The sequence below is a fragment of the Tiliqua scincoides genome, chromosome 6 (assembly GCF_035046505.1).
Source record: "Tiliqua scincoides isolate rTilSci1 chromosome 6, rTilSci1.hap2, whole genome shotgun sequence".
NCBI classification, from domain to species: Eukaryota; Metazoa; Chordata; class Lepidosauria; order Squamata; family Scincidae; genus Tiliqua; species Tiliqua scincoides.
In genome coordinates this window covers 85,448,811-85,554,483 of record NC_089826.1, presented here as the reverse complement: position 1 = coordinate 85,554,483, position 105,673 = coordinate 85,448,811, and the positions used below count along the sequence as shown (strand labels likewise).

At 45.4% G+C, this 105,673-nt stretch overlaps 2 protein-coding genes and 1 pseudogene across 6 annotated transcripts; 2 read left to right on the top strand and 1 right to left on the bottom strand.

The window, feature by feature from the left end:
• The first annotated feature begins 7,514 nt into the window (after positions 1 to 7,514).
• Positions 7,515 to 25,528, top strand: NUP50 (nucleoporin 50). Of its 3 annotated transcripts, none has more exons than XM_066632467.1 (9): positions 7,515 to 7,583; positions 9,002 to 9,085; positions 11,370 to 11,447; positions 13,983 to 14,066; positions 14,840 to 15,029; positions 15,866 to 16,510; positions 17,826 to 17,901; positions 18,614 to 18,732; positions 19,507 to 25,528. In XM_066632467.1, exons 3-9 carry the CDS (start codon positions 11,379 to 11,381, stop codon positions 19,707 to 19,709), a joined length of 1,386 nt encoding a protein of 461 aa, XP_066488564.1. In that variant the 5' UTR covers positions 7,515 to 7,583; positions 9,002 to 9,085; positions 11,370 to 11,378; the 3' UTR covers positions 19,710 to 25,528. The 3 variants fall into 3 exon arrangements, with proteins under 3 accessions (XP_066488564.1, XP_066488566.1, XP_066488565.1); XM_066632469.1 differs by lacking the exon at positions 7,515 to 7,583 and adding an exon at positions 7,891 to 7,901; XM_066632468.1 differs by lacking the exon at positions 7,515 to 7,583 and adding an exon at positions 7,946 to 8,039.
• Positions 25,529 to 32,265: 6,737 nt separating this feature from the next.
• Positions 32,266 to 79,912, bottom strand: KIAA0930 (KIAA0930 ortholog). Of its 3 annotated transcripts, none has more exons than XM_066632497.1 (10): positions 79,618 to 79,912; positions 58,541 to 58,686; positions 48,993 to 49,100; positions 46,946 to 47,023; positions 44,715 to 44,816; positions 42,779 to 42,919; positions 40,776 to 40,970; positions 39,968 to 40,130; positions 37,647 to 37,802; positions 32,266 to 35,910 (listed from the first exon to the last, which is right to left on the bottom strand). In XM_066632497.1, exons 2-10 carry the CDS (start codon positions 58,646 to 58,648, stop codon positions 35,870 to 35,872), a joined length of 1,092 nt encoding a protein of 363 aa, XP_066488594.1. In that variant the 5' UTR covers positions 58,649 to 58,686; positions 79,618 to 79,912; the 3' UTR covers positions 32,266 to 35,869. The 3 variants fall into 3 exon arrangements, with proteins under 3 accessions (XP_066488594.1, XP_066488591.1, XP_066488592.1); XM_066632494.1 differs by having other exon boundaries at positions 79,605 to 79,815; XM_066632495.1 differs by having other exon boundaries at positions 48,993 to 49,097; positions 79,605 to 79,815.
• On the top strand, positions 74,433 to 74,551 carry LOC136656756 (5S ribosomal RNA; annotated as a pseudogene).
• Positions 79,913 to 105,673: the final 25,761 nt, after the last annotated feature.

Sequence of the window (105,673 nt, the reverse complement as noted above, 5' to 3'; positions counted from 1 at the left end):
GTATATATAGTGGTATTTCCCAATCCTACCAGTGAGCCATGACTGTCTTTTGGTTAGTTGCAATAAGTTTTTAAAACAAACAAAAAACTTTGCCAGCACCCTTGCCCAGTATGCAGAAGAAAATTGTTAGCTGAAATGCTAACTTTCCGTATGAAGGAATCTTCATACCACCAAATTTCAGTTGGCATCCTTCACTCTCGGAAGACTATGGTGTCACGCTCTGAATGGTGGTTCCGGAACACAGTGTCCTCTCCAGTGAGCAAAGCCTGGGTAAAGTAGGTATGGAGGATAGGCTGTTACCCATGCAGCAAATCCCCCCTCTCCACGTCGCTGAAATGGTCCAATGGAAAGGCAGAGGCCAATACAGTTGGTTCCAGTGGCGTCGCAGGAGTTGCCAGAACGTGACTGTGTTCAGCCATGAACTGCCTCAGGGACTCCGGCTCCTGATTTTGCCTCGAGGTTGACTCCTGAAGCCTTTTCCATAACTGGATGTAGCCACAAGGCAGTGGAGGTTTGGGATCAGAGTTTTCCTTCTTTCTAATTTTCTCTAGTATTTGGTATGCTGTAGATCATGTGTGAACCCAGTGTCAGCTTTCTGTTTGGCCTGGAAGTCCCTAACTGCACATCTTGCTCTCTAATTCAGACTTATGGGTACCCTAGAATGACTGTAAAGGTTTGGAAGAACAGTCTTTGTAAAGGTTTGGGAGAACACTCCATTTCTAGGTAGCCTTGCAAATGCCTACACACATACACACTATACATAAGGTCTCTAGCAGCCTCAGGAGCACAGGACCCTAATTATTATTAATTAATAATTTATTTATTATTAATAATAAAATATTTCTTTATAGATTCTTTTTTTTGTCTAGTGCAGTGGTTCTCAAGTTTTTAGTACCAGGACCCACTTTTTAGAATGAGAATCTTACAGGACCCACCGGAAGTGATGTCATAACTGGAAATGATGTCACCAAGTAGGAAAATCTTTAATCCTCCCCTCACTTACCCAGGAGTAAGTCCCATTTACTCTCATTGTTAAAAGCATATACATAGAAGCCTGTTAAAACTACAGATCTGTAACACTTTCCCAATGCAGTCACATGTCATGGTAGCATCAAGTCTAATATAATAAAAATAAAATACTGAAACGAATGGGGACAATCCTGAAATTGGCTTGCGACCCACCTAGTGGGTGCCAACCAAAGTTTGAGAAATAATGGTCTAATGGGTCTCAATGGAGTGTCATTTTAAAAAGTGGGTCCCAGTGCTAAAAAGTTTGGGAAGCACTGATCTATAAGCAGCTCGGGTGTCTATGGGGGCTAGATATGACTCTGCTGGACCACTGCTTCAGCAGCTATGGAAGCTGCTGGAAGCTCATTCACTTCCAGTTCCAGTTCAAAGTGCTAGTACTAACCTTTAAGGCCCTCCATAATTAGGGTTCAGGCTAATTAAGAGAGTGCCTCCTTCCATACATTCCAGCCCAACCTCTTAGGTCATCTGAGGAGACTCTTCTACAAGTGGCACTTCTGTCCCAAGTGAGAGACGTGGCAGCCTGGGAGCAAGCTTTCTCTGTAGTTGTGCAACAACTATGGAATTCCCTTCCAGGGGAACTGTAAACTACTCCCTCCCTCACGGCTTTTTGGTGAGGGTTCAAAACATACCTGTTTTGTCTGGCATTTGGTTGCTGAGTAGATATTGGCCCTCAGCACCTCTGAAATTCTGCTGGGACTTGACGAACTCCCTGGACTTATTTGTTCCCCTATGGCTCGACGATATGAGTTAGGTCAGTGGTTCTTAAACTGTGGGTCGGGACCCACTAGTCGGTCATGACCTGATTTTTGGTGGGTCCCCAAAGGTTAATGAAAAGATCAGATAATTGTCTGAAGCCCTGAGGCTATTGAAAAATCAGATACAGTGATGCCTCGCAAGACGAAATTAATTCGTTCCGCGAGTCGTTTCATCTTGCGAAAATTTCGTCTTGCGAAGCGCGGTTTCCCATAGGAATGCATTGAAATTTAATTAATGCGTTCCTATGGACAAAAAAAGTCAGAACAAAGTCAAATTTGGTTTACAAAGTGTTTATTAAGTGCTCTTTAAAGGCATACATACTGTACAGAGGATTTCAAAAATTTCAAGCACAAAACTTCAATGCATCCTGGGTATTAACGGTTGTGTGATTTAAAACAAACCCCCCCAAAAAATGCAAAAAAATTCATCTTGCGAAGCACGGCCATAGAAAAATTCGCCTTGCGAGTCACCAAAAAAATTGCAAAACGCTTTCGTCTTGCGAGTTTTTCGTTGCGCGAGGCATTCGTCTTGCGAGGCATCATTGTATTGCAGCTGCTAACTGCCCTGCAAAGAGCTGAGCTCCTTCAGGGAGCATGTATAAATATAAAGTTTTGAGGCTCTTTTTTCTGGTTATTATTATTTACAAACATTTCTTTCCAAATCTTCTTTTTTAAAAGTCTGGTAAACCTAGATGGGTCCTGATAGAATGTTGTTTTAAAAAGTGAGTACTGGTGAGTCCTTGTGCTTAAAAGCTGGGGAACCTGTTAGGTCTTGCTTTGTTTTTAATGTTTCACTGTTTAATTTTAATGTTAATGTTTTAAAATTTTAATGTTTCTAAGGTCCAAATCCTAACCAACTTTTCAGCACTGGCATACTTGTGCCAATGGGACTTGTGCTACATCCTGAGTTGGGCGGCACCCACGGAGGCCTCCTCAAAGTAAGGGAATGTTTGTTCCCTTATCCCAGAGCTGCATTGCCCTTATGTTGGTGCTGGAAAGTGGGTTAGGACTGCGCCCTAATGCTTTTAACCCATTATGTTACTTTGTCCTTTATTAAAGAGTTTTGCAAGCCGCCATGGGCATTTGTTTCGGCATGGGAAAGATGGGATAATTTCTCAAATAAAAATAAATTTAGGGCGCAATCCAAACTTGCTCTTGGGCTAGCGCAAGTCATTTGTGCCGGCCCAGGTGGGTCACAAACGTGCCATAAAGCACGTTTACACCTCCTCTAGAGTCGGCTGGGCTGATGCAGGGATACGCACCAGCCTGCAGAGGCTGAATCCAGCCTCTGCGCTGACTTAGGGACCAATGCTATCCAACTTTCCAGCACCGGTGCAGCTGCAATGCAATTGTGGTGAGGGAACAAATGTCTCCATACCTTGTGGAGGTCTCTGTGTCTGCCCCACCACCACAGGATGCAGCGCATGCCCCATTGGCACAGCTACACTGACACTGGAAAGTTGGATAGGGCCTTAAGGCAGAGAGACTTGTGTTGGCCAAGTCTGGCTGATACAAGGCTCTGGGATGGGCAGGGAGGAGGCAAGAGGGAGGCATTCCAGGGCGGGGGGAGGTTCTGGGTGTGGGCAGGCAGGGAGTGGAAGGCAGGGTTGGGACCTGGCAGATATGGGATATGCCAGATCCTAGCCTATTCCCGAGCAGTACCAGTCCTGAGGTGGCACAAGTCCGAGGAGACCCATTCGGGCTATGGTGGCTTACCTGGAGTTAAGGGGAAGAGTTTCCCCTTACCTCTGGCTGAGCTGGTTTGGGCCCCTATCTTGCGCTGATACAGCGCAGGCCTCCTGACCTTCCTGTTCCAGTGCAAGATAGGATTGCAATGATAGGGATAAATTCCCTGATCCACCTTCCACGGTGCCTGTAAATATCAAAGCCAGACTTTGAAAGCAACCAAAATGGTTACTGGGCTAGGGCACTCCCCTTATGAGGAAAGGCAACAGTGTTTGGGGCTCTGAAGTCTAGAAGAAAAGGCACCTGAGGCGGGACATGATTGAGGTGTACAAAATGATGCAGGGCATGACTAGAGTGGGTAGAGAGATGCTTTTTTCCCTCTCACAAACACCAGAACTAGGAGACACCCACTAAAATTGAGTGTTGGGGGAGTTAGGACAAAAGAAAACATTTCATTACCCAGCATGTCATTAATCTGTAGAACTCCTTTCCACAGGATGTGGTTATGTTATTTGGCTAGATGCCTTTTAAAGGGGATTGGACAAATTTTGATAAATTTTGCCTCTTGATAAATTAAAGATCAATAAGTCACCGGGCCCGGATGGCATCCACCCAAGAGTTATTAAGGAATTGAAGAATGAAGTTGCTGATCTCTTGACTAAGATATGCAACTTGTCCCTCAAAACGGCCACGGTGCCAGAAGATTGGAGGATAGCAAATGTCACACCGATCTTTAAAAAGGGAAAGAGGGGGGACCCGGGAAACTATAGGCCGGTCAGCCTGACATCTATACCGGGTAAGATGGTGGAATGCCTCATCAAAGATAGAATCTAAAAACACACAGACGAACAGACCTTGCTGAGGGAGAATCAGCATGGCTTCTGTAAGGGTAAGTCTTGCCTCACAAACCTTATAAAATTCTTTGAAAAGGTCAACAGGCATGTGGATGTGGGAGAACCTGTAGACATTACATATCTGGACTTTCAGAAGGCGTTTGACACAGTCCCTCACCAAAGGCTACTGAAAAAACTCCACAGTCAGGGAATTAGAGGACAGGTCCTCTCATGGATTGAGAACTGGTTGAAGACCAGGAAACAGAGAGTGGGTGTCAATGGGCAATGGGCAATTTTCACAATGGAGAGAAGTGAAAAGTGGTGTGCCCCAAGGATCTGTCCTGGGTTGCTTTTCAACCTCTTCATAAATGACCTGGAGACAGGGGTGAGCAGTGAGGTGGCAAAGTTTGCAGACGACACCAAACTTTTCCGAGTGTTGAAGACCAGAAATATAATATAATATACAGTATTTATATACCGCCTTTCTTGGTCTTTATTCAAGACTTTATTCAAGGCGGTTTACACAGGCAGGCTTATTAAATCCACGCAGGGATTTTTACAAATTGAAAGAAGGTTCTTTCTTTCAAGAACCACCACATTCAAGCTGTTACACTCCGATCTGGTTTAACATTCTGGCCTCCATCCTCCCACGCTCCGAGCAGATGGATCAGCTCAGCTGCAGCTTGCCAGCTGCTTCAAGGTCGCACGGTGCCGGTGGCCTCGAACTGGCGACCTTGTGGATGTTAATCTTCAGGCAAATGGAGGCTCTACCCTCTCCAGAAGGATCTCTTCAAACTGGCAGAATGGGCAGCAAAATGGCAGATGCGCTTCAATGTCAGTAAGTGTAAGGTCATGCACATTGGGGCAAAAAATCAAAACTTTAGATATAGGCTGATGGTTCTGAGCTGTCTGTGACAGATCAGGAGAGAGATCCTGGGGTGGTGGTGGACAGGTCGATGAAAGTGTCAACTCAATGTGTGGCAGCAGTAAAGAAGGCCAATTCTATGCTTGGGATCATTAGAAAAGGTATTGAGAACAAAACAGCTAATATTATAATGCCGTTGTACAAATTGATGGTAAGGCAACACCTGGAGTATTATGTCCAGTTCTGGTCACCACATCTCAAAAAAGATGGATAGTGGAAATGGATAGTGGAAATGGAAGAGGTAGTGGAAGATAGTGGAAATGGCAGGAAATGCATTTCAAGATAGTGGAAATGTAAAAGGTGCAAAAGAGAGCAACTAAGATGATTACTGGGCTGGGGCACCTTCCTTATGAGGAAAGGCTACGGCGTTTGGGCCTCCAGTCTAGAAAAGAGGCGCCTGAGGGGGGACATGATTGAGACATATAAAATTATGCTGGGGATGGACAGAGTGGATAGAGAGATGCTCTTTACACTATCACATAACACCTGAACCAGGGGACATCCACTAAAATTGAGTGTTGGGAGAGTTAGAACAGACAAAAGAAAATATTTCTTTACTCAGCGTGTGGTTGGTCTGTGGAACTCCTTGCCACAGGATGTGGTGATGGCGACTGGCCTGGACGCCTTTAAAAGGGGATTGGACAAGTTTCTGGAGGAAAAATCCATTACGGGTTATAATTGTTGGCAACCTTCAGTCTCAAAAGACTATGGTATCACGCTCTGAATGGTGGTTCTGGAACAGTGTCTAGTGTGGCTGAAAAGGCCGATTCGGGAGTGACAATCCCTTCCACACTGGGAGCAAGTGCAGTCTGTCTCTGGTCTGTCTCCCTGGCTATGGGCCTTCCTTCTTTGCCTCTTTGCCTCAGACTGTTGGCCAAGTGTCTCTTCAAACTGGGAAAGGCCATGCTGCACAGCCTGCCTCCAAGCGGGCTGCTCAGAGGCCAGGGTTTCCCACCTGTTGAGGTCCACTCCTAAGGCCTTCAGATCCCTCTTGCAGATGTCCCTGTATCGCAGCTGTGTTCTGCCTGTAGAGCGCTTTCCTTGCACAAGTTCTCCATAGAGGAGATCCTTTGGGATCCGGCCATCATCATCCATTCTCACGACATGACCGAGCCAACGCAGGCGTCTCTGTTTCAGCAGTGCCTACATGCTAGGGATTCCAGCACGTTCCAGGACTGTGTTGTTTTTCAGACGTTTTCCAGACTCACAAAGAGAGTCTGGTCTAACAAGAAGCTAACGGAACATACCAAGACCCAGGTCTACAGAGCTTGCGTCCTGAGTACACTTCTGTACTGCAGCGAGTCATGGACTCTCCACTCACAACAGGAGAGGAAGCTGAACGCTTTCCACAGGTTACAAGCCATGATGTGTATGGATGTGGTGATGGCGTCTAGCCTGGACCTTTAAAAGGGGATTGGACAAGTTTCTGGAGGAAAAATCCATTACTGATTACAAGCCATGATGTGTATGCGCAACCTCCTGATTTTAGAAATGGCTTATGTCAGAATGCCAGATGCAAGGGAGGGCACCAGGATGAGGTCTCTTGTTATCTGATTTGCTCCCTGGGGCATTTGGTGGGTCGCTGTGAGATACAGGAAGCTGGACTAGATGGGCCTATGGCCTGCTCCAGTGGGGCTGTTCCTATGTTTAAATTTCTGGAGGAAAAATTCATCACATGTTCCAAGCCATGATGGGTATGTGCAACCTCCGGATTTTAGAAGTGGGCTACTTCAGAAGGCCAGGTGCAAGGGAGGGCACCAGGGTGCAGGTCTCTTGTTTTGTATGCCCCCCCTACATCTGGTTGGCCACTGTGAGATGCAGGAAACTGAAGCACATGGGCCTTTGACCTGACCCAGCTGGGTTCTCATGTTCTTAAGCGTTTCTGCTAAGTGTTCTGGCACTGCCTTAGCCTTAAGTGCTTATCCACGTTGTTAACCTGTGAACTCCTTGCCACAGAATGTCGCGGTGACTTCCGGTGGGCTGCCTGCTGGGCCACTGGCCTGCCCCAGCAGGGCTCTTCCCATTCTCTTGGGTGCTGGTGGCGTAGCTGGAGGGGGCGGGGCACTCAGCCTGGCTGGTAGGCGGCGAGCCGTTCGGCTCCGTTTTGCCCCCCCCCGCCGGGAATGGCCCCGAAGGGAGGGGCCGCTCGCCCACCTCCCCGCCAGGCTGAGTGCTCCGCCCCCTCCAGCTACGCCACCGAATTCTAGGCCTGCCAGCAGCGCTTCCAGGGAAGGGCCGGAGCAAGCCCGCCCCCTCCAGGGCGGCCCGGCAGGAGGCTCCGCCTCCCCTCGGAGGGCAGAGCGCGGGAAGCGGAAGCCCTGCCTGCCTGCCGGGGAGCAGCGCCGCCGCGGAGAGGTGAGTCCTGCCGGCGAGAGCCTCCCCGCCGGTCAGGAGGCGGCCCCAGAGCCGCGGGGCCTGAGCGACGCTCGCCTTCCGCGCCGCGGAGCCGCCCCGGCGCCTCCTCCGCCTCGCCGTCCCTCGCCGGCAGCGGATGGAGCCGGATGGGAAGCTCAGTCTCCGCGCAGCCCCTCCTCACCACGGGCGCTGGCAGCCTCTTCCGGTCGCCACCGGAAGCGGCGGAGGGGAGCTGGTTCCTAGAGCGTCGGCCGCTCTAGGAGTCCCTCGGAGGTCCATCTCGGAGGCCGCCCCGCCCCCTTTCTGACCGCCAGAAGCGTGAGGGCGGGACTGGCGGGGGGAGGGCCGGGGATGAAGGGGGACCGGCTTTTCCTGTGCCTGCAAGGGCGGCGCGACAGGCAGAAATCCAGCCGGTGAAGCGCTTCCAGGCTGCTGCTCGAAGCTCTGGAGAGGGAGGTGCGCCTGTGGGGTGGGATGCTGGGGGGAGATGGGTGAGGGGTTGCCACCACCTCCCTCTGGCCCTGCTCCTCTACTTCTCTCTGCGTCCTGACATGCGCCAAGAAGCAGGGGAGTGCGGTGGGGGGCAGGTAAGGCAGAGCCACCCCAGCAGGGTCCTTTCAAAAGCACCGTTGCTTGAGGTGCGCACCCCACATGTGGTGTGGGGGGGGCAGGTGAGGCAGAGCCCCCCCCCACACCAGAGTTCTTCGGAAAGCATCACTGGCTGAGATGCGCACCCCACATGTGGTGTGGGGGAGCAGGTGAGGCAGAGCAGCCCCCACCAGAGACCTTCGAAAAGCACCACTGCATGAGGTGCACACCCCACATGCAGTGTGGGGGAGCAGGTGAGGCAGAGCCACCCCACTGGAGTCCTTCAGAACGTGCCACCGCTGTGCGAGGTGCACAGGCAGTCACAACTCATGCACTCTGTAGTGGGGCAGCTCTACATCATCTTGCCCCCCCCCACATGTGGGGGGTGCACCTCATGCAGTAGCACTTTCCAAAGGACTCCAGTAGGGCAGCTGTGCCTCACCTGCCCCCCCATGTGGGGTGCACACCTCATGCAGTGGGACTTTCCGAAGGACTCTGGTGGGGGAGCTCTGCCTCACCTGCTCTGCGCATGGTTTGTAACTGCTTGAGCACCTCACATGGCGACAGGACTTATCAAAGGACTCCAGTGTGGTGGCTCTGCCTCACTTGCACCCCCGCATCGCACATCCCTGCAAAGAAGTTAATCAGGGTCTGCAGTTCTTGTTATTGGTACAGAACAGCTGCCACCCTGTTCAGTGTATTTATGCTCCACTAAAAGCACAGTAGTAGGGGATGGTACCAAAATCTGGCTTCTGATACAACTCCTCACCACCACCACCCCCAAACTTTCTTTTTCCTCTTGGTGTTTTATCTCTGTTTACTACCTACAGCTTGTTCTGGAATGAAGATGTGTGCATGTGCAATGTGAGAGGCCCTGAACTTGCTCCACAAGCGTGTGATGCCTGAAGTCAAAGGTACGTTGTATGGTGGGTTTGGAATAGGGGCAGGACGCTTTAGCAGTACACACTTTGAAATATATCATTTCTCAGAGGAGAGGCTTGAATGGTTTAGAGCAGGGGCCGCTAAATTGCGACCCATGGGCTAGATCTGGGCTAGATTTGGGGCATTTGGTGGGCCGCTGTGAGATACAGGAAGCTGGACTAGATGGGCCTATGGCCTGATCCAGTGGGGCTGTTCTTATGTTCTTATGTTCACCTGCAAAATGATTTTCGTACTGTTCCATGCTGCAGCCTCCACACCTGATCTTTGTAGAGAGTCACATTGGGCAGCTGCTTCCCCCACCCCCAGATATCCAGGCACAGAGCCTTCTGAAGCGATGTGCTTTGGAAGGAACTGCCTGGCCTGACTCTGCAAAGAATGTAAGACTTTTCCCCCCACTGCGCTGCACCCAAGATGGTTTTGCAGGCACACCATGCGCCAGTTTGGAGACCTCTAGTTCAGAGTGTTGTGGTCCACTCTAGACGCAGTCAAGGTTTGATTCTAAAAGAAGAGGTTTCCCTGTATTTATTGGTACTTGATTTTAGTCCCCTCCAGTGTGGGGTAGAGGGGAATGTATTTCAAAAAAGATTGCAGCCATAGTTGGATCAAGCAGATGCAGGGGAGGGCACCAGGACGAGCTCTCTTGTTATCTGGTGTGCTCCCTGGGGCATTTGGTGGGCCGCTGTGAGATACAGGAAGCTGGACTAGATGGGCCTATGGCCTGATCCAGTGGGGCTGTTCTTATGTTCTCAAGCAGCCTTGTCCATGGCATCCTCAGGTTTCAAAGCCCTTCCTCCTAATTGTAAAAATGTGGTGGGGCTAGTTATTCAATAGTGAGGAAAATAGACTTTGTACTGCTTCATATGTTTCAGATCTGTTCTTGGAAGGCAGATTCTGGAACTAAACTCCTTGGCTTGGATTATCCTTGTCAGGACTCTTGTGGTGAGCCACTGTCATTGAATTCCTAAAATGTTAGGCTTGGATCTGAGACACCTGAGCTTATATATAATCTAAGAGAGGATTATACAGTGTAGCCAGGGCAAGTTTCTTTTTCAACTTTCTCTTTGTAAAACAGATCTAGTACTAATCTACCTTACAGGGATAATGTTATGGAGACAGTTTATATGAATAAATACTGCTGTCCCAGGACAAGATGCTCTCTGTTGTCACAACATTATGACATCATCAACCATTCAACAGCTGTAGCTACTCCTCTTTCTGGCATAGTTTCATCTCTTAGTAGGATTAGAAAAGCCTGTCAGGATGTATGGTTAAACAAATGTGAGGATAATATTAAGTAAGTAGGACTTCATGTTGTTTGATCATATGATGAGGACTGTGTGAAGTGGTTGGCACAGACTCATAAGAACATAAGAACATAAGAACAGCCCCACTGGATCAGGCCATAGGCCCATCTAGTCCAGCTTCCTGTATCTCACAGCGGCCCACCAAATGCCCCAGGGAGCACACCAGATAACAAGAGACCTCATCCTGGTGCTCTCCCCTACATCTGGCATTCTGACTTAACCCATTCCTAAAATCAGGAGGTTGTGCATACACATCATGGCTTGTACCCCATAATGGATTTTTCCTCCAGAAACTCGTCCAATCCCCTTTTAAAGGCGTCTAGGCTAGACGCCAGCACCACATCCTGTGGCAAGGAGTTCCACAGACCGACCACGCGCTGACCACGCGCTGACTCAAACCGAAAGTGCCCTTCTAGGACCTCCAAAGACCATTTTGAGGCCCATGGAGACTGCATGTTGCCTCCATGGGCCTCAGAACAGCTCCAGATGCAACTGGAGGAAGACTTCAATTGCGTTCAGAGCTAGGTGGACCCCAAATTTTGTGTGACTTGGTTTCACATGAAATTTGGTATTTCCAGGAACAGAACCCTCATAAATAATGGTTCCACCTGTAGTATGTTAATTTCCTGCTCTGGAGAAGTAGAAGGAAATGTATGCAGCAGGAGGGGGGGCGGGGGAGAGAATGGAGCGGTGTTTTTCTGCATAAAGTGTTCTGGTTTTCACTGGAGTCAGGTTACTCTTTTTGTGACTTAATTGTGGTCCCACAGCATCTTGTAAGAAGATATTATGTAATAGCTTTTCAAAAATCTTTGGTTATTTTTTATTTTGAGACACTGAATTGTCCTTTGATATCTGGTAATAACAGACTGTCCATTGTAAGTTGATTGATTTTGCCACCAGTTTTTTTTAAAAACTAGTTCTAAAGCCGCAGCTGATCCTTATATTTCAACAGTGCTGTGAAATGGCGAAAAGAGTGGCAGAGAAGGAGCTGACGGACAGAAACTGGGATCAAGAAGAAGAAACGGAGGAGGTAAAGGAAGTTTAACTACTATTTGAATGTTATTGCTGATACAAGCATGAACCCTAGATCTCAGAAATGTAAATTATTGTACTTGATTAGTACAATGGTGTTGCACAGCTAGCTAAATATAAGGTAAGTTTGATTTAAATCCAGTTGCTTTTGAATGGGGGGAGGAAGAGTCCTTTGTGGGATGCAAAGAAACAGCCCATAGAAAGGAGGCTGCACCCCCACTAACACCAGCCTTCCACAGCTCTCCTTTCCTTCACTTTCAGTGGGCAAATGTGGCAGGGGGAATGGCAAGCATCTAGATGGGAAGGAATGTTTCCCCAATGAAAGTGAAGAAATGTCTTCTGTTAGCTTTGCAGACATAACTGACCACCCACCCCACCCCGGCTCAACTTCAGAGAAGTTGAGTTTGTACAGATTAAGGTTGAAGAGTGAGTCCTGAGTGGCAGGGTATAGGGGGATTAAGTAGTGTGTTCCTGGGTATCTACTCAGAAGCAAGCCCTATTTATTTCAATGAAACTTACTCCCTGGTTATGTGAGGAGCAACTGTTCTTGGCACCACAGGTCAAACCCTCTGTCAGTTCTGTGCACCCTTTGTCTTCCAGTACAGTCCTGCACAGGTTTACCCAGATGCAAATCTCATTCCATTCAATAAACTCCCCAGCCCTATCTGAATGCACACCCACTCTCCATTTAGGAAATGCTCCATTTAGGAGCATTTTACAGTCATGACTGCATTTTAAAAAACTGATTTGATCTTCTATGGTTGTACAGGTTGAGTCTTGTTTTTCTAAAGACTGTTCTGTTCCCAGAGCTCACATGGGTGGCAAAAATTGTGTTAAAGCGAATCCATGGATAATCAGGTTATTCCTGTAAAGGTTTATTTTCTTCAGTTTTATTTATAACAAAACAAATCTTTGGTTATTTATTTCTGTGGTTCAAGCATAATCTGTTTTTACTCTCTTACTGTTCACAAATAGCATTATTTGTTATCATAACACTATCAACTGTAAATAATAAATTGACGTATAGGGGGTCTGTGTTATCTGCAGGTTCAGCATTCAGGATCTCCAGTATCTGCAAGTACTGAACAGCACCCCACCACCACCTCCAAACCCACCTGGAGCACAGCTCTGGTTGGGCCCAGAGGTTTTCTAAGGCCTGCAGAGTCCATACAGAACCGTCCGTGGATGCTGCAGGCTTCAGAATACCCTAAAATTAAAAAACAAAACTGCTTCTGGTTTTACAATAAAACTGGAAGTGATGGTTTTAATGCCTTATAGGGCATTAAAAACGTCTGGTTTAATCGTAAAACTGGATGTCTTTGGTGTTTTGGTGTTTTGTTTTTTTTTTGGCAGTCTGAGGCCTGCTGCGGGTGGTCATGCACAGCCTCTTTGGGCCTCAGATAAGCCTCCAGGCCCAACCAGAGCCCAGCTCCAGTTGGGTTTGGAGGTTAGGAGGGGGGGGAGGGCGAAAACCACAAATTTGAATACCTGTGATTTTCCCTAACTGCGGGGGTTCTGGGAATGGAACCCCCGCAAATAATGAGGGCCCCCTGTGGTTGAGAACTTCCATTGTTTCATAACAGGTTTTTGAATTTGGCAGAAGTCTCTCAGTTACAAATGATTGCTCTTTTCGTGACTTGTTGATTCACAAGTATTTTTGAACTAGTCAAATGACCAATCCTATCAGATTCATAAAGGATTTGGAAGTTGTCATCCTAAAATGCTGCTTTTAAAATTTAAGTTAATGTGTTACTTCTGATATATCATGGTATGAATGTATCTGTATGAATGCCCCCTGTATTTGTGGATCCTGTATTTGTGGTTTCGCTTATCTGTGGTTTTCTATCCCCACATGCTCATTACTTCTCTAACTTCCTTTGCAACCCTTCCTGTTACAGAATGCTAAAAGGAGGAATGTGAGAAACAGTTGGCCAGAGTGGTAGAGGAGGGGAACTAAGAAAATGCTAACAGGAAGCAGGAAGCTTCTTGTTTTCTGTTAGCATTCTGGCTGTCTCCCTTCTCTAGCATTCTGGTCGATTGCTTCTCGCATTCTCCCTCTAATATTCTGTAACAGGAAGGGCTGCAAGAAAAGACAGATGAGAAACAACACTAACAAGAAGGGCAACTTGCATGGCACCACAGTACTGTCAGTATAGGGCTAGCTTTTATCTGCAGTTTCAGTATCCATGGGGTAGCAGAAATTTATCCCCCATGGATACGGGGGACACACCTGTATTATATTTTGAAATGAGATTTCTGTAATATAAAGGATTCCAGAAACACTGGAGATGAGAAAAGTAGGGCAACTGCATGTGGCCAGAAGGACTCCAACTGTTGCTTAGTCTTTCGCCATGTTAAATCTTGTTCCAGAGAGTTCTTATGGCCTTCATCAGTAATGTGAAGAAGGGTACGAAGAGCCTCTGTTGAGCATGTGGTCATTCTACATTCCACCCTCTGTGTGTGTGTGTGTGTGTGTGTGTGTTTTCAGGATACTTTTATCTTGGTTATTTGAAAATACAACATTTCTTTGCAGGTGGGGACTTTCTCGGTGGCCAGTGAAGAAGTATTGAAGAACCGAGCGATTAAGAAGGCAAAGCGAAGACATGTGGGATTTGAGGTATGTAAGTAGAATCGTTCTGATAAGTGTTGCTATTCTTGGTCCTTATATTATAGCAATATATTAGCTTATATTGCTGAAAAATAACCATCCTCAGTGCTGTTGTAAAAGGTGCTGTATGCATGGGCTCAATTGAGTGTATAATTGAAATGGCTGAAGGCTAGCTAACGCAAAAGGAGAATTTCCTACATGCGGGCCACCCTTTCAGCAGTGCCACTTCTGAGTTTTCACTTTGAAAGGGTTTGAAAGGGTGGCCTGCATAATAATTGGGCTCTTTCAGCAGTGTCTCTTCTGTCAAGGCATCATTTCACAGCTCATCAGCTGAGAGCAGCTAATGGTGGTGCTAGGAGAACCTAGTTATCGTGTGGGGTGGATAAAGATCTTCAGCAGGCCATATGGAGCCCATGGGCCTTAACGTTTGACACCCCAATCTAGAACATGACTGCATTAAAAAAAAAAAAAACTAGTTTGATCCTCAGTCAGGCCTGGAAGTGACGTATCCCTGAGCAGACATGCCTTGGATAACTTTATTGATGTTTAAAGGGATTTGTGACTGTACTGTACATCATCGGTTCTAGCTACAGACTTGTCTTACGTTGCTCTTAAAGTACTATAGGTGTCAGTTGCACTGTGTGAGTAATGATAACCTTTGCATGCTTTTTTCAGAGTAATTCAATGGAATCTTGCAGAAGCTCTCTCAGTAAACATGGTTGGAGCTGGGTTTGAAGTCATTGAGCTATAAACTGAGATACAACTTATTTATATTGTTTCAGTCTGAAAGTGGAGGAGCTTTTAAAGGGTTTAAAGGTTTCGTTTTGCCTTCTGGAGGGAGTGGATTTTCCGGTTTTGGTAACAGCACTGGAATAAAGCCTTTGGGAGGACTGTCCAATGGCAGCAGTAGCATTGCAACCACTTCTTCGATTAGCTACTTAAAGGCCACAACTGAGACACAGACTACATTTAGTAAGTCCACCAGTAAATTTTACTTAGCAGAAATTGTCTTTAAACTTCTTCAGATTATCCATGTAAATGTATAGCTATTGATTTTAAAGAAGAGCATTTAAAGGTTTGTGTAATTATGGGTCATATGAGTGGAGCTTGCATGTTGCTTACTGGCAGAGTGGGTGCTTTGCACCTTGGGTTCATCTCCAGTGCTTGTGTTTAAAGATCTTTGGAAAACTTTTAAAAACTTGGAAATGCTGGAATTGAAATGCTGTCACTCCAGGATGATGTAGGAAACTCAGGGCCAGATCCTGACCTTTGCATGCCTGCTCAGTGCCAGCAAGCATTGTAAGGCATGCCTGTAACACGTTCCGCCCAGTCAACATGGGTGCTGGCTCACCATAAGCTCACACTGAGCCAGTGCCAAGCAGAGGCAACCACTGCCTGGTGCTCCTTGGGGGCAACGGAGAGGTAAGTGGGGGCGTGGGGGATATTCCGGGGTGGATGGAGGTGTGGCGTTGGAGGGAGCAGGGTGGGAGGAGGCAGGATCAGTGGAGTTCAGCCTCTCGGCCTGACATGGAACTCTGTTGCTCTGCGTCGGTTAAATAGCCAGCGCAGAGTCGAGTAGCCCCATTGTGGGGCTACTTTCCTTGTGCTGGGAGCCAATGGTGGCTGCCTGCCACACTCAGGATTCCGTAGCAGCCATTTTTACATCAGTTGGTTGCTGTAATTGCTACCGAAAAATGCTTTTGAGCTAGAATCCAGTATTTGATTCCCTAGGGTTGATGGGGAGGGTAGACTTTGCCACATCAGTCCTGCTTTTAATAAAATTCATAAAATGCTCTTGTTTCTAATAGGTTCTATGGCATCCAGTGTTCCAGTGAATTATAATATGGCTGAGAAAAAGTCTGTAACTGTGGAAGCTAATGGTGACCGCCAGCAACCATTGTCCTCTGGATTCACTAAAAGCAAAGCATGCAGCTCTGATTCTTATCACAAACAATTAGCTGCTCTGAATTGTTCTGTGCGCGATTGGATAGTAAAACATGTGAACGTCAATCCGCTCTGTGACCTGACACCAATCTTCCGAGATTATGAGAAGTATTTAGCTGAGATAGAGCAACATGGAATCAGTAATGACAGCGGCTTGGAAAGTAACAAGACAGTTGGAGCTCCGCCTGATTCTGTGTTTGGCAGTTCAACTGTTCAGCAAGGTTCCGCATTTTTCTTTAATAAGACCAAATCTGAGGATACTTTGGGAAAGAAAACAGAATCAGAAAATAAAATGGAGCCAAAATCCAGATCTCTGTCAACTGTATCGTTTACTTTTGGCAAGAAAGTAGATGGCTCTACTTTGAATTCTAGTGCATTGCCTAGTTTCTCATTCTCCTCTGAAAGTGCAAGTTTGTTTGGTAAAGAAGCAAGCCAGAGCACTGTTGCTCCATCATTTTCCAGCAGTACATCAGATACTCTGATAGAAGGCAGTGTCAACGAAGATAAAGGTAAACATCTTGTTGAGTTAACTTGAGGAACTGGGTACCGTCCAGCTTCCATTGAGATATATGGTGAGAATGCTTGATGTATTTACATTGAATTGTATCCCTTGAGCATTTGTAGTCTTGATCATGTAGGGAAAGCAGGGCGCCACAAATTTAGTGCTGTCTCCATGAATCAAAAGACTTGCCCACCCTCTCCTCCCAGATCACATGTAGGAGGGCTCATGGAAGTGCGGGGTCAGTAAATACTACAAGGATTGACGACAACTCTGACCAGCAACACTTGGGGAAGTCCTGTAGGGATATGTTTTAGTACTGTATGATTTTAAATGCTTTCAACAGATTTTGACTAACCATCAAGAGATTCTCCTATGTGCTTCACTGGAACTTTCATCACATTTTTGTATGTGAAGTTAAATCTTTACTTTGGTGCCTCTTGCATTTCAATCACTATTAGATGTTTTAGATCCAGCACCCAGAACTTAGAGACATTAGAGGCAATGGGACAACCCCACTGCATGTCAGTCTCCTTATTTTTGTTTGCTGAGAACAGACTTGGTGTGTTCAATGTATTTCAAAATGTCTAGACTTGCCTAAACCTTTTTGCTTTTCACATTTTGACAAGTAGGAAAAAATTAAACAAATATTCTGATTTTTTAATATACATAATTATCATCAAGTATGCTGGAACATTTATGAAGAAATGTCTATACTGCTAATAACAGGTTGCTGAGAACCATGGGCCACATCCCTGCACTTGGGGTCCCTACCCTCCTCCATTGGCACACTGCATGCTATTGCTGCAGCTGGTACTGAAGGGTCAAGAGTCAGCATGGCTGCCTGGACTCTCTGATGGCTATGGGCCGTCAGTTGATGACCAACCTGCTGGACCTCTGTTAGCTACCACTCCATATGAAAGTTGACTTACCATTATCGTACAATGTTAAAGGCAGCTAAATTGGTGAAGAGTCACTCATTTAGGTAAAATTAGGGCGAGGACTGCAGAATGTTAGTCAGTGCAGGTGAAAACACTTATGTTCTAATGTCTAAGAATTCTACACTACCACCCTACCCTGCTTTGTTTAAAAAGTGGTTCTTGCTAAGAAACAAAACTAACCCTGATGGTTCTACCAAATACTGTCAAACTGACAGTATACCTGCCTTTTAAACTTGCATAATATCTCCACCCAATATTCCTGTATGTTTCATACAGATGCTCCAGTTCAGTACATTTTGAGAATGTCAGAAGATCCCTATATACCATAATGATTTTTTCCAGTGATAGATATACAAAACTTTCCTGAAATCTTTCTTTCCACAGTGGGTGATGAAGAAGAAGAGCCACCAAAAGTCATTGTGAATGAAGTAAAAGAAGAAGATGCCTTCTTCTCAAAGAAGTGAGTTGCGTCTTTTGGCATTGATTATGCTCTTATTGTTAAGTAAAGTCTTGGATTTGGCCTTCTGTAAGTATGTGCACGTGTGTGTGTGTGTGTGTGTGTGTGTGTGTGAGAGAGAGAGAGAGAGAATTACTGTATGTTCAGTTTGTGACACATGACTGCAGAATAAGAAAAACCTGGTTGCCTTGGCTCCTGTGCTTCTCTTTTCCACAGTTGCACCCTTGGAGGTGTTTGGTGGTTTTTAACTTGAGCAAACATGCACTCACCTAAGCACCTATGTGCAGTGCAACATTTTCTTTTTCTGATTTGCTATTTTTACAGTTCTCTGAAACATTAAGACCACCTTTTTCCTGCAGCATCTGAGCTGCTATTTTGAGGAGGCAAGAATCAAAAATCTCTTTCAGCTCATGAAGCTACTTGCATGGTGCTTTGGATCCTGGCTGTTACAGAACTTTTGCAAGCATTTTAGTAGACAATTTGATCATGATCAAAAATACTTTTTGTTTTAAAAAGATGCATGAGTTCTTAAACATCAGTTAATTTTAGCAGGAGCTTAAATTAAGTTTGTCATTTGCTTTTATGCTGGTTGAGACAACAGACAAGTTGTTCTGAAGCTTTTTTAACCTTCCTCATATATGAGGTTCTATGCAGTGCGTCCAGTCTGAGCTGGTCTCTACCCACTGTACATACTTCTTACATACTGCTTTCTTAGATGCAAAGTCTTCTACAAGAAAGATAATGAATTTAAGGAAAAAGGAGTAGGAACGCTGCACTTAAAACCTGCAGGAAATCAGAAGATTCAGCTCTTAGTAAGGGCAGACACCAATTTAGGTATGTAACTTTTCTTTAATTCTGTGTACGTTTTATAATTTCTTTGCTAAATTGTTGGACTCCCTTCAGATAGCCCTGATATTCATGGTGGCAGCCCTATTGGTATTAGAGCAGGATGTACTCTCCAGAATTTCAGTTGTAAGATGCATCCCTTCCTTTGGCAGTTGTATCAGTGTTGCAAACGGGGCTTTATGTACCTGTGAGTACATAGTTGAATAACTTCACAGGAAAATGTGGGTGTGGAATCTTGATGCAGACCAGCATTGATCAGAACTCTGCGTCTCGGGCCTTTTCACTGTGCTTGACCACTGGATTAGAAGCATTTTGTTTTTCTTAATGGTGAATTGGAGATAGTATGGGCAGAATCCAGTTTTCTATCCACCCTTCTACCCCTCTTTAGGAATAGTTGTGAATGTTATGAAAGAATGAACAATGGTGTTATATAGGAGGGGCCATAACTCATTGGCAGAACACAAGGTTCCCTTCACAAGGTCTGGCACGACATCCCAAACACCTCCACCTTAAAAGGATCTCTGTCAGCAAGGTTGGGAATGGTCTTTGCTTGTGACATTGGAGAACGGCTGCCATTTGGAGTAAAATAGTTCTGAGCTAGGTGGGCAAATGGTCTAGCTCAATAGATTGCAACTTCATTTGTGTTATCCCATGCTTGTATCGGCCTTTAATATTTCCTAGATAAGTGTTTTGGAAGTATTTTGCTTTACTGAATTTTCTCCCATATAACTTGCTGTTTTTCTAAACCATACTCCCTTGCAGGGAACATATTGCTGAACATTTTGATACCCCCTAAGATGCCGTGCTCAAGAACAGGAAAAAACAACGTTCTTATTGTTTGTGTTCCAAACCCACCTGTTGATGAGAAGAATTCAACGGTCCCTGTTCCTATATTGATAAGAGTGAAAACCAGCGAGGATGCAGACAAGTTGCACAACATTTTAGAGGAGAAGAAGGAGGTCTAAACCCCTGCCTATAGAATAACAAGGAAACTTGCCAGACTGCTGCTGCTCTTCTCCCCCTCCCTTACTCCTGCCCCCCTCCCCTGCCCTTGGATCTATTGGTAACTTTTAACTTCTTATGACATTCTACAGCAGTTTTAGGAATTCTGAAAAGTGTTGGTGCAGGAAAGTAAAGCTAAGGTAGCCAATAATAGCTGTAATTTAATACGTCAGTCCTCACTTCTAGTCTGGTATATAATGCATGAGCCTTATCTAAACGTGCATATCAAAAATAAAAAACTTTTGATTATACAAAACAACAGAATAAAATTGATTGCTGGATACATTGTTAAGACATGATAGCAGGCGTTGTATTGGTAGAATATTGTGTGGGGACAAGAGAGGAATGAACATTAACTCCTGAAATGTACTTCCAAGTTTGAACCAAGATCCCTTTCTTCAGGATAAAATACTATGTGGATTCTGTTCAAAGGAACTAATGTTTCAAACTGAACAGCATAGTTTTGTTTTTGTGTAGCACAGCTGATGGAGAACACTGATTTTAAGATTATAGTTAGGACAAAAAAATCAAGTCCTGAACCTTGTACGTCCAGTTCTTCTGAAAAGGATTCCCATTCTATGGTGCTTATTGTGACTGCTTTATGCCTGTTATATAGCTCTGTTCATGCATATTTGACCAAGTGCTCTTGGAGAGAGGCTCAGAAGCTGCAGTTTGAGATTCCATTAATTCTTACAATTCACGGGGAAAGTAGTTGGACTAAATACTCTTTCCTGTGCACGTGATTTACCTACCCCTTGAATTTTGTGGTATCTTGAGCATCTTGCTTTAAGAAACTCTTATGGGCTGTTATCCACTGTATTCTTCTGCTAAAGTCCTATTGCAGCATTTAGGCTGCACATTTCCTAATAGTATCAGGGGGCTTATGCAAGGAAGTTGTGAATTATGCACAAACCTCTTGTGTGCCTAACACATTCGGCTGGCAGATCTTGGATACCATGCTGTTTAAATAGGCATCCTAGTAATGCAGCAGGGGCCCAATCCTATCCAACTTTTCAGCACTGATGCAGCTGCAATGCAGCCCCGAGCTAAGGGAACAAACATCCCTTACTTTTAGGAGGCCTCCATGACTGCTCTCCACTGCAAGATGCAGGGCATGCCCTGTTGGCACGGCTGCATCAGTGCAGGAAAGTTGGATAGGATTGGGCTCAGCAACTGATAAAATTTCACACAGGACAGAAGGTATTCTGCTTCAAGTTCTGAAACCTGTGAATTGTCATATTAGTGCTTTAAACTGGAAGCTTGGGATACTGTAGAAGCAAAATGATTTTAAATGAGAAATGATGCCTTTGTGCATCATGTTTAAATGTGTTTAGCCTCTAATAAGTATGTGCTGGTTTAAGACTCTTTTCTCACTCTCATGTTGAAATCTCTTGGGGTACAATCCAGTGGAAAGTTTTGTGGTTTGTTTTTGTTTTTGCATAAGTGCTACTGAAATGAATGGAACTCCTATTTATTTTAGGTGGGCTTCTACCAGTGAATATCCCACTGGACTGTGCCATTACATACAAGTGGGTGAGAAACCAGAAATGTTAACATGCATGTTAATGTTGTCAATAGGAATGTGTGTACTGAGCTCAGTTATGCTATTAGAGGCTCAGTTTGAAGGGCCAAGAGCTTATCAAAGCTCAATGTTACTTGCTCTTGCCTTTGAGAAATGGTTCTTCAGTGAGTTTGAACAAATGTTGGACTTTGTGGGGATAAATAGTTTGCTTATCAGTTAAGCAGACAACTTAATAGAGTTCCCACAAACCAACACTGTTGGTACATAAGACTGTTATTACTACAGGTATATTATATTTTGCACTAAGGTTTCCTTAAGTGCAACTGCATATGTGTAACAATTCTTCAGTTACTGAGTTAACTAAGAAAACATACAGGTTGGCCCTCGGTATTTATGTGGAATCTGTTCCCAGACCCCTCATGGATAATCGAATCTGTGGGTTTGGGTGATGAGGACCTCTGGACATGACTAGAAGTATCTTCTGGTAGTTTCTAGAGGTGTTCTGAAGCCCAGAGAGGCCGCAAGTGGAAAGCCTCCTGAATGTGACTGGAAGATGCTTCTGGCAGGTCCTCTGTGGGTTTGGAACCCACAGTGAGTCAAATTCACAGGTTCCAAACCCACGGCTAAATAGGACCCAGTAAACATTCATTGAGATGCAATTTAATTTTATATTGTTTGCATAGTTATATTGCTTTTTAAAGTTTGAAATTGAATAGGTGTGTGATCCTAACACATGCATTGACTATTACAAGAGGTGCTAAAATGCACTGGGTAAGAGACCAGTCAGTTAATAATGAAAGGTATTTGGACTTAGATTCTGCAGTTGCCATATTGAAAATAAAAACAAATACATTCTAGGCATTTTGGGAAGTAAATGTCATCAAAACATTGTAAACCCTTGGTATCAGTTCATGTACCAGTGCCAGTAAAAGTACATTGTGAAGTTTAGCACATGTAATCTTTTTGTTCCACTCAAGACAAATGCCTGGCCACCTGCTTATGGAAATCAGGAGCTTCAGAAACAATTGGAGGGGCAGCATGAATGAGTGCTGTTTAAAAAGTCCCATCAGGGTAAGGTGCCTTTGCACCACAGAAGCCAGACAAAAAGAAGCAAGGTTACAAAAGCCAAAAAGAGGCAGGGGCTTTTGTAACTGTGAACAACAGTCTTGCTGTGTTCATTTCAGGTCCAAACTAGGCCCAGTGTTTGTACCTCATACCCATTGGAGTGAAGTCATTGCCTGAACTAGAGCAGGGATGTGCTCCTTTCTGAAGTAAGCATAAGTGGAGTTCCAAAATATTCCTGTTAAGGTAGGTTTCTGTCAAATGCAGTGGGATTTGTGTATGACGAGCTGTTTCCTGCACCTTTTAGAACATCTTTGTGCTGGTTTAAAATGCTGGATGTGCCTCGTGCAATTTCTGGTGGCTCTGATCGGTTTTAGTAACCAGCACTCCTTCCCTTGCACCCTGCCATACAGATCTAAAATAGAAACCAGCAGAACTTGAATGTTAATCTTGCCCCTGCCAAGAACAGGTGTTTAACATGGTGATTAGCCAGTTTTAAACATCTGTGGTTACCACGAGCATCTACATTACAAGAAGTTGTGGTGACAAGATGCTGCTGGCTTGGATGGGGATTCTACAAATGCATGGTCTGTTGATGGCTGGGCAGTACAGGTTTAGGAGCAATATACCTCTGCATAGTGGTTACAGAGGGGCAGTGGCAGGAAAAGTGTATGCCTTTCTCTCCCTTGTGTGGACTTCCCAGAGGCCGCTGGTTGGTCACTGTGGGGTGCTGGATGCTAGGCTAGGTAGGCCTTTGGCCTGATCCAGCAGGGCTTTATGTTACATTCTCAGTTAATTACTAAGTGGATCAAAACTATGACTTTCTAATCCATTTGCATAGTAGACCTTACTTTGTAGGGTTCTGATGCACATAGTCTGTGTTTGCTCTCACCGATAGGTAAGATTGTAATTTTTGTAGTGACTCTGGAGGATCTCAGAAGTTGGTTTAAACCTGTACACTACTGGAGGATCATATTTTTCTTCACACTTTAAAGCTTTAAAGACTTACATTTAAAAATCTCAATTGAAACAGTCCTAGTGACACACCGCTGTGTAGTGAAGGGGTGTTGTCTTAATGTATAATCTGAGCACCTGTCGCCTTTTCGGTAGGTTTGCAATCTGATTTTACGGTTGTTTTACCTGTCGTTTTTCTGTGACCCATTTGTAGCAGTTTCCAACTAATTTTGCAACATTATTTTTGTATTGTGACTGAAATAATAGATGAATTTCTTTTTAGACCTTGCTGGTTTATTGGGTGTTGCTCTCTTGAGTGCACACTGGCTGAATTCAGAAGCTGTGTTGAAATCATGGTTTAGCATTACGATCCAAGCCTTGGATCATAATGCTTGAATCAAACATGACCCTTGCACCCCCTTTTTCCTTCCATGCACAGAGTTTTGATGCACCTTGGCCTATTCAAAAACTGGTTAGGACAAGCTGGATTTGTTGGATTCAGATGTGACAGCAAATCCTAGCTTGTTTTCAACAGGACCAGAAGTTGCCATTAGTGTTTGAGGGAGGTGTCGTAGTTCAGTGCTAGAGCACATGCTTTGCTCACAGAAGGATCCAGGTTCAATCCCTGACATCTCCATGTGGGAGTGGGGAAAATCCATCTAAAAGCCTGGAGATTTGGCATTACTGAGCTTGGTAGTCCAGGACTGCCCATAATGGACTGCCCTGGCGCCTGGGAGCAGTGACATCACAATGTCATGTGATGTTGCGCCTTCACTTCTAGGCTCTCCCCAGAGGAAAGGGTGCTCACTGTGGCCACTTTGCATGCTCCATTCCTTCTCCAGCGGAGGCCCCCAGTCTTGTGGCACAAGGCAGTCACTTACAGGTTCTCCCTGGAGGAGGAGGCAATGGTGCCTTTGCACGCCCAATTCTTTCTCACCCAGTCTCCAAAGGAGAAAGAACAGGGTGAACAAAGTCACCAGCTCCTCCTCTGTAACTAAGGCAGAGCTTTGGGGCAGGTGCCCTTCAGGCTCCACCTTAGTTACAGCTCTGGTCCAGGGGCCTCACTTGGTGGATGGTAGCTTCCTGTGTTGCCTGGAAACTTGAAGCTTGTGATTGCAGTGCTGAACAGAGGCTTGGCATGATGTCTGAACCCGGCCACCATCTATTTTCAGAACGGCAGGATTAGTGTATAGTTCTCACTGACCTAGTAGGGCTTTGTATGGGCTGTATGACTTTATACCTCAAGTGCAGACTTGCATGATTGACTGTTCTGTTGTACAAAATTAGTATGTTTGGTAGAACAGTTGCAATCCAGCCTTTTCGCTGACATCCATTTCTCTGTGTAGAATGAGTTATTTTGTATATAAAGAGTACTTAAATAGTCATACTTGCTCTAACTTTACATCTCTAAACACTGTGAATCTTTATGTCTGGAATAGAAATTGGAACAAAGATTGTTCGTTCCAATACCTTAAGTTATTATTTTTTTTAGCAGAAGTAGCTAAATGAGTGTTTCACAGTGCATGAGTATAAAGGCTTAATGAACTTCTCTTTCCACTCAGTGTCAGAATGTCTTCCTTGCCCCACAGGAGACTTTCTTAAAGGATAATGGACTTGCCTTGTAATATTTTTTTCATATGGTGTTTGCTGGCTGTCATGTGTACTGAGGAAGTGTACAAACATCCATAGAATTGTGAATAAAGAAATGGGAAATGTTACATCTCATTTTGTACGTGTGTGTACTCCACAAGCTCTGGCCTTTGTCCCCTAACACTGGGTTAGATGGAAGGGGGGCCAGAGCCCACCTAAGGAAGCTGTATATATTTAAATGCCTTGATGAGGTAGTTGGGGGAAACTGAATTTAAGTGACTGTGTGGCCAAGTGTATCTGAAGGGCAGGCCAGAAAAGATCTGGCTCTGTTCCTTCACATATTGAAAGACTTGCACCCCAAAATCCTTTTTGCATGTGCTGTGTTGCCAAGGCGGGTATCCTGCATCCTGCACCTTTTTATGATTTTTGCCTAAATGGAACTTTGCATTAATCTGTTGAATTTCATTTTATCACTCCAGTTTTCCATTCTGTCAAAATCATTGTGAACATTGTTCCTGTTATCTGAGCTGTTCCCAGTTTTGGGTCAGCTACAGATTTGTAAAGGATTCCCTATAATCCTGCATCTGAGTCACTGATCAAAAGGTTGAAAAGACCCAACAAAAATTGTGTCATGACCCACAGTTTGGGAACTGCTGCACTAGGCTGAGATATTGTTGGTTGGAGATCTTGCCTATTACCCTAATGATGAGACTTTGGGAACATGCCCCATTGCTAATATGCATTCATTACTTAGTTCCATCTCTGGAACATTAATTACTTTACAAATGTATTAACAGCTGCAAGAATTTGTATTGCATGACTTTGAAAAGAGCCAGTTGCTCCAGATGTGACTGTCTACTTCAGCTGTGAGATGTTGCTGTAATGGAAAAGTTAACTTCTGATGCTAAAATGAGAGAAATGAAAACTCAGGCAAGTACTTTTCGATAAAGATGGTCTTTATTTTTGAAATGTGGAAAGTATATGCCTGTTTATATGGTTTGATGCCATATTTCTGTATACAGGACACTATCCTCACTTTCTCTACATCGTCCTTTCTAAAATGCCATGATCTGAAGAAATGAGCATGAACTGTTTAAGAATAAATTCTGACAACTAATTGTAACTATTTTTCCAAATGGGTTGCTAAGTAGATTATGGGAAGCCAAAAAGCCTCTAAAAAATTGCAGAGGCATTAGTGGTAATCAGCTTGCGTCCTGAGTACACTTCTGTACTGCAGCGAGTCATGGACTCTCCGCTCACAACAGGAGAGGAAACTGAACGCTTTCCACATGCGCTGCCTCCGACGCATTCTCGGCATCACGTGGCAGGACAAAGTTCCTAACAACACAGTCCTGGAACATGCTGCAATCCCTAGCATGTATGCACTGCTGAAATAGAGACGCCTGCGTTGGCTCGGTCATGTTGTGAGAATGGATGATGGCCGGATCCTAAAGGATCTCCTCTATGGAGAACTCGTGCAAGGAAAGCGCCCTACAGGTAGAACACAGCTGCGATACAAGGACATCTGCAAGAGGGATCTGAAGGCCTCAGGAGTGGACCTCAACAAGTGGGAAACCCTGGCCTCTGAGCGGCCCACTTGGAGGCAGGCTGTGCAGCATGGCCTTTCCCAGTTTGGAGAGACACTTTGCCAGCAGTCTGAGGCAAAGAAGGAAGGCCCATAGCCAGGGAGACAGACCAGGGACAGACTGCACTTGCTCCCTGTGTAGAAGGGATTGTCACTCCCAGATTGGCCTTTTCAGCCACACTAGACGCTGTGCCAGAACCACCTTTCAGAGTGCAATACCATAGTCTTTCGAGACTGAAGGGTGCCAATACTAATCTAATAGTTTGGCACATTCATGTAGCTTTGGTTGGAATTCTGTGTGGATGGAAAGATATTTGGATATTTTGCCAAGATACCATTTCATCAGTTCTATAATGTTTGCACTTACAAAAACAAAACCATGAAACTACTGGGTATAGGAGCTCAGGGACACAGCTGGGGGATGATAGCTGCTGCAGAAGTCCGTTTTGGTACACCCAGGACACCTTCCATTCTAATGTGTGCCTAAATATGATTATGCTAATTTTCTCCAATGATTTCCTATATAATGATTTCCTCTTTATAGATTTTAGACTTAAGAGTTTGTTTGGTTTTCCATATTACAGTTTGTAGCTGCTGATGCCATGTGGGTGGACAGACTTGGGCTCTGAAGAGTTTTCCTGCTATCTCCACCACCATCCCTTTTCACCCCTCCCCATCTCCATTCTACTTACCCCATCACCACCCTCTCCCACTCTGTTTCACCTGTCCCCCTTTGCAAAGGGGCCCAAAAGCTGGGGGGAGGAATTGTTCAGAATCTACAATTGGTCCAGAGCATGTCACTCAGCAGAGTTACATCAATTGTCCTGACGAATCCAAGCTGCTCCTATTATCTTTTAAAACCTTAACCAGTCTAGGACCAAAATACCTCAAAGACCACCTTCCAAAGAAACCCACCTGCTCATTAAGATAATCTCCCCGAGTCTCAACCTGTCCTGCTAGCTGTCTCAGGCATGGTGGACAGTTACACAAAGCTGGCACCACCACAGCCCTAAGCTGTGAAACTCCCTAGGGAGACTCGCTTAGCCAACACTCACATGTAGGGTTCAGTGGCAGGTAAGAGGGCCAATCCTATCCAACTTCCCAGCGCTGATGCAACTGTGCCAACTGGACATGTACTGCATCCTGTGGTGGGGTGGCAGTCACAGAGACCTCCTGAAGTAAGGGAGTGTTTGTTCCTTTGGGGCTGCATTGCAGCTGCATAGGAGCAGGCAAGTTGGGAATGGGCCCTAAGTGTCTCCTACTTCAGAGGGTATTTGTTTCCTGCTCCTGCTTTCATCATGTAGCTTTTCTGGCATGGGTTTTAATTATATTGTTATATAGCTCTTAATGAAGGGAAGGGTAGGGTATAAATACATTTAACTAAACAAAACCAATAACACATTCGTTTCCATCCAGGACATTATTCCCTTTCACATCAGGAAGAACTTGTATTTAAGAGACCACTGAGTGCAAAGTACAGTGGGTTCTTCTTATTCACGGGCTTGGCATCCACAGATTTAAATAGTCATGGGGGCCGAGCCAGCAGCTGGGGGGCCTCAGAAGGGCTACTGGACACAACCAGAAGTCACTTCCAGTTTGCACCAGCAACTTCCATTCATGTCTGAAAGTATTCTCCAGCTGCAAATTTAATTATCCATGGAATTTGGTATCTGCGGGGGGGGGGGTCCCTAAAACAAATCCCCTGCAGATACTGACGATCCACAAATCCAAAAGCAGGTAGCAAAAACAAAACAAACCTTCCTAGATATATGAAGCAAGAAATTGGGGCCTATTATTTCTTCTTAAGGCAAGGATAGGGCACAGATGGCACACTTTATATTTCAACTTCCATCCATCACCTACACAGAAGGCCCTGAACGGAACTTTTCACTAAAAGGCAACAGGTGACAATTTTTTTAAGCACAGTTAATGTTCTCTTTGACTGCTGAATCAGAGATGGTAAAATAAATCCATCATCACTTTTGAGCCTACCAAACAACTAAGTTGCAAAATATGTTTTCCTAATGCTGGAATGCATGGACAAGGCAAGCAGGGCTATTGGAGTTTCTAAACTGTTGATTAATTATCCAGATTAATTGACGTGCACATGGAGGCAGACAGCTAGGAGTGAATGGAGTAGAGAGAACAGGAAAGGTGCCACCATCATCTCCTCCTTGCTCTCTCTGCCTGGGCTGCAATCCTGCTATACACAATTTCCCAGAGGAGTGAGCCCCACTGACTACAATGGAATGTACAAATGGGGGGGGGGTGGATAAGGGATTTTTACCTTTTAAAGGACGATGTAGAGAAAGTGAGGATAGTGTCCTGTATACAGAAATATGGCATCAAACCATATAAACAGGCATATACTTTCCACATTTCAAAAATAAAGACCATCTTTATCGAAAAGTACTTGCCTGAGTTTTCATTTCTCTCATTTTAGCATCAGAAGTTAACTTTTCCATTACAGCAACATCTCACAGCTGAAGTAGACAGTCACATCTGGAGCAACTGGCTCTTTTCAAAGTCATGCAATACAAATTCTTGCAGCTGTTAATACATTTGTAAAGTAATTAATGTTCCAGAGATGGAACTAAGTAATGAACGCATATTAACAATGGGGCATGTTCCCAAAGTCTCATCATTAGGGTAATAGGCGAGATCTCCAACCAACAATATCTCAGCCTAGTGCAGCGGTTCCCAAACTGTGGGTCATGACACAATTTTTGTTGGGTCCTGAAACTGACGAGACAGATTGGGTTATGTGCATCAAGGGTTAAATAATTTGCTGTTTGGGGGGGGAGCACTGCTTCCCAATCACCATTATAGCCACAGAAGCTTCAGCGGCTGGTAAAGTGAAAGTTTTTTTAGATGGGTCCCAATGCTAAAAAGTTTGGGAACCACTGGTCTAGGGCATCCTCACCTCATGCACACATACAAACCCTTAAGACCACAGCCTTTCCAACATTACCCTGTCCCTACTTCTTCTCATAAGCTTCCACGGAGTTCAAGTACCATCTTTAAAAATTATCAATTTATGGAAAAAGTAATAATAATATCAAACTCAAAGCTTCCAAGCGTGATTTCTTCAAAAGGGAGGGGTACACTACTTGGGCTTTGCGGTATCTAGTGAAAGCCACAAGATGGACCGGACATTGACAGTTCACAACTTGATAGATCAAGCCTCAAAGACCACTGGGTGAGCAGTGGGTGTGGAGGGGGATTAACTGGGGGGACGTGTCAGGGAAAGAAGGGGATAGATCCATCAGTAGTCACACGTGTCATGTGCCTACAGCATTACAATATGAACTCTTCCCATACAACTCTCAAGTACAGAGAGTGAACTGGATGCTATTTGCTTTGTTTCAACTTTGACAGAGAAACAGAAGACAAATGAGAAAAACTTTCTTCCTGCAAGGATCCACGGCCTTTCCTGTTCATGGCATTTCTATTTGTTTGGGACATCACCATGCTTGCCAACAGACATGGAATATGGGATCTTTAGTATCTTAGCAAGAAACTAATTTGTATCCAAACCAATGGATGAAAGCAGCTTATGAACTGAAAATTGCAATAGGTTCAAACATCTGCTCCCTGGAGAAAACACTGTTGTGACCAGAGAGTGCACGATGCCACCCTTACTCCTAGGTGGGGAGGAGGCACTACCAAATTGTGAGCTTATTAGGTAGATAGTATTCATGTGGTACTTCAGAGGAAAAGGGTGCCTCTCACTATGAAGAACAAGAAGAAAATGGTCATAAGGACTTTGGAGATTAATCCTACTCTCTTGTGTCCCTGTGACCTTTTACAGAGGGATCAACCATAAAGTACAGGAAATCAAAAGAAGTTGAACCTGGAGGAAAAGAAAGGACCGGAGACTCCACAGTATGGATTATGGTTGTAATAAAATGCTCCATTGAAATCACAAATGGTTTAAGTTAATAAATTCCTCCTCAGAAGTGACAGGTAAATAATTTCATCAAAAGTTGAGAAAAATTATATAAATTGGAATCAGAACAGTCCTAATCATACAAAATCAGTTCTTTCTATTCTCAGAAGAATGAATGCTACAAGACCACAGAAAAGGGTTGCATCTCCTTGGCTCCCTACTTTACGCCCAGCTACCAGACCAGAACCCCACGTGAACAGTACTCTGGATTCAAATGCACAGATATTTGCCCTTCCTAATCACAGGCTACTACCGTCTCTCTTGTTACTTCCAGTGTGCCTCAGCTTATGGACCTACTAGATTCAAGTGTGGAAGAATAAGACCCTTTCAATCCACCTCAGTGCAGAGAAACCCAGAGAACACGCCTTCTGAATGACCTTAACATGTTTCCTGGTCCTCAGCTAGCAAGAAAGTGCCCCACAGCTGCTGATTTATGACTATTAGAGACATCTTCCTACCAATGCCTTTATTCAGCTGTGGCAGAATAAAGTACCTTAGTTTTATTCACTATAAATAAAGTGGTTATTTGCCGTATTATTCTCCTATTTCAGTACTTTAATCCCACACACAGCTGGAAGGCTATTTTTTTTTCCATCTGGAAATGGGAAGAAAGTGACATGTAATTCAAATTTATCTTAAGCTTTGCTCTTACGGATTTATACACACTTACATGGGAGTGTCTCATTGATCTCAGTGGGGCTTATTTCTGAGTAGATCTGCATAGGATTAGGCTGCTGTTACTGCCCCTTAAAGGGAAACCCAGTGAAACTCTGGGAAGAGGGTGGAGAAGCAGACTCCAAGGCAGTTGGAACAAGAGTTTTGAGTGACAGTGTGCAGACTTCTGTTGAGGCGTATCTGTTCATCACTGTCCTGATAAACAGTTGACTATTAAATCCTGCTAGAGTATTACTGCCTTTCGATCCATACAAACTGCATGGAACTGCAACACCTCTCTATCTGCCCATTATAGCAGATCAGTTACCTGCTCAGGTCTTAACCTTAACCAGGGACATCTGGCCACCTGCACTGATGATCTTATTGACAAGGTCCTGAGGAATCCTTGGGCAAGGTAGAGCACTGTTTGATCACTTAGCTTTCCTGAAAGCAGAACAAATCTATACGCTCATTTTAAAGAATCTTTATGTTGCTATATGGCTTTAGTATCAAGCTATTTGTGCCACTTACTCTACAATTTGTACATCACAGGATGAACACAGGTCTCCAGAACAGGGGTCTCCAAACCCCGGCCCAGGGGCCAGATGTGGCCCACAACAAGCCTCTATCTGGCTCACGCCAAACCTCTGGACCCCTGCAAGCCTCTGGTCCACTCAACCGAGTGTGACCAGAGCTGCGCTCCAGTTGTCTGGAGGGTGTTCTGAGGGCTGGGGAGGCCACATGCCTCCCCTCAGAACGCCTTCGAAATGCCTAAAAACATCAATTCCTGATTTTTCTGAAAAACCAGAAATGCTGTTTTTGGGCTTCTGAAGAACTTAGCCTCTCTCAGGTTTTCTAATGTATTTATTTAAATTTTCTATTTAAAATTTATTTATCCAGCCCTTGACACCATGCCAGATATTTGATGTGGCCCTCTGGCCTAAAAGTTTAGAGACTCCTGCTCTAGAATGATGACTTTCCCAATTTTGAGGTAGCAGGCAAAGAGAGGCAGCTTGGTTACTGTTGTCACAGTAGGATAGAATTATGACACTTATTAATTACAACATTCTGGAAACAGAACCGTTGCTATAACAGCAGCACAACCGCTTTCCCTTTCCATCTTGAGTGGACTGAAAACAGTTGGTAACAAAGCAAAACTGGAGCTCTCTAGTTCAATGAAAAACGACATGTACACTGACAGTATAAAAAAGTATACAAATTTAAATCTCTCTCGTGAATTTAATATGAACACTAATGAACTGAACAACAATTAAAACATTTTACTAAAAGAATTCTTCAGAGATCAGTCCCTTCTATTGTTTGGTGGTAGCTGAATTCGAGGCACCAGGGCACCTGCAAAATGCACATGTCAAGTTTGCAAAAGAGGGTTGATCCAATGTTTAGGATTGATTTGGATGGGCTTTAGGGGCTTCTAAAAGCAACAAGGTCCCAATCTCATTTCTCTTTTTCTCAGAAAAAAAGTTGGCAACATGGAAAAGGCATCAAACCCCATGCCTACTAGATGTTAGTTTTGCCCTTCAAAACAGGCCAAATTTTAGTTTGTGTGGCACAGATTCCTGCTTTGTATCAAAAGCAAGATGTCCTTATAGAGAGCAACAGAACTTACTCTGACCCTTTTTTGCAATTTTTTTTAAGCAGCACCAGTTTTTAGAGCTAAACTGCACAATCAGCAGCTATATATGATCTAGTTGAAGCAGGCTGCCTCGCACCAGCGGGTGGGTGAATGAATGCTTCCTATCTAATGCTACTAGACCACTACGCAAGCAAAAAAAGCAGCTCTGGCCTACGCACCTCCCCAACATGCTGGCTTTGTTTGAGCAGGAAAGGACTGGTTTTGTTTTTAAAAAAAGCAAACTCCAAACCTTTGCAGTGGCCCAAACACGGATACAACATAGGAAAGAGGCTGTTGATCAAATGGTGCGACTCTAAACTTGTAACAAAACAAGAACGGAACTGAGAAGAGACAGAGCATTTCAAGAATAAAATCTCAAGCATATTTGCAACCCTAAACCTGGATTGCACAACAGCTATCCAGTAATGCCTTTGGGTTAGAGAGAAATAAAATATCGTTCAGCCACTTGAAAAGAAATCAAGTTCCACAGGATACACTGAACATGTTATGAGAGTTACAATAACAGCTGTGAAAGAAAAGTACAGTATTCAAGTTTTTCTTATGTGCCATGCTGTTATCATAGTATAGTGAGCCAGTGTTAAAGAATTCGAACAGCACACGCTTGCTTGTTCCCGGCTCTCGTTTGTTCTCTCTGTGCAAAGGGATCATTTTTCATCACCATCTTTGTTGCATATGCTCTAGAATGGAAACAGAGCCCATCTCCTTTTTCAAAAAAAGAAATCTTCATACAACACAAACGCACACACTATCCTCTGCCTTTTGGTTCAACCTGGTTCTTGCGGTGTGAATGCAGTCCTTCTGCAAGTCAAAGAGCAGTTTCAGGAGACAATGTCTGAGCAGGCTGAATTTCAGGATGAAGTAACATTAAAGAGCGTTCACAACAAGTTCTTCATTCATGATGTGAATCTGACTCATTCCTCATTGTTACAACCTGCATGAAAATAGTCAGCCACTAACCTCATTCTTCCACATAAGAATTCGCCAGGCTTCCCCCCCCCCCCAATGAAGTAGTGAATATAGATGTATACTAGGTATGCAGACTTGCCTTATAACAAAGGAAAACAATTCACACTTCCCAACTTGGAAGGGGCAAGGGAGTCTGTGATAACTAATAGGCAAAATTCATCAAAAGATCTTTTCCATATATACATACTGTAATTTTTAAAAACTCGCCACAGAATAATTCATGAGTTTACAGAACAGTGAATTACCTCTGCCACTTCAGAGCCAGCGACAGGCTGCTGGAAGTCTCAGGGCAAAGCCAGGCACTGGGCACGCATGCCAGGCCCCCCACATGTCCTCACCTTGCCAGCAAAGGTCATGGGAGGTAGCTACTCCACTCCACTGGTGGCTAATGGGAACACTCCCTAGAGCAACCCTCAAACATTTTAGCACCAGGATCCACTTTTTAGAATGACAATCTGTTGGGACCCACTGGAAGTGATGTCATTAACCTGAAAACAATGTCATAGCCAGAAGTGACATCATCAAGCAGGAAATGTTTTAACACCCCTATATGACAAAATCAAATATAATTAAGTAAGCAAATCAAAGTTTACCATAAGCATAAGATTAAAAATTTATTTAAAATAAAGTACCCTCTTAACCCTCCCCCAAGCAGTTACTGATCTGTTTTTTAAAAAAAATCCTCCAAACATCCCAAAGGCTGCAATCCTATCTACACTTAACCGGGAGTATGCCCCGTTGACTAGCGTTGTTAAAAACATAGACTTAGTAGCCTGTTAGAAGTACAGATCTGTAACATTTCCCCAAATGGAGTCACATACCACGGCAGCATCAAGTCTATTAAACGTAACATACACATTGAAATGAATGGGGACCCACCTGAGTCTTCCGACCCAGTTTGAGAAACACTGCCCTAGAGGACTCAATGACACAGATGCCCTCTGGGAGCCGTTCCCGTTTATAAATGGGGTGTCAGATGCAACAGGGGCCCTACGGCTGACACGACTAGAGGGGGTTTGCAATCAGCCTTCTGATGGGCACGAGGCCATTGTCACTGCCTGACCTCATCATTCACTACACAGTACATTTTTAATGCACCTTCTTTTGCAAACACACAGACTTGATATACTACCCACTGACAAATCCCAACTCTAGGATTTTGGTTTTTTTTAATTGTCAGGGTTGTGTTTTAAAACCTTTAACAAAAAAACAAAAAAATTTAGGCTTCAATACATCCCAGGACCATACCAACCACGTTCTATAGTCAGGAAACCTTGTTGAGATGGCAATTCATAAAGCTTTCTAGCAGGCCACTTCAGTTCTTACCGATTCAGGTTACGTTAACTGGTTGTCTGCTGGGTTTGTTTGTTTTTTTAAATACTAGAGTCCTTACATTCATATTAAACTGCTTCTCAAATTACAAATCTATATTACTCAGGACACTTTTACTCCCAGAAACATTAGCCATACCAGACTTAAGTTACACCTGACATAATACATTTCTTCAAAGTTGATCTCACTCTTTCAGGCCTTTTTGACTAGACTTCTTGCAGCTCTTGGATCTGATGCTTGTCATTGCAGAATCAGTTTACATTGTGAGCCTTTAAAACGCACCCTTGACGGAAGCAGAAAAACAAGCCATTTAGCTCCATTTGGACTACTACATGTAGCCTTCAGACTTAGGCTTTGATTTCTCTTCTTTGTCATCCTTTCAACTTTACAGATACATATGTTTTATTATGGGACAAGGAGGGTTCTCAGCAGTCTACGAAACAAGGTTAATTGGTACATCAGTATGAAATCCTATGGATGTTCCTCTCAAAGTATAGAAAGATTAATACATTCTGTACATGTTGGTTTATTCCAGTTTTGAAGTAAACACTGTAACAAGTTGTTCATAAAGCATTCTTTGAAACACAATCACTACTTTTGGGGATTGGAAGTCTTCTGCCAGTCGTAACTCTAAAGAGATGTAGTCTTGTTTCGTTTAAGTGAGCATACAGTGCGTGTATAGCAAAGGAAAGAAGGAAGAGGCACTTCTTGATTGGTTGGCTGGTAATTTCTACACATCCCTTTTTCAGTATAGTGTAATGTTAGGTTCCTGACACTAGATGGTGGTGTTGTGACAGAAGTTTGTTGTTTTAGGCACTTGGCAGCAAGGATTCCAAGGTGGTGGCCAGCCCTCTGCTATGTCATCAGAATTGGTTTCTGCCGCACTTCGAGAATATCTGAGCAAACAAAGACAAAAAGAGGACAAGGAGGAATTTCAGTCACAGTTTGTTCCCTTGAAATATCAGAATGCAATTACATAAAGTTGCTTGAGCTTCATTCCCTCACTAGGGCACTGGAAATCATTCCTTCTGCATGAATGAGAGTCCTGGAATTTGGCACATATGTAAACCTTGATTACCTGAGAAGCCTGGAATTTGCACCTCTCCTTCAGACTTGGAGGGGAATGTCTTACAGGCATGTGCCCGTCTCTGTGGAAGTTCCATTCCAGAAACACCCCCCCCCCCCGTGGTTAAGTGAAACAGTGGATATGGGCGAACACCTCTCTTTCACCCTTCGGAGCTGAGGGTCAGCTCTGCTCCCCTTACCTCTGGAGGGTCCTCTGTGCCCAACAGTTAAAAAAAGACTTTCATTTCTCTGTGAAACTGGAAGTGACATTTTTAATGTAAGGCATTAAAAAACATCGCTTCTGGATTCATGGAGAAACGGAAGTTGAGTTTTTTAAACTGCCGGGCTCAGAGGACCCTCTGGAGGCGAGGGGGGACACACACGACGGGAGCCCTACGGACACATTCCATGGATTTGGGATCCGCAGATACAGCCCCTTCCATATATCCTAAAATTAAGGTACTTTCACACCATTCAAAAGTTTTAATACACACATGCATTCAGTTTTTACATGATTGAAATAGGTAGCAATGAAATAATCTCTTCCCTCCGTCCGGCAATACTTATGGTGTTGCCTGCTGAAATTTGGTATATCCAAGTATTTGGTATAGCCCAAAACACATTGACTACTAGTAGTTAGTAAATTCTGAGTAAGTTCTGCAAATGAGATGTTTTTACATTTCGTTTGCAGAACTTGCAATAAGTTTTCATCATAACGATTTATAACAGTTGTTATAAATGATGGAGTACAGGAGCAACTAAACACTGCAGCGGGTAGAACAGGACAACTGCTGAAATGCCTGTTTTCCAAAAAGAGAAGTTTAATTGTTGCCTCTTCTTCATCCCAGAAGAACCAACATAATAAAAATACTTAACATTTGTATAGTGCAGGGGTCTCTAAACCAAGTTTTACTTGGATCTTTTTCATAATCAGCATGATATGATTCAGGACAAAAGCGAAATGTGACAATTACGAAGAAACAAGGCCGTGTTTCAACTGAGAAATGATATATAAGGAGTAAAAATGTCAAGCATTAGCAAATACAAATTCAAAACTCAACTCAGCTTTTAATGATTGAAACCTGGGCAAGAGCAGACTCCGCCGGAAACTTCTCCTGCACAACTCTTTTTAAGAATGGGAGACATATTTGCCATTTGCAGTGGTGTACCAAGCAGAAGGAGGGGGGAGTCTGCCCTGGGAAGCAGGCCAGAAAGGGGTGCCATGTGAGGCCCAGCCAGGATGGCAGCAGTGGGAGAAGCGTAAGAACATAAGAGCCCAGCTGGATCAAGCCAAAGGCCCATCTAGTCCAGCTTCCTGCATCTCCCAGTGGCCCACCAGAAGCCTCAGGGAGCACACAAGACAATAAGCAGCAGCACCACCACCTCCTCGTGTTTTGACAGCTTCTTGGAGAACCCAGAACTGACGTTGTGACGTCCCGGCATTTCTGCCCCGGCTGCTGCTGCCTCTAGCAACACCTCTGGCTGTTTGGTTTAGTGGGGTGTATGCAAGAGAAGTTTCTGCTAAACGTTAAATTTCTCTGATCCTGGGAAGTTGAATAGGCTTCACCTGTCAGGATTCGGTGCAGTGGCAACGTGACGTAGGTTAAATGTGCATAGAGTAGGAAGTTTTCATCTGTCCTGTTCAGCTTCAGCCATGAGCCCACCAGAGATCTTCCTGTTCCAGACAAAGATCGCGACCTCAGATTTGTTGCATTGTGCAGGTCTGTCAGAGGAGAGGAAGGCATCAAGCACGAAGGCATCAAGCACAGAACAGACAACTGTCTTAATCACATCAAAAAGATCCATCTAAGCTTCCCAGTCAGATGCCTCAAAAAGCAAGCAGGCCTGGCATGGAAGGGACAGACACCTCTTATTGTCAGACGAATGACATCCTGCCTTTAAAGATAGAGGTTCTATTTAGCTGCCATATTCAACAGCTCTTTAAAATGTTTATTTCCATTGATATATGCCTGACACAAGTCAACTGTTGAGCCATCATCCACTGGCACACCTTGCTGTCGTGCTGCCCTCGACCTGGAAGTGATGGAGTCACCGCAATTACTTCTGGTTGCGCAATGCTCTGAGTCGCCAACCACTTTTATCACTATGAAAAAAGGTGGAAGAAGCAGACGGCCACTTAGAGTAGCACTCAGAAGGCCTGCGAGGGGAGGCAGATTCTCCTGCTCTCCCCCGGAGAGATTGAATGCTGCTCTGAGCAGCCACCTGCTTCTTCCACTTTGAAAAAAGCAGAAGAATCAGGTGGCCATGTAGGCAAGTCAATGTGGTGCAGTTGATTGCTGCCCCCAATGGAGTGTCATTCAGGAGCACAGTACCCTCTGCCCCCTCTCACCTACACCACTGGATCCATCTACTCTATCCCACCATTGCCCAGCAGTAACTCAGATGTTCCACTCTCACCGCCTCAGATACTTGAGTTGGAGGAACCAAGATCTAAACCTGGGATCTTCTGAACACAAAGTACAAACTCTTCCACCAACTGATTCTTAAAAATGCATCCTGCCAAAACCAGCTGACCAATTCATACAATTAATATGAATATCAGCCTACAAAAACTTCATAGTCCGACTTCAAAGTTTTACTACCAGAAGAGTACATAAGTACTATAATGGCAAACTTATGACACATGTGTCAAAGCTTATAGCCCACAATATTTTGGGCGACAAGCCATCATTCACGACACCCAACAGCAACTGAGTTTGTTTCACTTGTATTTCATTTCTGTAATTATTTGATGTTTCTTTATATGATACATAGCACCACACATGACTGAAATAAATGAATATGCAAATAATTGTTTCCTCTGTTGTTCAGAGGGGGAGGGGCGTCGCACCAGCAGAGTCAAGTTAGGCATTTTCCAAATTTTTGACACACTAAGCCACAGAGGAACAGAGGGTATGTGTCAGATACCACTCAATGCTCCTCTCTTTTACAAACACCTGCCCAACTGTATAAAATGAGCACAGCAGGAAGAAAAATGGCTGTAGTCTAGCCCTTTCCTGGCTGTGTTTATTTTATGTCGGTGGGGAGTCTTTTACAATAGTGGACAATCCAAAAATCTAAATGCTTCCACCTGTGGTCTAAAATGCTACTGGCTTGTTTAACAGCCCAATCCTATGTGCTGCCCATGCAGCAATGCAGTGGTGCCAATGTGGGAGAGGGAGGGTTTTGGCCTCTGGAGACCTCCTCAGGCCTCCTTGTTCCCTTGCTCTGGGGTAAATCCCAGCAGCTGCCATGGATCAACCTGGACCTGTGCCAGCTCTATAGCTGGCATAAGTATGTGTTGACCCAGGAAGGTGGATTGGGTTCTGGAAGGGGGTATCATTGCCGGCAAACCCTCCTGCTTCTCAGGCCCAATCCATCCTCCTCCCTGCCCACTGCAATCCCACCTCCATTCCAACCCCTGCACAGGGTTACTTGTTCCTAAGGGTATCTGTGACATTTGTGACAGCCATAAAGGCATTTATGCAGCCAGAACACTTATTCCAGTGGCATAAAGGCCCTTTAGGATTAGGTTGTGATTTTACTGTTCTTTGGCAACATGTGGATTTCACAAAGTACATCACAACGCAATAATTTCCAGAAAACGGTAATGACTAGCAGTTTCATGTATCACAATCCAGCCCAATAGAAATGCTTCTGGGGACCAGTGAGATATAATAGACACATAAATCAAGGTGGAGATTAAATTAGTTTTGCCTGTTAAACCCTGTAGTAGATCTGAACTCCTATCTCTACCACAAGCGACATCTTCACGCATAACACAGTCAGGTCAAGACAATCCAAACCCAACTTAGCAACCTCAATGCCGGCTGAGACAGGAAGTTCTGTCTTAGGCCAAGTTATTCCTGGCAATCTATCTTTTCTTACCTCCACCATCGTCATCTCTAAAGAACTCTTCACTATCATTGGCAGAATGGGATTTTTTCATTTCAGCAATTCGATTTCGGGGCACTTTCCTCTTGAGGGATGGAGAGAAAAAAGAAGGGCGGTTGTTTCGTTCAGGAGTTGGAGGGGTGCTGAAGGAAGTGACCTGAAGGGGGAATAAAGGAGAAACGTATTAGGAAGGAAGAACCAGAGATTTGTATTGATTACTCTCAGTTGTGTTTGGGGTTGTCTTATATTTAGCATATCATTCAATTATCCTATGATCTGAATGGTAGTCTAATTAAAAAATTACTTCCTGATCTGGGAATATACTCTTAAAAACTACACTTCTGAATTCTGAACAAGCACGTATGGACAGAACTCCATTTATGGCCACTCACCCTTCACAGTTGGCCCCATAAGGCCAGGTTAATCAGCATCCAATGCTTTAATCTAGGGATGGCCTACTGGCAGTTTATGGGTCACATCCAGCCCACAAAGCAATTTTATCTGGCTCCTGGCCACCTTATCACATTACAATTGAGATGCAGTTAAACATTTGCAGACAGTTTCATTCGTGTCAAAAATTAGTTTTAAAACTGCAAGAGTCAGTAGTATTCTACTCTTCAATGTCATACTTCTCTGTATATTCATGCAATGCATTGGACATATGAAACAGATAATTAAAACAGCTGCGAAGAGATTGGTTTATGCAGCAAGATCCAGTTCTGGCTTCCAGACTAAACCCTGTTCTCCAGAAAGTCCCCTCAAGAGTAGAAAAGCTGCCCAATCCTGTTCTAAAGTAACTTACTCTCTCGTGTAGAGGTGAGCTGGGGTTCGAATCCTCCTCTGTTCCATAGGGAGACGTGTCACCAGTTGAAACACGACTCACCGCCATCTCTGCATGTCCTTTCCCCTGAGGCCCCTTCATTCTCACAAACTCCATATTGTTGTATTTATAAAATCCAAAGGACATCCTTTGCGCCATTTTTGCTGCAACACTTACCTACACAGAGAGAAAAAAGCATAAGCAGCTTATAAAGTTAATAGTGATTACCTGGATCCATTTCAATCTGACTTCCTCCCTGGTTTTGGTACTATTACTTTAGTTGCCTTAGTAGACAACCTTCAGGAAGTAAAAAAGGGAAGTGTGAGCCTAACTCCTCTGAAATCCTCAATGACTTTTGATGCCCTTGACCATGGTTGTCTCCGGTCTGGAATTAGAAGCTCTGAGCTCTGATGGATTCCCTCTTGCCTGTGGTAGGCAGTTTGAGGGAGGTGCTGCTAAGGGAGTTTACCTGCATGTCATGTTACTTTACAATATTATAAAATTACACAGTCTGCTCTATTTTGTCTCCTGTGTTGTTTAACTTCTACATGAAACTGCTGGTAGAGGTTATCAAGATAGTCCCTGTTTGGTGTCATCAATCTGCAGATGACACTCGGCTTTATTTCTGATGCAGATGTGGCAGGGAACATGCAAATAGAAGTTTGGAGTTGATACACATTTGGTGCACAAGCTTCAGCTCCTCATGGACCAAAACAGCCTTATGGTCCAATCCTAAAGGGTCTTTATGCCACTGGAAGTTACAGTCCAGTGGCGTAAACCCCTTTATGGCTGTAAAAAATGTGAAAGCACCAGCACACGTGGCCTGACTGCTGCTGAAGCAAGTGGCGAGTTAGGCCCGGGTCATGGCAAATAGCGGATGTCTGCCAGAGCAGGTAAGTCCATGCAGGGGTTGGGAGGGAGGCGGGGGATGGATCCAATGGGTGGGTTCTTCCCAGGCCTGATCCACATTCCTGGATCAGTGCAGACTTGTGCTAGCATTCAAAGTCCCAAAAAGAATGCCAGTGGAGTTATTCACTATTATTTAATGTTTGGTCATAAACCCTGCATGCTAATAGATCTTTGGTTTTCACATTTCACTTAATGCAAGGGGACCACAAACAATTATCAACATGTGATAAAGGAGCAGTATTTTGTCAAAACCAGTGCTTCCTAAACTTTTTAGCACTAGGACCCACTTATTAAAATGACAATCTATAGTGACACACTAGACAAAATCTTAAAAATTAATATTAATAAATTATTAAATAAGGGTTCTGTGCTTCTGAGGCTGCTAGAGACCTTACATACAGTATGTGAGTGTAGACATTTGCTATACTCCCCCTAGAAATGGGAGTTCATGAACTGTTCCCCCAAACCTTAGTCATTCCAAGATACCCTGAAGGTTGAACTGGAGAGCAAGATACGCAATTAGGGACTTCCAGGTCAGACAAAAGGCTGAAAGTGGATTCACACATGATCTATGGCACACCATTTAGTAAAGAAAATCAATCTACAGTGACACACTAGACAAAGAAATCTAGAAAGGTTTTTTTTCTATGAAAATCTTATGAACATGTGACATTTTAATTGGAGGGTATGAACCTCATACCATCGGTTAGCATTCCAACTAACAATTTTCTTCTGCAAACCAGGCAAGGGTGCTTGCAAAGTTCTTTTTCAAAAAAATGTTTCAAAAACTTTTCACAACCCATAAAAAAAAAATCAGCTCACAACCCACTGGTGGGTCCTAATGAACAGTTTGGGAAACAGTGGTCTGAACTGAAGAGGGGACAGGACAGCTGAGGCAAGATACGTATAGAAGTCAACCTGCTTCGCTTCAATACTCCTTCTGCTGAAACCTCCCCTGCTTGTATACATATGAGAACAGAACAGCCATATGAACCATAATACTGTTGCCTCTGTCACATCTCCTTTGGTAGACATCAGTATGAACCAAAATCCATCCCTGAAACGGTTCTCCTTACTCTGTTGTCATAGACCTTCTTCAGGGCTTCATAGCGGATGGATCCTTGGAAGATGACACCTTGGAATGTGTTGCTTTTGTCACTGGCCACCAGCTCCACACAGACCATCTCGCCTTCCCCTACAGTCATATCACTGAAGACCTGCCATGACATCCAAGAAAATCAAGTATTTAGAAGGGGGATGGGGGAGCGAGATCACAACACTCATTTGCACCTGCCTGTCAGAAGACACACTGTCAAGCATGAGCTCCATTTGCAGGGCAAATAAAAGGCAGGCTTTGGGTACAGGAAAAGCCAACAATGCACTTGAAACACTGAATCCTATGGTATTTCTAATTATCCCAAAAAGCGTAAATCAAACATAGCTATTACACACTCCGACAACATGACAAAGTAAATCAAGGGGGGAGAGACAGTTTCCTACAGCAAGTTCAAATAATCATAATTAGCACTGAGCATGGAAAGAGCTCTTGATGCATATTAAGCAATCACTCTCCAAACATCAAACACTGTCTTATGTAGCAGACTCTGAATGCAGTTCATTTAAACTGTTACATCATTTCTGTGACAGAAAAGTGAATATTGATAACCAGGTAACATCTGAACAAGCAAAGTTTCTGCTCGTAGCCATGTTGTTAGGCCCGAGTACGAGGCCCCAGCTGTAACCGACTTCTAATTAGTGCATTCCAGGCCTGAGAGAACTGTGGAGGAGGCCGCTTTACAGGGCCTCAGGTACCGTACCAAACTACCAAGTGGGCTCCAAGGCCAACTTGATTAACAACAGGGTACAGCTGTGAACTTCTCAGGTTGGAAGGGGGGATTCCACCATGATAACCATAAGAAGGCCTGTGGCACGTCCACCCCTTGAATGTTCAGTTGGAACCAAGTTCTGATTGGTGGATGGGTCAGGAGACCTATAAAGGTGAGGGAAAAGAGTTCTTCTTTGTTCTAGCTTTGCCTCTGGCTAAGGGGGCCTGAGCTTTGACCATTCTGGCAAGAGGGACCCAACTTGACTGCAGCAAGATGGGTCAGACTGGACTTTGGAAATCTAAGCCTTTGGTGAGTGATAGTTAGAGTTAGGAGTTATCTCTTTATTGTTTTATTAGTGCTGAGTGTTGTACTGTATTGGTATGCTCTATCCTAAATTTTAAAACCTTGACTGATGCAGTGCTGTCTGTATAACTATTCTTTAAATCTATATTCAATAAATCCTATCTATTACAACTGCCTGGATTATTGGGACTGGTGAAGCAAAGGGGACTGGTTGTGGGAGTTAATCCGGTGCAACTGGGTGGAACCTGGAGACCCAGTACTAGGAGCCTGCTCCAAGGTTCAAGCCGAGTCCAAGGGGGCTCAGGCTGGAGCACGGTTCAGGGGAGGGTTCCCCAAATTTGGCCTGGCTACCAGGACTGGAAGCTCTACGGTTAAAGAGCAATTGGTAACCGGAATTGGAAAGACCTGTGGGGTGTCAGGTGGCTATAGGGGTTTATGGCCATTTGATGACCCTAAGGGCAATAAACAGATTACAAGGCCCATAAGGGAGGGCCGTCTTGATTGTCACAATTTCCAGTTTTGGGGGGGAATGATGTAGCTTCCTTCTCGCTAGGCTTTGAATGTGCTTGCCAGTGTTTTGCATATGCCATTCTGGCAGGGGTTAACCAATGTAGCACAGGTTCTTTTACAGGTCCCAGTCCCTTAGCGGTAGTGATGTGGACTCGATTGAAGGCTGGGTGGGAAACCCATGGAGGCTGCTCTAAGGTTTCTAAGGAAGAGCAATAAATCTGTAGGACAAATAATGATTTGTCCAGATGTTTGGGTGGCTCCATATAGCACTGTACAAGGAAGTAGGACTATTAGCTGAAATTCACATGACGGACTAACACCCCAAAAACTGGATTTAAAGACAATCAGATGCCTGATGGTACGAAGCACCTACCTCTTCAAAGTTGTCAATCATAAAAAATATGTTTGGATAGCTGATTTTCGATTCCTCCCCTTTGCTGTCCATGGGATGTTTACTTGGGGATGCAAAGACTTGCTAGAAGAAAACATTTGAGATGGGTTATGTAGCATGCTGCAGATAGCTACGTATACTAGCAGGGAAACAAGAAACAGACAGAAAAGTGTATGGTAAAGACATGAGCCAACTGGCTTAAGTGTTCTAGGCAGCAATCCTATGCACATTTACTTGGAAGTGTGAGACTCCTTGGGAGTGTGAGGCCGTCTGCCTGCCTGTTTGACCCTTGCCCAGCTTGGCTGATTAGAGCTGCCCGGGGGGGGGACTGGCTGAGTGGACGGGGAGGGTAGTCAATTCTTCCTTGGTGAAGGGGACGTTGCCGCTCGCCTTGAAGCGGGTGGTGGTTCGCCCCCTCCTGAAAAAGCCCTCCCTGGATTCCACTGTGTTGAATAACTACCGGCCAGTCTCCAACATCCCGTTTCTGGGCAAGGTAATTGAGCGGTTGGTGGCGACCCAACTCCAGAGGGTCTTGGATGAAGCGGATTATCTGGATCCTTTTCAATCTGGTTTCAGGCCGTGCTTCGGGACGGAAACTGCCTTGGTCGCCTTGGTGGATGACCTACGCCGGGGACTGGACAGGGGGAGTGCGTCCCTGTTGGTCCTGCTGGACCTCTTGGCGGCTTTCGATACCATCAACCATGGTATCCTTCTGGGCCGACTGGCCGAGTTGGAAGTTGGAGGCACTGTTTTGCGGTGGTTCCGCTCCTACTTGGAGGGTCGGTCCCAGATGGTGGTGCTGGGGGATGCCTGTTCGACACCCTGGCCTTTGAGGTGCGGGGTGCTGCAGGGTTCAGTTCTGTCCCCCATGCTATTTAATATCTATATGAAACCGCTGGGAGAGGTCATCCGGGGGTTTGGAGTGGGGTGCCATCAATATGCTGATGACACCAGCTCTATCTCTCCTTTCCTCCAGACTCCAGGATGGCGGTTGAGGGCCTGGAGTGCTGTCTGGAAGCAGTGAGGATCTGGATGGGGGCTAACAAGCTGAAATTAAATCCGGATAAGACAGAGGCTCTCCTGATTGGGAAATCCTCGATGCAGGTGCTGGATTATCAGCTTGCTCTGAATGGAGTTGCACTCCCTCTGAAGGAGCAGATTTGCAGCTTGGGGGTCCTCCTGGACTCGCAGCTGCTCCTGGATTCCCAGGTGGCGGCTGTGGCTAGGGGGGCCTTCGCTCAGCTTCGGCTGGTGCGCCAGCTGCAGCCGTACTTGGATCGTGCAGACCTGGCCACGGTGATCCATGCCACGGTGACATCGAGGTTAGATTATTGTAATGCGCTCTATGTGGGGCTGCCCCTGAAGACGGTTCGGAATTGCAATTAGTCCAGAATGCGACAGCCCGTGTGGTCACTGGAGCTAGGCGGTTTGACTCTGTCAGTCCGCTTCTCCAGCAGCTGCATTGGCTGCCCATTCGTTTCTGGGCCCAATTCAAGGTGCTGGTTTTGACCTTTAAAGCCCTATATTGCTCTGGGCCAGGATATCTTAGAGACCGCCTACTCCCGTACAATCCGGCTCGCCCTCTCAGGTCATCAGAGAAGGCCTTTTTATAAGTGCCGCCACCCAAGGACCAACATTATGAAACTCCCTTCCCCTTGACTTGAGAATGGCTCCCTCTCTTGAGAGTTTCCGGCAAGGCCTGAAGACACTGCTGTTTACACAAGCCTTCTGACTTTTTTTGGCCTTCTTAACATTTTTTACAAATTTTGTAGTTTTTACAGGCCTGATTCCTCTGTGACTTGCTTTCTTGTGCTCTTTTTATTCTGTCTTTTAATCTGACTACTGTTTTTATGGTCTCTGGTAATGTGTTTTTAATGTTTTTATCTGCTATTTGTCCTAATTTATGTTTTTTAATTTGTTTTTTACATGTTGTTAGCCGCCCTGGGTCCCTTTAGGGAGAAGGGCGGGATATAAATAAAGTTTATTATTAAAGTTTATTATTAGTAAGCCCCACTGAACCCAGTGGGGCTTACTTCCAAGAAAACATACATAGGATTGTGCTGCACAATAAGATGGAATGAAACCACAAAGAAGATCAGATTATTTGACTGGAGCATCTCTGTTCCAGTACCTGTAAGGTTATGGGGGGAGGGAGAAGGAGGGGAAGGGGCAAAGGGGAGAGGAGGAGCTCCATGGCACATGCGGCTGCTCACCTGGGACTTCTTTTTGTGAATGTGGATATCCCCTCCATCAGAACGAGTACACACAGCACACGTCACTATATAATCCAGCTGAAACAAAACCAGATGTTGAAAAAGAAACTTTAATGGAAATGCAAAGCAAAATTACATAGACTGACATGGTTTTTCGTTAAATTTCTCTCTCCAAAGAGGAAGTAATGTGATCCAGTTTGCTTCAGAACCAAATATTGTGTGCAGTGAAGGAGGGCACATGGGGGCAGTGGCATCGCGGGGGAGGTGCGGGTGGTCTGGGCCACACCGGGGGACGTGCACGGGGTGTGTGTGTGTGTGATGCGCTCAAATCACAGTGGTTAGGAGTAATACTGTCATGTCATATACCGTTGGATGTGGAATTTCCAGCTGAAAGCAATGCAAAAAAACCAGAGTGAAATGTCTCCTTTCTATCAAAAGTTAAGGCCAAAAACCAGAGAACAAAAATGCATGAAGCCCTATGGAAAGTGAAACTGAGCCGTATTGCACGTTTGCTTGCGAGTAGGCGAACTTGCCTTAGTCCGTCGGAAAGGGCAGGCTGAGAGGAATCCAATGACACCAGAATAGTCCTGATCCAAAGAATGCAGCACCCAAAAACACCTGAAAAGGAAGTCCCTCCCTCCAAGTATTGAGCCCTATGGAAAGCGAAACTAAGCCTCAGTTTACTCACGAGTAAGCAAACGTGCCTTGGCTGGTGGCCAGGTTAGGCAAAGGGGAATATGAAGCCACCAGAATGGTCCTGATCTGATGGAACTGGAGCTCAACAAATAAGCAGAAGGCAGCCCCCCCCCCCCCACTAAAAAGGATCAAAACAGAGGCTTCAGCTGATAAGGTTTTTTGAGACTTGCAAAGCCAGGTGGATCCTGACAGTGATCTGGTTTAAACAGAAGTTCTTAAATTGAACCGGGCACTGGGTAGGGCTGAAAACCTTACTGATCTTGGAGGGGGGTTTTATTGCAGGCAGGCTACAGAAGAAGTTCACTTGGTGGAACAGGGCTGGCTTCTGCTTATTTAATTATTTGTTTTATTTTAATTATTTATACTTATTTATTTTAATTTGCCTAATGTCACTTCCACTTCTGGTGGGACTTGGACAGATTGTCATTCTAAAAAGTGGGTCTCGGTGCTAAAAGTTTGAGAACTGCTGCAATAAGGTTTTAGTAAGTTGACACCCTAGGGGTGTGTGACATCACTAGTGACCAAAATCACTAAAATCAGAGTTTGGAGGAATAATACCGGCATGTTATATATCAATCAATGCGTAATTTCATGCAGAATGTGTTCTATCTTTGTTCTATCAAAAGGTACAGCCCTAAACCAGTGGGGGCGGAGTGATAGTACATCACCAAGCCCACCACCTGGGGTGTTGCCCCACCCACTGCATGGGAGAAAGGGAATGTCCAAGAGAAAGGGAATGCAGTCCAGTTCCTGCACCCCTACAAAGGAATAAAAACCCTACCCTCTTGCTAGTGCACAGCCATGACACATCAGTGACAAAGTAGACAGCAACCCAATCTGTGCATGCACTTAAAAAGCCCAGATGTGCTGAAATGATAGAGCCAAGCAACTGGAAGGGTGAAGGTCACACCTGGGGCATTCCGGTCCTACCCCTTTATCTAGCCCAATGGGCTTGGCTGTCCATCAGTAGGCACATGCCAGCTGCAGCAGGAAAGTCAGACACCCCCATGAAGCAGTGAAAAAGAGTAGTTTAGAATACTTGGGGTGTATGGAAAGAAAGAAAAACAAGCTAAATAGCGGCAGAAAGTCTCTGGCTGGAGACGCCCCACAACATAGGAAGCTCAGAAGAGGCGGAAACTCCAGGAGAAAACACACACACACACACACACACACACACACACACACACACACACGGGAAAAGGGCACAGAATTTGAAATGCATCTCTCACCATCACTGCATGCACAAAAGCAAATCAAGTCAAGTGACAAACCTAGGATACCAGGATGTGAAATACTGATACAAGCAAGCCGTGCCCTAGCAAGGGCAGAAGATAGTAAAGGGTTGGGTCACCTTCTGCAGGATGAGGTTCAGGTAGACACTCTCTTCCCAGTCAATATCTGGGTCTCCCAAGCCAGGCAGTTTCTTAGAATCCCTGCGGTAAACCTCAACTTCAACCTGCTGAGAGAACATCCAAGGAGTCTATGTAAATCATGCATAGTGGTGGGATATTTGTTGCTCGAGAGCCACAGAATTGACATTAATCTGAGGCTGCAATCCTATGCACTCCTCAGAAGTAAATATCTTTATGTTCAATGGGCTTACTCCCAAGAAAAAGTGTATAGGATGCAGCTTAAAAAAATTTATATTCCACACCTCCTTTTAATAGCTAAGATACCCAAGGCAATGAATTTTACCAAGATACAAGTAGCAGAAATAGGTAACAGTTTGAAATTCAGATTGCATGATCTTGGAATTTTCAGACCCCCCCCCCCCCCGCAAAAAAAAAACAAGCAAGCAATTGGGTAGTGTCTAACAATACAAACTTTGCCAATATTTGCTCACTCCCTACAGCCACCTAACCCTCTTAAACGTTCTCTTTGCTTATCCCTGTTGCAGTTGGATGGGCTCCCTCTCACACAACACCAGAATCAGGGGACATCCACTAAAATTGATTGTCAGGAGAGTTAGAACAGACAAAAAACTGTTTCTTTACCCAGTGTGTAATTAAGTCTGTGGAACTCAATGCCACAGGATGTGATAACGGCATCTGGCAGAGTTCCCTTTCAAAGGGGACTGGATAGATTTCTGGAAGAGGAGTCCATACAGGTTACAAACTATGATGAACACATGCAACCTCCTGGGTTTAGAAGTAAGCTATCTGAGAAGGCTAAGTGCAAGAGAGTGGTAAAAGGATGCAGCTCTTGCTTTCTTCTGTGCTCCCTGAGGCATCTGGTGGGACAATGAGGTACAGAAAACTGGACTAGATGGAGCTTTGGCTTGATTCTTTAGAGCTCAACTTGATGTTTTTCTTCCCTTTCCCCAATGCTCAGGTGTTTTAAAGTGTATAGCATTAATTTCCCCTTTTTCTTCTCTCCTCTTTCCACTCCTTCAGGAAGAAAAAGAGAAAGCAAGGGGGCTCATTGGAACTGTAGTCCTTGCCAAGGGTACTGCAATGGCAGTTGTCGTCTCAAAGGCTGCAAGTTCCATGCTGACTTCCTTTCTGTCTGGTCAGTGCAAGGAGACCACTTGTCCATAGAATCGTAGAGTTGGAAGGAACCTACAAGGTAGAGTTCAACCCCTGCCACTGCAGGCTGTCCACAAACTTAGCATGTTACATGAAAATCCCCTTTTGCCTTTTAGTTGTGATTTTCTCTCTATATCTGGTTATGTTACTATGGACTAAAATATCATGCAGGCTAAACTTCTCACACAGGCCACATTTCCAAAACTCTGGTCAAGTCACAAGCTCATGGTTACACAACCACCACCTCCCTATGGTCACACATTATGGGAGGAAGTCTGGCATCTTAAATCACTGTTTAAGTGTCTCCTACATTACTGTATTCATTGTATTGTTTTAACCCAATCACTGTTTAAGAACTGTGTGCAGAAGTGTCTCCTAACCCAATCACTGTTTAAGTACTGTATGCAAACTTGAACTGCCTTCTTGGGTTGCTGATTCATTGTATTGTTTAAGCTCCCCCATCTAGGAAGCCAGCCATAGACCCCATTGAATGTTGCCGATAACTGACATCCTGATCCTTTCAATGTTTTATATACTACAAGCACCCTGCTGTGTGGTAGTAATCCAGCTCAGCACTCTCTCCAAACCCCTTTTAAGTGAGGGCTTCCTCTCACATGCTCTCTCTCTCTCTCCAAGGACCAACACATCTGTGTTGTGTCAGAGGGTCCTCTTCACAGGACTCTTCCCCCCCCCAATCCAAATGCTCTACAGGACAGGTAACTATCTTGCGCCTGGAACTCTTTCCCTTTCCCCCCCCTTTTTTTCTCCCCCTTCTCTCCCCATCTTTAGTTAGCAGCTGGAGATGGCAGATCAGGGACCCCTAAAATCCTTCTCTACAACCCTTCCTTTTTCTAATTTCCTCGGATGCACCAAATACTCTTCACACGCAACCACCATGAGAGCTAGGTACATTGGATTCAAGTACTAGGACCAAGAAACATACACTTAACATTTATCCTTGTGTATTATGTTTACCTTTGTGCTTTTGTAATAAAACTATAAACTTTTATTAAAAGTTATCTTTCTCTCAGTCTCCTCTTTAAGCAAAAGGGAATTTCTCCGCATTACGCCGTCTTGTTATCCAGCCTACAATCCTAGGGTTCCAATAAGGGCAGTGTAATAATTCCCCTAAACAAAACAGCCCTTTTGGTAACAAGCATGCCTGGTTGATCACTATCCAGCCTCTATTTAAAGACCTCCAACAAGGAGAGAAGGGTACATGTCCAAAGGCCTCCTCCCCTACTTTTTCCCCCCTACATGTTCTGCCAAGAGTGGCAGAAAGTTTTACCAGGAGAAATTTTACCCAAATGTGCCAGGAAATATATATTGATTGTATCTCAACCAAATAAACATAAGACATTTCTCACACTTCTTAGGGCAGAACTTCCACATCCATTGAGACTTGCAGAGAGCCATAATCTCAAACAACCTCTCACTTTAAAACAGAATCCTGTAGCATAAGTGTTCATGGAAAACAGTCCACTTCATCAGATGCTTGCAGAGAAATCCTCAACAGAAAGGCATTATATATGTATACACCAGTGGAGATTCCTCGATAGGGCAGGAGGTCTGGTCTAGAGGGTAGAGCCTCCATTTGCCTGAAGATAACATCCACAAGGTCGCCAGTTCGAGGCCACCGGCACCGTGCGACCTTGAAGCAGCTGAAAAGCTGAGCCGAGTTATTCCATCTGAACCAGAATGGAACCAGACTGCTGGCGCATAACATTAAAAAGGTGGCAGAGCAGCTTTTAAACTGATCCCTGGGGGAAGGCCGACAGGAGCCGAGGGGCATCCGGTTCGGGACTCCTCATCCCTATGGGATGAGGATGGGGAGGTTAGAGAACAACAAGACAAAGGCAGGGTAGGAGAAGAAATTGGGAAAGTTAGGGAGATGGGATGTGATAGACGGTTTGGCACAATGAGAGGATGCGGGGACAAAGGAGCGAATAAGCAGCCCATCCTGGGGCATTCCGTGTATAAATGCTTTTATGTGAATGCCCGAAGTCTACGAGCAAAGGTGGGAGAACTGGAATGTCTGGTGACAAGGGAAAATATTGACATAGTGGGCATAACAGAAACCTGGTGGAATGCGGAGAATCAGTGGGATACCGCAATCCCGGGCTATAAACTCTACAGACGCGTGTGGCCTCTGGGACACCAAGTGCCTCTGGGAACTAAGTGCCAGGTAAGGCACAAGAGTTTAGCATCTGGGCGAGGAGAAGGCAAGGAGACCGCTGAGTTTTGGAGAAGGAGAGGAGGAGGAGCAGGAGGAGGAGGTAAGTGTACTCATTCTAACGCTTTGTCTTTCTAACTCCCTGTCTTCTAACCTTAACCTTACCTTTAAAGCAACCTTAACTCAAAATTGAAAGTTAGCACCTAAGGGAGGTACATAGGGCTACTCTGAGCAGGAGCAGAGTCCTACTCGTGAGTAAGAGCAGAGTCCTACTCGTGAGTAAGTGCTCAAGGGTCAGGCATTTAAATCAAAATTGAAAGTTAGCGGCACCTAAGGTAGCACTTAATCGAAGAAAGGGAGGAGGATAAAGTGAAAAGCAGGTTTTCTACTTGCTTAAATTAAACCTATACTTAACCCAGGTTAAACCTAATCTAAGTTAGAACATAACCTAAACAGGTCAGTAAATTGGGACACAGGATCTAGAGAGCAATAAAGAATTAAACAAACCCAAATAAAAACTAGCTTGAGGTTACAAAAACAGTCCAGCCTAAGAGAGCAGAACTAGGAGGGAAAGGACCTAGGAAGGGCCAATTCCCAACCCATTAAGAGCCCCAAGCAGTCCATTCAGGAGCCTGCAGAGTAGGTCACGCCCATCAGCAGCCATTTGCCTTCCTGAGCTTTTGTAAACTCACCTGGGAAGGCCAGCCCCCTTTCAATCAGCAAGGAAGGAGGGGGGAGGAGCCAGCCAGGAGTATAAAGCTAGGCGGGCCATCGCGTGAGGCTCTCTGCAGACGCGTGTGGCCTCTGGGACACCAAGTGCCTCTGGGAACTAAGTGCCAGGTAAGGCACAAGAGTTTAGCATCTGGGCGAGTTCAGCAGCAGGGCGAGGAGGCCAGGGCCCCATACACTGCCCTTCCTCTTCCCTTGAGAAGAGGGCTGCTATCCAGTGTACGGTTTTTAAAAGGACCCCTAAATAAAACAACAACAACAACAACAAAAAAGCTATGCAGTCAGACAGCCAGCAGCAGAGTGGGGGCTATCCAGTGTTCTGCATTGAGTGCCACATGTATGATTATATGCCTCTGGGGTATAAGTCATGGGTGTGTCCTCGGTGCAAGGAGCTCCAGGCTCTCAGGGAACGCGTCCGCTCCCTTGAAGCCTTGGTGGCCGACCTGGAGAAGCGCAGGCAGCCAGAGGAGGACCGTGGGGAGACTTCTGGGGACGATCAGGCTTCGTCCCAACCTCAGGCGTGCAGCTCCTCGGCTGCCCGGGTGGGAAGTCTCGGGACTGGAGGACGTCATCCTGGAGAGGAGGGAAACAGTCCCCTAGGGGGGATCCCTTCTCCAGGGGATGGGCCCGTATCCGAGCGCACTCGGGATACTCCTCGGCGGGAGGGGGGTCGGGGGCTTCTTGTAGTGGGGGATTCGATTATTAGAAACATAGAGAGGGGGGTTTGCGACGGATGTGAGGACCGCATGGTGACTTGCCTGCCTGGTGCGAAGGTTGCGGACATCACTTCTCGTCTAGACAGGCTAGTAGACAGTGCTGGGGGAGAGGTAGCGGCTGTGGTGCATGTCGGCACCAACAATGTGGGCAAGTGTAGCTGGGAGGTCCTGGAGGCCAAATTTAGGCTTTTAGGCAGGAAGCTGAAAGCCAGGACCTCAAAGGTAGCGTTCTCTGAAGTGCTACCTGTTCCACGCGCAGGGCCAGCTAGGCAGGCGGAGATCAGGGGTCTCAATGCGTGGATGAGACGGTGGTGTAGGGAGGAGGGGTTTAGATTCGTTAGGCACTGGGGAACGTTTTGGGACAAGCGGGCCCTGTACAAGAGGGACGGGCTCCATTTGAACCAGAATGGAACCAGACTGCTGGCGCATAACATTAAAAAGGTGGCAGAGCAGCTTTTAAACTGATCCCTGGGGGAAGGCCGACAGGAGCCGAGGGGCATCCGGTTCGGGACTCCTCATCCCTATGGGATGAGGATGGGGAGGTTAGAGAACAACAAGACAAAGGCAGGGTAGGAGAAGAAATTGGGAAAGGTAGGGAGATGGGATGTGATAGACAGTTTGGCACAGTGAGAGGATGCGGGGACAAAGGAGCGAATAAGCAGCCCATCCTGGGGCATTCCGTGTATAAATGCTTTTATGCGAATGCCCGAAGTCTACGAGCAAAGGTGGGAGAACTGGAATGTCTGGTGACAAGGGAAAATATTGACATAGTGGGCATAACGGAAACCTGGTGGAATGCGGAGAATCAGTGGGATACCGCAATCCCGGGCTATAAACTCTACAGGAGGGACAGGCAGGGGCGTGTTGGAGGTGGGGTGGCCCTTTATGTTAAGGAAGGGATAGAATCCAGCAAAGTAGAGATTGAAGGTGGGTCCGACTCCACCGTAGAATCTCTGTGGGTTAAATTACCAGGCTTGAGCAGCGATGTAATACTGGGGGCGTGCTATCGTCCTCCAGACCAGAAATCTGATGGGGACCTTGAAATGAGGAAACAGATCAGGGAGGTGACAAGGAAGGACAGGGTTGTAATCATGGGGGACTTCAATTATCCTCATATTGACTGGGTCAATTTGTGTTCTGGTCACGATAAGGAAACCGGATTTCTTGACGTGCTAAATGACTGTGGCTTAGATCAGCTAGTCACGGAGCCCACCAGAGGACAGGTGACTCTGGATTTAATTTTGTGCGGTACGCAGGACCTGGTTAGAGATGTAAACGTTACTGAGCCATTGGGGAACAGTGATCATGCTGCGATCCGTTTTGACGTGCACGTTGGGGGAAGAATACCAGGCAAATCTCTAACAAAAACCCTTGACTTCCGACGGGCGGACTTCCCTCAAATGAGGAGGCTGGTTAGAAGGAGGTTGAAAGGGAGGGTAAAAAGAGTCCAGTCTCTCCAGAATGCATGGAGGCTGCTTAAAACAACAGTAATAGAGGCCCAGCAGAGGTGTATACCGCAAAGAAAGAAGGGTTCCACTAAATCCAGGAGAGTGCCCGCATGGCTAACCAGCCAAGTTAGAGAGGCTGTGAAGGGCAAGGAAGCTTCCTTCCGTATATGGAAGTCTTGCCCTAATGAAGAGAATAAAAAGGAACATAAACTGTGGCAAAAGAAATGTAAGAAGGTGATAGGGGAGGCCAAGCGAGACTATGAGGAACGCATGGCCAGCAACATTAAGGGGAATAATAAAAGCTTCTTCAAATATGTTAGAAGCAGGAAACCCGCCAGAGAAGCGGTTGGCCCTCTGGATGGTGAGGGAGGGAAAGGGGAGATAAAAGGAGACTTAGAGATGGCAGAGAAATTAAATGAGTTATTTGCATCTGTCTTCACGGCAGAAGACCTCGGGCAGATACCGCTGCCCGAACGGCCCCTCCTGACCGAGGAGTTAAGTCAGATAGAGGTTAAAAGAGAAGATGTTTCAGACCTCATTGATAAATTAAAGATCAATAAGTCACCGGGCCCTGATGGCATACACCCAAGGGTTATTAAGGAATTGAAGAATGAAGTTGCAGATCTCTTGACTAAGGTATGCAACTTGTCCCTCAAAACGGCCACGGTGCCAGAAGATTGGAGGATAGCAAATGTCACGCCTATTTTTAAAAAGGGAAAGAGGGGGGACCCGGGAAACTATAGGCCGGTCAGCCTAACATCCATACCGGGTAAGATGGTGGAATGCCTCATCAAAGATAGGATCTCAAAACACATAGACAAACAGGCCTTGCTGAGGGAGAGTCAGCATGGCTTCTGTAAGGGTAAGTCTTGCCTCACAAACCTTATAGAATTCTTTGAAAAGGTCAACAGGCACGTGGATGCGGGAGAACCCGTGGACATTATATATCTGGACTTTCAGAAGGCGTTTGACACGGTCCCTCACCAAAGGCTGCTGAAAAAACTCCACAGTCAGGGAATTAGAGGACAGGTCCTCTCGTGGATTGAGAACTGGTTGGAGGCCAGGAAGCAGAGAGTGGGTGTCAGTGGGCAATTTTCACAATGGAGAGAGGTGAAAAGCGGTGTGCCCCAAGGATCTGTCCTGGGACCGGTGCTTTTCAACCTCTTCATAAATGACCTGGAGACAGGGTTGAGCAGTGAAGTGGCTAAGTTTGCAGACGACACCAAACTTTTCCGAGTGGTAAAGACCAGAAGTGATTGTGAGGAGCTCCAGAAGGATCTCTCCAGACTGGCAGAATGGGCAGCAAAATGGCAGATGCGCTTCAATGTCAGTAAGTGTAAAGTCATGCACATTGGGGCAAAAAATCAAAACTTTAGATATAGGCTGATGGGTTCTGAGCTGTCTGTGACAGATCAGGAGAGAGATCTTGGGGTGGTGGTGGACAGGTCGATGAAAGTGTCGACCCAATGTGCGGTGGCAGTGAAGAAGGCCAATTCTATGCTTGGGATCATTAGGAAGGGTATTGAGAACAAAACGGTTAGTATTATAATGCCGTTGTACAAATCGATGGTAAGGCCACACCTGGAGTATTGTGTCCAGTTCTGGTCGCCGCATCTCAAAAAAGACATAGTGGAAATGGAAAAGGTGCAAAAGAGAGCGACTAAGATGATTACGGGGCTGGGGCACCTTCCTTATGAGGAAAGGCTACGGCGTTTGGGCCTCTTCAGCCTAGAAAAGAGACGCCTGAGGGGGGACATGATTGAGACATACAAAATTATGCAGGGGATGGACAGAGTGGATAGGGAGATGCTCTTTACACTCTCACATAATACCAGAACCAGGGGACATCCACTAAAATTGAGTGTTGGGCGGGTTAGGACAGACAAGAGAAAATATTTCTTTACTCAGCGCGTGGTCGGTCTGTGGAACTCCTTGCCACAGGATGTGGTGCTGGCGTCTAGCCTAGACGCCTTTAAAAGGGGATTGGACGAGTTTCTGGAGGAAAAATCCATTATGGGGTACAAGCCATGATGTGTATGCGCAACCTCCTGATTTTAGGAATGGGTTAAGTCAGAATGCCAGATGTAGGGGAGAGCACCAGGATGAGGTCTCTTGTTATCTGGTGTGCTCCCTGGGGCATTTGGTGGGCCGCTGTGAGATACAGGAAGCTGGACTAGATGGGCCTATGGCCTGATCCAGTGGGGCTGTTCTTATGTTCTTATGTTCTTATCTGCTCTGAGCATGGGAGGATGGAGGCCAGAATGTGAAACCAGATCAGAAGGAAACATCTGAATGTTGTGGTTCTTGAAAGATAGAACCTTCTTTCAATTGTAAAAATCCCTACAGGGATTTAAATAGCCTGCCTATGTAAACCGCCTTGAATAAAGTCTTGAATAAACACCAAGAAAGGCAGTATATAAATACCTGTATTATTTTTATTATTATTATTATTATTATTATTATAGGGGCAAATGGGGCTTGGCCCCTCCAAAAGAAAAGGAAAAAACATTTTAAAAAGATTTACAGCCCAATCCTAGGCATGTCTACTCAGAAGTAAGTCCCATTAGAGTCAACAGGGCTTAGTTCCAGGAAAGTGTGGATATGATTGGGCTGTTAATTGCATTAAACTGATTAATTAGAGGTCCTTGACTAATGAATCCTGGTTTTCTTCTGGTCGTCCAGCCCCAATGCATCTCTTTCACGTCCGAGTCTCTAGTCTCAAGCTGGCTTTTCATTCAGGCCTCTCTGAAGCTGTCATGCTGTCACTGCCCAGAATGGCTCCAACAGCAAGTAGGAGGGGTTGCTTACAAGGCACACTGAGGTACCTGCAATACTTACTGCACCGCCCCCCTCGTAGCTTAGCAACTGACAAGAGGGAGGAGCCTGCAGGTTAGAGACGCTTATGACAAGACTACAACAATGCTACTTAAAGGGTCCACTATCATGAACCAGTAATTTTTTTCTCTGATATGCCACAGATCAGCACTATATATAGCCCTGGTTCGTGGCATATAGACTTACCTGTTCTCTCCTGCTTCCAGCTTTTCAGAGCCTCTTGTGAGATTAGGCATGTATCCAAGTGACGCGGCAAGCCTTGGGAGACTCTGAGAAGCTGGAAAGAGGAAGAACCAGGAGATATGCCATGGACCTGCTACCAATGGCTCACAGAAAGGCAACTGGCCTGAGGACCACACTCTGAAAAGCATTGCTTTGCTACTGTCTTCTCATTTTTCTCAATATACATTTTTTGCATTAACTCGGAGAAAGCAAAGCTGGCCTAGGATGCAATATACTATGATCACACTCACCTTCTTGCCATCTGCATTATCACCAACATAGGACAGTTTTCGGCGAACATAAAAGAGCATGTCATCCTGTCGGGGGGCCCATTTCTCCATAAAATAAGTGGAAAACATCCATGTCCAGAACACAATGCGGTCATCTTTGAAACATCCTAAAAGGAAGCAAAAGTGAATGTTAAGAACTGCTGGAGCCACATTAATTTTGCTTTCTGAAAAATTCCAATGCAGCAAGTTAGCGGTGCATACCAATTTATTTGCATTTATTTCTAAATCAGTGATGGCTCATCTCACACTTTATGTGGCAGACAACACCAGCACAACAGTCTGTAGTCAATTATAGCACTAAGAGAAGTCATTTGGAGAAGTAGGTAACACAGCTCTAAACATTCCAGGCAAGGAGAACCACAATTTAGCCCAACTCTAGCACTATTCAGTCATCCAAGAACTGTGGATGCAGGACTAAAAGCACCCAAAGCTGTGTGCCTCAAAGTTCCTCCCTGTGACGGAAGGGGCCTCAGTTTTATATTCGGGGAGGCCTCCTCTGAGAACAGTGTTTGTCTGTTCAGACAAATGTTGTAAGCATGGTGAGAGGGTAAGGTGGGTGTTCGCATACATCAAGAGGGGGACAGGATGGGATTTTGAGGCTTGCAGCATGAACACTGTACCTGAATGAAGAGAGGGAAAAGTTGGGGTGGGGATGACATCTCTGCCCCCCTCCTGGCAACTCAGGAGCTTTGGCAAAATGAAAAAGAAATGCTTCTATTCTTGTCTCATTCAGTGTTTTTCAACCTTTATCCCCCAGTGTACCACTTCTAATTATCTTCACCACCACTGGAAGTAACTGGTGATGATGTCATTGCCAGTAACTTCTGGATTGGGAGGTCAGAAAGGGTGTTAAAACAATAGTAAGAGGCTCAAAGCAAGTGGGTGGGCTTTTTCAAGTGTATGAAAACCACATGTTGGAGCTCCTACCACTGTTTGCAGCAGTGGTAGCCCCCTGGGAGACACACATACCACTGCACAACATCTCAAGTACCACGGGTGATTTGAAAAACACTGGTCTAGTTCTTTCTGCTTATTCTAGCACAGGGGTCTCCAAAGTTTTCAGTACTAGGGCCACAACATATACTTTTCACATTTTCCCAATTTTCGCAGAAAACTGTTTTGCAGTTTCGCAGAAAAAAAAAATCAGTTTTATAAATGAACGAGTGAAATTTAAATGAATGAATAAGTTTTACCTGAATCTTTTTTAGAATCAGCATGATACAAGTCAGAACAAAAGAGAAATGTGGAAATTACAGCATCATGCTTAAACTGAGAAATGATAAGAACAGCCCCACTGGATCAGGCCAGAGGCCCGTCTAGTCCAGCTTCCTGTATCTCACAGCGGCCCACCAAATGCCCCAGGGAGCACACCAGATAACAAGAGACCTGCAAGGCTTCCTGGGAATTGTAGTTAAGAACATAAGAACAGCCCCACTGGATCAGGCCATAGGCCCGTCTAGTCCAGCTTCCTATATCTCACAGCGGCCCACCAGGGAGCACACCAGATAGCAAGAGACCTCATCCTGGTGCCCTCCCTTGCATCTGGCATTCTGACATAGCCCATTTCTAAAACCAGGAGGTTGCACATACACATCATGGCTTGTAACCCACAACGGATATAATGGGTAAAAATGTCAAATATTAGCAGAAGCTCGGAAAAAAACGTGCTGTAGGCCAGGTGAAATTTTGCAGTGGGCTGGATGTGGCCCTCAGGCTATAGTTTGGAGACCCCTGCCCTAGCTTACTGGAATTTTCAAAAAACATGCTGGAGCTAAAAATGGATGTTTGCATGGTTGGAAAACAGAAGGCAGAGGGGATTTAGGGAAGGGAAGTACCTTCCATACCCTCTCTTGATTTACTGATACATTGTTTCAGATGAGTACAGGGATGGCATTAGCTTATGGAAGTGGGGAGCTCAGACACAAGGGCTGTGGGTCTCCCTTCGTCTGTGCATGCATTTGTGCTCGCCCCAATCTCCCACCCAGAACCTGGGCAAGAGACAGAGGATAGATCTCTTGCAAGCTGGAGGCCCTGGAGGGCTTACCCGGACCTCCCAATTCCTTAAAAGGCATGAAAAATGTTGCTTCCGGTTTCACGGAGAAACCAGAAGGGACATTTTAGTTCTAGGACTCAGTCTGAGCCCAGCAGAAGCCACGGATGGATGTCCACGGACTCTGCTGGGCTTGGAGAACCCTCTGGAGGCAAGGGGAGTAGAGTTGTCCCCGACTCCAGAGAGTGACGGGACAGGCGGTCGCCCATATGTGCAGTTTCACATAACCGCAGGAGGTTCCAGAATTGAACCCCCACAGATACAGGGGCACATCTGCATCACTTTTACGACTAAAGTTGCAGCATTCAATACCTGATGGTCTGGAAAGCTCTGTTTAAAAAAGTTGGCCATAAGACTCATTACATTTGCTTTTTAGTTAACTTGCAGCGCCCAACAGTGATGCCAAGAATTCAAAATGCTCGTGGGCTTCTCTGAGTGGCTGTGAGAGTTCATAAGAACATAAGAACAGCCCCACTGGATCAGGCCATAGGCCCATCTAGTCCAGCTTCCTGTATCTCACAGCGGCCCACCAAATGCCCCAGGGAGCACACCAGATAACAAGAGACCTCATCCTGGTGCTCTCCCCTACATCTGGCATTCTGACTTAACCCATTCCTAAAATCAGGAGGTTGCGCATATACATCATGGCTTGTACCCCATAATGGATTTTTCCTCCAGAAACTCATCCAATCCCCTTTTAAAGGCGTCTAGGCTAGACACCAGCACCACATCCTGTGGCAAGGAGTTCCACAGACCGACCACGCGCTGAGTAAAGAAATATTTTCTTTTGTCTGTCCTAACTCTCCCAACACTCAATTTTAGTGGATGTCCCCTGGTTCTGGTATTATGTGAGAGTGTAAAGAGCATCTCCCTATCCACTCTGTCCATCCCCTGCATAATTTTGTATGTCTCAATCATGTCCCCCCTCAGGCGTCTCTTTTCTAGGCTGAAGAGGCCCAAACGCCGTAGCCTTTCCTCATAAGGAAGGTGCCCCAGCCCCGTAATCATCTTAGTCGCTCTCTTTTGCACCTTTTCCATTTCCTCTATGTCTTTTTTGAGATGCGGCGACCAGAACTGGACACAATACTCCAGGTGTGGCCTTACCATCGATTTGTACAACGGCATTATAATACTAACCGTTTTGTTCTCAATACCCTTCCTAATGATCCCAAGCATAGAATTGGCCTTCTTCACTGCTGCCGCACATTGGGTCGACACTTTCATCGACCTGTCCACCACCACCCCAAGATCTCTCTCCTGATCTGTCACAGACAGCTCAGAACCCATCAGCCTATATCTAAAGTTTTGATTTTTTGCCCCAATGTGCATGACTTTACACTTACTGACATTGAAGCGCATCTGCCATTTTGCTGCCCATTCTGCCAGTCTGGAGAGATCCTTCTGGAGCTCCTCACAATCACTTCTGGTCTTTACCACTCGGAAAAGTTTGGTGTCGTCTGCAAACTTAGCCACTTCACTGCTCAACCCTGTCTCCAGGTCATTTATGAAGAGGTTGAAAAGCATCGGTCCCAGGACAGATCCTTGGGGCACACCGCTTTTCACCTCTCTCCATTGTGAAAATTGCCCATTGACACCCACTCTCTGCTTCCTGGCCTCCAACCAGTTCTCAATCCACGAGAGGACCTGTCCTCTAATTCCCTGACTGTGAAGTTTTTTCAGTAGCCTTTGGTGAGGGACCGTGTCAAACGCCTTCTGAAAGTCCAGATATATAATGTCCAGGGGTTCTCCCGCATCCACGTGCCTGTTGACCTTTTCAAAGAATTCTATAAGGTTTGTGAGGCAAGACTTACCCTTACAGAAGCCATGCTGACTCTCCCTCAGCAAGGCCTGTTCGTCTATGTGTTTTGAGATCCTATCTTTGATGAGGCATTCCACCATCTTACCCGGTATGGATGTTAGGCTGACCGGCCTATAGTTTCCCGGGTCCCCCCTCTTTCCCTTTTTAAAAATAGGCGTGACATTTGCTATCCTCCAATCTTCTGGTACCGTGGCCGTTTTGAGGGACAAGTTGCATACCTTAGTCAAGAGATCTGCAACTTCATTCTTCAATTCCTTAATAACCCTTGGGTGGATGCCATCAGGGCCCGGTGACTTATTGATCTTTAATTTATCAATGAGGTCTGAAACATCTTCTCTTTTAACCTCTATCTGACTTAACTCCTCGGTTAGGAGGGGCCGTTCGGGCAGCGGTATCTGCCCGAGGTCTTCTGCCGTGAAGACAGATGCAAAGAACTCATTTAATTTCTCTGCCATCTCTAAGTCTCCTTTTATCTCCCCTTTCCCTCCCTCACCATCCAGAGGGCCAACCGCTTCTCTGGCGGGTTTCCTGCTTCTAACATATTTGAAGAAGCTTTTATTATTCCCCTTAATGTTGCTGGCCATGCGTTCCTCATAGTCTCGCTTGGCCTCCCCTATCACCTTCTTACATTTCTTTTGCCACAGTTTATGTTCCTTTTTATTCTCTTCATTAGGGCAAGACTTCCATTTACGGAAGGAAGCTTCCTTGCCCTTCACAGCCTCTCTAACTTGGCTGGTTAGCCATGCGGGCACTCTCCTGGATTTAGTGGAACCCTTCTTTCTTTGCGGTATACACCTCTGCTGGGCCTCTATTACTGTTGTTTTAAGCAGCCTATCATGAACAAGCAGTTCATCATGGTCAAAACTACAGCAAATAAAAAACAGGTGAGTTGTGTTAACCATACCAAGTTAAAGGAAGACGATGGCATCAGATTACCTACACAAGGGGTGTCAAAACGCTTTTCATATAGCAGGCCAAAGTTAGCATTCATGGTGCCTGCTGGGGGCCAGAAGTGACATCATTAAGCAGGAAGTGATGATCAGAAATAAGCAGTCAGCTCTCATCCAAGAACTCAGTAGTTGCAAATGACAGAGGATAAAATATGCAGGTCAGTCGCAGAGTGACTACAAGTCAGCAACCTGATTCTTCAAAGAAGCAAATGCTACTCCAATGTATGATCCAATAACAGTATGGTTAAGGAAACAGACTTCCCGATGAGTTAACAGTATAGCAATGCTTCTCAAAGTATCTGCTTGGCAGACCAGCAATTCTGCTTATTCCAGCAGTGTCTGTGGTTCCAGGCATCCCAGCATGCCCATATACTGAGAGCACAATCCTAACCAGGTCTACTCAGAAGCAAGTCCTATTTTGTTCAATGGGGCTTACTCTCAGGAAAGCGTGGTTAGGATTGCAGCCTAAATGGCTAAATCAGATTGGCAAGGACTAAGCTGGAGCCAAGGGAAGAAGGGCTCAAGGCCCTCCCAGCTGGAAAAGGGACCAAGCCCAAATAAGCTATCTGTGCTAAGGCAGTCACTTCAGCAGTACTCCGATAAATCTGCACCGGCGTGTTTATGAGGAACCGGCAAAGAAAGAGGGACAGACAATTTGTTACTACAGACTATTGGCCTAGAAATAGAGCAGCAGAACCCGAAAGAGATTTTCAGCAATTTTCAACACTGTGCTACAAACTCCTGTGGCACACCTGTGGACCTTTCGTGGCACATCAATGTGTCATGGCACACCAGTTGGAAATCACTGCAGTAAACAATCATTTTCTCTTTCTGGCAGATGTCTGTTCAATTTCAACTGTACTGCAAGGTCATTTTACCCTTCTGAGAACAGGCGATTAAATATATAAACTCAGTTGTAAATTCCATGTTTCATGGCACAGAATTATCTTGGGGCACTTTTTGTTTTTAGCAGAAATACCACAGCCCTAACTGAGCCAATGGACAAAACACCACATTATCCATGCAAACCAGGTCCCTCACAAAAGTGAGCCAACCTCATCCCCCCCCCCCCCCGAGTTTATTAAACGTTTGTTATATACACATTTAGAATTCCGCTAATGGCACAGGCCTTCTGCTGAGATCTTAACTCAGCAATTTTCTGCTGGCAGAAGGACAGCCAATTCATTAGTTGCCCTGAAAACAGAGCCACAGAATGCAGAAGAGTCTCCCAGAAGTCAGAAGAAGAGGTGAAGATCAGGGAGAAGACCATAGAGGTCAGTGTACTGTGAGAAGTAAAATGCTGAAAATCACTACCTTAACTATTCAGGAACTTCTCCAAGGCAGAACAATGAGCCTAACACTAGGGATGTAGAATAGCACCACTTATTGGCTGGGAATGTTTATATAGTTATCACATTATGCCTTTTTCTGTTGCATAGGATACCCCTTAAAAATAGTTTCAATAGTACAAGGAGGAGCCAGTTTGGTGTACTGAACAGAATATCAGACTTGGGTTCAAATCTCTGCTCAGCCATAAACAGGGTGACAGACACCCTTTTTTTCCAGGACATGTCCTCTTTTTTTGCCTTGATTCCTAGAAAAAGAACTTAACTGTCCTCCTTTTCTCTGTGAGCATCCCCTGCAGGCAGCGCATAACTTTCTTGTAATTAAATAAGTTATAGGGACTAAATTTTATGCAATATAATTTTAAATTTAATAATAGTGTTTAACCACATGAAAATATACAAGTGTTTTTAGCTTTTATTTTGTCATGTCCTACATTTTTCTTGGATGACCTACATTTTGGGGTACCTTGTCCTCTTCTGTGGTTATGATATCTGGTCACTCTGGCCATGAAGCTCACCTTGAGTCAGTCACTACCTCTGTCATACCTACCTCTGCCACACAGTTGTTGTGAAGACAATACAATGCAGGAAGCACAGGACTGATGTTTCCTGCAATTTTTTACAGGGAGCGTATGAAGCAAGCATGGAGCTGTGGAGGCGTGGGGGCAGATCCAGAGCTCTAGGCAAAGACATCATCGTAATCCACAAGCTTTGGAGTGCCATGACAGAAGCTGCGTGGGGTCCGATATGAGCTGTGCAGCCACGCAGCTTAGAAGGAACAGTGTACAGGACTTCAAGCTCCTTGGAGGAAGGCAAGGATAAAATAAGTAAATGGTCCTTATTAATAATCTATGGCCCAGAACCTCTGTTGGTTCTTTATTGCTGTCTAAAAAACTGAAAGGCCTTTTGCAGTTTGGTTTCACATAATTAAATCCAGATCAAACAAGACTCTTTCTGTTCTAAGAAAAAAAATGGAGAGAGAGAGAGAGAGAGAGAGAGAGAGAGAGAGAGAGAGAGAGAGAGAGAGACTTCCAAATAGATGCTGTATTTATCCAGATTCTCCAGGCAATGTAAAGGGGGGGGGGGAGAGATACTATAAATGGGCTGGTGCAGGCATGGAAGAAATCAATAGCAATTATTACTTAGGATGAGGTATTTCAGCTGAACTCTCAAATTTGACCTCTGAGGGCTTCTGGGGAATATTTCATGAACCACGGGCATGCAATGAACACTGCATATTCACAGGAGCTTCCGGGCATAATAAGCACACTAAGCGAACAGCATGGAGGAAATAAAGTTACTGATATGCAGACTAGGCAGAGAAAATACTACTCATACCTCCAACATTTTAGACATGGAAATAAGAATACTCTCATGTACAGTAATTATAACTTTTAGAATCTCCCCCTTCAGATAAGCACACACTTATGCTTATCTGAAAGCCCAGAAACCCCACTTACCCTAAACTCCAGATAAATACACACCAACACAGTGGGATTCCCAACTATTTGGGCACTGCTGCCCATTCTGCCTCTCCTTGTTGTGGGGTGGGGGAAATGCTGAGAAGGTGTAGAGGCTCAATAAGAGTCCCATTTCCCTGTGGTGCCCTGAATGCCTTAATAGTCTTCAATTCAGAAACACGCTGGGCATTTTCAAGTAGAGAGTATCTCTCAGTGGCTGGTACTGGCATGTGTGATAGAGGTAGCATCAGACTTATGTCACCAGGTTAGGACAGACAGAAGAAAATATTTCTTTACCCAGCATGCAATTAGTCTGTGGAACTCTTTGCCACAAGAAGTAGTGATGGCACCTTGCCTGGATGCCTTTAAACGGGGATTGGACAAATTTCTGGAGGAAAAGTCCATTACGGGTACAAGTCACAGTAGGTATGTGCAAGCTCTTGGTTTTAGAGGCAGGTTTATTGCCAGGGGAGAACAACGGGATGCAGGTTGTCTGTCAAACGCAGGGGCATTTGGTGGGCCACTGTGTGATACAGGAAGCTGGACTAGATGGGCCTTTGGCCTGATCCAGCAGGACTCTTTATGTTCTTAGGTGCGTAAGGCCAGTACGTCACCCCTAAGATGGATGTCCTCCCATGCACTGGGCAGGACAACACCCCAGGCAGTGGGCATGATGATGCACCGTTGCACCAAGCCACTGGTTTTTTGGCTATAACCTTTGATACAGTAGAGATATTTCAATACAGTTTCTTTCATTTCATTCCACATGACATACTGCATCGAATGATATATAACACAATGGTATTATTCGAAAATACCAAGATTCTTAAAATTTTGGCCAACAGAGGTGTCACCCCCCCTCAGGCACATAACCCAGTGCGGCCTGCACCCCACACCCTCCAGCAACACTACTGAACACAAATATGGAACAATAATTTTATTAGCTATGGCACAGAGGAAATTCCAGCAGAGACAGCTTTTCTTACTTGAGTGGGAAAAGTGGCCAAAATGCTCTGGTCTGTGTATCAATTAAAAGGACAAAACAAAAGCTGTGCCTTCCTCTGCTCAGGTCACACAGGGTCAAAGAAAATCTCTGTGGCACAGGTGGAGATAAACCTGCTTCTTCCTCAGTCCCTCTTCAGATGGCATCCAGTGCAGTCTGCCTTCGCTTACAACTTAACCGTCTTCCAGTATCTGCACCATTCTCAAACGAGCACTTTCACAACCTCACTCAATTATCAAGAGGCTGAAATGCCAAACTGAATTACTAGAATCTATTAATTAGAACAAAAGAGGATACAAAGAAGCAAAAACATATACGCAGGTCTCCTCAGCGCCAGTGTGGGCAGTTACAAAGATGAGCATCTGCACAAGCATTGGCTTCTCAGCTTTCACCTCTGAATAAGTCAATAGTAAAATTAAGAATATTTGAAGCATCCCCTATTGAAATAAAGCTCAGCATTTGCTCACCATAATTCCTTGCTCCTTCTTTCTCTCTCCTTAGCCCCCTACCTAAAATTCAGATTGCACACTCCCAAGTATGGGGGTAGCTGTTTGCTTAAGATGTTGCATAAAGCACCATACATATTGTAGCATTCACCATTCTCAGAGTCAGAGAACGTTAAAGTTCTCACTGAAATACTGTTGGAAATGACTTTGTAGTGAACCAGTCCAGGGTGGTGTAGAGTGCTGGAGCTAGACCACAAAGACCGAGGCTCAAATCTCTGCTCAACCAAGTCTACTTCAAGAGTTGTGAAACACCTTCATGCAAGTTATTTTATTCATTTGCATCCCATGTGCAAATAATACAGTCAAAGACAGCTCACCATACAATCCGTTAAAAATTCAATGTACAATACAACCTTATAAAAAGAACAATGACATTGCCACAGCACAGACTAAGACTGCAGCATAAACACAGATGCGAGTGAGATGAGCATCAATGATGAGCTCAAGGCAAAGCCACTCTACCTGGGGGTGGGCTCATCTGAAGGGGTGGAGCCAGCCAGCCCCACCCTACCCATGTGAGCTGCATCAGGACCCAACAGCAGCCCCACAACTTTCCCTGGCTCTGACAAGCATCCCTGTTGCCATGACTACAAGGAAGGAAGAGGATGTGGGGGAGGCAGAGAATTTGGTGCTACTGGGTGTAAATGCTCAGTCACAGGTTCACGATAGGGTAGGAGATGGAGGCTGGGGGGACACAAGGAGATGGGGCTGGGGGGCACAATGGAGGCTATTTGGCAGGAGAGGATACAGGACATGGTCAACCCAAGGACGTTGGGAAGCCCCCTTCCTGGAGAAGGACCTGAGTGTTGCGCAACCCCTTTCCCACGCATGCTGAAGCGCTGGGAGGAGAAGACACCCTAGCGTCATTCTTTTGGGGTGCTGGGTGCCTGGCCTAGAATCCTCCCACTGCACCCCCCCCCCACTCATTGGAATAAAACTGCCTGCTTTCAGACGGCCTGTGAAGACTATGATGGTTTTGCTCTCTGGGCAGATTATTCCAGGTCTTGAGCACCATGACTCCTTCCTGCCCGCCCACCCACTTCCTCAGCTTCAAAAAACAGCTGCTTGGTGGGGTGGGGGGAGAACACCAGGCCGAGAAGCGGAACACAAAGTCATTTTTTTCCTCTTTTCAGAATAGCTGCTTCAGAACTGTTACAGGTAAGTCATTTTCCAGGATCTCGCCTTGGATAAAATCAGACAAAATTATCTCATTCAAAGACTTTCAGGCACTCCAATCTTTTACCCCCAACTTACCCTGCGCAGATCATAGAAAGTTCTATGATTTCTGGCTTAAAACTTGCCGTCAACTTATACATAAGATAGACTTATACACAAGTATATACGGGACGTCCAAATTGTTTTTATTGCTGGCCACTTTGATGGCGTAGTATAGTCAAGGGCAAGTCAGAGTGGCGTGCAGCACTTGGACACATCCTGAAGCAGGAGTTGAGGACACCATCCGCAGGAGCAACCTGACCTATCACCAGTGTTTGAAAGGCCTCTGGCTCACCCAATGCTATCTACCCACTCACCTCTACTGATCCTCCTGCTACTACTCCCTGGATTGCAAAAGAAAGAAGAGAACCCAACAGATGTGGGTAAGCTGGGCTAAATAATTTAACACATCAAGCCCAGCTTCGGTTAAAGACAGGTTCTCAAAGGCAGACTGAAGTCAGGTTGAAGGATGCAGGGAGAATGTGTCCTTCAGACAAATATCCTGTAGCACACTCCTTAAACGCTGGTTCCCACTTCTGAGCCAATGAACGTAATAGCAGCTTGTGGGATCAGATAACCTAGTCCAGCATCTGCTTTGCTTTCCAACATTGGGACACTTACCAACGAGGCATGAAGGTGACAGCCGTTTCCGGTTTGTCTAGTAGTCAACAGGATGCCATTTCTGAAGGCTCCATTTAACCACTTTGGCAACTGCGAGTGACGAGAACTATAAATCATTCCTTTGTCTAATTCTTTTTAAAGCTGTCTAAACTTCTAACCATCACTACATCTTGTGACATCGAGTTCCATACTACATTAAAAACAATAGTTATTTGTTTCATCTGCCCTGATTATACAGCAAACTGAATTAATTCAGGAAGTCCAAACATTACAAGAGAAGGTGAACGTGTTTCTCATGTAGTAAGGCAATTCAGGCCAGTGTAGTTCAGTCCATGATGGGCTTGGACAGGAAGATCTGGGTTGGAATCTTGGTTAAACTTGGGTCAGTCGTCTTAGTTTAGCAAATCTCACAGGATAGTTAGGATAAAACTAGATAAGCCCTAGGTACATTGCTCTGACCTCCTTGGGCGAGAAACGTGTGAGTGGAAATAGAACTGAATACCATAGATAACCACCTATAAGTCAATCTCACAGATAAGACAAGGGCAGGTCGAGCTAAAAATCATGGAATATTCTGTGACCCTCAAATAGGTTTTGGGGGGGTTAAACTTAGGGGGATGTCTGACTATAATTTTGTCTGATTTTACCCGAGGCCAGATCTTGAAAAATAACCTACCAGTAATTGTTACCTAAGAACTGTACAGTCTTTAATTATGAAAAATACAGTAAAAGATCCTAAGATACATTTCTATTCATTAACTTTTTAGGTTCTGTTCTTCACAACCTTTTCGTAAACACTATCACAGTAAGTGCACTGTAAACAACATACCAGTAGAACCAGTAATAATAATAATATAATAGGGCAGGAGGTCTGGTCTAGAGGGTAGAGCCTCCATTTGCCTGAAGATTAACATCCACAAGGTCGCCAGTTCGAGGCCACCGGCACCGTGCGACCTTGAAGCAGCTGGCAAGCTGCAGCTGAGCTGTTCCATCTGCTCGGAGCGTGGGAGGATGGAGGCCAGAATGTTAAACCAGATCGGAGTGTAACATCTTGAATGTGGTGGTTCTTGAAAGAGAGAACCTTCTTTCAATTTGTAAAAATCCCTGCGTGGATTTAATAAGCCTGCCTGTGTAAACCGCCTTGAATAAAGTCTTGAATAAAGACCAAGAAAGGCGGTATATAAATACTGTATATTATTATTATTATTATTATTATTATTACCAGTAGAACCAGTAATCAAATCCTTCTTTAAGGTGCATGGTGTGTTAAGCCAGAGGCTCTACATAAAACATGTAACACATAACTGGGAGTGTGCAGTTCAATTCACAGCAAAGAGACAAGCAACAAGGACTGAGCTTGAGCAAGCACAGCTACACATAGTTGCAACCTGATTTACTCAGAAGTAGACTCATTGCTTTCCATTTGTGTTATTCTTAAGTAATGGTGCACTGAACTGTAGCCTTGGACTTTGTTTCAGATGGAAATGAGGATTACATCCAGGTGTTTAAAAAACCAGATCTCTGCCAAACATTTGCAAAATGGAGCATTTGGGTATGGGTATGATCCTGCCAAAAAAAATGAGGCACACTTGATTTAAATGGAAGCGTTGAGCTCTGGCTTACTTTTTTCTTAGGAGGAGTGAAAATGTTAACTTTGGCTGCAACTTGCCTCAAAGCCTGATTGCCCTGGAAACTCACTGCCCTGTAGGCTGATAGAAAGGGGGGAAAGAATCTAAGCCTTGCCACTGTTTTTGAAGAGATTAACAAGGTGCTTATGTGGTGTTCCCCCCGTGTAATGGAATAGCCAGAAAGGGTCCTCTTGCTCTCCTCTGAACTTCTCCTGGTTGCTGGGACATGCCCGAATAGCCGTGACCCGAGAGACCCGCAGATAACGCTAGGAGACATCTAAGGTTGATTTATTGGCAGAAATTTCTCGCAAGGGCCTTCAAGCCTGCAAACTAAATGGTAGATAAGATTTTTTTTTTTTAAAGTCAGCAGTTTAGTGCTCTCAAGGATTATCAACCTCAGGTCTAAAATTAGAGTTGGCAGGTTTCTTTTTGAACATTCCAGAGAACAAAGGTGAACTATGCGCCTTCATTTTAAAACAACAAGGAAAATGCAGAATGGACTCTTGCACCATCCAAGCAAAAACACACAAGAGAGGAGCATTTCTCAATATCAGCTCTAATTACAATTCAGAACAAAAGCAAAATGCACTGAAAGGGCAACGCCTTGTGCTTCCAAGACCCACAGTGACATCATCTTGTCGGGTGAGCATTGTGATTCAAGATCATGATCTCCAGTCAGACTTTCTGAATGAATCATGGGATGCTTTTATGTCACATGCAATCACCAGGGGCTCTCACTGCAGATGTAGAACACCAGGCAATGAATGTATTTGACATGCAAACAGACTTGCCAATTGATTCAAGAATATCAGTGTATTGATCATTGGCTTTTTTCACTAAGAAAGTCTTATTCATTAAAATCATTTATTAAAATTCATTTTTAAGAAATATAATCCACCTTTCATTTACCAGATTCAAGGCAGCATGTAAGAACAAAGCTTTAACTTCAGGTGGGGCCTCGGTATCCCCCACCTCCCAGTTCCCTGAGAAGTTATTCCCCAGTTAGGGGTGATAGGGAAGGGATTCCCCAGGTCTAAGAATGCCTTAAAAGGTAATAAAACGTCACTTCCTTGGGAAGTTGGAAGTAGCGGGTTTCTTTTTTTATTCTTGCTTTAAGGATCATTCTGAATGACCTTATATTTACAGACCCAAAAAAACTATGCACAAGACCAAACAACATGTCACACAGAATTTAATGTCACACAGAATTTCAACTCATCCAATATCTCAGGTACTATGTTCTGAAGTTTAACATATGCAAACTGTGTGTACTTCAGGCAACTCCCCTTACAAAAATACTATGTACCAACATGATCCCCATTGTCTAAGGTTATCTTTGCAACCATAAGGTCTAGAAACCTGCTTAAATGAAAGTTAAGATTCTTAGAAAGCTGAGCTCTGCAGCTTTTCAGAGTTCCCACAGAATCAGAACATACAGAGTTCTGATGTCCTCAAACTCCAAGTCTAGTTTCTTTTAATTGGAAAGTATATTGCAAACTTGGATACATGGTCAACATATGTGATCCTATGACTTCTGTTATATTGTAAAAACACATTTAGATGGATCAGAGGAGCATCATTTAGCCACCATTTAAAGCTATGACTTCAAAAGAGACACTGCAACTATTTAGTCAAGAATTGAAACCACCATGACTCCCCAATGAATTAGTGCTATTATGATAGAAACCTTGCTCCTAATTTATAGTGAGAGGATATATTTGGTTTCTAATTTACTGAGTGAGATACATCCTCTCTTTTCCCATGCACATTATGTTTTGAAATACTTTCCAAGCTGGAAAAGAGGAAGTCGGGTGCCTGAATGACTCCTTTGCTAGCCATTTAACACTAGTTGCCCCTACAACTCAGGACCAAACTTGATGAGACAGTAGCATAACTATCAAATGCAGGTCTAAAGTAGGAATAGAAGCCCAATTTTAAGAATAAAGGGGCATGCAACTAAGGCAGTGGTTCCCAAACTGTGAGCCATGGCTCCCTGGGGAGCTGTGGAATCCTTGTGAAAACCGCGCTGCCCTTTACAACGTATGGGATTGTAGCCCTAATCAGAAGCGGCAGCCAGTGGTCCAGTACACTAGAACAGGAAGCAGGTCCTGGTTGCTTGCCTGTATGTCCTGTTCTTCATTGAAGCAAGAATGTTAACAAGAAACACCAGCGCTTCCATTGCTGCTAAACTGGGCAGGGTACTACTGATATAGGATTCCTCTGTATTGATGGTTTCCATGTCTGCGGGGAGGGGCAGAGAACAGAACCCCCACAGATATGGGGGATGCCTGTATTTACCTTTTTCTGGATGCCAAGATGGTATAGTTCAAGAGTTGGACTTGGACCTGAAAGATTCAAAACTGGTTCAAATCCCTGCTCACCCATGAAATTTCCTGGGTGACCTTGGGCCAGTCACTATCTCTCAGTCTACTCTCACAGGGTTGTTGTGAGGATGAACGGAGGGAAGCACACATGTACACTACTCTGAGCTCCTTAGAGGAAGGGTAGTATAAAAACATTAATAAATAAAAATAAAATAGGTGATCACACACAGATTCTTTCACTGGAACCAGAGCAAGAATTAGTACATAATCAGAGTCGCTTTGACAATATCGGTAACTCATACTGGTCTTCCTTGGCAGTTATTTTACAATGTGGTTCTACAAAATGGATTAGGCCATATATATTTCCATAAGCACACTGTTCTTAGTGTTTTCCTAAAAGACTTTCAAGTACCAACAATAGCTATATACAAGCCCAGAGAATCTTTTACAGCAACTCACGCACTTCTACACCTTACTAATAGACCTTGAAAGACACCATGAAGTCACTGACCCAGATAGGGCTGAGAGATAAGAAAACTAAACAAGAGAAGATCAAATAACCCGATAGCCATGTGATTTCAAGATGCAATTGAGAACATAACTAACCTATTACACACTCTGAACAACAGAGAAAAATATCTCAACCTTGCGAGAAGCAGCACCAGAAAGTGTCTGGGATCAGGTGTGAGAACTGCTGTGGAACTTCTAGTCAGTCCAGGATGTTAATTGTCTTAATATTATTGTGGTACAAAAAGTCACGGTCTTCATACACAATGTAGCTGAGGCCCACAACAGAAAAAGAGCAGAAGAGGGAACATAAATGACAAGCAAATGGATCACACCCCAAAGATCTGTTGCAAAGCAGTGACTCTGAACACGTCAACTGTTGCAATAAGCAACTACATTGAGATTGCAACCAGAAGGGAATGCTGATTGCCCTCTTGTTTCCCTGGACATGCCCGATCTCGTCTGATCTCGTCAGCTAAGCAGGGTCAGGCCTGGTTAGTACTTGGATGGGAGACCGCCTGGGAATACCGGGTGCTATAGGCTTTTGATTCAAGTCAAAGGATTGCAGTGACATCAGGAACATGGTGCTTTACAAACTTTCTGCATTAGGAAACCTTTTCCTCATCAACTAACCGACTGAGGAAGCCCTCTGCATCTGTCTTGAAAGCCCAGCACATTGCAAAAGTTTCTAGGGTTTTACACACAAAACTTTGTGAAGTTTGAGGGTGCCTAGAATCCACCTGAGGGCTTTGTGATTACACACTGCAGAGGAAGACTGGTAGTAGTAGGTAAGTTCTGTTGCAGGGCAGACAGCAAGTCCCTAAGGGTCCCTGTCTTTTTCCTGGTTTTAAATAAATCAGTTTTTAAAACCCCACTGTTCTGCAGCAATTCATTTATAGGACTGAACTGTAAGGAAAAAGAACGCCTGTACAGGCTTTTGGCTAGACTCTTCAAAAAACATTGGAAACAGAAAACAGATTACTTTTTAAACTCTTAGGCTAATTATACTGAGATTAGACCAGGCCCTAACAAGATGTAAATCTTCAGACTGTACAACAGGTGCTGGATCAACTTAGGGACAAAACAGGCTCCAACATGATGGAGAAACATCTAATTTCTTGGGTGGGGTGGGGGAATTCTTGTTTACACTGCATTTTAGAAACCAAAGTATGCAGCTAATTAAGTCCTCTGTGCAAAGCTAGTTCTGCTTTACTTTTCCACAGAAATAAAGTCAATTTTACTTTATAAAATTCCTTCATAGGTGGCAGTGAATTGTTTCTGTGTTACAATATCTCGGAAATCCACACACATAAAACGCAGCTGGTCACTGTTCATTCTGACAATAGGATGCACACACCATAGAGTACAGCCATCACACACAGAGAAAAGAAAGCGACACAAAGATGTCTCTAGCAAGGAAGTGCCTATTTGTGTCTGTGTGAGTAAAGAACGAAGCACATAGGGTGGGTCTTGATTAACCCATTTCTGCCCATCCCACAGGTGTACACATTTGATCCCTGTTGCTTATATATGCAACATTGGGCAGAAATGTCATAACCAGGATGCAGTGGAGCTTTCCATTAAGCTAGCAGTTCCCAATATGTGCAATGCAAAGTCTTGGGGTATTGTAAGGCAGCAAGATAGTGGCACAAACTTTCCGACAGCAACAGTGCGGCATGAAATCTGCGCACTGTGAAAAGTCCATCTGCCCACCCTGACCCTTTTATAGCTATTTAGAGGTTTGCATTAGGCCATGGAACCGGGAAGTAAATTACCATAATGTCATTGCATGACATATTTCTCGTTGTCATCATTCACTTCCTGGTTCCAAGAGCACTGCAGCCCAGTAACTTTGGGAACCACTGCATTAAACCATTATAAAGTATACATGTGTCTTTCTATCCCTAATCTTCAAGGAACAATCCAACATAATCAGAAGCCGCTTGGTTACACTTGTCAAAGCAGCTCTGAGATTACAAGCCATTCATTACTGTATTTTGCCATTTCTTTCCTTTTTTTAAAATGCATGACCAAATGTATGAGCAGTTCATATTGCTAGAAAATCAGGATGGGGAACTGGGGGGGGGGGGGAGAGATATAAACCCAAGCAAGGGGGTTATTTATTCACTCAAATTTTTACTCTGCTTTTCTCCCAGATGGGGATTCAAAACAGTTGAATATATGTATATATTCAAAACAGTTGAATATATGTATATGTATATATATATATACATATATATAACAAAATTTCATCAACAGTTAAAACATAACTAAAAACAAGCAGCAGCAATCATTCCATAGAAAAAGAGTAAAGCATTATGCAGTACAAAACAGCAGTAAAACCGATCCATAAAACCCACAGAACTTCCAGTTCCATAATACTGAGCATAATAATATCAGGAGGCTAATCTAAAAAGAAATCTGGCCTGGACGCCTTTAAAAGGGGACTGGACAAGTTTCTGGAGAAAAAATCCATTACGGGTTACAAGCCATGATGTGTATGTGCAACCTCCTGATTTTAGAAATGGGTTATGTCAGAATGCCAGATGCAAGGGAGAGCACAAGGATGCAGGTCTCTCGTTATCTGGTGTGCTCCCTGGGGCATTTGGTGGGCCACCATTTGATACAAAAAACTGAACTAGATGGGCCTATGGCCTGATCCAGTGGGGCTGTTCTTATGAAACATTTTTAGACCCAACAGCAAGCTTCTAAAAAGAGAGTGGTTTGTAAACTCAAAGGGAGGAAATTCCATAAAATTGGTGCTGTTTTCAAGAAGCCCTATTTCTTGCCACCGCCTCTCCCACCTCTATGGGTGGTGGAGGCACATCTAAAAGGACCCTTCCTGATGACCAGAGATGCTGGGTCGGATTATATGGAAGAAGACAGTACAGGTGGAGCCTGTTTAATATCCATGGATCTGGCTCAAAGTGGGTCCCCTGGACGCATTTTGAGCCAGATTTGGCCCAACCTGAACCCTCTGAAGGTGACCAAAGCTGTGCTCCAATTGCGGGCTTCAAAAAGCTGCCTCCAGATAGCCAAACGTGTCCTCTGCAGGTTTCAGAATGGCTGTTACGGCCAGAAGTGACGTTTTTATGCCATTATAACATTCTGAGGCTCGGGGAAGCCCTCCAGCCTTCACTCTGGAAAACAGAAGTAGCGTTTGGGGGGGGGGGCGCAACAGCCACTCTGAAGTCTGCAGAGGCCATGGGCAGACATATGTGGCCTCTGTGGGTTTCAGGAAGCCTTCCTGAGGCTACTGGAGACAGTTCTGGTTACCCTCAGAGGGTTTAAAGGGGAGGAAACAGCAGGTTGCCTTACCCACGGTTTTCCGTATCCTCTGGGGATCTGAAAATGGATCCCTCGCAGATACCAAGGCCCCAGCTGTATTTCAAAATGCACTGGCCTCAAACTGTAGAGGGTTTTAAAGGTCAAAACCAGTATCTCGAACTGGGCCAGGAAATGAACTTGCAGCCATCTGACAGAGTCAAACTGCGGCCCTCCAGTGACCATACAAGCTGATGTAACTGCAGTTTTCAAACCATCTTCAAGGGCAGCCCCACATACAGCACATTGCAACAGTCTAATCTTGCAGTCATCATGGCATGAGTCACTATGACAAGTCAAAACAACCCAAGTACAGCCACTTTTATAGGGCCTACTGCTTCATAGGTCCTCATTAAAAAAAAAAATCACTTGCACACTGTATCTTCAGTACACTGGGTCCTTCTTATCCGTGGGCTCAGCATCCGTGAATATGAATATCCATAGTTGCCAAGCCCACACTTCACAGGACCTGCCAGATGCAACCAGAAAGCCCTCTCTGAGGAGGCTGGGAGGCCAGTGCAATCTCTGGTGCACTTGGTGTGGACTCCAGGTAAGTCTTTGTTGCACTGTGACCCTGGCCCCCTGTGAACTGCAGCATATGCTGATTTTGGTATCCGTGGGGGGGGGGTCGTGGAACCAATCCCCTACAGATTCTGAGGGCCCACTACACTTTTATATTCCCAAGAGCATTTAATGTGGATTAGCAGCCCCCTTTTTCACTGAAAAAGGAGCATCTTGTTAACAAAAAGCATATCACTTTACAAAAGCGTATCCCTGATAGAGCTGATCCATCTCCAACTGGCTGACCAGATGCAAAAGGGAAGTGTGATGGTTCCCCTTTAACAGTTTTGCAGAAGTGGGAACTGGTCATGGAGTTGCACTTGCCGAAATTCCCTTCTTATAAACAAGAAGTACAAGGAATCTGGTAGTCTTTCACAGAGCTTCATTTAGGCCTGGGATCGTCAGGGCTCATGGGCCCACATCTGTTTTCAGAAGCAGGCCTAAATATCTAGGACATGTAAAGCAGAAATAGATTAAAATGCTCCTGAACAAGTTTTTCCTGCCCTACCAGCTAAAGAGCAGGGATGTGTGGTGGGTAGGGAGACAGGTGAGGCAGAGCCTCCCCACAAGAGTCCTTCAAAAAGTGGTATGGTGGTATGAGGCGTGCAAGCACTCACAACCCACGCACAGAGCGTGGAAAGTGCAGAGCATGTGGGTTGCTAGTGCTTTTGTGCCTCATGCTGCCATGGCACTTTTCGAAGGACTCCAGTGGTGAGGCTCCGCCTCACCTGCCTCCCCACCCACCACATGTCCCTGCTACAGAGACCCTCCACCCAATTTAGATGCTGGGGACGCTGGGGAATCCTGCTGGGGATTCCTGCTGGGGAATCCACACAAGACAGTAAGAGCTAAATATCCAAGGAGGTTAAGATAGGGTTGTCACACACACTAAGAAAATAACAAACACACACTGGTCAATCCCTGAGCTAACAGCAGCCTGGCAAGTCTCAGGTGCGCATCAAGCCCTTTCCTGGTCACTCTTGTCTCCCTACAAGGAAGCACAAACCAAGTTGATGCCAGGCCCTGGTAGCTTTGTTTCTTCACCCAGGAGCAGTACACACATTCAAAAGCAGGGGCCAGAACACCACACCCGACTGCCCACCCAGTGCTGTGAGAGTCCATGGGGCAGAGACCCCCCCTCCCATGCTGCAGAGGTGATGCCAGGCCCAGGTGGCTTGTCTCTCCAGCCAGGAGCAGGACCCACATTCAAAGGCAGGGGCCAGAACATCACACCTGACTGCCAGCCCAGTGCTGTGTGAGCCCATTGGGGCAGAGAACCTCCTGAAGGAAGCTTCAGAGGTGATGTCTCTGTGTTAGCCCATCGGGGCAGTGCTGTGTGAGCCCATCGGGGCAGAGACCCCCCCCCAAGGCAGAATGCAGAGATGATGCCTCTGTGTGAGCCCATCGGGGCAGAGAACCCCCCCACCCCGCTGGAAGCTGCAGAGCTGACGCCAGGCCCCGCTAGCTTGTCTCTCCACTCAGGAGCAGGACCCACATGAGCAGGGGCTAAGACAGCACACCTGAGTGCCCGTCCAGCGCTGGTGAGCCCATCGGGGCAGAGACCAGGCCCAGGGGGCTCGTCTCCGCAGCCAGGAGCAGGACCCGCGTCCAGAGGCGGGGCTCAGGCAGCGCACGCGAGCGCCCGCCCGGCGCTGGCGAGCCCTCGGGGCAGGGACCCCCCGCCCCGGCCCGGCCGCCGCCCCCCACTCACCCAGGCCGCTGACCTCCTGGCGGACGCTGACGCGGCTGCGCTCCTCCACTATGGCCCGCAGCATCTGCTGCAGGGAGCGGTCCAGGCCCCCCGCGCGCTGCTCGCCGTCCCTCTGCCCGGGAGCGGCCATGCCTCCGGGGGCATCGCAGGCTGCCTGCCGGGGAGCGGAGCGGAGCGGAGCGGAGGCGAGGGGGCGGGGCGGGGTGGCTCCCCTCCTCCCAGGGCGCTCTCCCGGCGCGGCTCCACCGGCCCTGCGCCGGGCGACGCTTCGGCCCCAGCCGGGTGGGCGTCGCTGCCTCCCCTCCTCCGGGCTCCGACACTTCCGGCTGCAGGAGGCGCTGCGCCCCGCGGAGCCTGGCTGGCTGGCTGGCTGGCTGGCGAAGGGGCGCGTCCGCGCAGGCTCCTCCCAGCCCAGCCCAGCCGCCGGCCCCGGTGGCGTAGCCAGAGGGGGGGGCAAGCACCACCAGGCACGCGAGGAGCCGTGTCAGGGTCTGGGGCAAGACCCCTGACAGCCGATCCTAGCCACACTTTCCGGGGAGTAAGCCCCACTGACTCTCATGGGATTTACTTCTGAGTAGACATGCATAGCGATGGCGTAGCTGGAGGGGGGTGGAGAACTCAGCTGGCAGGGGGGGACCCTCCCTTCGGAGCCATTCGGGGGGGGGCAAACGGAGCCGTATGGGAATGGCTCGGAAGGGAGGGCCCACTCGCCCGCTGCCCCACCAGCTGAGTGCTCCGCCCCCCTCCAGCTACGCCACCGACGCATAGGATGGGGCGTACTAAGCACCCCGCTGCCATCAGCCCCTGGATCACCCTGTTGTGTATGCAACAATTAATGGGGTCTCTTTCACTCCCAGTTAGGGAAGAGATCCTGGTTCCCAGACACCTCGAAAAGAAATAAGAAACAAAGAGTTTATTAAGATCCATTAATTATTACAACTAACAAAAGGGGCTTCACAGCTCCGTCCGCACTTCCCTGGGATTAAGTCCCACTGACTGTCATGGGACTTACTTCTGAGTACACATGCATAGGGCTGGGCTCTTAGGGCAAATCTTATCCAATTTTTGACCCATGGTGTAGCTGGTTGGTCTCCAAACCCCAGCCCAGGGGCCAGATGTGGCCCGCAGCCAGCCTCAATCTAGCCCGCGGCCAGCCTCTTGTCCCCTGAAAGCCTCTGACCCACTTGCCCAAACATGACTGGAGCTGTGCTCTGGTTGCACCTGGAGGGTGTTCTAAGAGCCAGAGAGGTTGAATGAATGAGCCCATTTGCTCATTTATTCACTCATCTAAGTTCCATCTCTAATTTATTTATATAAATTTTATATTTAAATTTTTTTTCCGGCCCTCTGCACCGTGCCAGATATTTGATGCGGCCCTCTGGCCAAAATGTTTGGAGAGACTGTACCAGTGGGGTGTATGCTGCATCTTGGAGGGTAGTTATGGAGGCCTCCACTGATAGAGAGATTTCTGGGACTTGGTCTCTGGGTCAACATGCTAAGCAGACACAGACTTCTTTAAAAGCATATAGAAAAATTTATTTACATGCTATTTACAGATTAAGAATAGATTAGGATGGATACAGGTTCTAAGTTACTCCATGGTGGATCTTTGATTCCTCTCCGAACCACACCCAAAACTCCTGTACTTGTACTCTATGAAAAACAAGTGACCCATGTGATATTCATGTCACTTCCCTCTCCTTATTTGGCATACTGGTGCATGGTTTTAGCCCTCACTGGGAAGTCCGTTATCCATGTATGGAGAAGTTCTGGCTTGCACTTTGATTTCACAAGACCCTGGAATGTTCCTTTTGGGAAAGCTATGACACACATATTTTTCTCGCTCTGCAGGTCATCTTGACATTTTCTACCTTGTTTTTAACAGAAAAACACTAGTCATGCTTTTCCTAATGTTCCTCCTCTGAGAGAAGTTAGGTTAACCCCTAAACTCTCTATCAATCCTTCATATTTTTCTTGACCAAAATAAACATCTCGGTGTTTATCTTGGTCACACCCTTATACTACTGATTTAGGGACATACATGTTTGTTTGAACTCCTTTGCTAGGCCTTTGTTATGTTGGCGCATTTTGCTTCTTCATGTTATGCAGCTGTATGTATATATTTAACTAAAACAATGAGTTGTAACTACATTTTTTTAAGTGCACCTTAACTTTTGGTGTTGAAGCCTTACTAACTCTAGTGTCCTGCTTTTGGAACTTGGAAGGGTACATTCTTGATACTTGGGAGATTAACTATGAAAGAGAACCTGTCATAGTGACAGAAACTATAGCAAGAAAGAGAGTTGCTATATCAATGGTGTAGCTTAAAGAATACAACACAACTTTTAGGAAGTCTCTTGTAACATGCAAAGCTGCTATTGATAGCAGTAACTAAGATATATGTTTAAACACATGTTTCCTTGCATAAAGTGCAATATCCTTAGTGAATCAATATGTAATTTTAACACTTGATTTAGTAGTACTTCTACATTTGTTACACTATGCAGATTTTGCTCATGCAACGAACATCTGTGTCACTTGATGCTGTGCATCTATGGCTGCTTATACTTCAAAGGCCTTGTTATCTAAGCCAACCTAAGTCTCTTCAGACATAAGTTGTCTTTAGATCAGTGCCTTAGTTAGAAGCTAGCTCATTTTATGGCCGACACAATGCTCAAATGCACACTATACAACTCTTTAAAAGAGTAATATTCTGTAAAAGAAGTACTTTAGACTTTGCAAATCCATTCTTTTAACTTTAATAATACTAAGGACAGACCACTTTATTTGTGAATAGTGTACCTAACTAAAGCTATATGAAAATGCTTTTTCATGTAGAGATACTCTAGAAGTGTTTGCTAACTTAAAAAAAACTTTATAGGACTTTATGAAAAGAAACTCATACTTTTGTATAGCTTAACCTTTTAAAACTTAGTTTATACTAGTTATGTCTTACTATGGCTAGACCTTAATTACTTTACTTACACTTAACCAATAAGAAATGTCCTGCAAAACACTTCTCTCTGGGAAATAGGGAAACACGTCTTAAGAGCTTTCCCTTTTACTTACATTTATCCACACTTGCAGTGTCTTTGGATTTCATTACCTCTAACTAGGTGTAATAGGTGTGCAATAGGTTAACCATGTTTATGTCTTCTTAGCTTATTTTTTTCTTATTGCTCTTTTGATTGATTAAAATCAAACAATGACAATTTGGTTATACTTCAGGCATTCCCCATACAACTTTTACACATTCATCTATCTATAAGAAAACAACAACATTGCAAAACATAATACAAATCAACATAATAAACAATTATGAAATATGAAACGTGAAAAATGTTAGAACAGTAAAAAACATTTTAAAACATCACATCACAACAGACTACAAACACAGTTGTAATTATTAAAGAAAGAGTCCATTAAGAAATTATTTGGAAAAGTCTATGTTTTAAAGTAGTTCGTTGGAAAAGTTCAAAGTAATGCTCTATAGGACATTAACTGTTTTAGTAATTCTTCTTTCCAAACAAAGTCACAAAGTCCATTTCATTTTTTTTCTGTGTGCAGGTAGTAGTTCATTTCAAATGGATAGCTCCCACGCTTTATGATTACTTCCTCAAACATAAGCACTTGGTTTACTTAGAAAAGAATAAGCTCTATACAAATTAACAAGGTAAAAAGACAGAAAACATTTCACCTTTTTTCCCGTATGGCCTTGCAGGCTTCAGTTTAAACTTTGAAACAAAAGGAACTTATTTTTTTTTCTTTTCTTTGAACGATCTTGGCCAACTTCCCAGAAACTTTTGGCTTATTTCTTAGAACTTCAGCACAAAACTTAGATAAAAACTTTGTTTTACATACAAGCCTCTGTTATTGCGAGCATACAAATGAACTTATAAGAAATAAAACAGACAGATTAAAACAAACTCACTTAAACGTATTCTTTTGTACTTTGTGAATGTATAGTGCTGCTTGTTTGAACTTGGAATGTTGAGGTTCTTTTTTTTTTCTCATAATTTTAAGGATTATTCACTCAAATCACCTTGCTCCTGCATTTGCAAATTTTCTTCAACCTTCTTTTACATATACTTGATAAGCATGTTATTATACATAGATAATAAAAGAAAATACTAACGAAAACACACATATGCCAAATGGCAAAACACAGCACAATTAATTACTTCATTTAATACTTAATTAACTTTATACTGCCAGCAGAAGCGTCCTTCTGATGGCAGCATCATAAACAATATAACAGCACAGTGGCACACTAATAGAATAGGCTACTCAGGTACCAGAAGAGAACTGGAAGGGGTTACCATTTGAACTTTAACTAAGATGACAATAAAGTAGCATAGCAAGGAAATTTTTATTCAAGAGATTATTTGTTCCCTTGCCTCGGGGCTGCATTGCAGCTGCACCGGGGCTGGAAAGTTGGATAGGATTGGGCCCTCTGTCGGCTAAAGGTACAACACTTACAGGAGGTTCCCAAACCTGCAGAACTCCCTCAAGTCAGAACCCTTTTGTGATCCTGCTGCAAACAACTACAAAGAAAAAATAAAACTTAGCACAATCTAAGGGCGCAATGCTAACCAACCTTCCAGCACTGCCATAGCTGTGCCAATGTGGTGTGCACTGCATTATGCAGTGGAGAGGCAGTCAAGGAGTCATCCTCAAGGTAAGGACATGTTTCTTACCTTACCTTGGGACTGCATTGCAGCTAGGTCAGTGCTGGAAAGTTGGTTAGGATTGCACCCTAACTCTTTTCATGACTAGTCAGAATTAATTTATCTTTTCTCATTTACTTACACAACCAGTGAGGCTTGGTCTCATGCACCAGGAAGCCTCCATAAGCCTCCATTTTCCTCCCCCCCCACCTGGAATGGCCCAGAAGGGGAGAGCCTTCTTGCATGCCACGATGAGAGAGCCTGCCAAACTTAGTGCTTTGCCCCCCACTAGCTATGCCACTGGTTGACCCCTTCTGAACAAAGAGCATACCTGAGCAGCAGCAGGTTTTAATGCAGTGTTGGCTTCTTATTTACAAGACCCACCTGTGACCTCAGAACACAAGAGGTTAAAAAATAACAGGGAAAGGAAGGTCCAAAGAGGGGCTTTTCACCCCAGAAACAACCACCAAGAACATCAGAAGAGCCCCACTGGATGAGGCCTCAGATGAGGCCTCCCAATTTTTAAAATCTTGGTATTTTTTAATAATACCATCATGTTATATATCATTTGATGCATAATTTCCTGCAGAATGCAATGAAACAAACCTTGTTAAAATATCTCTATTCTATGAAACGTTACAACCCAAAAAACCAAAAAGGAAAACACAACTGCCTTATGTAGCAAAAAGTGGATTACACAGGGAATCCTGTAATATAAAGATTCAGGTCTACATAGCTTGCGTCCTGAGTACACTTCTGTACTGCAGCGAGTCATGGACTCTTCGCTCACAACAGGAGAGGAAACTGAATGCTTTCCACATGTGCTGCCTCCGACGCATTCTTAGCATCACCTGGCAGGACAAAGTTCCAAACAACACAGTCCTGGAACGTGCTGGAATCCCTAGCATGTATGCACTGCTGAAACAGAGACGCCTGCGTTGGCTCGGTCATGTCGTGAGAATGGATGATGGCCGGATCCCAAAGGATCTCCTCTATGGAGAACTCGTGCAAGGAAAGCGCCCTACAGGTAGACCACAGCTGCGATACAAGGACATCTGCAAGAGGGATCTGAAGGCCTTAGGAGTGGACCTCAACAGGTGGGAAACCCTGGCCTCTGAGCGGCCCGCTTGGAGGCAGGCTGTGCAGCATGGCCTTTCCCAGTTTGAAGAGACACTTGGCCAACAGTCTGAGGCAAAGAGGCAAAGAAGGAAGGCCCATAGCCAGGGAGACAGACTGCACTTGCTCCCAGTGTGGAAGGGATTGTCACTCCTGAATTGGCCTTTTCAGCCACACTAGACGCTGTGCCAGAACCACCTTTCAGAGCGCGATACCAGAGTCTTTCAAGACTGAAGGTTGCCAATTCATTCATAAATGGTATCCACTGTAACAAAAAATGGATTGCACTGGGCATAAATAGCTTGTTGCAAGCATTTCAGGAAACCGAATGTATTCTTCATGAATGTATGTACATTTTGCTTTTCTTCTATATTACAACAAAACTGCTTTTGTAGGTATGATAGACTCCAAACCCACTACATATTATCTTGATCCCCTTAACTACAGAAGAAGTCAGGATCATTATTTAGAGAGGACAAAGGGGGCTGTTTCACAGGTTTCTCTACCTATGCAGTTTTCCTGCCAAAAATGGCCCCTCCATCATTTCCTGCAAGTAGACTTAAAGGGCAGTCCACTGGCCTGGACCCTAGCACCCCACTTCCTCTCGGTCGCCTCCTGCTTAGTGGTTTGCCGGTGATGGTGAGAAGAGAGTGGACAGCCCCAGGCCTTGACTGCAGAAGGACCTGGTCCCTCAGGAAAATCTGGCATCAGACGTGCTGCTGCTGGGTGTGGGGTCAGTTCAGGGGCTCCAGGCTCGGAATCCATGTGGAAGCCACTGCCGCTGCCACTGTTCGCCATGAAAGCCAGACTGGCTCCTCCCTCTGGGTACAAATGCTGGTTGTTGCTCAACACTGAGGTCTGACCCACAATAACTTGCCATGATCGCTGTAAAAGTATGAAGTTCATGGCCAGCACCAGACCCCTTGTCTCCAAGGTACTCCATGGTAAGTCAAAATGACGCTCTGAGGCTGCAATCCTAAAGGCACCCAGTGGCATAACTAAGGTTTGTGTTGCCTGGAGTGAGAGGTCAGTGCGTCACCCCCTTGATGGACCTCCTCCCAGGTAGTGGGCAGGGCAATGCTGCAAGTGGTGGGCGTGGTGATGCACTAACACATAGCCCCCACTGGTGTGTGTTTTGGGGGGGGGGCTATAACTTCTGATGGAATGGATATATATTGCATTCCGCATGAAACTACATATTGAATGATTAATAACATGATGGTGTTGTTTGAAAATACAAAGATTTTTAAAATTTTGTCTAGTATTGGTGTCACCCCCCTGTGTGTGTCAACCAGTGTGGCCCGCACCCCCTTAGCGATGCCAGTGAATGTACCACCTAGAGAGGAAGCCCCACTGAACTCAAGGACTTGCTTTAGAGTAAACCAGTTAGGATTCTGTTTTTAATCTACCTTGAACACTGAAGGCTGCTGACTTGCAGCCCAATCCTATCCAATTTTCCAGTGCCGGTGCTGCTGTACCAATGGGCATGCACTGCATCCTGTGGTGGAGGGGCAAACATAGAGACCTCCAACATTTGTTCCCTTACCTTGGGGTTGCATGATGGCAGTACCGGTGCTGGAAAGTTGGATAGGATTGGGCCTTGAGTAATTTAAAACTGTCGAATGGGTGTTTTGAATGTATTAAGAACTCTCCAGCCTGGCAACTGGAATAGAACTAAAAGCCATTGAACCTATGGAGACTGGGGCAGTGTGTGTGTGTGTGGGGGGGGGTGTCTTGTGCTGGTATCAATACATTGATTAGTCTTTAAAGTGCTATAAGATTGTTGTTGTGTTTGCATACCAAAGAGCTCTGTGTGCCATCTACAGGGCATCTCAGGAAAATGTAAGCATGCCACCTCAAGCGTCAGGAGGTCCTGGGTCTGCCTCTTGGGTTTGCCTGGGTCTGGCTACAGTTGTTAGTTCACTGTTGCAGAGTTTGCAAAGTAACAGATGCCTGTCTGGAATAACTGGCTTAACTGGTCACTGCTGCCGGCAGGCTGCGGGCTTCCCTTGTGGTCTGCGTAACTGGGCATATGGCAGGTCCCGTGTCCTCTTCCCCTGTTGAAGAACTGCCTGCAGAACAGTGGCATTCCTGAGGGTCCCCGCGCCTGGGGCAACCCCCAGAATTCCGCCCCCCTGTTGCAAATTTTGGGGGTGGGTGGGTTGGGGTGCTCATTCTTGGTTCTTGAACCCTAAAGCCCTCAAGGCCCCTCTGTTCAGTAGTACTGCCACCACCCTGTATGTGCCAGTGCCTCAGTCCAGGGACACTCCTCTAGGCTTAATTCTATCCCTTGCAGGCACTGAGCGCTTTCTCCAATTAAAGCTTCAGTCCTCAAGTTACTAGACCTCAATGAGCACTTGGTAGCTTGCTGAACAGCTAGGCAGGATTCTGAACCTTTGTCCCCAGCAGACAATGAAACAACTTAGTAAAGGATATTTTAGTTTATTAAGTGCATAAGGTTACACAAGGTTACAGTAAGGCAGCAAATGCTAGAGGCATAAACATCTAGGAAACATGTCAGCAGTAAAATAATAAAGCTAGCTGGCTATCTCTATTAATCCCTATCTCTCACCTGGGTCAGTTACTCTTGTAGATCTTTTAGCTCCAGGGCTACCTATGAGGCCAGGTGCCCATGGTGGACAATGGAGCTCCAAGCGTGCAGGATGTTGCACCCAAAACCTCTGTCCAAGAAGGGGCTGGACACACCCCTTGGGCCTCCTTATTATACTTCTCATGCTAATAAGTGCTGAGGTGACTTCATACTTATTTAGACTGTCCAATCAGAGCCTTCTTCAAGCTGGCCTGGTTGCTAGCCCCTCATAGTTCTTTACCCCTCCCAACCGGAGATCTACAGCTGCACTCTATCACGCTTGATCTGGCGCCCCTCAGTCTACTGAGGTGCTAAACATTCCAATGGGTTGTAATTCTTGTTGTCTGTCCTTTCTGGCCAGCAAAGGAGAGACAACAATCTTTGTGTTTGTTTACTCACATTCTTGCAGCTGGGAACTGCGAGCCACTTCTCCGTTACTGACTTAGTTTGGTTCAGGCTTCACATGCTAACCTAGGCCTAAACTGTACATATTCATGACACCCCCTACACCCCGTTTTGCCCCCATCTCCGCCCCCTGCGCACGTCACCCGGAAGAATTGCGGTGACATCATCGTCACCGCAACTACTTCCACGCAGCTGCCTCCTCCGTTCCCCCTTTGAAAACAAGGAGGAGGCAGCCAAGGCCCCCCCGGAGCCTTCTGCGCTGTGGGGGTCTCCATGGCACAGTTCTGGGGCTGCTCCCCTTGTAAGCTGTGCAGAAGGCTCCATGGGGGCTGGGAAGCATCGCACGTCCCCTCCGAAGTTGGCGGAGCAGGGCGACCCGGCCGGAAAGCGGCGTGCATCACCTCCGATGTTGGAGGGGGCGCGCACTGCTTCCGCTCCGCCCCTGAAGGACGCCCTCAGAGGCAGAGCAGGGGCGTGCAGGAGTGCTCCTGGGAGGCAGCTGGACGCTGCCTCCAAGGCAGCGTCTCAGCGCCAACTGGACCGCCTTTTGAGATGCGGTCTTTTTTGAGATGCGGTGACCAGAACTGGACGCAATACTCCAGGTGTGGCCTTACCATCGATTTGTACAACAGCATTATAATACTAACCGTTTTGTTCTCAATACCCTTCCTAATGATCCCAAGCACAGAATTGGCCTTCTTCACTGCCACCGCACATTGGGTTGACACTTTCATCGACCTGTCCACCACCACCCCAAGATCTCTCTCCTGATCTGTCACAGACAGCTCAGAACCCAACAGCCTGTATCTAAAGTTTTGATTTTTGCTCCAATGTGCATGACTTTACACTTACTGACATTGAAGCGCATCTGCCATTTTGCTGCCCATTCTGCCAGTCTGGAGAGATCCTTCTGGAGCTCCTCACAATCACTTCTGGTCTTTACCACTCAGAAAAGTTTGGTGTCGTCTGCAAACTTAGCCACTTCACTGCTCAATCCTGTCTCCAGGTCATTTATGAAGAGGTTGAAAAGCACCGGTCCCAGGACAGATCCTTGGGGCACACCGCTTTTCACCTCTCTCCATTGTGAAAATTGCCCATTGACACCCACTCTCTGCTTCCTGGCTTCCAACCAGTTCTCAATCCAGGAGAGGACCTGTCCTCTAATTCCCTTACTGTGGAGTTTTTTCAGCAGCCTTTGGTGAGGGACCGTGTTGAACGCCTTCTGAAAGTCCAGACATATAACGTCCATGGGTTCTCCCACATCCACATGCCTGTTGACCTTTTCAAATAATTCTGAAAGGTTTGTGAGGCAAGACTTACCCTTACAGAAGCCATGCTGATTCTCCCTCAGCAAGGCTTGTTCGTCTATGTGTTTTGAGATTCTGTCTTTGATGAGGCATTCCACCATCTTACCTGGTATAGATGTCAGGCTGACCGGCCTATAGTTTCCCAGGTCCCTCTCTTTCCCTTTTTAAAGATTGGTGTGACATTTGCTATCCTCCAATCATCTGGCACCGTGGCCGTTTTGAGGGACAAGTTGCATATCTTAGTCAAGAGATCTGCAACTTCATTCTTCAATTCCTTAATAACCCTTGGGTGGATGCCATCAGGGCCCGGTGACTTATTGATCTTTAATTTATCAATGAGGTCTGAAACATCTTCTCTTTTAACCTCTATCTGACTTAACTCCTCAGTTAGGAGGGGCCGTTCGGGCAGCGGTATCTGCCCGAGGTCTTCTGCCGTGAAGACAGATGCAAAGAACTCATTTAATTTCACTGCCATCTCTAAGTCTCCTTTTATTTCCCCTTTCCCTCCCTCACCATCCAGAGGGCCAACCGCTTCTCTGGCAGGTTTCCTGCTTCTAACATATTTGAAGAAGCTTTTATTATTCCCCTTAATGCTGCTGGCCATGTGTTCCTCATAGTCTCTCTGGGCCTCCCATATCACCTTCTTACATTTCTTTTGCCACAGTTGATGTTCCTTTTTATTCTCCTCATTAGGGCAAGACTTCCATTTACAGAAGGAAGCTTCCTTGCCCTTTACGGCCTCTCTAACTTGGCTGGTTAGCCATGTGGGCACCTTCCTGGACTTAGTCAAGCCCTTCTTCCTTTGCAGTATACACTTCCACTGGGCCTGTATTACTGTTGGTTTGAGCAACCTCCATGCACTCTGTAGAGACTGGACTCTTTTTACCTTCCCTTTCAACTTCCTTCTAACCAGCCTCCTCATTTGAGGTAAGTCCGTTCATCGGAAGTCAAGGGTTTTTGTGAGAGATTTGCCCGGTATTCTTCCCTCGACGTGCATGTCAAAAGGGATCACAGCATGATCACTGTTCCTCAATGGCTCAGTAACATTGACATCTCTAACCAGGTCCTGAGTACTGAACAATGTTAAATCCAGAGTCACCTGTCCTCTGGTGGGCTCCATGACTAGCTGCTCTAAGGTACAGTCATTTAGCATGTCAAGGAATACCACTAAGGAATTTCATCAAAGAATACCAAATGTCATGTCATACAAAGGGCCGAACAGCATTCATGGTGCATGCTGAGGGCCGGAAGTGATGTCATTAGGCAAGAAATGATGTCATTAAACAGGTCATAACCAAAAATAAGCACTTTTTCTCACTTAGGAACTCATTAACTGCAAATGACAGAAGAGAAAATATACAAATCTTGATCATATTTCAAGATATGGGAGAGCCCAATTTTCATGTGGGCTGCCCTTACAGCAGTAATACCTCAGCACTGCTCAGCAGCTGAGAGCCTGAGGGCCGGATAAAAAGCTTCTGCGGACCACATCTGGCCTTATGTTTGACACCCCTGGGCTAATATGTACATGCTTAACAATGACAGTCAGTGGAGCTTAATCCTGAGTAAGTGTAGATAGGATTGCAGCCTTTGGGGATAGGAGTGCAGACGTTTGGGTTAGGAGGGCTTTTCTTTATTTTAGATAAAATTTTAAACATACATTGTAAACTTTTAATTTGCTTAATTGATTTGATTTTGTTGTATGGAGTTCTTAAAAAATGTTCCTGCTTGATGATGTCACTTCTGGTCATGACATCACTTCTGGTGGGTCCTGACGGATTGTCATTCTAAAAGGTGGGTTCCCGTGCTAAAAAGTTTGAGAACTACTGTTCTGTACTCTGTATACTATGTTCTGTACTGTTCTGTACTCTATATTCAGCAAACATGCTGAAAGCTATACTGGTAGCATGGCTCACACTGTCTTGTTTTGTCCTCAAGGTGTCAGCGCACCTATTTTGCTATGGAATCACTATGTGGGAAAACATTCCTGTATCTGTGCTCTTCTTTGAGTTTTTTTTTTGGGGGGGGGGGGAGGAACACGCTTCATATCAAGAAACCTACTCCTTCCTCTCATAGCTAATCACCTCAAGACACATACTTTTATGCATATTGGTGTTCTTTCCTATGTATTCAGCACAGATAAAACAGTGAATTGCCTGCAGTACATTCTTGTCCACAAGAGGGCAGCACACCTGTATTTCCATAGAAAACCTATGTATGAAAACATCCCTGTATCTGGGTCCTTCTTTGAGGATTTTTCGGGGGGAGGGGTATGTGCTATTTATCAAGAATTCCTCCTAATTCCTCCTCTCACATCCAGGGCTTTTTTTCTAATGGAACGCGGGGGGACGGAGTTCCGACACCTTTTTGCAGGGGCCCCTCCCCTTCAGAGGCATTCGGGGGGGGGGAGCAAAACAGAGGCATTCGCTGGGTAGGTGCTGGCACTGCCTCTACTGGGACTGACTTCTGTGGAGACAGCCATAGGCTTTGGTTCTGAGGCTGCAGTCCTCTCCACACCTTCCTGGGAGGAAGCCCCACTGCCTCTAGTGGGACTGACTTCTGAGGAGACATGCATAGGATTGGGCTCTTAGGCTGCAATCCTAGGCACTTTCCTGGGAGTAAGCTCCATTGACTAGAACGAGACTTACTTCAGAGTAGACATACCTAGGATTGGGCTCTTAATCCTGGCAGAGATATATATCTGCATCCGTTTTCACATGCTAAGGGCAGGTGAAAAGGGATTCTACGTGTGTACAACATGCTGTCCAGCCTTGCCAGAGATCTTCCTCGTCCTTCCCCCACAAGCATGCCCTCCGCCAGCCAGCGTTTGCAGCTGCTCTCCAGCAATGCACAGCAGCTGCTCAGGGCAGCAGAGAACATACAATTGCATGCCAAGCGCCTTCCCAAAGACACAGAGTATTCGGATACCTGAATTAAACCATATTTAATTGCTTGTTTGCAAACGTAGCTGTTTCTATGTGCACCTAAGGACCCTTCTCGTGTAAGAATTCCTTTTTTGTTCTTACTCCCACAGTTGCTTAGAGTAATTTTACTACATGGAACTCATGTAAGCCATTTTTCAGAATCCATTCACTGCTTCCTCTCCTCGAAGTAGTGCCACACTACATACTACACGCTACAAGTGCACCTGTACAGTATTTTTCCCCATGTGTAGAAAAAGTAGCTAGGGGGAAGGGGATGTGGAGATTGACAGTCCAATCCTATGCATGTCTACTCAGAAGTAAGTTCATCTTTAGGGGGGAAGCACATAAAAAAGATTTTATTTCTCCAATAAAAATGGTTTAAAAATAAATAAATAAATAAATAAATAAATAAATAAATAAATAAATAAATAAATAAATAAAAGCTTAACAAGTTGTGAGTTCCTGCACCTTTTCTTTTACAAAAAAAGCACTGCTCACATCCAATCCTCTCAGGCATCTTTGCATTCTTCTTTCCTATGTATTCAGCACAGATGCAATACAGCAGCATTTCTCAGAGTGTGCTTCTAGGAATCCTGGGGCTTCACCTGGCTTGGTGGGCTCTGTTGGCCCCAGTGCCTGATCTGGCCAACCTTTGCTGCTCCTGTATTGGGCAGGGTGATCAGATGTCATAACCAGAAAAGGCACCGCAAAACGTAGGACATCCAAGGAAAATGTAGGGCACAACAAAATAAAAGCTAAAATATCGGCTTGCTCTGAATGGGGTTGCACTCCCTCTGAAGGAGCAGGTCCGCAGCTTGGGGGGTCCACCTGGACTCGCAGCTGCTCCTGGATTCCCAGGTGGCGGCTGTGGCTAGGGGGGCCTTCGCTCAGGTTCGGCTGGTGCGCCAGCTGCGCCAGCTGCGTCCGTACTTGGATCGTGCAGACCTGGCCGCGGTGATCCATGCTACGGTGACATCGAGGTTAGATTATTGTAACGCGCTTTATGTGGGGCTGCCCCTGAAGACGGTTCAGAAACTGCAATTAGTGCAGAATGCGGCGGCCCTTGTGGTCACTCAAGCTAGGCGGTTTGACTCTGTCAGTCCGCTTCTCCAGGGACTACACTGGCTGCCCATTCTTTTCCGGGCCCAATTCAAGGTGCTGGTTTTGACCTTTAAAGCCCTATACTGCTCTGGGCCGGGCTATCTTAGAGATCGCCTACTCCTGTACAATCCGGCTCGTCCTCTCAGGCCATCAGAGAAGGCCTTTTTACAACTGCCACCGCCCAAGGAGGTTTGTGGGGCGGCGGCAAGAAACAGGGCCTTCTCAGTAGTGGCACCAACGTTGTGGAACTCCCTTCCCCTTGACTTGAGAATGGCTCCCTCTCTTTAGTTTTTTCGGCAAGGCCTGAAGACCCTGTTCTTTAAACAAGCCTTCTGATTCCATGGCCTTCTTAACTTTTTTTTATACACCTTTTAGTTTCTGTTTACAGGCTGGATTCCTCTATGACTTGCTGTTATTATGCTCTTTTTATTCTGACTTTATTCTGACTACTGTTTTTATGGCCTCTGTTAATGTGTTTTTAATATGTTTTTATCTTGTTAAATCATGCTTTTAAAACTGTTTTTTTATGTTGTGAGCTGCCCTGGGTCCCTTTTAGGGAGAAGGGCAGGATACAAATAAAGTTTATTCTTATTCTTATTAAAAACACTTGCATATTGATTTCATATGGTTAATTTAAACACTATACTACTTACTATTAAAATTAAAACTACATTACATATATTATATATAATTTATGAGTTACAAGAAGGCTATGAGCTGCCTGCTCACAGGGAATAGGAGGGCATTTCAGTTTTTCCCGGACACGAGTCTAAAAAGGAGGGCATGTCTTCAAAAAAGGGGACATCTGGTCACCCTGTATATGGGGAACACTATCTATGTGCCACAATTTGAGTGTCAACAGTGCTGTCATGGCCACCAGGGGATTATGCGATTGCTACGTTATCTCTTGTTCAAAGCGATATCATTTTGCTGTCATCTTCTCTGCTGGGAGTGTTTGGAAGCCTAACTCATGATGCTGACAGTTGTGGGCTGCAGGCCTAGCACGATCTTTGGATTGTCCTGAGGTGTTATGTTAATACTCCCCCCTCCCACCCAGTAGGCTGTGCCTTAAGTGGACAAACCTTCCCAACAGCCTTGTGTGTGAGCCCCTGGGCATGCTCTGATGTCCACGTCTCTGTGCTGCACAAAGGCACTGCAGCATCTCTCTGAGTCAGGTGCAGTCCTTTTGGTTTTGTATAGTCATGTGATGCGTCAAAGACCCCAGCAGAGAGAGAGAGAGAGAGAGGAAGTTATATGGAAATAGCTGCTGTAGAAAGGATTGCAATCTAGTCAACTTATCAATCAGGAGGGGCCAGTGCAGAGCAGAAACACAGACACACAACTTGAAGAAGCCAAGACCATTCCCGAACTGCAGGCTTGTTCTACTGCTTCTCCCCAGAGCATCTTGCTGTAACAGCTGGATACTAGGATAATTTTTTTCCCTGCTACAGAAAGAAAACATTTGCTGGAGGCAGCCGATCTGCAGTCAGTACAGTGAGCAGAAGAGATTCAAAGGCTTTGAGGCAAAGAAGAAACATGTAAGGGACCTGGGAAGGAGCTGTGTGTTAGAACTGCGTGTTGCAACTCAGAGGGGGAGACCAAGAGTTTGATCAGGGAAGGGGAGAGAAAAGAGTCTTCAGAGGGCTATCAGGCTAAACAAGCCATCAGAGGGAGGAAGGGAGAAGCCCTTGCCATGAGCATGAGAAAAACCTGCCCAAGAGCTGGTGACCAACAGCACAGAGAAAGCATCCGAGCTCCAGAAAAGGTGCAGCCTGGTGCAGACTGGAGCCAGGCCATGCTGCAAAGGAACCGGCACCTGAAGCAGGCTGCCCAGTTTGTCCACAAGGACTCTGCTGATTTGCTGCCCCTGGATGGGCTGAACAGGCTGGGCACCTCCAAGGATTTGGTGAGTTCAAATGACTGCTTGGCTGGCTCTGAATCCCATTTCCTGTCTCCCTTCCTGCATCTCCTTCTTGTGCCAACATCCCGGGAAACCTTTGGGTGAGACGAGGCTGTTTTCCTAACTTTTCCAACCTCTGCATGTGGCATGGGAAGAAAGAGACATCCAGAGGTCCCTCCATCTTCTGCACTCTCCCAACCAGAGAGAAATCTCTTACCATAAAAATTCAGTGGGCATAGAAGGCACTCCATGCCTCTTGTGTGCAGTTACGGTATCTAAGATGTCCATTTTTAAAAGTGAAGGGACGCTGCAGGCTTTAGGTGGCTTGGCTGGGACTACAGAGCCCCTTCTAGCTCTCCACTGCCTGGTCCTTGCTCAACCAATTCTTGCTATGGGCTGGGGCAGTGGGTTCTTCTCCTGTGACACTCTGTAATGATAGGCACGGGTTAGCCTGGAATGGGCTCTGTGGCCCAAATGGGAAACCCCAATTTAGGCTGGTAAGAAGGTCTAAGATGGCCTCCACACTCCTTTTAGTGTTGCAATCCTGATATTATGTAAGTGTGCTTGGATGAAATTTTGCTGTGATTCCTTTATGGTCTTTTAGTTCTACATGTCCTCAAGACAAGACTAAAAATGGGTATTACTTCTTTCTCTGCAGTGAACTGCCTGGGTTGGATTTTGTGCATTTTCCCTGGATGCGCAGTTAAGTTCTGTGGACAGGGGCCGTTAGTCTAAGGAGGAAGTAGCCACATTTAATTTCCAGAGAAAGAGATAGAATACTGAGACTCACGTCTGTCTGAAAGCACTGTCTTCTAAAGTGGAGGTCCTTTTTCAGTCCCTGATACATAGAACTCTCTAAAATTCTTCAGTGGCAAGGAAATGCACTTTGCACCTACTCAGGAGCACCTTTTCCCGTTCTTCATTTATTCCCCAGTTGAGCTCTGGCTAGGGTTGCCTGCTTCTGGAGTGCAACTGAGCATGCGAAGAGTGCTTCCGCCCCCTCAGAGTGCAATTTCTTTTTCGGAAGTGTCTCTAAGCAGGTGCAGGCTACCTTTCTTTTATAAAGGGAGACAGCTTCTGCTTTTTAATGTACTTTGATGAAGGGTTTTTGAGTGCTTCTGTGAAGGGCTTCGTGCATTTGTGGTGGTATGGATTGTTAGTTGGTTTGTTGTTTTGTGATCTGCCTGTGTTTGATAGTGTGTGTGTGTTTGCCTGTTTGAGACACCTGTAAGAATTTGGGCCTGCAGAGACCAGACCAGACCATTCAAAGAGCTCTTGATGGCTAAGTGTGCTTGGATGACTTTTCATATTGATGAATTACTCAAGGAAAGTGGCAGCCGAGGAAATGGAAAGGCAGTTATAGTTTCTGTTTGCTCCTGTGGTCAACATCTTTGCTATGAGTCAGTTTGTTAATATGTTGTGACCTTAACATATTTATTAGCATATAATGCCCTTGTGACTTAAGGGAGATGGACTTTTGTCCAAAGGTGGCCAGAGAGGTTCATGTAAGCATTGAGCTCCTGGGCCACCTCCCTTATGAAGAAAGGTTACAGCTCTTCAGTCTGGAAAAGAGGCTCCTGAGGGGGGACATGATTGAGACATACAAAATTATGTAGGAGACGGATAGAGTGGATAGAGAGATGCTCTTTTCCGCCTCACACAACACCAGAACCAGGGGACATCCACCACAATTGAGTGTTGGGAGAGTTAGGACAGATAAAAGAAAATATTTCTTTACCCAGTGTGTAATTAGTCTGTGGAACTGCTTGCCACAGAAAGTGGTGATGGCATCTGGCCTGGGTGCCTTTAAGAGGGGGTTGGACAAATTTCTGTAGGAAAAGTCCACCATGGGTTACAAGCCATGATGTGTATGGTATGCACAACCTCCTGCTTTTAGAGAAGTAGACTAACTCAGAGTGCCAGAAGCAGGGGAGGGCACCAGGACACAGATTGTGTCTTGTTGTCTTGTGTGCTCCCTGAAGCACTTTGTGGGCCACTGTGAGATACAGGAAGCTGGACTTGATGCGCCTTTGGCCTGAAGCAGCAGGGCTCTTCTTTTGTTCTTATGTTCTTATGAACCGAGTTTGAATCTGCCACAACTAAACCTGCACTTCCTTCAGTGCATTGTTTAGACCAGGGGGGTCCAAAGTTTTTGGCAGGAGGCCCACATCATCTCTCTGACACTGTGTCGGGGGCCAGGGAAAAAAAAAGAATTAATTTACATTTAAAATTTGAATAAATTTACATATGTTTACATAAATAAATATATTAAAGATGAACCTATATGAATGCATGAAGGTCTTGCAATAGCTCAAGGCCTATAAAAAGCCTTGCACAAAGCAAGGCTGGCCTTTCCTTTGCTGCTGCTCCTGCATCACAGTCATGAAAAAGCAAGCAGTGGAGGGAGCCCTCATCCCACAGTTCACGCAAGAGGTCAAACAGTTACCCTTACGCTGAGAGCAGTTGCATTGGGCCAGTGCAGGCTCCAACAAATCTCCAGAGAGGCTCATTGGAGACTGGGGGCTCTCTGAGGGCCGCATTGAGAGGCCTCGAGGGCCGCATGTGGCCTCAGGGCCGGGGTTTGGGCACCCCTGGTTTAGACCTACTGATTAACAACTATATACCAATGGAAAAGTTAATCTCCTATGCCCAAGAGAGCTTGTTCAATTCACTGGATTTCCTTTTCCAAAAGCAATTCCATAATTCAAACCCTCCTTCCATTTAACAGAAAAGGTGCTTACAAATTCACTTATGCACCAAAAAGCACAGAAATTGTAAGTTACGGTATACAGTAAATGCTTTTAAATTCTAATCTCTTCAGGGTACAATCCTAACTAAGTCTACTTAGAAGTAAGTCCTATTTTGTTCAGTGGGGCTTACTCTCAGGAAAGTGTGGTTGGGATTGCAGCCTCATTTTGACAACAGGTTTCTGGCAAACCTTATCTAAATCTGCAGAGTATAATCTTGTGCATTCTTGAACGGAAGTGAAATCAGCAAAGATACTATTCAACTACACGTGCTCTATACTTCTCAGCTGACTGTGCTCTGCTTCTAAATTCTAAAAATGTAATTTATTCATATTAAACAGAGGGAACCTGTTGCAAAAACCAGTCTTATGCATGGTTAGTCATAAAACTGGAACTCACTTTCTCCTTTCATGTGCTGACTTGTGTTTCACTTCATGATGAAACAGACACTCACTCCCACCCCTCCCTAGTCTAGGGTCCCTCCCTATATCCTTCATTTATCAACCATGATTCCGCCCCCACCATGGCTTGTTGCTATAACACAGTGCTATTCAAACTGGGGCATCGCGACGCCCCAGCCTGAGGGCCCTGGTCTCTGCCCCCTTAAGGGGTGGGGGCAGCCTAGAGTGGTCCACTTCCACTTTAGCGGGGTTGGGGCGTGATTGCTTCGCATTCACTTTCCCTGCTGCGGGGAGCCCTGCCAGAAGTCGCGCTGGGCTCCCTGCACCCCAGGGAGGCTGCAGGAGGCTGCGGTAAGTTCACCCAAGCCCCTGCACCCCCCTGAGCAGCACGATCCTGGGGATCGCGCCGCTGCCTTCCCCCCGCCCCCCACTGCCACCTCCCCCCGCCCCTGCAAGGACTTACTGGCTCTCAAACTCTCCCAGAGTTTGAGAACCACTGCTATAACATATGATTCTCTCTAGAACAGATAAAGGAATATACCGAAATCATTGACTTAAAGTGCATCTAAGTGGCTCCTGTCCCCAGAGCATCCTGAGGGACATTCAAAATTCCCCTCAATGGCTCCAACAGTGAGGGGAGGAATTGCTTACACAGCATGTTGCAGTGGCAGCCATACCTACAGCATCACCCCCCTCTAGCTAAGCTTCTGCTACTTAGCAGCATCTTGAAATCTCTAACTTGGTGCTCTTGTGTTATTAGTACTATACCTGAACTTTCAAAAGTGATAACTGAGTGATAACTCCCCCCCACACACACTCCATAGGCTGAAACGATTCTGGAGCTGGCACTGCAAGAAAGGAACTGGGGTGGGAAGTTCTTGGGCTCTACTCTTGTCCTTGGTTGTTGCTGAGAATCCAGGTTTGGCCTGCAGTGATGCTTGCCAATGCTGCTCTCTGAATCACTGTAAAGCTTCCTGCCAGGCATGCTGGTTACCAACATACCACTGAATTGTGACTTTTTGTTCGCTGGGGAAACTACAGCAACCACACAGTGTGGTCCAGCGGCGTCTTCTGGGAGAAAGCCTGCCCAAACCGTGGAGTGATGACCGTGATCCTACCACCATGCGAGAGAAACCTCATCTGATGAACAAGGAGGAGGCAGCAAAAGAAGCTGTTAACCAACACTGCAAAAAAGCACCCACAGCTTTGCTTGTGCACTGCAAGGTAAAGAGCAACAATAATTTGTGAGTAGGATGGAAAAGTCCCATTTGGTGAACCCTGGACCATCACAGGGATTGTTAGCTTCAGCTTAATCACCAGTTTACTTTCCAGTGAAAGAGTAATTTACTTTCTCTGGAAATAAAATTTGTGATTTTCTTCACCGGGAACATCTAGGTCTGGAGCTTGGAACATCCTTCCTCCTTCTCAGGATTTGAGCTTTTCCTCTGACAGTTGTGTATCTTTTACACATGCCTGACAAGCAGCCTTACAACAGGTGCAGCTACCTCTCCACTGCAGTCTAAGCTGAGAAAACCCATGCTTGCTACATTTTTGCCTGACCAGGGCAGCCCTTAGCCAATTTGGCCAAATCAGGCCCCGCGCTTTCAAGGGGGCCCAGGCTGCTGCCACCCTGGCATGAATCGTCCACGCCCTCTCACCTGCCCCTGTCCCAAACAGCCTGAAACGGGCCTCCCAGAAGCATCGTGTCACCGCCAACCATTTCCACGTGTGGTATTTCACGCGTGACCAAATGGCAGGAAGGAGGGGCGCAAGCTGAGGACATGTCCCTACAGGGGATGCAGCAGCTGTGGCTTTGAGAAATTATTTCATTGGGAAGGGGATTGGGTAATAGTGAGTATAGGAAGCCCATCAGGTCGTGACTTGGTTAACCACAACTAAAGTAAAATTGCCAGAGAATTCATAGGAAAAGGAAGTGTTCACAGGGATAATAAATTTGCATCCAAGTACAAGAAGCCCAAAGATGTGTTTGGCCCTTAGGTAAGAAAGCCGATCTTCAGTTTATGATTCATAATGTTGCTATATTTAGTAATTTGGTGGCTAAAGTTAGAATTGGCTTTTCTGGAAGGATATCTTCATAGGCTTCCAAAAACGCAATTTCCAATTTAACTGCCAAATTACTAAAACTTTTTTTTGTCACTACAGTTATTCTTGGGAAGCTCAGTACGTCCACGTTGCTGCTTACAGTGATATTCCCGAATGAACCTTTTCCAACCTTTGAACGTTTCTTTCAGTGCCAAGGCCAGCTTCTAAGAGCTGTTGTCAATACAGGCTGCCAACACAATCTCATCTCTAGGAACTGCTTGAAGCATCTAGGGTAAGAGCTCTCTGTGGGGCCTGCCCATTGTGTGCACGCTCCCACTACTATCATTTCGGTTCCTGGGTTGTATAGAGTTAGGAAAACCTGAAAAATCTGTTTGACAAGTCAGGCAAGGGAAATGTGGGTGCTGCACGCCATGTGATTTTTTGAGGGGGTTCAGTCTGCATGTGATGGGGGGAGACCTGTTTGAGTAAATCAGCACCTGCTCTAATAATAAATAAAGCAGGAGATGGGGGCTGATTTTAAGAGAAATGGGGTGCATGGGGGAGAGGAACTGAACCCCCTCCTTACAGTCCCTTCTCCTAAGCACCTTTCTTGCTGCTGAGCTATTGGAGCCCATCTGGGTAGCATGTTGAAACAATGTGAGAGATGAGAGCCAGTGTGGTGTAGTGGTTTGGGAGGTGGACTTAGACCTGGATGACCCAGGTTCAAATCCCCCCCTCAGCCACAAAGCTTCCTGGGTGACCTTGGGCCAGTCACTTTCTCTCAGCCTCACCTACCTCACAGGGTTGTTGTGAGGACAAAAGGGGGGGCAGCTGTGTACACCGCCCTGAGCTCTTTGGAGGACGGGCGGTATAAAAATGTGAATAAATAAATAAATAAATAAACCTAATTAGGGACATGGATGGAGTAAAGGAGAAGAGGGGATGGCAGTAATAGTGGGAGGGCTGCAACCCTCCCTTCTCACCTGTGAAATTGTTTATGTACTTTGCAAAATATCTGGAATCTTCATTTCCTTAGGAGAGCCACTTAAACAATCTGGTTTTGGACATTTCAGGGCATGAACAAATCTGTTCTTTTGGTGTTCTTCTGTTCACCGAGTGGAATTCCAATATACACAATTGTGTGACTCAAGCTAGTCTGTTTTCTTGCTGGCTTCCTCCTTTTTGGCAGTAACAATTCCTGTCCCCACAGACTGCAGGAAGTGCCCACCCGTTTCGGGAATGCTTCTCCATGCCTGCCTGGCATTGTTGGCCAAGTGGAGAAGGTTGAGGTCCAGTTTGGCCCGGAGATGGTGCAGTGCTCAGCACTGGTTGTGGGTGAGGACATAAGATCTCTGTGATCCCTCTTGTGCCCCAGTGGTCTTCGGCTCTGCATGGATGAGATAGCCCACCCCTGGGAATAGGCATTGCAGGTGCAGAAACACCCCATGTGCACACATGCATTCAGATCAGCTGCACAGCCTTCAGCTATGGTGAAAGTGAATAGGTATGGCTAGACATGGCAAGAAAATGCCTGGGCTATGTTTGGAAGAGACTGTCCAAGGAAGGAAGGGCAGTGTTTAAATTCTGTAAAGAGAAGTGCTGGAGCTCAAACACAGACAGGAACCTGCCCTGCCAACTTCTTGGGCAAGACACCCTGTCCATGAATTCTAAGTCTGTTTGGACTGGTTACTGTTAGAATATACATATTTATTTATCTGAAAAACTGATACTCTGCCTTTTCATTTTTGCAGGAGCTCAAGGCAGCTTACAGAAATAGATAAAATAAGTGATCAAGTACAATAAAAGCAGAATTTTTTTTATATAGGGCAGATTGAAACAGTAAAAACAATAATTTAAAAATAAAAACCAGTACAACAATAAGACCAGTAGGGAAGTACAGCAAATAAAAGCAGCATTAAAATGACTTCAGAAAGGGAGTTCCAGGCATGAGTGGAGATGGGCAGAGGGCAGGAGACTTTGGGGTATCTGATGGTGATAGAATTGGAGGAGCAAAGGGCAACAGCGCATAAGAGCAGATCGCAAGGTTGGGGTGAGGCCACTGGAGTGCTTCAGAGATAAGGTGAGGAATTTGTAAGGGGCACGGAGTGGTCTGAATGCCGAATTATCTCAGTTGTCTCCTCTCCATTTCTCCAGATGATGAAATGTTGGACTTTTGTTTTGGCCTTCAGACTTTGCTATCTCTGAAGGTAAGAATAAATTTTTCTTGCACCTTGGGGGTAAGAAATGGGGAAAAGGTGGGCAAGATGGCACAGAATGTCCACTGTAGCGTAACTGCAACTGTCCCCTGTAGCTCACTTTACAAAACAGCTTGGTTTTCAGCAACTCTGTAGTAGACACCACAGTCCCTATTCACAGTGAATGCTGGGAACAAGTTCTGCTGTGATCTCTCACAGAGAATTCTCAGTAGCTCCTCTAAACTACAACTCCCAGAAATGTTTGTTAGATGCTTACTTATGCAAGCTTCAGTTTATATAGAGCTATGGTGGAAGTAACCATGTTCTTTCTCTACACCCAACAGACCTGTATCGACTTGAACAAAGGAGTTCTTCAGCTGAAAGGTCTGGGTCAGGAGCTACCTTTCATTCATTTGTCTGATGAGCAAAAGATGTGACTGGACAAATTACATGAAACTGACGGGAAAGAGGAGACTCCTGACCTGGAACACAGAGGGCTTGGGCTTCCAGCTTGAACCTTATTGGACAGTCTCCTGGACAGCAAAAAGGAAATGAGAGCCAGGTGCCGCCACAGAATACTGTTAGGAGTTGTTTTCTTTCTAGGACTCTTTTCCCCATGTGACATCTAGTCTCTTTTTTCCTAATCATCCTTTATTGCCTCTCCTACATGCTTTTGCTCTGAAGTCATTGTCCTCGCAATGACTTTATTTTTCTGTATGAATTCAGTAATGCAGCAGGAGATTCTGTGGGGAGCACTGGTATAGGGGATTGCAGCAAACGGAGAAGTGAAGATCCATTGCACACTTCCCCTTGGGGCCACCTGCTCTGCAATTATACTCTTGCCCTTCTTATTCAGGACCCAACAGCTGTTCTACAGAAGTGGATTTTATCCTCTTTCAAAGCCCAAACCAAATTTCAAGTATTCCTGTGAGGTCTGTTGGACAAGCTGACTCAAAAGAATGACTTTGGCAACAACAGACTGTTGGCTTGGACTCCTTTTCCTGCTATCTGGGCTTTGGAAGGCCCAGCTATGCAACCTACTATCCAGTCTGCAAAGCATGTTTCAGTTAGTCCAGCGGCATATATGTTCTATCAGCCATACCAGGACCAAGGTAAACATCAACTTCAACAACTGGACGAACTCTGGCATTTAGTCTTAACCATCTGTACTTAAATGACAGACAGTCCCAAGCTTTTCTTAGCAGCCGAGTCTGCTGCCAAACTGATGTTTTCTTAGAGTTTCTGAACCGCATCCTCCCCTTTTCCCTCTTTCAGAAGCTACGATAACAGATAATTGCATTTTTTTTCTTGGCATCCCTCCTGCACTGCCTTGACTTCTTGCCAAGTCTTCTCTCCACATTGTTTTTATGCTTTGTTAATATTGCTGCATATTTCCCTCTTCCCTGAGTAATGGGAAGCCAGGGTCAGTTTGACTGGGTTTGAGCTGCAATCTTAAAACACACTTTCATAGAACAGGTCCAGCTGAACTTAATGGGGTTTACTCCTCAGTAAACGTGTCTCGTATTACACTGCTGGTGTCCTTTGGTGGGATAGCAGGGGAACCTTGTGGCAGTTTTTCTTTATTTACAAATGCAGTGAAACTCCAATTTAATGGACTAATGTGTGGAGTGGGTGTCTATTAATTCCAAAAGTTAGTTGAATCCACACACCCCTTTCCCTGCTACTAGTACGCTAAAACCCTACCGTAGAGAGCTCCCTTGGTGCTACAGCTTAGCTCTCCACCAGGGCATATCTAGGAATGGAGGAACATATCGGAGATGGGTAAGGGTGGGTTGAGGGTTGCTAAGCCATGAGGGAGGAGGAGGAGGGAGTGCGGTGTGTGTGTGAAGATTTTGTTTATATACAGTATAACCAATCATACTGTAGCCTATTATAATAAGTGTGAGGGGGCTTGGGGCCAAGCTTGCTTATCTGCTGGGCTCCATCTGTGCTGGTGCTATCAGTCTTGACCAGATCACTCTAGTTCCTCCACTCACTGTCTCCATTCCTAGAATGCTGTGATCAAGGGCAGAGCAGGGCAGCCTTGGAAGGCTGGTAAGCCAAGCCCCCTCCCACACTTACCTGCCAAAGGAGCTCAGTAAGAGAGGGCTTTAATGGATCTCTGCAGACATCAGAAAGTAAGCAGAGTTCACTATTTCCGTTATGTGGAGTTTGTGAAATCAAGGGTTCACTGCACAACAAAAATGGAAGTGAACCACAGGCACTCCCTGTAAGGCAGCAGATTCACTATCTCGAATCAGATCCCCAGCGAGGCCTTGAACCCTCAAGGCACCTTCATCCAACTGCTGTTCTCCATGCTTTCTGACACAAAGGGCGCAATCCTAACCACTTATGGCAGTGCTTTCCAGCACTGACATAAGGGCAGTGTAGTTCTGAGGTAAGGGAACAAACATTCCCTTACTTTGAAGAGGCCTCCGTGAGTGACGCCCAACTGCAAGATATAGCTCATGTCCCATTGGCACAGCTATGCCAGTGCTGGAAAGCACTAACATAAGGAGTTAGGATTGCGCCCAAAATCGGTTAAATGCTGCCTTTTACAAGGCCATGAAATTGTTCAAATCCACTGCAACCTTTGGACAGACATACTAGAGCCTTGACTTTTGGCCCTTGGAAGCAAGGGGTCAAGAAGGGTGTTGACAAAGCTCAGAGGAC

Excerpts from the sequence above, each read along its gene's own strand:
- KIAA0930 (XM_066632494.1), bottom strand. The coding sequence starts at position 79,734 with ATGGCCGCTCCCGGGCAGAGGGACGGCGAGCAGCGCGCGGGGGGCCTG. Across the intron at positions 44,817-46,945 it reads TTCACAAAAAGAAGTCCCAG|CAAGTCTTTGCATCCCCAAG; the intron begins GTGAGCAGCCGC and ends GTTTTCTTCTAG. Across the intron at positions 40,971-42,778 it reads AGAAGGTCTATGACAACAGA|GTAAGTGTTGCAGCAAAAAT; the intron begins GTAAGGAGAACC and ends CTCTCTGTGTAG.
- NUP50 (XM_066632467.1), top strand. The coding sequence starts at position 11,379 with ATGGCGAAAAGAGTGGCAGAGAAGGAGCTGACGGACAGAAACTGGGAT. Across the intron at positions 15,030-15,865 it reads TGAGACACAGACTACATTTA|GTTCTATGGCATCCAGTGTT; the intron begins GTAAGTCCACCA and ends TGTTTCTAATAG. Across the intron at positions 18,733-19,506 it reads AAGGGCAGACACCAATTTAG|GGAACATATTGCTGAACATT; the intron begins GTATGTAACTTT and ends ACTCCCTTGCAG.